This window comes from Pelodiscus sinensis, chromosome 16, assembly GCF_052426305.1.
Source record: "Pelodiscus sinensis isolate ZL-2025 chromosome 16, ASM5242630v1, whole genome shotgun sequence".
Classification (NCBI taxonomy): Eukaryota; Metazoa; Chordata; order Testudines; family Trionychidae; genus Pelodiscus; species Pelodiscus sinensis.
This window is the reverse complement of record NC_143067.1, coordinates 29,307,871-29,452,049: the sequence shown is the minus strand read 5'-3', so window position 1 is coordinate 29,452,049 and position 144,179 is coordinate 29,307,871. Positions and strand designations below refer to the sequence as shown.

General features: G+C 44.2%; 1 protein-coding gene across 2 annotated transcripts; it reads right to left on the bottom strand.

Moving 5' to 3' along the window:
- Positions 1-28,943: 28,943 nt before the first annotated feature.
- Positions 28,944-104,902, bottom strand: GABRA1 (gamma-aminobutyric acid type A receptor subunit alpha1). 2 transcript variants are annotated; one of them, XM_089769540.1, is made up of 10 exons: positions 104,780-104,902; positions 102,513-102,594; positions 97,994-98,106; positions 80,437-80,504; positions 72,194-72,414; positions 69,061-69,143; positions 59,548-59,691; positions 49,494-49,646; positions 40,129-40,331; positions 28,944-31,909 (listed from the first exon to the last, which is right to left on the bottom strand). In XM_089769540.1, the coding sequence occupies exons 1-10, from the start codon at positions 104,835-104,837 to the stop codon at positions 31,601-31,603; spliced, it is 1,434 nt and encodes a 477-aa protein (XP_089625666.1). In that variant the 5' UTR covers positions 104,838-104,902; the 3' UTR covers positions 28,944-31,600. The 2 variants fall into 2 exon arrangements, with proteins under 2 accessions (XP_089625666.1, XP_006111253.1); XM_006111191.5 differs by lacking the exon at positions 104,780-104,902 and adding an exon at positions 104,524-104,692 and having other exon boundaries at positions 102,513-102,601.
- Positions 104,903-144,179: the final 39,277 nt, after the last annotated feature.

Here is a 144,179-nt window from a genome sequence, read left to right as displayed (position 1 = left end):
TTTATAAACTAATTTAGTAACTTTTTAGCCACTGTCACTTGGCAAGCAATAAGGACAACTAAAAAATCAATTAGGATAGGGATGATGGTGGTGGTGGTGGGGGGGGGGTATTATACCAGTTCTGGAGACAGCAGGAACACAAGTACCGGTCACACACTCATAAACTGTCTCCACTCGGGTCGACCAACTCGGAGTACGCTCAGTAAGACTCAAGAGCGGGGGATGCAAGGCGTCTGGGTGATCAGGCCAGGCGTTCACTCGATGCGAATCCCCAGTGAGAGAGGGGCTGCCTGCCTGTTTTATTGCCTGTGAACTTATCACCCCATAAGTTGGTTTTTGCTGCAGTGGGTGGAGTAGCAGGCCTGAGCACAAGTCAGCCCATTGGCTGATCTTTCACTGCAATGGGTGGAGCGAGCAGGGGAAGATTATTAATTTACATGCCCTTATATGGAAAACACTCCACCTCACAGACAGAGCCCCCTATACCAGCCTCAGAGGTATTACAGGCTATGGCTCCCTGTGACGGGCAGCCATTTCTGATGTTCTGCCTCGGACAGGAAGGAAGCAGGAGGGGGAGCAGGTGTGGGAGCAGGAGCAAGAGTTGGGGTGGCTGCAGAGGTTGGAGCAGGAGACAGGAACCTGTCCACCAAGGTCTAGAGGTGGCCACGGAGGGAACGGCCCTGCTCCTCCAGTGCCTCCAAGCTCCACTGCCACAGCTGCAGGTCCTCCCAGACCCAGTGGTCCTGGGTGCGGAGCTGGTGCTCCAGTAGCAGGAGGTGCCGCTGCTGGCAGTCCTCCAGGTTCCGGGTGTGCCTGCTGACCCGGGTGCAGGTGGCTGTTGCAGGTGGGGTGGTGTACTCTGCATGCCCAGGTGCTGCAGCTGGGGTGAAACAAGAGCAGTGGTCAGTTCTCCCTGGGGACACAGTGGGTGAAACCCAGCCCCCCGCTGCAAGGCAAGGTCGGTGTGTGGGGAACAGGTCAGGGCCCCTGCATGACACCCAGCTGCTGCTCCATGGTGTGGGCAAGGCCCAGGCGCATGGTTCCTGGGCTCCCTCTCCCCCCACCCCTCCCATACACAGAAGGGGATCATGATGGCACTCATAGGTGGAGTCCTCCCAGGCCTCGGATGACACAGCTGATGTACTCTGTGGGGTGCTTCGGGGGTCCTGGGTCCTGGGCAGGCTCCTTGCAGGCTCCTGTCTCTCGGCATCCTCCTCTTCCTCCTTTGTGTCAGGGACAGGTCGTTCTGCCTCGGGTCGATCACTACCTGGGGGGCATGGACTGCGTGAGCCCCCAGGATGCGGTTCAGGGCCTCATAATGAGGGCATGCCTCCGGGTCGGCCCCTGGCTGGCAGGCCCTGGAGTAGGCCTGCCACAAGTCTTTAATCTTGCAGCGGACCTGTTCCTGGGTCCGCATGTGGCCTCTGCTGGCCAGGCTGGCAGCCATGCGGCTGTAGATGGCCGTGTTCCTGTGCCTAGTATGGAGATCGTGGATGTTGGAGGCCTCCCCCCAACCTCAATGAGGTCCACGATCTCCACACTAGACCAGGCAGGCGCCTGCCTCTTGCAGCCCCGGGCAGGCTCCTGTGAGCTGCCAGCCTGGGCTTGGGAAGAGGCGGAGGGCTGGGTGGCAGCGGGTGGTTGGCTCATCCCGTGCTAGGTGCAGGGTCTGCTGGCTGGGTGCTGGCAGGCTTGCAACTGGCACGGGCACCGTGGGCAGACCGTGCCCCTTTAAGGGCTCCGGAGCTGGGAAGGGGACAGAAGAGTTTCCTGGTTCGTCCCAGAGTGGCCACCAGGGCAACCTGGGAAAGGCTAGCCTCCAAATAGTTCTAAGTAAATGGCTACACAGCCCTTAATTCGAACTACTTAATTCGAACTAGGCGTTACTCCTCGTAGAATGAGGTTTACCTAATTCGAATTAAGCGCTCCTAATTAAGCACTCCTGCATGTGTCGCCCCTATTAATGTTAATTCGAACTAATGGCTATTAGTTGGAATTAACTTTGTAGTGTAGACATATCCAAAAGGAATACATAGCATACCTTCCAATTATGGTACATAACAGAACTATTAACCTGAATTACTTCTTGGAAATTAAAATCATTCAGCAAACTATATTAGTGTCTTTAATTAACTTCCTTAATTACTTGTTGCTAACCATATGGATGACGTGTTACTTCTGTATTTTTCTTTGCTTAATGCTGCAGCATGGTCTAACTATGTCCTGTTCCTCATCTTTTTTTCTTAAATGTTTGTCTCTTTACTGACACAAGTTTTTTGGTGTCTGGGACTTTCAGTTTGAAAAATTCATTTTGAGTACAGTTAAGGTTTGTCAATATCCCATTGCAGGAAAAAATATTCTCCTGTTCAGTCCTTGTCAATCATAATTTTGAAAAAATTTATCATGTTTGCCTTCCTTTCATCTTTTTAGCATTTTTAAGACATGAATATGATTATTGTATTCAGAACCCAGTGCAGCAGGTGAGCATAAAACAGGAAACAATGCCTTTCTCTAATTTGTGTTGCAGTTTTGTCTCTCCATAGATCTGATTCTGAATTCCATTTATTTTCTGCATGACAGCAATGCACTGGAGTGAAGCTTGTTGCTTTTCAGCAGTAACTCCCAAATCCCTGCTCTGGTCAGCATGCTGCAGCACAACTCTCTCTAGCATCTATTTATTAACTAGCCAATAGCCCGTCATAAAATGGGATTTTTGGGTCTCTTTTCCATGTCTGTCTGTCTGTCTCTCTCTCTCTCTCTCTCTCTCTCTCTCTCCTCCTCCTCCTCCTCCTCCTGCCTCCCCCCTCTCTCTCTCAGCTCTCCTTCACCTCCTGCCTCTCTCTCCGTCTCTCTTTCTCTTCTCCTCCCCCTCCTGCCTCTCACTCCGGGGACTGAGGAGTCCAAATGGGTGTTTGGGCTGCGCGCTCCCTGTGCAGGGGCAAGCAGCGCAAGCGACTTTTTGGGCTCCATGCTCCCCATCTGGTACAGGGACGATGGAGCCCAAACAGCCTCTTGCGCCGCTTGTTCCCATGCGGTGACCCGGCTGAGCGGTGCAGAACTCAACCAAGCGCTACAGCGGGAGGCGAAGGAGGGCGGGGCAGTGACATACATGGTCAGGCCCCACCCCCTGGCCGTGTATTTCACCGCCCTGCCTCCCCTTCCCCTTCCGCCGTGGTACTCAGCTGAGTTGTGTGCCACTCAGTCGTGCTGCCACAGGAAAGCAAGAGGCGCAGGCAGACATTTGGGGTCTGTGCTCCCCATTCAGCACGAGAGTGCTGCATGGGGGTCACGGCCCCCAAATGGCCGCTTGTGACGCTTGCTCCCCTGCGGCGGCCCAGCTGAGAGGTGCAGAAGTAAGCCGAGCGCCACAGCGGGAGGCAACAGTGCCTCCCAGAGGCAACACGTAATGCTACAGCATTACAGAGTCACAGATATTGGGCTACTATATATGGGTATGTCTACACTACAAAGTTAGTTCGAACTAACTTTCATAGGCACGGGCTGGCTATGGTGCCCGTGCCAGGTGCAAGCCTGCCAGCACCCAGCCTGCAGACCCTGCACCTGGCACGGATCGAGCCACGCACCCGATGCCCCCCAGCCCTCCCCCTCTTCCCGGGACCAGGCTGGCGGCTCCCGGGAGCTTGCCCGGGACCGCAAGAGGCGGGCACCCACCTGGGCTAGTGCAGACATCGTGGACCTCGTCCACGACCTCCGCACTAGGCACAGGAAAGTGGCCAGCTAGCTCAGGAGAGCTGCCAGCCTGGCCACCCAGGAGAAGGTGTGCATGAAAATCAAGGGGGTCCACTGAGACCCCCGACCCTAAGCCCTGAGCTTACAATGGCCGTACTGGGTCAGACCAAAGATCCATCTAGCCCAGTAGCCTGTCGGCCAACAGCGGCCAACCCTAGGGACCCTGGAGGGGATGGACTGAAGACAGTGACGAAGCCATTTGTCTCGTGCCATCCCTCTCCAGCCTTCTACAAACCTTGGGCAGGGACACCACTCCTACCCCCTAGCTAATAGCACTCCATGGACCCAGCCTCCATGACTTGATCTCACTTCCCTTTAAACTCTGTTCCAGTTCTAGCCTTCACAGCCTCCTGCAGCAAGGAGTTCCACATGTTGACTCTTTGCTTTGTGAAGAAGAACTTTCTGTTACTAGTTTGAAGCCTGCTACCCATTCCTTTCCTTTGGTGTCCTCTAGTCCTTCTTTATGGGAACTCATGAAGAACTTTTCTGTATGCACCCTCTCCACCCAACTCCTGCTTTTAGAGACCTCTATCCTGTCCCCCCTCCATCTCCTCTTTTCTAAGCTGAAAAGTCCCAGTTTCTTTAGCCTCTCTTCATATGGGACCTGTTCCCAACCCCTGATCATTTTAGTTGCCCTCCCCTCTCCAAGCCTCTCTCTTCCCCTCTCCCACCTCCTTTTCCCAGTCTCCACCAGTTTTGTTCAATAAAGACAGATTCCATTTTTGAACACAATTGTCCTTTATTTTGTACATCAAGAAAAGGGGCTAGGGAAGGGTAAGTAGAAGGAGGTGAGGGAGGAATGGGGTATGAGCCCCTGATGGGGAGGACTGGGCTGGCTCTGCGGGCTTCTGGGAGTGGAAGCTCTCCTGCAGTCCCCCAATTGCCCCCTCTCCCCAGCTGGCAGCCTGCGGCAAGTGCAGCCGGGCTGATGGCCGAGTGGTGTGATGTGACCAGTGTGGGTACTCCAGGCACTCCAAGCCAGGACTGCTTTGCAAGTTGGGCACCCCTGAGAACTGTCTGTCTGGGGTGGGGGTCGGGACCCTTTAAGCACAGCCCTCGGCTAGCCTGAGACAGCATCTCCACGCTCTAAGTCCTCCTCTGATGCCCTGCCGGCACTGCTTCCGGCCATCCTCAACCCCGGTTCAGGGTCCACTTAATGTGGACATGCTAGTTCGAATTAGCAAAACGCTAATTCGAACTACAGGCAGTCCCTGAGTTACGCGGATCCGACTTATGTCGGATCCGCAGTTACGAACGGGGCACTTCCTCTCCCTGGTCTCCAGCAGACCAGGGAGAGGAAGCAAAGCGGCAGAACGCGTGGCCAGCTGACAGCCCAGACGCGTCTGGGCTGTCAGCTGGCCGTGTGCTCCGCTCTGCTCCCCCTCCCCCTGGTCTGCAGACCAGGGAGAGGGGGAACAGAGCGGTGGAGCGCGCGACCAGCTGACAGCCCAGACGCATCTGGGCTGTCAGCTGGCCGCGCGTTCCACCGCTCTGCTCTGCTCTGCTCTGCTCCCCCTCCCCCTGGTCTACAGACCAGGGGGAGGGGGAGCAGAGCAGAGCAAAGCCGCGGAGCCCGAGGGCAGCAGGATAGCCACGGCGCGTCTGGGCTGTCCCGCTGCTCGCGTGTTCAGCCGCTTTGCTCCCCGTCCCCCTGGTCTGCAGACCAGGGGGACGGGGAGCAAAGCAGAGCAAAGCCACGGAGCCCGAGGGCAGCAGGATAGCCACGGCGTGTCTGGGCTGTCCCACTGCCCCCGTGCGCCACGGCTTTGCTCCGGACGCCTGTGGTACAGCAGCTGGGGCGCTGCCGGTTGGTCCCGTAGCGCCGCTCTGGGTGCCACTGGACCAACCCAGCAGCACCCTAGCTGCTCAGCCCCAGGTGTCCCTAAGTCAGCAGCTGCTGAAAATGACCAGTGGCTGACTACAGGAAGCCCCTGCTCCGGGCTTCCTGGAATCAGCAGCTGATCAGTTTCAGCAGCAGCTGACTTGGGGATGCCTGGGGTTCTTAAGTTGAATCTGTAAGTCAGTCGGAACTGGCATCCAGATTCAGCCACTGTTGAAACTGATCAGTTTCAGCAGCGGCTGAATCTGGACGCCAGTTCCGACTTACAGACAGATTCAACTTAAGAACAAACCTACAGTCCCTATCTTGTACGTAACCCGGGGACTGCCTGTAGTTTTTAGTTCTAGACGCGTTAGTTCGACTTAGCTTAGTTCGAATTAACTAATTCGAACTAATTTAGTTCGAATTAGTGCTGTAGTGTAGACATACCCTATATGATTTGAGGGGTGTTTTTAAAATTTGTTTTGGTTGTTTTTCTACAAGGGTCCTACATTTTATCTGCATTTAATTGCTGTTGTCATCCTATAAGCCTAGGTAGTAAAATTATACTATAAATCCACTTTGAATCACATTATACAAATCCTCATTAACTCTGACTGTTTCTTTAATAGTATCAGACTACCATGCATGGTGATATTTTCCTAAAAAACATCACCCAAATCATATGAATAGAGTCTGCTGGTATCCCTGCAGCCCTCATTTTTTTCTGATTGAAATTTTTATTTTATTTAACACATTTGCTCCTTTGTTCTTAACTAACTAGCCAATTAGCCCATCATAAGACAGGATTTTTAGGTCTCTCCTCCATGTCGGTCTTCTCTCCTGAGCCTCCGTTCTCTCGCTCTGTCTCTCTCTCTTGCTCTTTCTCTCTCCTCCTCCTACTGCCTCCCCCGCCCTCTCTCTCAGCTCTCCTCCCCCTCTTACCTCTCACTCGGGGGACCACAGAGACCAAATGGCCTTTTGGGCTCTACACTCCCCGGGCTGCATGGGGAGCGCAGATCCCAAACAGCTGCTTGTCCCACTTGCTCCCATGCAGTGGCCCGGCTGAGCAGCGCAGAAGTCAGCTGAGCGCCATGGCGGGAGGCGAAGGGGGGCAGGGCGGTGACATTCATGGCCAGGGTGCGGGGCCTGGAGCTGCTGTCATGCAGCACGTCACCGCCCCGCCCCCCCTTACCCTCCCGCCATGACACTCGGCTGATTTCTGCGCCGCTCAGCCGGGCTGCTACGGGGGAGCAAGCGGCCATTTGGGCCCCACACTCCCCGTGCAGCACGGACCACTCAGAGGGAACAGCCAGCATTTCAGAAACAGCATCGCCCAGCAGGAACAACCAGCATTTCAGGCAACAGCACCCCACAGAGGGAACAGCCAGTATTTTGGCGTTACAGACTCTCAGACACTGGGGGTATGTCTACACTACCCCCCTAGTTCAAACTAGCGGGGGTAATGTAGTCATAAGGAGTTGCAAATGAAGCCCAGGATTTGAATTTCCCGGGCTTCATTTGCATAAAGCCGACCGGCGCCATTTTTAAATGCCGGCTAGTTCGGACCCCGTGCCGCGCGGCTACACGCGGCACAGACTAGCTAGTTCGGATTAGGCTTCCTAATCCGAACTAGCTGTACACCTCGTGGAACGTGGAAGCCTAATCCGAACTAGCTAGTCCGTGCCACGTGTAGCCGCGCGGCACGGGGTCGGACCTAGCCGGCATTTAAATATGGCGCCGGCTAGCTTTATGCAAATGAAGCCCGGGAAATTCAAATCCCGGGCTTCATTTGCAACTCCGTATGACTGCATTACCCCCCCTAGTTCGAACTAGGGGGGTAGTGTAGACATACCCTGGGCTACTATATATATGATTTTCCAGGAATGCTACATCAATTTCAGCTCTGACTGCTGAGGCAAAATGCCGGAGGGCTAAGGCTGATTATCCTAAATGAGGGCTGCATCTTTCCATTAGATCTACTGTGAAGTTATCAGCTGAGCAATAGATGCAATGGGTACAAGGCAGAAATGTGGCTTCTCCATATTCTTTTTTTCCTTCCATACAGGGACCTTCCAAAAGCTACTTGCAATGTACCTGAATTGGCCCTGATTATAGAGATAACCAAAAGGAGTTTGATCCTTATGAAAAAAATAATATCTGGGATCACTGCACCATCATGGAGATTCTCGCTCCTGAACATTAAATGAAAATGAAGGTCATATCATATGGAAATATAGATGACTAAACCTTGAAACTTTAAAATGAGTATACACTTCCTTAGGGCTCTTTTTTGAAGGACTAGAGGCAATTCATTCAGTCTCTGCACCAGGCATCCTGCTGGTATCTCGTTCTAGTTCTCTAAACAAGACTTTCCCACATCTCTAATACCCACTTCCTCACCCCTCCTAATGCACCAAATGCTGATACCGTTTCTCCTCTTTGCTGTCATGGCTGTGCTTGCCTCTTTCAGACATGCCAGTTACTCACCACCCTAGAGTATGAGGAGATACCAAGAGCTGTGCACCAGCTAGACTACACAACAAAACACTGTTTCTTTTCATGTACATTTTTTGTGAAAAAAAAGGCAGTGTTAAATAGGCATAAGTAGCCAGTAGAAGATGAGGGGCTGTAAACACTTGTCTATTCCATTCAATGTTTTACCAGTTTATATTAATATATCTGGCATGGCTAAACATGTTTTGTCATATAGTCATTTCAAGTCAAAGCTCTGGGGCACAGCTGTCCCTGGACTGCTGCTCCCTAATACTGATGCTGCCAGCCTTGGGCCACAAACTCTTTGCCCAAGACCTTTGTGGCTTTAATCCAATAGCTCCTTAAGGCACAAAGCAATCTGCCATTTCAGCTTTGTTTCAGACCTAGCTCTTGCATCTGGTCAGATCGGGGAGGGGCGCCTCCCCTGTGGGGTCAGCAGGTGGCCACTCCAACCACTGCTGAGAAGGTGGAAGGTGTGGCTGCTGCTGCTCTCCTGGCTTTCCCCCCACCCTGCTCCTACCCCACTGGCTGGAGCTCTTCCTGCCTTGCTCAGCCACCACCCTCCTGCTGAGGCCCTGCTGGACCTTCTCCCCCTGGACACTGCTGCTGCTGCCTTCCATCGCTGCTGCCTGCGGGGTGGGGGGAAGGGGCCTGCTGGCCTGCCCCCTCCACCTTCCGGAGGGAGAGGAAGAGGACCCTACCACCACCAGCATCCACCCTCTGGGGTCCCCTGTCTCGGTTGGCTGCCGCCTGCCTGCTGCTGCAGCCGCACAACCTGCACCCCGTAGAGGAGCCGAAGAGAAGACACCAGCAGCACCTGGACTTGTGGAGGGGGCTTCCAAAGACCCAACTTTTTTCACCTGAGCACCTGGGGTGGTGGTGAGTTGAGTTGCTAAGAGGGAGGCTGGGGGAGAGGCGCAGAGCTCTTCCCCTAGTCCAGTTACCCCACCCTCCCCAAGCTTCCTCCACGACCCCCTTAACACCTGGACTTTCTCTTCGCCGGGGCCACTGCTCCACTGCTCTACCTGGGACTGTGCTGCAGGCGAGACTGAGCCCCCACAAGCACTCGTGGGTGTGCTCCCTCCCCACCCCCTTTAAACTTGCCCCCCCAGCTTCATTTAGTTGGGGGGGCCTCGCTCACCCCAACCTGCCCCCACCACAAAAGTTTGTCCCCCCCACACCTGCCCTGTCCTGTTAGCCAAATTTGTTTGTTCCCACCCTCCCTCAGTTTGTTCAACTGCTCCACCCAGCCCCAGAGCGTTTGTTTGTTGTCTGCCCCTCCCCCACCCCAGGTCAGCCTGCTGTGGTGTGCCCCGCCCTCCCAGCCACAGCTTGCCACACCCCACCCTGTCCTCTGCTCACCTAGTATTCCCCCTTCTCCCAGCCTTGCCCCCCCCGAGTGCTTGTGTCCCTTCCCCCTTTTAGTTAGCCCCCCTCCAAACACTGCACCCCCCTTAATGGCCCCATAGTTCCCTTCTGTATCCCAGTGCAGCCGGAGGAGCTGGCCCCTGCCCTGCACCTGCCACTGCACCCTCTGTCCCATCCTTCTGGCACCCTCCTCTGCCTCCAGCCTTGCAGGGTGGAGAGGTTGCTGGCCCTTCGGTTCCCCATTCATGTCCTGCCTCTGTTAGCGCCCTCCCTCACTGCAATCAGTCCAGCAGGAGGGAGTGGTTGCCTTTCCCATCCCCCTCACTCCCCAGTCGCGAACACCCTTCCCTTGTGTCCCTGACCCACCTTCTGGCACCCTCCTCCTCTGCTCCAGCTTCGCAGAGAGGAGCAGTTGCTAGTTTCCCCTTCCTCACTTTCCCCACATATGCCCTTCCTCTGCTAGCACCATTCCTCCCTACAAAAAACTTAGTGGGAGGGAGTGGTTGCTTCCCCTTTTTCCTTTAGTGCCCCCCTTCCCTTTGCATCCCCGCCACTCTCTTCATGCTTTCCTCCTCCACCTTCAGCCGGTGGGGAGGAGTGGCTGCCACCCCCTTCCCTTGGATGCCACTTTCCCCCGAGCTCAGTCCCCTCCTCTCCAGCCTCTAATTTAGTGTGGAAGAGTGGCTGGCACCCTTTCCTAGATGCCCCCCTCAATTGAGTGGTTGGCTCATCCTCCCCATTCCCCCCACTGGTCCCCACCCCTCCCCTGCTGGCTGATTGGCAGGAAGGAGAAGTTGATCCCCAGCCCCCTTCCTCACGATCTGTGCCTCCTCCAACCGCCCCCCCCCGCCATGATGGAGGAGGTCCCCACCCTATCTCCTGTCCCAGTAGACCCCAAGGTTCCCCCGATGTCACTGATCCTGTAGACCACTTTGGCCAACCACCTGACTCGTGGTCCGGGTTCTGTTGCTGCCATGGCTGATGCTCCCCTTGATATAGGAGAGCCTTCCACCTCAGCCAGTAAGAAGGGCCAGGGGAAGAAGAAGGGCAAAGGCCTGGCCCAGAAGGCCAAACCTCCTGCGGCTGAGGCCACCCTGCCCACTGTGGTCCTGCCATCTGCTGCACTCCCTCCTTCCCCTGCTGTTCCCTCCACTTTGTCTGGGGGCGATCCACCCACAGTCCCAAGAGCATATGCACAGGTGGCTGCTGCCGCCTCCCTATGTGCCGCTGTGTCATCATCCCTGACTGCCACCTCCAGCTCCATTCCAGGTGGCCAGGGCCCCTTTCCCACAGGGCCCCATCCTACCTGTGAGCTGGGATTGTTCTGGGTCTCTCTGAGCAAGGAGAGAGCTGAGAGACAGCTAAGAGGAGCAAGCTGTGCGGAGAAGAAGTCCTGCAGCAACAGAGCCAGGCACAGACAGCCCAAGGAGTGCAAGCTGTGCTGAGGGGAAGTTTTGCAGCAACAGAGCCAGGCACAGACAGCCCAAGGAGCGGAGACCCTGTGTTGAGCAGCAGACTGGCAGTGCTCAGAGAGCCAAAAGGGACAGAGAAGCAATGCAAGGAGCTGGAGACTGGCAAAGCAGCACAGCCTGCAGCTGGGTGTGGTGAGCAGCTGGGACCAGCAAAGTGCAGGGAGAGGCTCTGGGCAGGTAGATATCACCAGCCAAGAGGCCCAGCAGGCCAGACTGAGAGAGGTGTCTGGCCACTTAGGCTATGTCTAGACTGCAAGCCTCTTTCAAAAGAGGCTCTTTCGAAAGATACTAGACTGCACACGGAATTTCGAAAAAGCAAGCCGCTTTTTCGAAAGAAAGCACCCAGTGAGTCTGGATGCTCTCTTTCTAAAAAGCCTGTTTGCTGTCAAGAACGCCTTCTTTTGAAAGAGCACTTTCAAAAGAAGGCGTTCTTCCTCGTGGAATTAGGTTTACCACTGTCGAAAGAAAAGCCGCATTCTTTCGATTTAATTTCGAAAGAATGCGGCTGCAGTCTAGACGCAGGTGAAGTTTTTTCAAAAAAAGGCTACTTTTTTCAAAAAAAACCCTGAGTCTGGACACAGCCTTAGAGCTTGAGGCTGTGTGGTCACTGCCAGAGCAAGCATGTCCAGCCTGCAGCCCCCCTGCAGCACATCCAGGGCCTCTAAGGGGCCTATAAGGAAGAGACTGTGAACTGACCTTACACTCTGCAGGCTGCTGTTTTGATGTCCCCGTGATACAGAGCAGGGCTGTGTGTTCTCATTTAACCATTCTCATTTTTTCTTATTCTATTCTCTTTAATCAGTTGATGTTTAATACATTGTATTTGCTTTGAACCTTATGAAATGATCACTGGGCCAAGAAAGTGTGCAGTGTGAAGAGAGCACCTCAGAGTGGGGACACCCTAACTCCTGCCCCTAGTGACTACAAGGTCGGGGATTAAGCCCCAGGAAACCTGGGCCCAGCCTTGTTGGGGTTTCAAGGGCTCTGCTACTCAGGAGAGTGGAGGGGGAGCCCTCAGGATCAGGTAAGCCATGGGGTAAAGGAAGTGGGAGTGGGGACTCAGATCCTTTCGCTGGTCCATTTCACTGGGGTGGTATAGAAGCCAGGAAAGTTCCCCACAATAGCGGGACCATTCCCCCACTTACATCATAGATCACCACTCCCTGTGGACGTCTGGTGCAACCACCACCCGGACGACAACACTAACTTTACCTATGGGAGACAATTGGTTGCACCACTCCCAGTTGGACCGTATTTACCTATCCCATTCCATCTGGTACGAAGCCACTCCTCCAGTGTCTGGTTGGCCCCAGTCACGGACCACCATTTGGTGGCCATGAAAGCCTCTCTTAGCCAGAAGAGACTGGGGCTGGTCTATTGGCACTTCAACAGTAGCCTGCTGGAGGACATGGGCTTTGTGGCGTCCTTCTGGGAGTTCTGGCTGGCCTGGCGGCGGCAGCGGCCTGCCTTTCCCTTTACGTGGTGATGCTGGGACATGGGAAAGGTACATGCCCGGCTCTTCTGCCATGACTGCTCCTGAGGCACCAGCCAGCAGAGGGATGCAGCGATAGAGCAGTTGGAGTGGGAGGTTTTGAAGCTTGAGAGGCTCCTAGTATCAGACCCCGAGGATCCACCCTTCCGCAAGGTGTACCAGGAGAAGCAGGAGGAACTCCCCTCGAGGACCTCCGGGAGACGGATTGTAGCTCCCACTTCTTCTACGCTCTGGAGAAAAAGAGGGGGGCTAAAAAGCATATCACCTGCCTTTTGGCAGAGGACGGCACCTCCCTCATGGATCCGGAAGAGATGCGTGAAAGGGCCTTCTACGCCAGTTTATTCTCCCCAGGTCCGACTGAAGCCAATGCCTGCAGGGTGCTCTGGACCAAGCTCCCAACAGTCAGCGCGGATGACTGGGACTGGCTAGAGCTGCATCTCACTCTGGCTGAATTCTCAGAAGCCCTCTGTCTCATGCCCACCAACAAAACACCGGGCATGGATGGGCTGACCGTGGAGTTCTACCGCATGTTCTGGGATGTCCTCAGCCCAGACCTCGTCACCATCTGGGACGAGTCCTTGGAGAACAGGGTCCTCCCTCTGTCACGCAGGCAAGCTGTGCTTGCCTTGCTGCTGAAGAGGGGGGACCTCGATGACCTTCAGAATTGGTGTTCCATCTCGCTCCTGAGCACAGACTACAAAGTCGTAGCAAAAGCCAATTCGCTGCAGCTGCAGTCTGTGCTGGCGGATGTGATCCATCCCGACCAGACCTACATCATCCTGGGCCATACCATCTTCGATAATCTGTACTAATCTGATCTCTTGGAGCTTGGGTGTAGGCATGGTCTGTTGTTTGCCCGCCTGTCCCTGGACCAGGAGAAGACTTTTGACAGGGTGGACCATGGGTATCTCCTGGGCACTCTGTAGGCCTTTGGCTTCAGTCCCCATTTTGTGGATTTTCTCCGGGTGCTGTATGCCCTTGCAGAGTATTTGGTCAGGTTCAACTGGACCCTGACCGAGCCAGTAAGTTTCAGGCGGGGAGTACACAAGGGATATCTGCTGTCGGGCCAGCAGTATGATCTGGTGATTGAGTCCTTCTTCCATCTCCTCCATCGTAGGCTGACAGAGTTGGTGCTTTGAGAGCTGGAGCTGCGGCTGGTTCTGTCAGCGTATGCCGATGACGTGCTCCTCATGGTCGAGGACCTGGGCGACCTGGTGCAGGTGGAGGCCTGCCAAGCAGTCTACTCGGTGGCCTCCTCTGCCCGAGTCAGCTGGGTCAAGAACTCTGGCCTGGTGGTCGGGGACGGGTGACAGGCAGCTCTCTCCCACATGTGCTTCAGGCCATCAGGTGGAGCACAGATCTGCTGCTCTATCTCAGCATTTTTCTATCTGCCACACATTTTTCTTTGCCAGAGAACTGGCAAGGTTTGGAGGCCAGGATGGGTGCTGATGCTAAGTCAGCTGGTCCTGTCCATGCTCTGGCACCGGCTCAGTACCCTGAGCCCGGCCCCGGAGGTCCTGGACAAGCTCCACAGGATAGCCCTGGAGTTGTTTTGACCAGGACTGCAGTGGGTCTCTTCAGGGGTTTTGTCACTTCCTCTGGAAGAGGGGAGCCAGGGCCTGATCTGCATGTGCAGCCAGGTCTGGACCTTCCACCTCCAGGCCCTGCAGAGACTCCTCTATAGTGCAGGTAGTCTGGCATGGAGCACTTTGGTGCGCGCCTTCCTCCGCTGCCTCAAGGGACTCCGATACGACCGGCAGCTCTTTTTTATCCACCCGAGGGGTCTTCCGCGAGACGTCTCAAAGCTGCCAGAATTCTACCAGGAACTCCTCCAGACCTGGAAGCTGTTTTCAGTGACCAGGTCCATTGTGGCCACAGAGGGAGCAGACCTCCTCGCAGAGTCCCTGCTATACAATCCAGCCTTATGTGTGCAGGTGGCAGATTCTCCTTCGGTGCGTCAGAGGTTGATCCTGGCAGAAACCACCAAGGTGGACTTCCTGGACTACGACAGGGGGGACTGGGTGTATCCCCAAGCGCCCACCTTCCAGGAGGTGAAGGCAGCTTTGTCGCAGCCCGCTTTCAATTTCCTGAAGCGAGCCCTTGCGAGAGGGTATGCCCCATCCCCCCACTGTAAATCGTAGTCTGGAATTCCATGCCCTTACCTCAGGGCAGGACAACAAAAATAAACTGCAATAAAGGTGGCCTGGGTTGGAGGCAGACCAGCAAAGGGCACCACTCGGGGGCCTGACCTTAGGTTAGGGCGGGCAGCCAAGTCCACAGTTCAAAAAGACCCTGCTAGGGTTCAAGGCAAGGTGGCAGGCAAAACAGTCTTGGAAAGCCTCAGCCCTGGGTTAGGGTGGAGCAGTAAGCGACAATTTATAAGCCCACAGTCTTGGAAGGCCCAGCCCTAGTTCAGGGTGGGGCTGCAGGTGCTCAGTTTGTAAACCCCACCTTAGTTCAGACTGGGGCGGCAGGCCAACAGTATATAAGCCCAGCCTTTGGTCAGGGCAGGGCCGCAGACAAACAGTTTATACCAATTTCACAACTGAGGTCTCCTTGCTCAGGCAGCTCACCTGCAGTGGTGGAGAGGGGAAGATTGCCACCCGTGGATGGCGGGGGGGCGCAGGCCTGCCCACTCCACTGTGCCCCAGTCCAGGGCCCTAGAAGCATCAGTACAGACTGCTGCCAGGTCAGCGGGGGCTCCAGCCCGAAACACAATGACCTGGGTGTTTAAGTGTCTGTACTTTTTCCTGGGCCGCTTTCCTGCTCCCTCTCAGCGCGTACCTGGGGAATGTCTGGTAGATCTCTCTGGGAGTCAAAGGTGTCCCGGTTCAGCAGCCAGTCCCACCCTCCCTGAGTTTTTCTAGCATCAGCCTCCAAGGGGTGGGGGGTGTGAGGGAGGAGGAGGAGGAGAAGGAGGCCAACCAAGTTAACATGCCCACAAGCCAAGAGCTACTCCTTACCCCAGAGCCAGTCTCTCCTACCAGGATGTCTCCCAAGCTTCGGAGGAACCTGGGAAGAGTAGGTGAGTTCTATAACTTTCCCTATCTACATGCGGGGGCAGGTGATGGACTGTGAGGAGTTGCACACTCCTCTCTCTGCCTGCTGGACCTGGAGGCTGCAAACAGCCTGTGCACACATGTGCCCATGAAGTGCCAGTCTGGAGCACTCAGCCCATGACACTCTCACATAAGTAAAATCTTGGTCCTTCTCACAAGGTTCCTGGAGATGCCTGACTTATTCTAGCCTCCATGGTGGGACACCTTCCACAACAAGCCACCACTAGGGAGTGTGGGGTAATGGAGCCACACAGCAGTGCCAGACATGGCACAGGGTCATGCCAGCACTCAGGCAGCATCTGTTCTTGATCAAGCACAGTGATGCATAGGAGACTGATCATCTGCATCGGAACCTGCCAGGGTGAGGAAGATGAGCGGAACCCAGTAGCACTCTCTCCTGCAAGTGACAGCTGCCACTCTCACATACCTCCACAACACCTCTCCCCCACACTTCCTCCAGTGGCAGGGATAGAAGTCTCTGTATGCAGGATGCCAACAGTGCCAGACCCAGCATGTGCAGGACGTAGTAGGAAGCCAAGCCACACTGTCCCTCCCTCCTGTCCGCAAGCTCCTGGTTTGGCCAGCACTTTCCCATGCTGTTTGTCCCCAGGCTGTGGGTGTTGTCATGCTCCCCTGGGATGTCTGTGCCTCTGCTAGAAAGTACCTGCTGTCTAGGCAACATATATCCTTGCTCAAAGCACATTGCCATTATCTGAACTGAGCACATAGTCTGAACTGAGACTTTCAGTGTCAGCTCAGGGATTAGACTGGGCTTCATGCACAGTGTCTCCTGGGATAACTGCCTTCGTAACCTTTCTTCGTAGCTGGGGCAGCTGCAGGCTTGGCACGTCTCCCACCTCCTATACCATCTACTCAACTCTGTGGGATTCACAGGAGGAAACACACCTGGGAGGACCTAATATGTGAGCAGATGGCCTGCCTGCAGCCCCTTGTTTAGGGGCTTGAGGATGAGAAGGAGGAGTGGGCTACTGTCCTGGAAGAGTGCTGGGCTTCCCAGGAGTGAAGGATAGCTGCCTGGGACCACCTGGCATGCCAGCATGATGCCATGTATTCCTCCCTAACCTTGGTGATGGAATTCATGGTGTTGTGCATGGAGCGGGCCACCAGACACTTCTCCACCACATCCTGTGGCTTCTCCTCCTAACCTCTGCAGGGGCCACTAGGGCCCCAGAACAAGGGGCGGTGGGATCTGTAGGGCAACCAAAACCATCAGACCACCCAGAGGCAGGCACCAGTACCAGTCCCAACACTGAGTCCACCTCCCCCCTCACCCATTCCACTTTCTTTACCCAGTCCCTCCCCTATTCTATGTCCCCCAAATAAGCAGTCCTGATTGTGCAACAAATATGTCTTTATTATTTGCTCTACAGGGGAGGGGGCAAGGTGGGAAGGGAGGTCTAAGGAAGGGATGGATCGGGGAGGAAAGATACACAGGGGGAATGCAGAAGCCCCTTGTGGAGAAGCATGGGGAAGAGTCTCAGAACTCTTCCTCAAGGCTTCTCTGATGAGCCCAGCCCCTTGAGGCACTGGTGTCCAGCTGCTCAAATTCCCTGGCCAGATGTTCAGCCTCAGTGCCCCCCCTTCACGGTATTAAACTTTCCCCCTTGAATAGTATATTACACATTAATACAAGGTGAGTTGGTAGATACTGATACAGATATACTCCCTCTCAGGAGTGTCCTCTTTTTTGAAAGTTCAAATATGGTAACCCTACCCCCTTGCTTTTGCAAAGGTTGTGGAGCACACAGCAGGCTGTCACCTCAAAGTGGATGTTGTGCTTGCTGAGGTCCAGGTGGGTGAGGAGATTCCTGAACCTCTCCTTTAAATAGCAAAATTCACATTCCACAACCATGCAACATCTGTTCAGCATGGTGTTGAAGTCCAGGCTGCCAGTCTAGGCTTCATGAGCCAGGGGACCAAGAGGTAGGCTGCATTGCCTAGGATGATAAATTGGAGAAAGCCCAAAGGAGAGCAGTGAAAATAATTAAATATCTAGAAAACATGACCTACATGCAAATATTTAAAAAATTGTATTTAGTCTGGAGAAAAGGAGATCAAGGATGTGATAACAGTCTTCAAGTATATAAAAAATTGCTAAAAAGAGAATGTTGAAAAAATATTCTAAGTAGCTGATGACAGGACAAGACTAAGGAGTTTAAACTGTGGTTAGACATTAGCAAAAACTTTCTAACTATAATCATAGAATCACAGAGTGGGAAGAGACCTCAGGAGGTCATTGAGTTCAACCCCTTGCCCAAAGCAGGACCAACCCCAACTAAATCAACCTAGCCAGGGCTTTGTCAAGCCAGGACTTAAAAATCTCTAGGGATGGAGATTCCACCACCTCCCTAGTTAACCCATTCCAGGACTTCACCACCCTCCTGGTGAAATAGTATTTCCTAATATTCAACCTAGACCTCCCCCACTATAACTTGAGACCATTTTTCCTTGTTCTGTCATCTGTAACTACTGAAAAGAGCCTCTCTCCATCATCTTTGGAACCTCCTTCAGGTATCTGAATGCTGCTATCAAAACCCCCTCATTCTTCTCTTCTGCAGACTAAATAAGCCCAAATCCCTCAGCCTTTTCTCATAAGTCCAGTCCCCTTATCATTTTGGTTGCCCTCCACTGGACTTTCTCCACTCCACAGATGACCTAGCAAGACCCCTTCTAATCTTGCAATTTTATGATTCAACAGTTCTATGAAGGATAATTTTGTGGTTCAAGTACCAGACTGGGACTTGAAAATTCTGGGTTCAGTTCACAGTTCTGTCCTAGACTTCCTGTGTAGCCTTAACCAAGTCACTAAGGGTATGTCTACACTACCACCCTAGTCCGAACTAGGGTGGTTAAACTAGGCAACCGAAGTTGCAAATGAAGCCCAGAATTTAAATAGCCCGGGCTTCATTTGTATCTTACTGGGCGCCGCCATTTTTAAAGCCCCGGTAGTTCGGACTCCGTGCCCGCGGCTACACGCGGCATGGAGTAGGTAGTTTGGATTAGGCTCTCTAATCCGAACTACCGTTACTCCTCGTGGTAATTTCCTATTTCCACTTACCCTATAATTCAGATGTCTGTTACCCCAAATTTCACTGGAGGCCACCCCAGGGTTACACTCAAAGGATATGTCTACACTACAGCGCTAATTCGAACTAACTTAGTTCGAATTAGTTAATTCGAACTAAGCTAATTCAAACTAACGCATCTAGAACTAAAAACTGTGTCCATCTTGTGGTGGGTGTCCTTCACTAGTATTGTTGGGTACTGTGTTTGGGGAAAGAGGGCCAGGGTAAACTCCTTTTCCTCTCTCCCTGCATCTGTCACCAAATTATCAATCACACATCTATCTCTATGATGGTTTACCTCTGTCTAAAAGACTTTCGTCCCCAAAGAATCAGGTTTATTGTTAGGTCCTCTGATTATCATTTTGTCCTCTGGTTATCATTTTGTTATCTTTTTGTTATTGTAATAACAAATATTTGTATTGCTGTAATATTTGTATTGTTAGTTACATACTCGTTGTTAATTCCTCTTATTGTCTTCTGATTACTATCTTGATATTGAATCCTATAGTGGAGAGCTGATTCCTCATTTAATAAATCCATTTGGGTATGTCTACACTACAAAGTTAGTTCGAACAAACAGACGTTAGTTCAAACTAACTTTCATAGGCGCTATACTAGCACTCTGTTAGTTCGAATTTAATTCGAACTAACGGAGCGCTTAGTTCGAACTAGGTAATCCTCATTCCACGAGGATTAAGCCTAGTTCGAACTTACTAATTCGAATTAAGGGCTGTGTAGCCCCTTAATTCGAACTAGTGGGAGGCTAGCCCTCCCCAGCTTTCCCTGGTGGCCACTCTGGCCAACACCAGGGAAACTCTATGCCCCCCCTCCCGGCCCCGGACCCCTTAAAGGGGCACAGGCTGGCTACAGTGCCTGTGCCAGGTGCAAGCCTGCCAGCACCCAGCCTGCAGACCCTGCACCTGGCACGGATCGAGCCACCCACCCGATGCCCCCCAGCCCTCCCCCTCTTCCCGGGACCAGGCTGGCGGCTCCCGGGAGCTTGCCCGGGACCGCAAGAGGCGGGCACCTGCCTGGGCTAGTGCAGACATCGTGGACCTCGTCCACGATCTCCGCACTAGGCACAGGAAAGTGGCCGGCTTGGGCAGGAGAGCTGCCAGCCTGGCCATCCATGAGCAGGTGTGCATGAAAATCAAGGGGGTCCACTGAGACCCTCGACCCTGAGCCCTGAGCTTACAATGGCCGTCCTGGGTCAGACCAAAGGTCCATCTAGCCCAGTAGCCTGTCTGCCGACAGCGGCCAAGCCTAGGGACCCTGGAGGGGATGGACCGAAGACATTGACCAAGCCATTTGTCTCGTGCCATCCCTCTCCAGCCTTCCACAAACTTTGGACAGGGACACCACTCCTACCCCCTGGCTAATAGCACTCCATGGACCCAACCTCCATGAATTGATCTCACTTCTCTTTAAACTCTGTTCTAGTTCTAGCCTTCACAGCCTCCTGCAGCAAGGAGTTCCACACGTTGACTCTTTGCTTTGTGAAGAACAACTTTCTGTTATTAGTTTGAAGCCTGCTACCCATTCCTTTCCTTTGGTGTCCTCTAGTCCTTCTATTATGGGAACTAATGAAGAACTTTTCTGTATGCACCCTCTCCACCCAACTCCTGCTTTTAGAGACCTCTATCATATCCCCCCCTCCGTCTCCTCTTTTCTAAGCTGAAAAGTCCCAGTCTCTTTAGCCTCTCTTCATATGGGACCTGTTCCCAACCCCTGATCATTTTAGTTGCCCTCCCCTCTCCCACCCTCTCTCTTCCCCTCTCCCACCTCCTTTTCCCAGTCTCCCCCAGTTTTGTTCAATAAAGACAGATTCCATTTTGGAACACAATTGTCCTTTATTTTGTACATCAGGAAGGGGGGCTAGGGAGGGGTAAGTGGAAGGAGGTGAGGGAGGAATGGGGTATGAGCCCCCGATGGAGAGGACTGGGCTGGCTCTGTGGGCTTCTGGGGGTGGAAGCTCTCCTGCAGCCCCCCAATTACCGCCTCTCGCCAGATGGCAGCCTGCGGCAAGTGTAGCCGGTCTGATGGCCGATTGCTTTGATGTGCCCATTGTGGGTACTCCGGGCACTCCAAGCCAGGACTGCTTTGCAAGTTGGGCACCCCTGAGAACTGTCTGTCCAGAGTGGGGGTCGGGTCCCTTTAAGCACAACCCTCGGCTAGCCTGAGACAGCAGCTCCATGCTCTAAGTCATCATCTGACGCCCTGCCGGCACTGCTTCCGGCCATCCTTAACCCCGGTTCAGGGTCCACTTAAAGTGGACATGCTAGTTCGAATTAACAAAACGCTAATTCGAACTAGTTTTTTAGTCTGGATCCGTTAGTTCGAATTAGCTTAGTTCGAATTAGCGCTGTAGTGTAGACATAACCTCTGTGTGTATGTGTGCCTCAGTTTCCCTGTAGAATAGTAATAGTGATGTAGCTGTGTTAATCTGGTCTCATCACCTAATAAAGCATCTTTTTAGTCTTTAAAGTGCTGCATAGTCCTGTCTTTTGTTTCAGTTTCTCTGGGGATTGCACCAGTGTATGGCTGGGGATGGGAATGTTGGGTGTGGCTCTCACTCAGGGGAAGGCTGCTCAAAACTGCCCCATCTTAGCATGCACACAACAATAACTCATGGGCTACGTCTACACTGGCCCCTTCTTCGGAATAGCCATGCTAATTTAGAACTTTGGAATAGGGATTTGCGCGGGGGATTTAAATATCCCCCGCGGGATTTAAATAAACATGGCTGCCGCTTTTTTTCCGGCTTGGGGAAAAGCCGGAAAAGAGCGTCCAGACTGGCGCGATCCTCCGGAATAAAGCCCTATCCCGGTGGATTTCTTATTCCTACTTTAAAGGAGCCACTTGCTGGCTGTGAAACACATCTGACTGAGGATGGGATTGCAGTGCCCAGTGACTCCCTGACATGCTCTGAAAGGGGGAAATGGTAGATGTGGTACATCTAGACTTTAGTAAAATATTTGTTACAATTACACATGACCTTATCAATAAATATCTAGACAATATCTAGATGGGGCTACTATGAAGCATCTGCACAATCATTCTCAGGGTATGTCTACGCTACCACCCTAGTTCAAACTAGGGTGGTAATGTAGGCAACCAGAGTTGCAAATGAAGCCCGGGATTTGAATTTCCCAGGCTTCATTTGCATAAAGCCGGGCGCCGCCATTTTTAAATGTCCGTTAGTGCGGATTCTGTGCCACGCGGCTACACGCGGCACGGACTAGGTTGTTTGGACTAGGCTTCCTATTCCAAACTACCATTACTCCTCATGAAACGGAGTCCGTACTAGCGGACATTTAAAAATGGCGGCACCCGGCTTTATGCAAATGAAGCCTGGGAAATTCAAATCCCGGGCTTCATTTGCAACTCCATTTGCCTACATTTCCACCCTAGTTCGAACTAGGGTGGTAGTGTAGACATACCCTCAGAGAGTAGTTATTAATGGTTCACAGTCACGTTGGAAGAAGTTCTGCAGAGGTCAGTTTTGGGACTGGTTTTGTTCAATAGCTTCATCAACAATTTACATAATGGCATTGAGAGTCTACTTATAAAATTTGCAGATGATCCCAAGCTGGGAGGGGCTGCAAGTGCTTTGAAGGATAGGGTCATAATTCAAAATGATCTCAACAAACTAGAGAAATAGTCTGAGGAAAATAGGCTGAAGATTAATAAGGACAAAATGCAAAGTACTCCACTTAGGAAGGAACAATCAGTTTCACACATACTGAATGGGAAGTGACTGTCTAGGGAAGGAGTACTGCAGAAAGAGATCTAGGGGTCATAATGGACCACAAGCTAAATATAAGTCAACAGTGTCACACTGTTGCAAATAAGGCAACATGATTCTAGGGTGCATTAACTGGAGTGTTGTGAGCAAGACATGAGAAGTCATTCTTCTGCTCCACTCTGCACTGATTAGGCCTCAATTGGTGTATTGTGCCCAGTTCTGGGCATCACATATTTCAAGAAAGATATGGAGAAATTGGAGAGAAGAACAACAAAAATTAGGAAAAACTTCCTGCCTGTAATTGTGGTTAAACACTGACGTAAATTGCTTAGGGAGGTGGTGGAATCTCCATCACTGAAGATATCTAAGAGCAAGTTAGATAAACATCTATAAGGAGGATGATCTACATGGTGCTTGGTTCTGTCGTGAGGTTAGGGGACCTGACTTAATGACCTCTTGAAGTCCCTTTCAATTCTATTATTCTATGATTCTGTGTTTCTATTGCAGCACTAAAATAATTTGGTATCAAATTAGGACTCTGGGGCTCTGAGTTGCCACTTTAATTATGGAAATATGTGTACTTGCACTGGATTTGTGGACTGTATACAATTCATGTTTGTTCATTATAATGTATTCACCAAACGTGACTTATTTGGCCAATGTTCTGCTTTATATAGCTCCTCCAGTAAAATAAGGGAATCCCAAATTATTTCAGTAACAGAAATATTCAGGATTCAGTCATCAGCCACAGAAGTTCACCGATATCTGGAATGAGAGCAATGAAAGAAAATAAAGAGAGCAATACTATACAACAATTTAGAATGAAAAGTGGGTAATATTGTTAGTATCCATGGGAGCAATTTAAACTGTCAGCATTTATTTACCCAATTTGGATTTGTACAGAGAAAATTCCATGGAATCTGAAGTATTGAGTCATGATCTTGGTTTCATGGCTCTTCTATCCACAGTGAATTAACTCATTGAGTTCTCCGGCAATATCAAATGAAACTGGAGTTGAGGGGGGGGTCAACATCTCTGAAAATAGGCAGCCCATTTGCAGGAAGTGTCTAATCATGGATTTAGGTGCCTAACTCCAAGCATTCACTCTTGAAAATTCTGGCTTTCATTTTGTTTTAAGTATTGTATTTAAAAATACTACATAGTGAAAGCTATTCAAATATATACACTTAGTGTGCCTTGATTTTTACTTATGGCATCCACTGTATTTCTGTTACTTAGAAAAGAGATGCTCACAAATACTGTGGTAAATGTAACTCATGAAAGTGATGTGTCACAGGCCACCTCTTCTGTGTAAATTGGCATAGTTCTATGAAAGTCAATAAAGCCACATTAAATTTAGATGGCCAAGAGCCAGGTCCTAAGACTTAGGTGACACATATCTTTATCCAAAGAAACAGTCACAATCATATTTAGGAGAAAATGAGCAAGTGAACCAGAAGAACTACCTAGAATTCATCTGTTTCATTCACAGGTGATGATTTAGTTCAGTTATATATGGTTCTGTGCTGCTTTACTTTGACTTTCATGTTTAATAAATTCAGAAGCATAATTTACTCAAGTTTCACATCTATATTTGTCCAGTTTGTCAAATCACGTTTCACATCCACCAAGTTTTACACCTATATTTACTTGTGTGATTTTGAAATATCCATGGTGATTGATAGAGCAGCAGTATGCTATTGATGACCTACTGATGGGGTGGGGCAAAAGGGGCAATTGCCACAGAGCTTGATGATTTAAAAGGGCCCAGGTTCCCAGAAGCTCCAGACCCTTTCAATCACTGCCAGAGGATGGTGTGGATCATTCCAGGCAGCACTGAGGGTTGGGAGGGTTGTGAACTGCTGTCAGGTTGGTACTGAGAGCAGGCTGCCCCAGCTCCACCCCTTTCACTGAGGCCCCACTCCTTTTGGGAGTGCAGAGTTGCCTCTCTCACCTACCTTGTTCAAGCAATGAGGCAGTCGGTTCCCCTGAATTTTGGGTCAGTCCTCCATGTATCCATCCTTACATCCATGAAACTGGGGCTCCTTTTCCTGAATTCCAAGTTGTCAACGCTGTTCCCCACTCTGGAACTCTGAGTGCAGAAGGTGGGGGTCCACACAAGACCCTAAAATACCTTGCCTCTATTGGTTTATGCATAAAAGCTGCCCAAAGTCACAGATTCCTTGGCCTTGGGTGGTAGCTGTCACCACCAAGTGAACCAAAAACCCTTTTCTTCATGAACCCAGGAAGAAAGTATTGGGATATGTAAGAATTAATAGGGGTCCAGGAAGGCAATACAACAGTGGTAGGGGTCTGGCCAGAGCAGGCATTGTTCTTTGAACATGTTTTTTTCCCTTTGTCCTTGCAGCCTGGAAAGATAGATAAAGGGTCTGGCTAGAGCAGGTATTCTCCATTTTAATGTATAGAAATGCTCTTTCCCTTTGTTCTTGCAGTCTAGAAAGAACACTTGCTCTGTAAAAATTCTTTCAGGATCACATCCTTTGTAATCTCTGTAATCTGCTGAATCAGAAAGCATGTAATGTAGAAAAGTGCTGATCTAACTAAAAATCTTGTGCACAGTAAACAGAGGCAGGTATAATAGTATTAATTACCTGCCTATTAATATTCATTGTATATGAGTTAACATTACTAAAAAATATTTAAGGGAAATATTGATAGATATGTGAATTAATACACTAAAATGGTTAAAAAAACTGTAACTGGTGCCGAATCATTGCTTACTAGGAACATTATGTTGGGGGTTTGAGGTGGAATGAGCATCCGCAATAAAGAGGTCCATTTTCTCCATCCGCTCCTGAGTATTCTGTTTCTTCTCTAACAGAAAGCACTTGGACTTCTTCTAGAAGGGTACCCCAACCTCTTTTAACACAAGAGAACTTTTAAAAAAAGAGAGAAAACAAACTCCAATCTCTGATAGCTGACCTCTCAATCTTAGGCATGCATACACAGACCTCCTACTATGTTCCAGGACAGAAGAATCAAATCACCGCCTTAAGGTGATTTTATTAACAAAACCAAAGGATATACTTGATAAAGCATACTTAGTTGCTAGTTGTTACAGAGCAACTGAGAAAAGGACAGCTTAAAACACAGAGAACTTGTATCTCTGGGATACAACTTAAAATACATTATACAAGGGGGTATATGAACTTGGCACAGAGAAGTGTAACCTAACAACAAAACAAAGAAAATAACCTGATCATGTCTAAATAGACATTTCATTCCCTATCTACTTACAGATTCATGGTTTAAGGTCCAGTCCATTACCAAGCCAAGTATTCCTTGTATACATGGTAGTTCTGCCTGGCTCACTTCATCTTGTTCTCCCAACTCCTGGCTTAAAACTCACACAAAGAAAAACAGCAGGCTTCCAATATCTTCCAATTCAAATTTCAACACCCTCTCCCATTGGCTCTCCTGGCTCCTTGCCAACACTCCCTAGCTACTTGATTTTAGCCCTTTAGTCTCCGAAAAAACTTAAAATACAAAAAATGGTCTTGCAGCACCGTAGGCTAGGTCTACACTACAGAATTCTTGCGCAAAAACTCACAGAGCGTCCGCACCTCAAGTGCATTTTTGTACAAGTAAAACAAAAGAGGGGTTTTTCTGGTGTAGGTATTCCTCCTTCTACAAGGAATAACTCCTTTTTGTGCAAGAGTTCTTGCACAAAAAGGTGAGCATGGATGGAGAACAGGTTTTTTTTGTGCAAAAAGAGGCAATCGAAAAAAGCACAGGTGCCCTGGTGGCCATTTTGTACATAGCAATCGGAGTTTCCTTTCGAGAGAGCATCCATGCAGTCTGGATGCTCTCTTTTGCAAAAGCGCAACACTTTTTCAATATGCCTTTGCAGCGTGGACGTGCTCTTGCGCAATACGTTTTTGCAGAAGAGCCCGTAGTGTAGACGTAGCCTTAGATACTAACAAAAATGTAGATGGTATCATGAGCTTTTGTGGGCACAACCCACTTCTTCAGATGAAAAAATTGGGTTGTGCCCAATGCCCATGAAAGCTCATGGTATCGTCTACAAGGTGCTGCAGGACCATTAATTGTTTTAAAAGTTTTTTTCAGTTACAGATAACACAGCTCTCCCTCTGATACCTTTAGTCATCAAATGCTGGCCAGCACTCCTCCTATCCATAACACAAGGATACATATCATTGGGAGTTTGAGATCACCACCACTTCTTCTCTCATAATCCTTCTGTGCTTGCTCTAGTCAAGTTTCAGGGCAATCCTTCCTTCTTTATTTTCTGTCCAGGCAAGTTTCTGCACAGGAAGATAATATTAAGCTTTAATTACTCTTGGCTAGGTTTGTAGTTGGTATAAAGTAACATCTCTCCATTGAAGTCAGTGGTGTTATTGAATTTATACCAGCTGAGGAGCTTGTTTATTAATTTTTTCTTGCTTTGTTAGTTATTATTGTAAAAGAACCAAGCCAACTATTGGCAGAAATTTTACTATGTTCTTATTTTTTCTGACGGAGGAGATTTGCAGTTTTTAAAATTTGTCTTTTACTTCAGCTGACATCTAGTTGTCTCTTGTATATGATTTTTAATTTAAGTAAAAAGAATATTATGATTGAAGAAAAGATATCTCTATTATAGTTCACTGAGCTCTAGGTCAGCATAGTTTCTCATTTATTTCATTTTGGTGTGTAATTTTTTACCATAGCTCTGTAGTAAATTTCTTACATTAAAAAGTTTTAATACAATTGAAAGCACATCAATAGGCAACATCCAATTTATGTGGCAATCCTGAACTGTAGTCATTGGCAATAGAGAAATAATAGAATAGAAGTTTTGACATGTTTTCTTTATTTTGTTTTTAGCAATTTCACACTAATCATATACAACTATTGCATGTTTTCAGTAAAATAAAATAGTAATGGGTGATGGCATTAGATCTGAATGACAACTCAAATCAAATCCAAGCCTCTGTCAGGCAAACAAAAGAAGCATATTCAAGGAAAATGTCAAGAAAAATTGCCTTTAGACAATCTCAAATATCTTGATCCTTCACAGATAGACCTGCACAGCCTCTGGTTAATTCTAAAGCATATGAGGGGGCATGACAGGAATGCATCATTTCTATAGGTGTGGTTCAAAATCTGATTTCAGAAAGCCAGAGTTCACTGAATATGTCTTTCTTATCTCGATAAGACATTAAAACCAGTTCCCTATTCTGTCTTCAGATTATTTTTAAGGTAAAATGATTCTGGCCTTTTGATGAAATATGTTCAAGAAACAACTGTGATGTGAGTACAGAATCCTTTCAGTATATTTTCAAAAGACCTAAAGCAGTTTATTAAATATGTTTATCAACATCAGTGAAGTAATTTTGTCTGTTTAGATGGCCTGTAGCTAGACAAAAATGAGCATGTAGAATCTTGCCATTTGGAGGCTTTTAGCTCTCTTGTTCTATATAACATTGTTTGTAATCAGATGTAACATGACAACAACATCTTGACAGGCTGATCATAACCTTCACTTGCAAAATTCATGCATCAAGACCGCAGACACATTCTTATTTAAACTATATTGTATTTATATACAGCAGGTGGATTTTGCTGCTAATCTGCTATAGAAAAACTGAAGAAATATTTAAGTTTTTATTGTTTTAATGCACAGCTTAGATATTTTCTATCTGAGAAAATTTAACTTTTCCCAGTCACACTAATTTATTTGGACAGTCATTCAGATTCACAAGACAATCGAAAAGAAGTTTCTATATATACTTCTGCTCCTTGGAGAATGTATGTCCAATTTTCTAGCTGCTAATCTGTTTCATAACCTCATGTTGGTGATAAGCAGGAGAGAGAGCCCCACCTCTGGGAAGGACTGTTCATATGAAGAGGTTATATCAGTGACTTTCATCCTGAGGTCCTATAACTCCATGCAACTTTTTGAAGATACCACGTGTCTCTTGAGTTGATCCATAAATATGGTTGGAACAATCAGAATATACCCATTATCTTCTCTGATGCACAAGCAATAGGGCTGAGTCAATGAACCAGAGCCATCAGGAATTGTTGTCCTCTCACTCTCCAGGCAAGTGGGCTAAAGAAGGGACAAAGAGGAGGAAACCTCATGTTTACCTGTATGAAGTAGTCAAGGAAACCTCAAAGGTTTCAAACTCCATGCAATTTTATTTCCTACACCTGGGCTTTTCTCGTGTAGACAAGAATGAGGACTTAAACAAAAGTTTTCAGATGTGGCCTGTATACCTATAAGCTAGAATGTCCTAAACACAATCAGTCAAAATAAATTGAGAACATCAGTTTACATAATCTGAGAACCTGGTCCAAAGACTCCATTTGGACTTGCATTTTTGTTTTGTTTTGTTTTTCCAGACGACGATTAAAACTGCCAGCATTTGTTTTGTTTTGTTTTCCCTATCATTTATCTAGTCAGTCTATACATATTCTATCACATACAGTAATTATTTAAAAAATTAACCATGACACTGTCCTATTCAGTTAAGGCTTTGTATCATACCCAGCACCATATTAATGAACCTAAATTTATTGCATCTAGTGCATGCTATTGCTTTATCGAATGAACATTGTGCAGACTTCATTATTTAAAAAATCTAAAATTCTATTTCAGAAACTTCTGATATTGCTTGTGTCCCTGGAAAAGCATTGTGCAGACACTTGCATCTAGTAGAATATTATTCATTTCTGAATACATAGAAACAGATCTCTGAATGAACAGCAATTTCTTATACAGTATTTAGTAAAAAGCAGTAACTAAAAACCAAAATAAGGTAAAGCATTCACTTTCATTATTGAATATTTTATCTTTATTATTGTAATAGAGTTACAGTGTGACATAAAATAAGGAGCTTTTGCTAAACTCTGTAAAGCAAATACATGCTTCTGCCATAAACAACCTCTATTAGATTTAGATTTTATTGCCACATTACTGCACTGATGTGCAATAAACATTCAATGTCATCTTTTTAAAATTATCCCAGGAGTAAACAGAAACTGTCCTCTATAAGAGTGTATCATTATTTTCAAGGAAGACTTACTATTATTACATGGTTTAGCAAAGCACTGTAAAAAAGCTACATAGCGAATACTTTGTATTTGATAAACTGTGCAATCAAATTTATACAGTATACTATTCACATAGACTAATAAACTAAGAGGTGATATTATGCAGTCATTGCATAGCAAAAAGCAGACTAATTAAGTAATATTCACATCTAATGTGCAAAATGCAGACCAAAAGGTATAGCTTGGAAGGTAAAACACCCTAACTGAACACACTAGATTAACGCCAAAATAACAAGATAAACAAGTACACAGAAGTTAAAGAGCCATATTTTATTTTTTTCTATACATATGTCTACACATGAACCAGAAGATGAAACATCCGCTTTAATAAACTCCAATCAAATTAGCTCATCAAATTTAGACAGGATTAAATGTTTGACAATGAAAAATAGTTTTTGGTTTTTTCTAAAGAAAACTCCAATGATTTGTTTTTATAGACTGTGAATTGTAACCTCTTGAATTATTGAGAAAGAGTTTAAAAAACATTGCCTAAAATGTAACTATGAAACTTGACTGTCTAATTAACTATTTTGCTGAAGGTTCATGTGGCATTGTTTTTAAATTAACTTAATATAATGTTTTGTGGATTCTGAAGTAATACTGGCAAAAATCCATCAATCTCTCAATTTCTCTGAAAAATCCTTATCTGAAATTTATACTTCTAAGAAGTTTTCAGTAGTAATGAAATTTACTAGAATTGTTTTAAAGGTAATACCATACCTGCAAAATGGACATCTTGTATTTAAAGCCCTTACATATTGTTCCTACAAATATATTGCTACAGTAAAAATGAAATGTAGTAAGTTTATCCAATAAAATCTATTTTCCTGTACATTCTTTTGTGTATGATTTTGTATTGAATGCTACATATATTACATCACTTATTGTAACAGTTATGTATCAGCAAATATAGCAGTAATATACAGATGATTTTTGTGTCTTAACAAGTATTTTACCAGTTTTTCCTACTAAATATACCCCATTTTTTAGTATTTATGCATGACCTGAGCAGACCAGTCATTTATCTAATAGTATACATTGGATGGCATTATCAAATTGCAAACGACTGTACACTTAGCCACTTTACAAATTTTCTCTTTCTTTCTTTCTTTCTTTCTTTCTTTCTTTCTTTCTTTCTTTCTTTCTTTCTTTCTTTCTTTCTTTCTTTCTTTCTTTCTTTCTTTCTTTCCCTTTCCAGGACTACTGACTTTTTTAATGCAGGCTCTAAATATGTTTCCTTTACCATTTAACAACATATTAAGAGCTAAAATAGATGAACTCTACACAATATTTTAAGAACACAACTTTAAAAAAGTAAAAAAGTACAATCTCATGCTGCATATTTACATATATTATTTAAATACTATATTTTTCTTTTTGCTATCCATAAATTTTAATCTAAAGCTTTTTAATGTACTGTTTTATAAAAGAATACATTCAACATATCTAGAGCTTGCAAAACATTTTTTCTTTCTAAAACATATTATAAATAAAAGCTACCTGTAAAAGCATCCAGGTGTTGGTTTGATTACATGGGGGTAAAGGGCATTTGAATTCTATTCTTAATTGTGCAACTGATTTCATGTTTAGTCTAGTGACAAATTAATGCTTAGACCAAGACTGCCTGAAGACAGCAAATTAAAGCATTCATTGCCACTGAATCATAGGTGCTGTACAGTGATAAACTGCCCCAAAAGTATGCAGATTTTCCTGTCTTTAAGAACATCTAATATTATTAGACCAGTAACTGGAGATTGGGGAGGAGGAGAGAAAGAGCTGGAAATACAATGTATCTTATGGAATTTGACAAAATTCAAAGCTTTACAACCTTGAAAAAAACTACCACATAAACAGTGCTCTATAAATGGCAAGCACACTACAGAATGTGCTACATGAACATCGTATTTCCCCCAAAGTCATTTTGCATAAAATATTTCATGAAAATGTACAGTATCTTTGTTGGGACATTCAGTAATAAGCTATCTACAAATGATTTAGAATTTGTTTTCATTACTAAACTTTTCCTCTCCCTTCTTCAGAATCATGGTTCCCAGGTGTGTACATTGTTATGGCCTTAGTATACAGGATTACTTTTTTAAATATACTTTTTAAAATAAAGAAACCTTCATTTTCTTTAAGACAGAGGCAATGAAACAAATGGGAATTACTGTGCATCAAACAGAAAGCAATTCCCAGTGCAAAAGACTAAACAAAATTACATGAGTTAACAGGATTATTGATGTGGAGTTGGGGCTTTCAGCTGGGGTTCCCTGTTTAAGTAAGTTGCCCAGTAGACTAAATTAAAGATTCCAAAAAGCAGTGGAAAAGCTATTCTTGATAGTCGATCAATTTTGCTGACACTGTTAAAAGTTTTCTTGGGTTCTGCTGGTTTTGTTTCTGGTTTAACTTCTTTGGGCTCTATTGTTGCACTTTTAGCAATGGTAGCCAGTCCAGGGTCTCTGGCAATATTAGGGGTATAGCTTGTTGCTGCTGCTGTGTATGTGTTATTTTTCTTAATGAGAGGATCCTTCAGTTTCTTTGGCTGGGAAAAGAAAAACATAATTCTTATTTAGGCCCATCTTTTCAGTGGATAATATTGTTATAATATAATATAGTAAAAAGTGTTATTGCTTACAGGTTGAAATTATACATCAAACTGGACAAACTAGATGTTAAGTGTGCATGGAAATATGCATAAAACACTGTATACAAGCACAAGGCGCAATCTTTAAATTTAAATTACTATTCCTGGAAATAAAGCAACTAATTAATTTCCCCAAAATATTAAGAATAAAAAATACATTTTAGAATAGGCTATTTTTTAGAGTGAAGCAAAGCAATATTTAGTAATATCTGCAATAACAATCCAAAAGTAGCAAACTAAACATAGTTCATTATCTTCTGAATCAAATGACTAGAACAAATAAATTGAATTTGAGAGATATCCAGAACATAAAATTATTTCCAAATTTGTCATTCAGATACCAAGACATATGTTGCATGATTTCTAATACAAATGATCATATATATCATTTTTATCTTCCTTATATTGAGGGTGCAACTACACTGCAGGGCTTAACTCGAAATAAGCTATGCAAATTGAGCTACATCAATTGTGTATCTCATTCTGAAATAGCTTATTTTGAAATAGAGAGCATCTACACAGCACTTATTTTGAAATAGCAGTCTCTTCCTTTGACTTCCCTTATTCCTCACACAAAGAATCATAGGCTATGTCTACACTGCAGAGAAAAGTCAGAAAAAGGTACGCAAATTGTGAACTGCAACTTGAATATATTTTTCTGCTTTTTTTCCAAAAGAGGCTTTTCTGAAATTTGGCCCTTCTACAAAGGGCCAAATTTTGGTAAAACCTCCTCTTTTGGAACATCCCTTATTGCTCTCACTGAGGCTATGTCTACAATAAACTGCTTCCAGAAAAAGCTACACAAATTGGCTACGTCTAGACTGGCATGATTTTCCGCAAATGCTTTTAATGGAAAAGTTTTCCGTTAAAAGCATTTGCGGAAAAGAGCGTCTAGATTGGCACAGACGCTTTTCCGCAAAACCAATCTAGATGCACTTTTGCGCAAAAAAGCCCCGATCACCATTTTCGCGATTGGGGATTTTTTGCGCAAAACAAATCTGAGCCGTCTACACTGGCCCTTTTGTGCAAAAGTTTTGCGCAAAAGGGACTTTTGCCTGATCAGGAGCAGCATAGTATTTCCACAAGAAGCACTGATTTCAGACAGTAGGAAGTCAGTGTTCTTGCGGAAATTCAAGTGGCCAGTGTAGACAACTGGCAAGTTTTTCCACAAAAGCAGCTGATTTTGCGGAAAAACTTGCCAGTTGCGAATTGTAATTTTTTTTTGTGTTGCTTTTTCTGATTCTTTTTTTGGAAGAGGGTTTTCAGAAGAAGCTAATCAGATTGGTCAGGCACGACTTGCCCTTGGTGACTCCATGTTGACTATTCCTGATTACTTTCCCCTCTTTCAAGTGCTTTGAAGTGGATTCCTTGAGGATCCCCTCCATGATTTTTCCAGGGATTGACATAAGACTTACTGGTATGTAGTTCCCTGGATTGTCCTTCTTCCCTTTTTTAAAGATGGGCACTACATTTACCTTTTTCCAGTCATCTGGGAGCTCTCCCAATCTCCACAAGTTTTCAAAGATAATGGCCAAAGGCTCTGCATTGACATTTGCCAACTCCCTTAGTACCCTAGGATGCATTAAATCTGGACCCATGGATTTGTGTATATCTAGTTTTTCTAAAAGTTCCTATTCTTTCTTCACGGAGGGATGCCCACCTCCATCCCATACTGCATTGCCTGGTGCAGTAGTCTGGGAACTGACTTTGTCTGTGAAGACTGAGGAAAAAACATAAAAATAAAAATTGAGTACTTCAGCTTTTCTCACATCATCTGTCACTAGGCTACCTCCCTCATCCAGTAAGGGCCCAACATCCTCTCTGATCACCCTCTTATTGCTAACATGACTGCAGAAACCTTTCTTGCTACCCTTTACATTCTTTGCTAGCTGCAATTCCAATTGCGCTTTCACCTTCCTGATTACTGCCCTACATTCTTGAGAAATATATTTATACTCCTCCATAGTCATCTTTGCAAGTTTCCACTTCTTATAAGCTTCCTTTTTTTGTGTTTAAGCTCACCCAGGATTTCCCTGGTAAGCCTACCTGGTTGCCTATTATATTTGCTTTTCTTACTGCGCATCAGAAGGGTTTGGTCCTGTGCCTTCAATAAGGCTTCTTTAAAATACTGCCAGCTCTCCTGGATTCCTTTCCCCTTCATGTTAGCATCGCAGGGGATCCTGCCCATCAGTTCTGTGGGAGTCAAAGTCTGCTTTTCTGAAGTCCAGGGTGTGTATTTTGCTGCTCTCCTTTTTCCCTTTTGTCAGGATCCTGAAATCCACCAACACATGATCACTGCTGCCCAGGGTTACAGGAGTTGAAATAAGAAGTCCTTCAGCTTGACAGTATTTGGAAACTATTTCGAAATGATGCCTTTTGCTGATTACCACTGGGCTAGCTGAGTTGTAATGGTTGGTGTTTAAGAACATAAGAACATAAGACCCATATTGGGTTAGACCAACCGTCCATCCAGCCCAGTATCTTGTCTGCCGACAGTGGCCAATGCCAGATGCCCCAGAGTGGGAGAACACAATAGGTAATCCTCACGTGATCCCTCCCCTGTCACCCATCTCCAGAGAAATAGAGGCTAGAGACACCATTCCTGGCTAATAGACATAGAGGGGCCTAATCTCCATGCAGCTATATAGCTTTTTTTTTTTTAACCCTGTTAAAGTCCTAGCCTTCACCACATCCTCTGGAAAGAAGTTCCACAAGTTGACTGTGCACTGTTTAATTCTGAACATGTACTGCTAGAAAACTGTATATCCCCAGGCCTTTTAAAAATATCTCACTGGAAAGTACAAACCATCCTAGAATGCTGCTAAATTAAACAGTGCTTATATCTCAATAGAAAGTGACTGAGTTATATTAGACATACTAGATCCTGGTCTTTGATCAGCCATTGTGCTAATTTGAACGTCTAAATTAGTCTTAAAGTCTTTTAAATGGCTTTAATATATCTGCCATATGGTAATCTCACCTGGCATAAAGCTGTAGGCAGTCCTACTTCCCACTATAGCCTTTGTAGATGAACAAGTTGGAAAATAAGTTTGGATGGAAGGGAAAGGAAACATGAGGGAAGTACTATGGTGTTTCAGCTACCCCTGCTATGTCTCAGAAGGACTCTAAGCTATGTTTGACACTGAGGCCAAAATGTGATATTTTGCTCCTTGAACAGAAAAAGAAGGCATAGATGAAAAAGAACCTTTAACAGATTATTTTATTTATATAAACAAATATAATTCTGTATACATTTTTATTTATATTTTCTGTCCCCAACCTCCAAATAAGGGAAGAACAAGAAAAAAAAATAGAACCAGCGGAAAAAAGAAAGGGAGGCAAAGAGGAGAAAGTAGAGTGACTTCTCATTTTTCATCCAAGAGAAATTAATATTTCTAAAAAGTTAGACCAAATCCCTGTGTGAGGCCTCACTTCTTCAAAACTGTGGGGCAGCATGTATCCTTGAGGTTGAGGAAAAGCCTTCAAATCCGCTTCAGCATAAATGTTCCAGACTATTTCCACCTAATTCCTTTTCAAATTTGAATGAATGTTTATAGATTTCTTCCCTCCCAATTTCCCATACTTCTTCAGCTCAAATGCTGCAAAGATTTAAGTTTTGAAATACTATCTTCAGTTCTCTTATGTGAAAATTTGAAACACGATTAATTTTAAATCCATTAGTTAATGTTTAAATTTCATATAAAATAACAAGATTTCTTCCAAAACTCATTGTCTTTTTTCAGGTCTTGAAGCAAATTTCTCTTCAGTTCAGAAGAGAGGACTTAAATTAAAGGAATTTTTTAGTAAGAGCCATTTTAAATCAGATATTTTACATAATATATTTAATGATATGTTACATATTTTCCAGCAGATGCCTTGCTGGCAAGCACTGGAAATGTATCAGAAATATGTATGAAAGCATCATACAAGGGTTTCAGGTTGACAATTAGTTTTAAGACGCCTGTGATGATGTCCCAAATATTTACCCACTTTGGACTGCAAATCCCTTGGGCTGTGTCTAACCTGGCCAGTTTTTCCAGAAAATCAGCCGCTTTTCCGGAAAAACTTGCCAGCTGTCTACACTGGCCGCTTGAATTTCCGCAAAAGCACTGACTTCCTACTGTAAGAAATAAGTGGTTTTTGCAGAAATACTATGCTGCTCCTGTTCGGGCAAAAGTCCCTTTTGCGCAAAACTTTTGCGCAAAAGGGCCAGTGTAGACAGCTGAGATTTGTTTTGTGCAAAAAAGCCCCTATCGTGAAAATGGCGATCAGGGCTTTCTTGCGCAAAAGCGCGTCTAGATTAGCAACAGACGCTGTTCCGCAAAAAGTGCTTTTTTTCCGAAAATTCTTTTAACGGAAAACTTTTCAGTTAAAAGCATTTCTGGAAAATCATGCCAGTCTAGACGTAGCCTTGATGTTGTCAACAGCTTTTGCTACTTGATCACATTTTAATCTAATTCATGATTATGTAGGGATAACTCACTATGGGCAAACCAGGTTCAAAGATAAATGCCGTCATTGCTGTTCATGAAGAAGCAGCAATGAAAAGTAGATGTTATAGAATGTTTGTGTGTGTCTGCAGATTCAGCCCTGTTTCATGTTTCACTGGTAATGTCAAAGGAATTTGATTCTTTGTTTTTACACACTACTGTTGCTCTCATACGTTGATGTAAGGGATAAATGATGTTCAAAAATATGGGTGAGAGAGGGAGGAGCTAGTTTCTTCAGAATCACAAGAAGGCCCTGTTGTCTAATAACCATAACAAAGGCCTAAGCCAGATTAATGAAGGCTACTGAGTGGCACTCGTTTTTCTCTATACTTGTCCTGCGGTTGCTTAACCAAAAATCAGCGGTGGAGCTTCCTGAGTAAAATCTGCATTGTCTTTCAGTATAGATTCTTTCATTTAGAGATTGCAAGCCTACAAAGCATGTTGTGAGTAGTAACTTCTCTGATAACATTCAAAAGGAAAATACCTCCATAGATGTCACAGTCACTTCTATCCCCCTTGTTTTTTGTATAATTGTATACCACATAAATAGGTCTTTTTCTATACTTGGTTATGTGTGCCTGCCATCATCTACACACATTTTTCACTTTTGTTAATTTACGGTGCTGGGAGTGAAGAATTTTGAAGAAATAATAATGAAAAGGTTTTATTTTGTTCTCGATGTTTGTTGGTTCATAAGATAAAAGCCCCACAATTTGTTTCTGATTTCCACAGAAAAGGATGGTATATATATTTGCTAATATGTAACTTCCACTATTGTGGAGTCTGATCAGAGATTCCCTTGAGGCTCTTCTCAGACGCAGATGAAGCCCATTCACAGAGTCATGATTTCTAGGCTTTTTCACTGAACTTATATTAAGAAATAAAGATTCACCTGGACAAGCTCCGATTATTCAAAACCCTGTAGTCTGTCTATTTAGCAACCATAGTATCCCACTCTTTGCACTGACTAATAGTCTCATAGGCTACGTCTACACTGGCCCCTTTTCTGGAAGGGGCATGTTAATTTCAGAGATCGCAATAGGGAAATCCGCGGGGGATTTAAATATTCCCCACGGCATTTAAATAAAAATGTCCGCCGCTTTTTTCCGGCTTTTAGAAAAGTCTTCAAAGTAGGAATAAGATCCTCCGGAAAAGGGAGCTTTTTCCGGAGGATCGGGGCCAGTGTAGACGCTCTTTTCCGGCTTTTCTAAAAGCCGGAAAAAAGCGGCGGACATTTTTATTTAAATGCCGCGGGGGATATTTAAATCCCCCGCGGATTTCCCTATTGCGATCTCTGAAATTAACATGCCCCTTCCGGAAAAGGGGCCAATGTAGACGAGCCCATAGACTTTAAGGTCAGAAGGGACCATTATGATCATCTAGTCTGACCCCCTGCACAGTGCAGGCCACAGAATCTCACCCACCCCTTCCAGAATAATCCTCTCACCTATATCTCAGATATTGAAGCCTTCAAATACTTTGAAGACCCCGAGATGCAGAGAATCCTCTAGCTGTGAGCTGTACCCCATGCTACAGAGGAAAGCGAAAAACCTCCAGGGCCTCTGCCAATCTACCCTGGAGGAAAATTCCTTCCTCACCCCAAATATGGAGATCAGCTAAACCCTGAGCATGTGGGCAAGACTCATCAGCCAGACACCCAGAAAGTTCTCTATAGTTACTCCCTGTTGAACATACTGTACAGTTTAAGATATCCATGGTATTAGACCTAGATATTTCTGATTTCCATAGAAATCAGATTTCCATAGAAATACCTCTCTTATCCTTCAGAGATATGCTCTACCATGAAAGCTACCTTTTAGTGGCACAATTAAATAATTATTCATTGTGTCAGACAGAGCTCTCCAAAGGGCTGGATTTAGATTATGATATTCATTCCACGAGAAATGAGAATGACCATCACCATGTTCAGAACTTAATGGAAAGCTCATTTACTTAACTTAGTTTTCTCTCATCGATTTCTTCCTACTCCCAGACTTGCAAATAGGTCCCGATCCATAGCTTTTGAAAATCAAGAGACAGATATTAACTGCTTTTAGTGCACTTTGGATCGGGCTCACAGACACTACACATATCCCCTGTATGTCTGTCTGTCTGAGACACACACACACCAGCTATGTCTACACAGCAGCATTATTTTGAAATAACATAAGTTATTCCAAAATAATGTAGTGCGCTTCTAAACAGCAAGCTTGTTATTTCAAAATACAGTAAACTTCCGATAATCTGGCACCTTTAGGACCCAGGGGGTGCCGGACTATCAGATATGCTGGGCTATGAGGGGTCTGGAGTGGGGTGGGAGGGGATGCCACCCCAGAGCCCTCATAACCCCCCCTTATGATAGTCCGGCTCTGCCCCAGGCATTCCTGGAATCAGCCGCTGATCTGTTTCAGCAGCGGCTGAATCGGGGACCTCTGGGGCAGAGCAGCTGGGGTCCTGCCGGGTTGGTCCTGCAGCGCCATCCTTTGGTCCAAGGGGCAGCGCTACGTGACCAACCCGGCAGCACTCCAGATGCTCTGCTCCCTTCTTCCCCGATTCAGCTGCTGGTCAGTTTCAGCAGCAGCTGAATGGGGGAAGCCTGTCCAGCTGCCCCAGCACTTACGGGTTCCTGATGGTGCCGGACCATTAGGAGTCCCGGAGCATTGGATGCCGGACTAATGGAGTTTTACTGTAAATTCAAAATAAAGGGCTTCTTACTCTGACTCCTGTAACCCTCATTGTATCGGAAGAATGCTCTATTTTGAAATAACTGCTATATAGACATCACCAAATATCGAAATAAGCTATTTTGACTTAAGCTACACAATTAGCATAGCTTAAATTCCATATCTTATTTTGAGCTTAGTCCTGCTGTGTAGATGTGCACACACTCATGTGCATGTGTGCACACACACACAAACACACACACACAAAGTAGACAATCTAATCCTACTATAGAAAAAGAAAGGGTAGATTGGTAGAGGCCCTGGAGGTTTTTCACCTTCCTCTGTAGAATGGGGCACAGATCACAGCTGGAGGATTCTTTGCATCTTGGGGTCTTTAAACTATTTGAAGGCTTCAATATCTGAGATATAGGTGAGAGGATTATTCCAGAAGTGGGTGGATGAGATCCTGTGGCCTGGGTTGTGCAGGGGGTCAGACTAGATGATCATAATGATACCTTCTGCACTTAAAGTCTATGAGTCTATGAGTCTATGAAAGAAAAAATAAAGAGAGACAGTTAAATAACTGGGAGGTGCTACACTGATGGGAACCATATAAAGACATGAAAGGAAGCAGGAGAGGAGTCTTGGTCTCAGTGTTAAGAGTGCCACAGTGTTAGCTTGAGTCAACTTGTATTTTTTATATTTGAGGCATGGGACAGGGATTGTGTCTTCCTCTTTTTGTCACACAGTGCTGCACATCCGAATGATGCTTTAAAAATGATAACGCTGATAATATGCAAACTATGAGGGGTTCCAACATACAGTTTTACCAGAAAATACTGAACAGAAATGTGCAATATATCCAGTAGATTATCTAAATCATTTTGATAAACAGACTTAATCAAGCACAAATATTATTAATAGATATAAATGTTCATATAATAAAATCTATTAAAGCTGTTACCTTTTCAGGAACAACACTTTTGCCATCCCATGCATAACCTCTCTTTGTGAAGTAGTTCACTGTTGCAAATTCAATGAGTGCTGAAAACACAAATGCATAGCACACTGCTATGAACCAATCCATAGCAGTGGCATAGGCCACCTTTGGAAGGGAATTTCTTGCACTGATGCTCAAAGTGGTCATTGTGAGGACAGTTGTAACACCTGTGAAGCAAGAACATCAGCATTTTTATCTCAGTTGTTATATTTTTTATTTATCAACATGGATTCACAAATGAAACACAAATTTTGTTAACAGAAATATGTTTTCCAACCAAAGAATATTAAATTTCAAGTTACAATAATAATCTTCTGTCTTGATCATTTAACATGTGGAAGTGAGGTTTGTGCATTAGGAGACATCGTTGCTGCAACAGACGAGGAGTGCGTTGGGCAGGGGTGGACAAAAGGGCCTCCGTGGGCTGGTTCCAGCCCACCAAGTGGGTTGATCCAGCTGGTGGAGGCCCTGCCACTCCTCTACCCCCAGGCTAATCAGGGCCTAGGGTCCGGGGAGCATTCGACACTTAGAGTCAACCCCGGAGGTTGATTCTAAGCCCTGTGCAACCAAGGGCAGGGCAGGGAGCGAGAGACTTCATACTCCCCCTGCCTCCCGGCCAATCAGGGGCATTCAAAGTCTCCTCCTGCCCTGCTCCCATCCTGCAGGGAGCATGCAACACACTGATTGGCCTGGGGGAGAGGGGAGGAGAAGCGCGCAAAGTCTCCTCCCGCCCTGCAAGAGGAACGATGCTTAGAAGAGCGGTGTGGTCCTTGCAGGATAAAGGCAGAGTGGGAATAGACTTTGCGTGCTCTCCCCCACCCCCAAGCCCTGATTGGCTGGGTGGCGGAGGGAAGTTTGTGAAGTCTCCTCCCACCGACAGAGGCACAGGCACCTAGAGGGAACTGCCACTTGTTCAGAACAGCTGGTGGGGGTTGTTGGGGGCAAACACTTCACATGCTCACCCACTCCCAGACCAATCAGGATCTGTGGGCGGGGAAGAATGAAGGGCCTGAGGCCTCACCCCTTCTGGGGTGGCCCGGGGCCACTTCAAAAATTTCTGAAGTGGCCCCTGGTCAAAAATTATTGCCCACTTCTGGTGTTGGGTAAGTGGCATTGTTTGCATTGACCACAATCAAGTAAAAGAGACTAGGAGTCCTGTGGCACCTTATAGACTAACAGATTTATTGGAGCATAAGTTTTTGTGGGCAAAGGCCCACTTCGTCAGATGCATCTCTTTATGCTCCAATAAATATGTTAATCTATAAGGTGCCACAGGACTCCTCGTCACTTTTGCAGAATCAGACAAACATGGCTACTCCCCTGATACTTGACACAGTCAAGTAGTTGTCAGTTTTATTATCTGGCCTTTTCAGATATCTGTGTATTTTCACTAGTGCTCAGTAAAGTGGTTATAAACTGTAGCGGTGTTTTAGTACATGACATTGTCTGCAGTTGTCAAGATAACTTGCAAACTTGTGATTTGATATAAATGTCCAGCTTGAACTGGGACAACTTAGAAATCAAGCAGATAACAGTGGAAAGATAATGTGACTTTGTATGTAAGAGGGACAAATGTGTTTTTTCAGTGTTACTGATAATACTGATAATCTTTTGCTGAACCATCTAACATGAGATATATGTGCTTCTTTTAGGCAGGAGTTTGGACACTATATCTCAGAATATATACAGTATATACAAGAAGTCCATGTAGTCATGCATCCTGTCTGTGATGGTAGACAGTTCAGCAATGCTTCAGATGAAGACAAAATTAAAACATGAGGCACCCACCCAGGGGCAGATGACCGTTTTGCGGGGCCCCGGGCAGCATAATTTCGCGGGGCCCCCCTTTGCCACGGTGCATGCGCGGGGCTTTTTGAAGCGCAGAGCCCGGTGCGGCCACCCCGTTCGCCCTGCCCTATATCCGTCCCTGCACCCACCTAAATTCCTTCCTGACCCTCAAAATTAAGCAGATTATGTCCCACAACATGAGATTAGATATACTATTTACTTAGACTGGACATAAATTCAGTGATTGACTAACATTTCAAAAACATTATTTTTAAATGAGACTTAATGATCATCCCAACAAAATTAATGAAACTGGAAGAAGAATGTCACCTAATCCCAATAGTTGTCTGGATTTATTGAATAACGTAATTTCCTTGTCCAGAAGAATTAGAGAAGGAGTTAATTTATATCCCAATTCTGTTCTCACCTAACATTTTAGTAATCATGTAAGTTGCAAGTCTTTTTTCCATCTTGCCAATTATTTAATTTCATATCATAATAATGATAAAACAACTCACAATTATGTAAACTTCAGCTAGGTGTTGGATGCTGTCTATCTTATTTGTATAAGGGTTTTACTGTGCTGTATTTCCCACAAAAACAAAGGATATTAATTGTTTTTATTGCTGATTAACCTGTTTGGGGCTGAACGAAGTAGCAGGCATATTTGGAAAATATGTTACTCCACAATAACCCAAAATAGACTATGGTGCATGTTATGATACTGCATTTAGTTGAACTAATGTTTTGTACAGGTTTCTGTGCCATCACACAGTGATGCTTTGGTAATAGTAAAGATAATGTAAAGTAAAGTAAAATATAATGATAATATAATTTGCATTTCTAGTAACAGAACTTTTAATTGACAGTAGGGAGATTGCATTGCTATCACAGATTTTTTTCAAGTGAAAGCTGGACATTTACATCAAATCACATATTCACAAGTTATCTTGACAAATGAAAAAAATTTCATATACTAAATCACTGCTACAGTTTATAAACACTGTATTGGGTATTAGTAAAAATATGCAGACATCTGAAAGATACTAAGGACAATATCTTGAATTTTATTCAATATCTTGAATATTATTGGAACCTAATGATGTTGTGGTTTTTGATCCTACAAGGAATTTATAAGATCTTATTCCACTTATGACTAATGAGCTTTTGTTGCTGTTATATAGTAAATCCTGCTATGCTGCAGTTTGTGTTTTTACTAATTGTGCTAAAAGAGTGCTATAAATCTATATATAGAATAATAGTATCATAGAATCATAGGGTTGGAACAGGCCTCAGGAGGTCATTGAGTCAAACCCCCTGCTTAAAGCAGGACTAATCCCAACTAAATCATCCCAGCCAGGGCTTTGTCATGATGGTACTTAAAAACCTGTAGGGATAGAGATTCCACCACCACCCAAGGTAGCCCATTCCAGTGTTTCATCACACTCCTAAGTGAAATAATTTTTCATAATATCCAACCTTGATCTACCTCACTACAACTTGAGACCATTGCTCCTCGGTCTATCATCTGTCATCACAAAAAACAGCCTCTCTCCAGCCTCTCTGGAACTCCCTTTAAGGCAGTTGAAGAATGCTATCAAATTCCTCCTCACTCTTCTCTTCTACAGACTAAGCAAGCCCAAATCTCTCAGCCTCTCCTCATAAATCATGTGCTTCAGTCCCCTACTCATTTTCTGTACTGAGCTTTTCTGTGTGAATGCATGTATGAATATTCTCACATAAAATATTCAGAGACATTTTTTTCACAGTGAAGTTAGGAAATTAAAAAATAGAATTTAAGAATTGGTTCAAACATATGTAAAAATACACATGTAATCAGCAAAATAATTATATTCTAAAAAGAAGACTATTAAAATGTTTACATTCTTAAAGAAGTGTCAGAAGGCTTAAAAGAGCTGCATGAAAAATGGAGTATAATATCAGAGAGGTGTTAGTCTGTTTCAGTAAAAGAATGAGAAGTCCTGTGGCATGTTAAAGACTAGCTAATTTATTTGAGCATAAGTTTTCGTGTGCTGCAGAACTAGCCAGATACCCAGAAGTCACCTACTACAGGACCGACCCAACAGAGAAAAGAACAGAACGGAATGACACTAGCAATTATCTACAGCTCCCAGGTAAAACCACTCCAGCGCATCCTCAAGGATCTACAATTCATCCTAGTTGATAATCTCTCACCCTTAAAAACCTTGGTAGGCAGGCCATTCCTTTCATACAGACAGCCCCCCACTACACACTACACAACAGGAACACTAACCTAGGAAAAAATCCCTTCAAGAAACTGTGTTGCCAACTCTGTCCACATATCTATCTTAGTGATATCATAGGAACTAACCACATCAGTCACTCTATTGGAGCTCATTCATCTGCATATCTACTAATATGATGTGCTGGCAATGTCTTTCTGCCATGTACCTTGGTCAAACCGGGCTAGTCTCTATGCAAAAGAATAAATGGACACAAATCAGATATCAAGAATGGTAACATTCAAAAACAAGTCAGAGAACACTTTGATCTTCCTTGACATTCATAACAGACCTGAAAATTGCCATACTTTATTTTAAAAAACCTTCAAAAACAGACTGAAGCGTGTAATTCAGAGCTCAAATTCATATGAATGTTGACACCATCAGACTGGGTTTGAAAGAGTCTTGGGATTATTAAAAATGATAATTTTCATCCTTTTGGTATTCTCAGTTTCTTATCAACTATTGGGAGTGGGCCACATCCATCCTGATTGAATTAGCCTTCTTAGCACTAGTCTTCCCCATAGTAATGTAACACTCCCATCTTTGTATGTATGTATAAATCCCTGCCAAACTGAAACTTCCACGTCAGGCATACAAAGAAGTGGGCTGCAGCCCACAAAAACTTATGGCAAAGTAAATTTGTTACTCTTTAATGTGTCATAGGACTTTAATGTCCCAGCCTGGTATTGAGCCATTGGTCACTTCCCATTGAGCCTGACAATCTAGCCAGCTTTCTATCCACTTTACTTTCCATGTATCCAACCTGTACTTCCTTAACTTGCTGGCAAAAATATTGTGGGAGACGATATCAAAAGCTTTGCTGAATCAAGGTACATCACATCCACCACCTTCCCCATATCCACAAAGCCAGTTACCTAGTGATAGAAGGCAATCAGGTTGGACAGGTATGACCTGGACTTGGTGAATCCATGCTGACTATTCCTGATCACTTTCCTTTCTTCCAAGTGCTTCAGAATGGATTCCTTGATAATCCCCTCCATGATCTTTCCAGGGACTGAGGTTAGGCTGACCTGTCTTTATGTCTCTAGATTATCCTTCTTCCCTTTTTTAAAGATGGGCACTACATTTGTCTTTTTCCAGTTGTCTGGGACCCTCTCCAATCATCATGAGTTTTCACAGATAATGGCCAATGGCTCTGCAATCACATCAGACAACTCCCTCAGCATCCTCAGATGCATTAGACCCAGCCCCATGGATCTGTGCATGTCCAACTTTTCTTTGTTAACATTAAAATGCAGTGTTTTTGCTGTGACTAATCTCTACATGTTTTTTGGAATCCCCTACTTTGTCATGCTCTTGCACTATGTTGAGAGGAAAAATTGCTGCAGAAATTAGGTTTGTTGGATTTATGCACTTCTACTCCTGCCAGAAGCATTCTCAACTGTACAGTTATTACTTGAACAACACAGAATGAGCTGGAGCATATTGGAGAAATCTCACTCCCCTTCTTCTGTAATCCTCTAGGAGTGAGCAGGAGGAGGGAGTGGGTCTGGGCATGGCATCAAGGCAGGCAGGAGCTTAAGCCATGGTTTACTGGTGATGAGCAAATGAAGGTTTACTGCAGAGGCATCAGTTGTTTCTCCTGTTTCATCCAGGTTGCCATGTGAGATATCAGTCTTCTCCAAATCACACAGAGGGAGATGATTCTGACAGAATGTTGCCAGAAACCTGAACCTTATGCTGCAAATCTTTGTGCTGCAATAATGCCAGACCACTTACTGGCAGGCCTCCACAGAGACTCTGTGAGATGGATTAAAGTATTCCTCTATGAGAGCTTTGTGTAGATGAGCTGGAAGGATTCCCACTCTGTCTCCAGACTCATTAACAAGCTGTTTGGGGGATGCACAAATCACAGTCAATTGCCTTACTTTAAGTAAGATTAAAAAAACGTGAGCTCACCAGAAGTGCCCTCCCCAGGATCAGTGCCCAACGGTGAGATGTCCTGGGAGGAGGGGATTGAAACCAAATTATACAAAATTTGTGGCTGTCAGTAACATCTGTTGCTCCACTCATCTGTTGACCATCCTCCTCCTCCTCTTTCTCATTCATGCTGTCCTCCACAGTGCTGTCCAAGGTTGCTTGAGGAGTGTCTTGGGAAGAATCCATGGACTGCCTAGGGAAGCTGGTTGAGTCCCCCCAAGGATTGTGTGCAGCTGCTTATTGAAGTGGCATGTTTGCAGTGATGCTTCAGACTGTCCATTTGCCTGCTTTGTCTTTTCATATAACTGCCTCAGCTCCTTTATTTTCACTCAGCACTGCTGGTGTTCCTGGCATATCCTTTCTCCTTAATGCCCTTTGCAATCTTGGCATAGATATACACATTTCTTTTCATAGTACTGTGAGAACAGATTTCTATATCCACACAGCAGTGAGGCCCAGGATCTCCCGAATGCTACATATTGGTGCTCCTCTGTGACCCTGGGAACTCATGAAACTGATTGAACTCATTGTCAGCTGTGCTGCTCAAGTGTGCTGCCCACTTTGAGGTCTGCTCACCATGCTAGCCATACAGGAAATTAACGTTCAAATTTTCCCGGGACTTTTCTTGTTCATCTGGGGAGTAGTAGAGTTGAAACTCCTGGCCTGATTGGTCACCACCGAGCATTGTAGGACACATCACAGAGGCCAAGAATATTGACTTTTACAGCACTGTGTCTGCACTACCGTAAAGTCAACCATGCAAGACTGAATTTAGCATTGCTCATCGTGAAAAGCAGGAGTAGTGAAATCAGATTTAATAGTCCTTAAAGTTGAAGAATGGACCTGATGATGTGAACACATTGTTTAGAAAATCGACCTAATGCAGCTAAGTTTGACCTAAACTCACAGGGTAGAACAGACCTCAGAGACCCTTCCATTCATCCCTGCCTGAATCCTATTCAGAGAGAAGTGATTAAGAATTTGTATCACTAATTTCTGTAGCTGCACTGGGCTATAAGGTCATTTGAAGATCTAGCAGATAAGATCAACCCACAGATTTATTAAAGCTGGGATTTTCATTGGGCCACAAGATCACTTGAGGAGCTAGCAGTTGAGATCAACTCACAGAGTTATTAAAGTTGGGAGTTTCAAGTGGGACAAGAACCAAGTGAAAAACTCCCTTTGAATAAATTATCTTTGAAAATCCAAGCCAAAAGCTGTATTAGTCATTTTACTGTAGAACTTCTCTAACATAATTCCATCTACTAGAAAAGCAATTTTAAAATTATCTGTGATGGAGAATCCACCATAGCCCTTGATAAATTGTTTCAATAGTCAATTATCCGCACAGTTAATTTGTCTAGCTTTAACTTCTAGCAATTGGGTAATGTTAGATTTTTTTTCTCTGTTAGACTAAAGAATGCCTTATTAATACCCCATATTGCTACTTTACAGACTGTAATCAGGTCACCCTTAACCTTATGTTTGTTAATCTATATTGAATAAGCTTCTTGAGTCTGTTGGTATAAGGCATGTTCAAAAGCTTCAGAGAGGTAGCCGAGTTAGTCTGTAATTGGAAAAACCAAAAAATAATGAATAGTCTAGCAGCACCTTAAAGACATGTAGATGGTATCATAAGCTTTCTTGGGCACAACCCATTTGTTCAGCTGAATGGATTATTAAAAGTCCAGTTCCAAAATAAATAAGGGATGGGGAAAGGAAGAAGGAAGGGGAAAAATAGCATATTAGAGTGTTCATGTTACATGAAGTTGATAGAAAAGATACAAATTGTTCTTAAGTACCCATTGTTTGGTTGGCTAAGTCATTAGGATGTGGAAGGTAGTGTGCTAGCCAGGTAATGTCTTTATTCATACCTTTGTGATGGGTCCCAAACTTGTAAATGAAGTTAAGTTCCAATGCTTTCCCATGTATTTGTCTTGTGGAATTTTCCTGAAACAACACAGTGACTTTGAAATCCATTAATGAGTGCCTAGGCAGGTTAAAGCATTCTCCAACAGGTTTTTGTGTGTTGTCTTTTTGGATATCTGATTTGTGTCTGTTAATTCTTTCCTGTAGAGCCTCTCCAGTTTGGCCAATATACATGGCAGAGGGGCATTGCTGGCTTTTGATGGCATAGATAACATTAGTGGATGTACAGTTAAATGAGCCTCTGATGTAATGGCTGATGTGGTTGGGTCCAGTGATGAGATCGCTTCTGTAGATGTGTGGACAGAGCTGGCACCAGGGCTGATTGCAGGGGTGGTTCCTGATGATTATGATGGAGGTGTGCTGCATGGTTCCTGAAGAGAATTTATTTCATGATGCCATCTACATGTTTTGTTAGTCTTTAAGATGTTGCTAGACCATTCATTGCTTTTTTAGGTATAAGGCATGTTTTCTAATCCTTTCTTCATGTGGTTCTTCTTTGAACTTTCTCCAATTTATCAATATCCTTCACCAGTGTTGAATACTGAAGTAAAATAGTCTCTCTACGCCAACATGAGAGTCTTCTGTTTATGTATCCCAGGATCATGTTAGCTCTTTAGGCCCTGGCATCATGGTAAAAGCTCATATTCAGCTGATTATCCACCATGATCTCTAAATCCTATTCAGAATTACTGCTTTCCAGATCTGTGCCTTGGCTGGGGGAGAGCAGGTGAGCTGGCCCAGCAGGACAGGATGGTGAGAAGTCCCAGAGAACAAGGAGGAGGGTGTCAGTGGCTTTGTCAGCACTCTGGGAAGCACCCCCAAGGGGTCCTCTGTGACCTCACCCTGTCACACCTACAATCCAATCCCCTACCCCAGGTTATAACCCTCTTCTTCACCCAAACTCCCTCTCAGACCGCACATCCTCTCCTGCAACCCAATCCGTTCCTGGAGCGCTTTTCTACACCTAACCTCGATCCCAGACCCTGTATCCCCTCTATAAAAAAGTGAAACTCTTGACCACTTACCAAAATCTTGGAGTGCCCCCCCCCAAAAAAAAAATTATTGCCCAACCCTGGCCTACAGTCTTGTTCCTAGATGTATACATTTACATTTAGCAATATTAAGATATATGTAAGATAAACCTTTTGAATATTACTTTTCAGTTTTATATAAACAAAAATAGTTTAAGATGTTCAGATCTAAAGCCAGATTATCATCAAATTATTTTTTAATTTTGCATTGTTGTTCATAAATTTAGATCTTATAAAATAGTCTGTTGCATTATTTTCAAAGTGAAGCACATTTCTTATCCACTTCTACCATGTCACATATTAAAGTTAAAGTAAGAGTGCTTTACTATATGTAGAATATGACCCTGGCAAATTTTTGTTTTGTTTCACTTACCAAATACAGTTCTTGCTGGAACAGATTCTCTGTTAAGCCAGAAGGAAACCTGGGACAGTATCACTGTCATGATGCATGGCAGATATGTCTGAATGACAAAGTAACCTATCTTTCTCTTCAAATGGAAGTGGGTAGTCATAACAACATACTCCCCTAGAAACCAATAAAAATAAAACACAATGAGAGCCTTTGCCAAATGCATAGATTAAAATCTTGTGTCTGAGTTTGTGCATCAGTAATAATTTCTTTATAATTTTTATCCACTGTTATTACAAATTTTGTTTGAGACAAGTTTTGTTTAGCCTGAAGAAATTTTTAAATAATGAATTGAGGGTGTATAGGCCTTTCATCTCAAATTCAGCTACTTTGGGCAGCGAATAAAATTTAATGTCAAGGTAAGTGATTTAGTGTCCTTTGTATAAAAATGGTTATGATGGTTTTGCAACGTCCAAAATTTAAATGAAACCCGAAGACTGATGTTTTTCATTCATATCAGGCTTAGGACACAAGGATTAGTTATGTTTGTATTGCCATTACTTGTGTTCTGCCTGTTCTGAAAATAGAAGGCCACTTTCTACTTCTATTAATTTAGTACCTTTCAATAGTAATACTTTCCCTTAATGTAATTGGCTGATCAGTGAATTATGACAGAGTTCTGTCCATAACTAGCTTTTCTGAATATTGCAAAACCATACAGAAACAACATTTCTGTGGAATTTGTCACTATACAAAAAGGTTTATAAAAGCTTAGAAAAGATACATGTGACTTTAAAACTGAATGAAACCCTCTTCCTAAACAGAAGGTGATGCATGAAATCACTGTGATTCTCTTTTAAAATATAAACAACTGGCAATAGAACTGGTAAAGGAAAATCCTAAACTGAATTGAAAAACTGTGTCTAAACATTAACTGCTTGCCCTTTTCCTCTAATTCAGATTCCAGAAGATCATTCATAGGAACATTCTTGTCCACATATAATAACCCCGAGGAAAGCTTATAAATAGCTTTATTTGATGTTTGAATACATAATAAAAGACAGTGGCGGTGGGGAAGGGTGGGGGGGAGAGAGTAAGAGCATTAGATATGAATTCAGAGGTAGAGGAAAGGGTATATGAAGAGAAAGACATCTCTAAAATAAGACTGGCAGAAGCATTTTCAAGTGAAAACTAAGTAAGATGATTGATGTGATCAAACCCCTTCTTTTTATCATCCATTTATCTTGGGTTTTTTGTTTTGTTTTGTTTTGTTTTGTTTTTTCGGCCTGTCTCTTTTTTTTTAGCTAGCAAAGCCAGCAAAGAAGAATTAATCTAAAATATGACAGCAGGAGTTATTTTAATAAAATCAAATATAGAAAAATCAGAATGGTATGTAAGCATTAATTCATTGTGTGTGGAGTTCAAGCTAAGAAGGTCAAAGAGTTAACACATCATACTACTCTGAATACTTATTTGACTGCTTAAATTATCAAAGTATTTTTGACCTGTGAAAAATGATAACACGATTCAAAGGAGATAGGAAATTTAAAAAGTCTGAGATTAATAATGGCTTGGTAAATACTGCAGTTGCTTTGAGCTAGTCAAAGGTAACACTACACAGCACTTATTTTGAAATAAATCACTATTCCAAAATGTCCCTTACTCTTCATGGAATAAGTTTTACAAGGACGTCGGAATAGCGAGCCTGTGATTTTTCAAAATAATGGGCACGCTCAAAAGACGCAGAATAGCTCTGGTATCCCAAAATAGTGGTACAGTGCAGACATAGCCTAAGTGACATATTGCAGATGACCACACAGACTGGCAATAATGCCTGCTATTAAGTTACAAAATAAAATCCTTTTAATTAATTCCGAATGAATCTAAAATACTAACGGATTGTAATCAATTATTAAAAGACAGCCTCTTTGAGAGTGGTTGATTTAATGGTGGGAAGTGTGCTGCTCTTTTGCTACTCTCTGAACATCTGACTTCTTGAACATTTCAGACTTTTTTTTTAACTGAAATGCATAGGGGCATCCACTACCACTACTGTTCATTGAGCTTATCAGCCATTCCCATATAATTCTGTTTTCAGAAGTCTATAACTCAGGCCAAGTCTATAACCTCTAGGCCAAAAGTTTTATAGGAAAAGTACTGCTCATAAGTTATCAAAATATATTTGACCAGTTTTAACTCCTCATTCAGAAAAAGCATTTAAAACATATTTAATCATGTGCTTAAATCCCATTGATTTAAAATATGTCTAACAGACTGTTCATATGGTAAGCAATCTCCATATCATATTGTTTTATTTAATTTTCAACATGTTTTAAAAAACTCTGCTTTGAAACTTTGGGAGTCATTTTGATAATTAACATCTATTTGGTAAATAGGCCCTTTTTCATTTATTTACAATAATGGGGTGAAAACAATCTTAAATAGAGTTGTGATTGAACCAGACCATCATAGCTGAATACTTCCAGACTCTGAGATTTCATGTTGTATTCAAAATTTTGCTGCTGGATGCTTTTTCAAAAATGGGCCAAAACAAAACTCTAAATCCAAGTGCAGGGAGTGGTCTGATCCAATTCTAAACTCAAACTTTATTTATGAGGTCTAACTCTTATGTTCTTATGTTCTAACTCCAGCAATTAAAGTTCAAATATTTGTGAGGTATAAATCAAAATAGTTCTATTGGGGAACATGACATTGTAGTCAATAGCAGCAATTTCAGTACTTTTACCTTGTTTTCTGTGTTTACTTTTTTAAATGGTCTTTGGCTTTAAAAATAGAACATAAAGCTAGGTGTGTGCTGTAATACAAAGGGATGGGTGGTTAGAGTTAAAGACAAAGTATTAGCCATAATTTTATATTTCCTTATAATTGTAGGTAGAAATCAGCCAATTTCTGGTCTTTAAACCACATTAGTTTTCATTTAATATTTCTACAGTATAACTAACTAGAAAGAAAAGCTCATTTAGAAAAGAATCCTCTCAGCAAATGCATGGAGCATAAAGAAATAACAATATATCTGATGGTGAGCACAAATATTGCTGATTTTTGCTGCAAACCAATATTTTCAGTGTCAAAATAATTTCCATATAAATAGAAATTTGTCAGAGTCTGTTAAGCACCTGGTTTTCTTTTCACAAAACCTTCCAGAAAATTAAAGACTTGCTACATCAAAAAGTAATGTGTGGATTGTTGGGGAGTGACAATAGATTCATGTGCATCTCAAAAATTAAAAAGGGTTCAGTGACTCCATTGTCATTAAACAGTCATTAAACCAGTAGTAGCATTATTAGTTATTTATAAATAACATTTCCTAAACCAATGTTGTAGTGACAGCTTCATGCAAGGCAAAAGATATGTGTACGGCAGATTCTTTCTTTGACACCATACAATATTCATAACACCAACAGGATATTTTAGTCATACAAAGTGTGACGTATAGAAACCCCTTACTGCAAACAGTTTGGAAGTAACCACATCCACAGATCTGAATATTAGGGCACAATGTAGTGTTTATGAGGCAGGAAAGAAGAGGAAGAATCAGGTGTACTGCTCCACTAAATAAATTCTATACCTCATAGAATATTTGTATCACCCCAACTTCCAATATAACTTGAAAAGTAGGAGGGAAAAAAGGCAGTCATCTGTTTATGGAATTTTTGGCAAATCCATACCTCATGAATGCATATAAAAAAAACCTCTGCAAGATTTTGGAAGCTTCTTCAAAACATCTCAATAACCCCATGGCAACCAAATGCATCTTTTGTCTAACAGTGGTTCTGGAAAGTGCAAATAGACATTATATATAGGAGTATCACCAAGAGACATTAGACTTTGTGTTAATAGAGCATTAATCTCATATAACTTTAAAAGTGGTAAGACTGTTCATACTTCTTATTAAACTTATTTTACATGATGATATTGGAGCCTTTTGAAGGGCAGGGAATATGCAGAGGGATTTTGTGTGTCTTTCCATAATGAGAGGAACAATTAATGCAATAACTCCCAAGTTTATATTTCCCATAACTGACAGGAGTAGAAAGCAAAAATAAATCTTTGATTATTAACTGTTTTTGAGCTTGTGAAGGGGCAGACAAGCCCCGCATTGAAGGGCAAAGGGCAGCCCAGGCCCAGCTGGCGGAAGAGGCCCTTCCCATCCAGCCCTGCTGGGCATGCTCCCAGCAAAGCCCAGGTATAAGAGAGCAGAAAGCCCTGCATCTGAGAGGGCAGCAGGAGGGTAGAAGGGAGCAGGCAACAACCCCAGTGTTTCTGCAGCAGCTGAAGCCAGAGACAGAGCCTGCAGTGGACTCTGGGAGTAAAGCCAGCAGCTACCCCCGCCTGAGACCGGAGCACCTGCAAGCCCAGCAGCAGCCCCGGCAAGTACCGACTCCGAGACAAGCAGACCTCAGGGGTGCCAGGGCGCGGTAGGAAGCAGCCCAGGGCAAGGGATTGCTAGAGCAGCTTGGCGTGTAGTGGACCGATTCCCCGCCGAGCAGGCAGGAGCAATTGTCTCTGCCTAAGGGCTCTGGGCTGGGACCTGGAGGAGAGGGTGGGCCTGGATCCCCCTACCACCCATTTTCCAACCCTGGACAGAAGGATCCCTGGCCCAGGAAAGGCTTCTCCTGGCGGCTAGGCCTCAAAAGCCATATTTACCCTGATAATGGGGCATTGATTTTGAAGACTAGGAGGCAAGGGCCGTATTTACTCTAGGGGAGTGGCGCACCCCACGATGGGGGAGGGGGGCGCACCCTGCAACAGAGCTACAGTAGTATTTTGCTTAGGGCAAACACCATGGAGTAGAAGGCTCACTTACACATCTATGTGAAACAGTAACTTAGTGAATGACAGATCTGTTTCCTCCATAAATGCATTCATTTATCCGGTACTAACTTAAGAGGATTCTGTTGTATATGCAACTTTGGTGCAAAAAAGATTAGCTAACAGGCTTAACTTTAGGATTTAATAACTGTTGTTCCTAGTCTTTTCTAGTTTTCCTGCTTCTGTTCAGTAACATGTCTTTGTTACAGAAAGTACCCATTGTACAGAATTTAGCTATTTAGGCTTGTGTAGAAGGAAGGAAGAAAAAACATATAGAATGTTAATAAAATATAATTCAGTTCCCTGTAAGAATGCTCCAAAATGGTGATGGTAGTGACATTACACATTTTAGGTCTGTCTTCAGTAGTTTAAAGATTTATTATCTGTTTTCATAAGCAATTATAAAATAACTATCTCCTTCATATTGAATTATCATGTACTATGTCAAATATTAACTACATGGTTTAAGTATCTTTCCAAGTTCTCGACTCTGTAAGTACCCTCTTACCTTCAACTGGTCAGAGGAAAAAGACATTTTGTTCAGAATAATTTATAAGGGGGGAAACTGATTCAATTAGGTTTTTCTATACCAGAGATTTTAGTCAGTGGAACTGCACTTCAACAGACACTCAGCATAGCCTCTTAAGATGTACTACCTTTCCTCAGCTCTTCTCCCCTAGCAGCCTTCCTCAGCTTATGCTACATTGACAACACCTTCATCATATGGACCCATGGGAAAGAGATCATTGAAGAATTCCACAGGGATTTCAACAACTTCCACCCCAGAATCTACCTTAGCTGGTATCAGTCCACACAAGATATCCACTTCCTTGACAATACAGTACAATTAAATGATGGACACATTACTACCACCCTATACTGGAAACTGACTGAATGTTATTCTTATCTACATGCCCCTAGCTTCCATTCAGAACACATCACACGATCCAGTGTTTACAGCCAGCCCCTAAGATATAACTGGATTTGATTCAATCCCACAGACAGAGACAAACACCTACAGGGTCTTTTTCAGGAATTTAAAAAACTTAAACACCCGCCTGGGGAAGTGAAAAAAACAGATTGACAGAGCCAGGCGAGTACCCAGGAATCTGTTCCTTCAAGACAGACCCAACAAAGAAAATAACAGAACACCACTAGCCCCTTACACCTACAGGCCCAAGCTCATACCGCATCATTGGCTATCTACAACTTCTCCTGGAAAATGATCCCTTACTCTCAGAGGTCTTGGGAAACAGGCCAATCCTCACCTACAGACAACCCCCTTGTCAGCAGCCACATATCACCCACATACTCTCAGGAACCTACACCTGCAATAAACCTCATTATCAACTCTGTCCACACAGCTATACTAGCGACACCATTACCAGATCTAACCACATCAGAGACTAATACAACTGCATATCCTTTAATGTGATATATGCCATCAAATGCCAGCAATGCCGCTCTGCCATGTATATTGGTCAAACTGAACAGTCTCTACAACAAAGGATTAATGGACACAAATCAGATGTTTGAAATGGTATCACACACAAACCTGTAGGGGAACATTTTAACCTGACCAGACACTCATTAATGGACTTTAAAGTAGCCATTCTTCTACAAAGGAATTTCACAAGCCAACTACAGACAGAGAGAGAGAGAGCAGAATTGATCTTCATATGCAACTGCAACATTGTATCACTTGATCTGAACAAAGACTTGAACTTATTAACATATTATAATGCCAGCTTTCCTTACATTCAACATGCTATGGGACACTTCCAGCCCACTCAGTTAGCTTCATTAGCAATTGACTGGTAATACTCCTTTCTTTGGCTGTGTCCAGACTCAGGGTTTTTTTCGAAAAAAGTAGCCTTTTTTTGAAAAAACTTCACCTGTGTCTAGACTGCAGCCGCGTTCTTTCGAAATAAAATCGACGGCGGTAAACCTCATTGCACGAGGAAGAACGCCTTCTTTCGAAAGTTCCTCTTTCGAAAGAAGGCGTTCTTGAATGTAAATAGGGCTTCTTCGAAAGAGAGCATCCAGACTCACTGGGTGCTTTCTTTCGAAAAAGCAAGCCGCTTTTTCGAAAGTACCGCGTGCAGTCTAGACGCTCTCTTTCGAAAGAGGCTTGCAGTCTAGACATAGCCTTAGTCTGAGGGTCCCCCCTTTTTTTCTCCACTCTAGATCATCTCATGTGAAGAAGTGGGTTTTGCCCACGAAAGCTCATGATGCTGTATGTATATTTTTGTTAGTCTTTAAGGGGTCACAGGACTATTTGTTTTTTTTTAAAAGTTGTTTTTAAAGTTACAGACTAACATGACTATCCCTCTGAGACTTTTTATACACTGTAAATTGATTTTACCCTTCTACACTAGGGATTTGCACAGATGCAGTTTCCCCAGTTCTGAGAAATTCTGCTGCACTGATCCTGACTCCAGCAAAATCTTGCAGCTCCCATTGGCCAGTTTCCATCCAATAGGGATTGAGAAATGTTGCTGGGCGAGGGGGAATGTGTGAAGTCTTCCCCTTCTCATCCACAGCACAGAGAGCCATAGTGAGTAGCTAGCTACAGAGGTGGGTGGACCGGATTAAAAGAGCTGGTAGACTGGATCTGTCCCTGCTATAGAAGAAGCCTAAATATCTATATCTCAGTACTTCTTTAATTTTGTTTTACTTTCCTTATGTCATAATTCTGGTCTTTTGCAGAGAGGCATTGTTCTTTTCTGATATTTTTGGTTCACTGTAGTCATTTTCAGAGCCTACAGGCTCAAAGCCAGAGATCTTTAATAATTTTCTACTTAGTAAGATTTTTTTCCTTTCAGTGACAGTTTTGTTAAGTAAAATGTGAGCTTTCAGTCATTCTCTATTATGTCTGCACTGTCTATAAAATGGAGAGAGCTTATATTCATCGATGGCTCCATCCCTCCTTCACTGGTACCCTGCAGAGAGCCCTCCACAGATATGAATGCAGGGAGGAGGTGAGCCAAAGACAAAAGTGGGGTTTAGGAAGAGCATAATTCATTCATTAAGTCCTGGAGGGAATTTATACAATAGGTCATGCTGCACAGTGGAAACCCTTTTTGTGGGTGATCACAGGAAGAGCCACATTGTAGAGCATCCCCAAGCTGCAAGACCCTGTTGGAATCTGTACTGTCTGGGTTCTTAAGGGGTGTAAGATATCCAAAGTAAGACTTGAGGCATAGGACTTCCTCACAAATATCCCTGGACTCTGGTCATTCCCAAGGTCGATAGGAATTAGGCAGAATTTTTTGCTTTGTCCATTGCTGGACGGGGTGGGAGAAGGCAATCTGGCTTTCCTTCTTACCCATCTGCTAAATAGAGAAATTCAGATCAAACATCGTGGAACAGCAAAGTCTCTCAGAATTTTCCTCCCATAGCCTCCCATTGATGTCATTTCTACAAGACAAGGCTAGAGTAAAGACTGTAGAGGTGATATGTTTTGTTCATCACTTGTATTGGCTTTTAGCACAGGCATCTTGAGTGACATTCTGGCAAAGCTCATACTAATTTCAATCAGACTAGGATTTTGTTCTTTGTCTTTTTATTTGCATGTGAAGCACCATGTATATCTTCAATACTAAATAACAAATAACCATTTTTAATACATTCAAAACGGCTCTTTTAAATTTGTTTTGATATTTTATTGCAGACTTGAACTCCTCATATCTTCTGTTTAAGCTGTCTTATTCCTGATGCAACTGACAAAATAAGCAGTGATTTGAATTTTAAATTCTCTTTAGTTTTCTAGAAGGGACCTGCAAGTACCCTAGCAGATCCCCCTCCCCCCCCCAATATAGTTACTTGCTCGGTCTGTTTGTAAATTCCCCAAGCTGAGTAGTCACAGCACATCTGTATTAGAAGGCTCACTCTAAATGGACTCTTTTCTTTTTTTTTAATGTTCATTGATTTTACGAATGGCATTAAAAAAGCTCTCTGTTTATTCAGGTGTAAATGTACTAGTTTAGTTGAGCCACTGATTCTGTCACTTTTAATATAACGTAACTAGTTCTCATAATGGAGTGACTTTTTATAGTCCACTGACCATTCAATCTTGTCAACAATGTAATAGCTTGTTGATACCAAACTTTCAGTTTAACACTGCTTTTAAGACCTAGTCAAAATAAATAAATTAAAACTATTTAAAATGACTGCTGAGCAGTGGAAAAGCAACTTTTTTCATCCTGTCCAGAAACCTTAGTCATATGATACTGTGATAGTGAGTGAGCACTGTTTATACCTGGCAGCAAATAGTTTTGCATTAGAAATTAACAGAGCATATTTGTCTATGAGTAGCACCAAAAATAAAAATACTTTGAACTTATGTTTAATAATGCCTATTGGGGGATCTCTGAGCTTTGTAGATACAATAAAAAATTAGAACTGAAGCACAGAGAAATATGTGACTTCCCTAAACTTATACATAAACATCAATGACAGAGCTTAGACCTGAACCCAGATTTTTTTGATGCCTGATAAGGTTTCTTAACTAATGGCCTATTCTTTTCTATCATAAATTTCATGGGTGAACAAACAAAAGTTGGTGGCTTTAATAGGATTTCTATATCACACATTTGGACTTCCCAATCAGCATTTAGGCTTGTAAAACATAATTTGTGTACCCTGTCTGTTCGGGAGATCAAATATGAGATTTCAACAACCTAGGATATGTTTATATTTCAAATTTAATTTTTCTGTTACTAATATTAGGATTTCATTTTATGCCTACCTTATTGCAATTATTGAACTTGTGTTAATTCTCATGATATTTTAAAGTACAAACAAGTTTGCTTTCTGCCCTTATCTGGCAATATAGCATAGTGTATTTTATCTGCAATATAAACTCTATATACAGTGATTTATAATGAAAAATATTTTATTAGCAGGATATTATCCTTTCTCATTACTACTTGTAATTTTTTCACATTCATAGCAGAAAAAGATAACAGCAAGAAGAATATTTCCTTTTTGATGTAATTACTAATATAATTAGATGCTGCATGTCACTATTGTAAACTTTGAATTGTAAAACATTTTAATCATCAGTTCAAATATGAAAATAGTTATGGTACCAGAACACACTGCCATTTTAGATTTCAATGCCCTCTTGTTTAGAATCACTTGACATTACAATCAATGTCTCTTTTACTTTCTTAGTTCTGTTATGGCATCTTATCAATACAAACTTTTCTCACCCCCAACAAGACAATGCTTTATTACATACCTGTACTAGACTGAACAATTCCAGAGTCCACAGTTTGTCCCAAAAGATCGTATTGGTTCAATCGTGAGCCATCTTCTGCCACAACCACAGACCTTGCTGGTTCTCTTGTCCATTCATACACAACCTCTGCTCTGGTATAGGCATCTAATTTAAAAGAAAAATATTTCATTATCTAGCCTTTTACATTCTATTGCCTTTGAAATCTGAGAGGATGAAATCCACCTCTTCCCCATCCCATTCCTGACAATGAAAAGCCAGAATATATCATACTTTGTGCAGGAAACACCAAAGAGATAGAAGAGAGGACTTGAAATTTGCATCTCATCATTCACGGGCATGCCAAGGACCACTTGAATTTTTGTAGCTTCCAAACTATGACGAAAATGGTAGTCACACTCTTCTGTACCTATATGCAATGTGAGTCCAAATAAACCTCAATGGCCTCCTCTTATGTCAACATGATTTGAACTTTAGCCTTTGCATGCATGTCCCATCTGTAATCCACTACTCCCTCTTCACACTGTTTCATGAGGCTTAAGTGACAAAGAAGCCACACATTCATCTAAACCCAGATAGGCATCTGTTTCAGCTATCTGATCAGTTTATATGTGGCAAGCTGAGGTGTGAATATATCTTGCACTAGCATGATGTGCACTGACTGTCCATATGGACCCTCCAGGAAATTGGAGTGATTTGATTTATGCTGCTTTGGAATTAGAGTACATCAGAGCACACTAAGGAACTTTTAATGCTTGGCAGTAGGTTTGGCATAGAGAGTGCTTGGCAGACTAGATTTACATTCCAGCTTTCTATACGCTAACTGCTCACATAGACATGCCCTGAGACTTCCTGGGCATAGATTATTCTGAACTGGGCTGAATATATTTTTTTAATACCTGTCCAGAAACCTTAGTCATATGACTAAGGTGCCAGTAGTGATTATCCTGGTTCAAACTTACTTATAACTTTACTTAACAAAAAAGAAAAAAGAAGAAAAAAGGCTTTGCATTTCCCATTCTCCAAAATGCAGTTTCAGTCTAGTATGTTACATAAATGCATCAGTGACATTACCCACATAGCATTGCATTGTATGGTCCAATAAAGTATTTGTGTCCTGTAATGGCTTGGTCACTAACAAAGAATCAAACAATTTGGGAATATTTTTTCTCTTTATGTTGTAAACGATTCATCCCATCATTTTTCCTGGCATGGTATTTGGCAATCTAAGGGTATGTCCACACTGCAAAGTTATTTTGAAATAACGGTAATTCCGTAATTTCAATATAATTTCAAAATAACAGATGGTTTATTCCAACTGCTGTAAACCTCATTCTACAAAGAATAATGCCTATTCTGAAATAGTTATTTCAAAATAAGGCAAGTGTAGACACTACACTTCTACTATTTCAAAATAGCCCCTTACCACTGCCATTCTAAGTTATTCCTCCGGAGGCTCTGAATCGAGATAGCACATCTACATTAGGGATGCCTTCCTTGGACAAATTTTGAGGCTTCCTTGCAGTGTAGATGTACTATTTTGAAATAAGCTATACTAGCATCCACACAACAATGGCATTATTTCAAAAGAAAATTGAAGTAATGGAGGGCTTTTTCCAACATTGGTAAACCTCATTCCACAAGGAATAACACTTCTTCTGAAAAAGCTCTTGGAAGAAGGTGTTGCTATGTCGAAATAGCTCCTCACCAGGGCCATTTTAAGTTATTCTTCCTCAGTAACTCCTGGGGCTCTAAATCAAGATAGCACGTCCACATTAGGGGAGCCTGCCTCAGACTAATTTTGAGGCTTCCCTGTAGTGTGGATACTCTATTTTGAAATAAGCTCTTCTGGAAGTGTACGTCTACACTAGCTCCCTAGTTTGAACTAGGGAGGCTAATGAGGACGACTGAAATTGCTAATGAAGTGCAGGATTTAAATATCCCGTGCTTGATTAGCATAGTCCCGTCCGGTGGCCATTTTGGAAACTGACTAGCCTGAAGTAACTGCCCACATCTATACGCGGCAGAGAAGCGGGATTCCGAGATAAACCCCTTAGTTTGAATTAACTGTTAAACCTCAGTCCACGAGGAATAACAGTTAATTCGAACTAAGGGGTTTATCTTGGAATCTTGCTTCTCTGCCGCATATAGACGCGGGCAGTTACTTCGGGCTAGTCAGTTTCCAAAATGGTGACCGGACTGGAATATGCTAATCAAGCGAGGGATATTTAAATACCGTGCTTCATTAGCAATTTTAGTCACCCTCATTAGCCTCCCTAGTTCGAACTAGGGGGCTAGTGTAGATGTACGCGAAGATATCTTTTTTTTCCAAAGGAAGCTTGCAGTGTAGATGTACTCTTAGGGTGTGTCTAGACTACATGGCTCCGTCAACGGAGTCAGGTAAATTAGTTTATTTGGCATAGTCAAAATAATTTAAATAATCCCAGCTTCATTAAAATAAACATGGCCACCGCGCTGTGCCGACGATCAGCTGATCCAGCACAGTGCGGCAGTCTAGACGCGGATCTGTCGGCTGGGGAAGCCTTTACCGACCAATCCCTTATGCTTTGTGAAACGAGGTTTACATTCTATTAAATACTTTTTTCTCTTTAATTTGTTCATATCCCGTTCTCATTAGGTTCATGTCTTTTACATAAAAAAGTCAAGTTCTTAAAATATGTAAGTTTTATAAAACACAAGATAAATAAAAGTTATACAACCTAAATATGAATTTCATCACTGTATTTCAATCAAGCATTTAAAACTACTGTCATAGTAAACAAGGAACTCGTTGCTTTAATGAATAAAAGGTAAGAAATATTTTGAGCATATCACATTTATTGTAAGCAATTTGTAATGCTTCTTAACTACCTAGTTACTTACCTAGTTAACCTAATTGTTTTTCATACTATTGCACAGCGATAAACTACATGAGAGTTTTATGAATGTAAAAGCTTAATTTACCTGTTAAAATAACACACAGAAAAACTTTTAAATAAAACTAACATACAATGTGAGAATCTCCTTTACTTATTTGACGGCACCTAAAGCAATAAGTAACCTAAGGCTGAGGATACACTTCAAGCATGGCTTTCTGTTTGCCATGAGGACTTTTTTCTTCAGGCTGCCATGAGATTCTATTCTTAAGTAAAGGAGAAAGGTCTCTCTGAGGTGCTCTTCCAAATTTCACACAAGCCATTCAGTTGAAGCCATATATATCAAGATTCAAGGCTAGCCTTGCCTTGAGCAGACTGCCTCATCAGGTATTCACAATAACAACATCCAACATGTATAAGACTTTTAGTTGAGGAAGCCATGTTAATTCCAAGTCTCTGCTATGACTGAGAGATGTGGGTGACCTATAGAAAACACCAGCATTTTATTTGGAAAATCTGCAACAAAACATGGGAGATCTATCACTTCAGTAATGCCAACTCCTTTAGAATTGAGGCTCTTTCTCAACCTTTTTTTTATAAGCTTCAGAGAGGTAGCTGAGTTAGTCTGTAACAGAAAAAACTTAACTTAAAAAACAACAAATAGTCTAGTAGCACTTTAAAGAGTAACAAAACATGTAGATGGTATCATGAGCTTTCGTGGGCAGAAGTGGGTTTTGCCCTCAAAAGCTCATGATACCATTTACATGTTTTGTTACTTTTTAAAGTGCTACTAGACTATTGTTTCTTAAGTTTTTCCTTTTTTATAAAGTATCTTTTTTTATAAAAATTATAAGTACCCCCAATGCACCAACCCTCCCCCAGACCCAGGCACTCCATCCCCTCATTCCAATACACCCACTCCTTCCCCAGAGCCAGGTACCGCAGGTACAGGATGAGTAAGGTGGCTTTAAAGTGGTTGCTCCTGCCACCCGGCCTGGCTGCCTCTGCTTGATCACAGTTTGCCCAAGGAGGCAGCATGTGGCCTGCCAGGTGCTCCCAGCCAGTGCCGTAACTAGCTAATTTTGCACCTGAGGCAAGACTAGAAAATTGCACCCCTTCATGTTTATATATTCATAGTAGTTATTTAATAGAAAAAGGGAAATTACATAAATAGCAATAATTAATTTTAGTTCATTAAAACATCTTTTGTAATAAACCACCATCACTGGCAAGCAGAGAAATACTTGCAGGGCAATTTCCAAATTTGGATAAGATTTGGCCAGATTATATTCATGAATTAACTGTAGAAGGTCCAAACTAGTCACAGATGAAACATTTGCAACAGAGCTGAATCTCTGACAAAATTTCTGAGACATTCAAAGCACTGTCATATTTAAAACTTAAATCCATTGCTGCTTTTTGAAGATTAGCTGTATCCATTTTAACAAAAGAATCGCCTGAAAAAAAATCCTGCTTCAATTCTTAAACTTAAATACAATAGCCTTTAAATGGCTCACACTGCCCATTAAAATAGTTATCTTGAAAACTGGAAACATATGTTTAAGGGATTGCCACATTGACTTTACCACGGGTCTCATAAAGGAAACATCTTTTTAGAAATTGGACAACGGCGCAACTAGGGAGCGGTGAATGTTGACTGTCCTCGGCGCGGGCAGGGGTGTTGATGTGGTGCGAGGCATGAGTGAAGATAGCTTAGTATAGTGGTCTCCAACTTTTTACACCCAAGATCACTTTTTAAATGTCAGGACCAAGATCTACCCCATCCCTTCCTCAAGACCCCACCTCTTCCTTGAGGTCCCGCCCTCTCTGTTGCCCTCCTTTCCATCACTTGCTGTCCCCAGCTCTTATACACTCTCACTGGGTTGAGATGGGAGGTGCAGGCTCCGGGGTGGGGAGGGGGGAATGAGGGATTTGGGTGTGGGAAGCGGTGAGAGGTGCAAGCTCTGGAAGGGAAAGTGGGTGCAGGAGGAGGCGGAGAAGGGAATGTTGGCTCAGGGAGGGGGCTCCAGGCTGGAGAGTGTTGGGGTCAGGTGGAGGGTTGGGGTGCTGAGCAAGCCACAGGCTTGTGGATGTGAGGGTGCAGGAGTTTGGGTTGGAGGTGTGAGGGGCTCAGGGCAAGGAGATTGGGAGTATGATGGGCTCAGGACACAGATTTGTGGTGTGTCGAAAGTGCAGGAGTGTTGTGGCAGAAGACTGAGGATATGGGGGTGCAGGAGTTTGGGGATGTGAGAGGCTCAGGACGGGGGGTTCCAGTGTATAATAGGCTCAGATTTTGGGTCGGGGGAGGGGGCGTTATGATCCTGTGGCCAGATGGGGGGTTGGCCCCAATTTCGGTCTTGTTGGCCAGGCTTCATTTTTAAATACAATATTATGTCAAACACAAAAGTTTTCAGCATTGTCTTCATTTATGAAAGGGGCGGGAAACCTGTTTTGAGTCAGGGTCACTGACCCACAGAAAAGTCAGTCGGGGCCACGCAAGTGAGATGCAAAAAAGCAAGCCCTCCAACCCTCTCCATGCCTCACTAATGTGGCCCCAACTGTGCTGGTGGGGGAAGAGAACAGGGTTTTGGGGCAGGTTATTGGTGGGTGCTGGAGCAGGTGGCAGGGTGCTGGTGTATGCTGGGGCAGAGGATAGGGTACTGATGTGTGCTGGGGCAGGTGGCAGGGTGCCGGTGGGTGCTGGGAGAGGGTGCAGGTGGGGGCTGGGGCAAGGTACTGATGGGGGAAGGGTCTGGCCAGTGGGAGGGGACAGGGACAGATGGGGCCAGTACCTGGGGATTCTGCAGCTGTGTACCAGCTCTGGGGTCTCAGGCAGCACATGCACTGCTTCCCCTTCCCCAAACAGCTGGCACATTTCCTGAACAGCTGGGTCTGTGGTGCACCAGCGACTCCTTCCCCTGCTGCCTACCGGGGGGGAAGTGGGAGTCCCGGAACCGCACCAGCTCCAACTGCATGGAGCTCTGTTCTTCAGTCCCAGTGACAGCTGCATGCTTCCTGAGTGGTTGGAGCTGATGCGGTCCTGGGACTCCTACTGCCTCCCCGCAGGAAGACAGCAGGGGAAGGAGGTCACTGGTGCACCACAGACCCACCTTTTTAGGCAGCACACCAGCTGTTTGGGGAGGAGAAGTGCACCCCGTGCACTTCCTGAAACCCCAGACATGGCGCACAGCTGCAGGACTGCACCCCTCACCTGTGTGCCTGAGGCAAGTGCCTCACTTGCCTTGCCCTTGTTATGGTCCTGCTCCTGGCTCACCGTTATGCATCACATGGGCTTGTGTGCTTTGGTCCTGCCCCAGCCCAATGCCCCCCTAGCAGGGTGCGCTGAGGCACAATTCAATAAAGACAGTGCTTGACAATTACTGCTATGTTGAGCAGTTAGCTATAATAATAAGATTTTAGTTTATGGAGTGACTTTTTTGACCATGAGAAGCCTTGATTTAGGTTAATGTTCTCCTGGGCCCATACAGACACATTGTATGATTTAGTCAAAATATGCAATGTTAATAGACCATGAGTATTGAAAAATGCCCTCATCTTTCATCTAAGTGCACACTTTTAAGTATAAATCTCACCATAGGCAAATATGGTCATATTTAGCCATCTTCCCACCTTCATGTGAATATGATAATCCATTTTTCTTCCAAATAAAAATGACTAGGAAACTGTATCACCCATCTGATAGATACCAAGACAAAAGATTTCCTAAACACTTAAGGTATGTCTACACTTGCCCCCTAGTTCAAACTAGGGATGCAAATGAAGCATACCGAAATTGCTAATGAAGCATGGGATTTAAATATCCCACGCTTGATTAGCATATTCATGGCCAGTCGCCATTTTAAAAAGCCGATAGCCCGAATTAACTTGACGCATGTAGATGCGGTATTCCGATCCAAAACCCTTCCCTCTAATTAACTGTTACTCCTCGTGCAATGAGGAGTAAAGGTTAATTCGAGGGAAGGGTTTTGTATTGGACTACCGCATCTACATGCGGCGAGTTAATTCGGGATACCGGCTTTTTAAAATGCTGACTAGTCGGGAATATGCTAATAAAGCACAGGATATTTAAATCCCATGCTTCATTAGCAACTTTGATATTCTTCGTTTGCCTCCCTAGTTTGAACTAGGGGGCAAGTGTAGACATACGCTTAGATAATTCAGAAACTGCTGAAACGAACACAGTAATAATGGAAATGAGACTACATCATGAATTCATTCTGATGTGTGTGTGTGTGTGTGTGTGTGTGTTTCAATCACCCAGCCCTGGGTGTCAGCAAGGTACACAGAAGAGAGACAATGAGTTAATAAACTTTTTTAATGTGTATGGCTGGCCAGAAAACAAGAATTTTGTTTCAGGAAAAATGTAAAGGTTTGACATTTGTTTCAGTGAACTTTTAAAAATAATTCTGAATTTTATACTCCAGAACCAGACCTGCCACTAGGACAAGGAGTGAATGGAGGAAACTGCTTCATGGCCTAGTGATTCTAAAGGGATGAGGCTACCATCCACTGCTGCAGTTACAGTGGCAATGCCCAGAATCCCAGGGCACTTTGGGTAGCTCTAAGGGCAGGAGGGGGGCAGCATAGTACACTCAGGTCAGTACTCAGGGCTGGCAGCCTTTGGACCCACCTCTTCTGTCCAAGGACCATCCCATTCTGGGAACACAGAGTGTCTGCCCCCCCACCTTACCCAAGGGCCTGACGTGGCTATCAGTTCCCCTGCACAGAACAGCTAATAGTCTCGTGGTCAAGATAGAGTCAGACAGAACAGGGTCTTACCTGCACCATCCAAAAACGAGGTGAATGCCCTAACTAACAAGCTATTGGCTAGAAATTCTATCCTCAGCTTTGGAACCTGCTACATTTTTCCTAATTTTTTGAAGGGGAGTGAAGGGGGATTGATAAAGCAATATTTTCCTAGAGGAAAAATATTCCATCAAAAAATTCGTAACCAGTTCTAAGTCTGAGGCCTTAGTTCTGCTACTGGGTCCATATTGTCCTCTCTAGGGAAATAAACTGTGTAGCCTACTGGAAACTATCAAGAGTTTTATCCTTATCAATCCATTTAGGAAGAAAATGTTTGCTATCTCATCCCCATGATATTATTCACCTCCTTCAAGGAACTGATAATGACTTCAGATCCCTGAAGACCAAGATCTTGTGTATAATAGATTTATCCCTCCAAAATGGCTTCAAGCTATTACATAAAATAGCAAGTTGGTAGTACAGCTTTTGCTGTCTACCACACTTGCAAGAATAACCTAACCTGGACTTGTGTAACAGCCAGCCAGAGGGAGCCTAGATTAAAATAGAAAATCTTGAAAGAACATCCAATACAAAGTTCACATATTTGGTAGGCTCTCTGGTGCTTCAGTTTTCTCAGAACATTTGTAGCCATGTGCCCTACTACAGTTAGAGGTTTTATTTATTTTCTTCTTTTTCATAGGAGATAGCCAGAAATGTTTCCTGGAGGATCTGAAAGAAAGTTTGGCATTTAAAAGGTACCAATTCTGGTCAGCTGTCCTCAGAGATTCTAAGCTTTTTATCCACTGAATCCCAGCACTATACAAAATTGTATATAGAAGACAGGTAACTATATAGCAGTACTGTAATAGATCAATCCTTTCCTAGAGTAAATAGAATAATTCAGTTCAAAGTAAATTATCAGCTTGTCTGTTACCCAGTGAGAATGAAGTGAATGAGTAATTATCCATTATCAATGAAATGTCCCAATTCTTCTGGAAAGAGAAATAGCCATTGAGGAAATAATTTGTATCCTATTAAATGTTCACTCATTTTGTCTTCTTTTTTCATGTTGAATTAGATAAAATAAACCTGTTATTTTTTCTGTTTCCAGAACTTTCTCAAAATTTAACTTTTTGATATACATACTTTCAAATTATTTAAAAATAATATTTTTATCTGAAAAATGGGAATATATAGGATGGTCAAGAGTTAAGAGTCAAGAGTTTGGTCTCAGCCATGTTGCCTATCAACAAAAAATTTCTTCAGTAAAATCCTGGCCCCACTGAAAGCAGTAGCAAAATTCTAGTTCACATTATTCAATAAATCTGCTAATATGAGCTAAAAATCATAGGAATGGGACACTCTCATGAGATTTTTAAGGATTTTATCTCAAGAAGTTCCAAAACATCATCTTTTTCTCATTATATCTTTGTTCCTCTAACTTTAGTAATAGGAACATTTGAGCATCTTTAAAAAGAATTTATTTTTATTTGGTTTTAAAAATGTGCACACTGCACGGAATGAATTCACTTATATCTGAATCAATTCATCCATTCATGGATCTATAATGCTGATCTTACTCAGTATCAAACAAAAATTCCTTTACAGTAAAGCTTAAAATGGGTTTCTATATGCCATGCTGCAAAGCTATTATCTACATCTTTGAAGTATAGCCATTTCTCTCTTTGGTCAATGTTTAGGCAAGATTTTGAATTATAGTTAGTTGTGTAGAAAAAGTTCATTTAAAAAAACCTGGAAATATTGAAAAAAATACAAGCTTTTATGGTTTTAAATAATCTTGTGCTCTGATATGATGTAAAAGATTTGTCACGTAGCCTTGAAAATGGGGAATCAGAGTTAAAAATAAACTTACAGCTTCCAAATTTCAATGGGCAAGCATGTGCATCCATTGGAAAGTCTTCTAAATGCATTGGACATTCTGCTCTCACAGTCAATCTACAATGGATTCATAAACAAAACAAAAAATTATACCTTCATGCAATTAAGAAACATAATTAGACAATTATATAAAGGAAATAATTAATAAATACAATTATAAATATATTTGCTTAGTGATCAACAGAGGAACACAAAGAATTAGTCATATTTCACAAAATTCTAAAAGATGTTTTGCAAGTGGCTGTTTTTTTTAAAAAAGTGATTTTTTTGTTCAGTCATACTATAAATTTTTGCTCAGTTCTAAATGTTGCTTAACTGGCTTGAAATCTTCCACAAGTCTAATATTAATGTGTTCATACAGTCTTTCCTCAGGCAAAATTCTCATTGATAATGGGAATTTTGCCTGAGTAACGAGAGTATCAGGACAATAATGGACAAAATATTAAGGAGCTTGTTTAGTTTCCTCTTCAGTAGCTTTATGTTTGACAATTATCCAGTTATTTAATATCATCAGTCATGGGTATCAGATATTACAACATATGCCTTTATTTCATTTCCAAGATATTTACAATACTGACCTGATGCATAGCCCACTGGCATTTAATGAGATGCTTTCCACTGAGTTCAATGGCATTAGATGAGGAACTCTCTTTTTAAATGTCTGTCTCAGTTTGATAATGAACCTAAAGCTATACAATGGTGCAAACACTGCAGGAAAGTTGGCCACCCAAAAGAGTGAACTAGAAGTATGTGTTTGAAAGGAGACTTCCAAATAAAGTTTTCTAAAATTATTTAATTTGGTTGTCCACAGTCAATGATTCTTGAAGCCACGAAGAAAGTTTGAACACACATTTAAAAAATCACAATTGACTGTTACCCTGAATATGAAATAAAAATGTAGTTGTGTAGATACACTTTGCCCATTTTATGCATAGTTGTTTAGAATGTCCAGTACCAATGTGTTAAAGTGATGTATTTGTGATGATGACATCTCAAACGAGACAGATACTCATTATATAATATAAAGCTCAGACATTAAGAAATCATCTGAGGCACACATTCATTACGCTGACAAAATTTCTATTGCCTTCATAGTATATACTTCCGTGATCCCTCAAGAGTATAATCACATGCAATAAAATCTTCACCTTATTGAAATAATTCTAAGGTGGTTTGGAGATTGAAATGTACTTAAAACAAAAGATTTGTTACTGATGCATTAGCTTGGAATACATTCAAGCTAGACACCCGGCTGGTAAAACAAAGATTTGATCAGGTTGGAGTAAAAAATATTGCACAGTAAGACAGATAAAATAGGTAAGGCAGTGGTCCCCAACCTTTTGAGGTTGTCGGGCGCCAGGGGGCATGGACGTTTGCCCGCCGGGCGCCAGGGGGCGGGGACACTTGCGCGCCCGGGGCGGCCCCCCCAGCCGCGTGCCCGGGGGTGGGGCCCCCCCATAGCTGCGCGCCCGGGGGCAGGGCCCCCTCCAAGGGCCGCGCGCCCAGGGCCAGCGCTCCCCCCCCCCCGCCGAGTGCCGCGCGCCCGGGGCCGGTGCTCCCCCCCCCCCCCCCCCCGCCGAGTGCCGCGCGCCCGGGGCCAGGGCCGGCGCTCCCCCCGCCCCCTCCTGCCGAGTGCCGTGCGCCCGGCGCTCCCCCCGCCAAGCGCGCTCTCCCCGCAAGCGCCTGTGCACCATGTGCCCGGGGCCAGGCCAGCCCCGAACACCTGGCGGGCACATTGAAATGCCCCTGCGGGCGCCCGCGAGCACTGTGTTGGGGACCATGGAGGTAAGGTAATGACATCAGGATGTATAGTGTCCCTGAAAAAGTCAAGCACCACACATCAGCAAGGAAAGGTCAGTAAAACTTGAATATTATAGAGAAATTGCACGCATGTGCTTTTACAAGTGAAAGGTAAGAAAGACAACTAATAATGGCTAAAAGGATATATTTGAACAATGCACTGCAAAATGGTACTCTTGGACATTAGGCTGCTAACATCCAAGAATTTGGGGAAACCAAAACAAGAGTCACCTAGACTTGCATAATTGCCAGCTGAAAAAGTCTGACTCCAACTTAGACAGTCTTGAAAGACATCTCAGAATAATTTTGCATATTTGACATGCTCCTAGGAGCATGGAGATTTGAATTTCTCAAAACACTCAGGACACCTGTCCCATCTTTTAACATTTTTAGAAGTGTTAAAAGAAATCTCAATACTCCCACAAGGATCAATCTGATCAGCTTGATTAGTCTCTAAAGAATTACTTTATATTTTGAAAACCAGTGAGACAAAACTGGCAGCTGTCTAGATGCAAAAAAACAGAAATATAAGCAAACAAAAAAAATTCCTTTTCCATTGTTTGTTAAAAGGCTTTTCAATCAAAAAATTGTCAGTCCTTTGTTTTCTATAACAATGTGTGCAAAAATTGATTATTTCTTTTCCTGACTGCATTTAGCCCAAGTTCAAGAGTATCCAAATTATCCATATGATAAATTTCTAATAGAAAGTACGTCCATCGATGAAACATGTTCCCAACAATTTCTCAGATTCTTCAAACAACTTGCTTTTTCTTGTTACTGTATGTCTAAAAAGATGAATGCCCATTTTTAGACTATAATATCCTTCTATATTTCCCATGGAAAATGGAAAGTGTGCAAAAACCTCTATGCCCTAATTTTTTTAAATCCTCATCGTGCTATAAATATACCTTCACATTTTAGGTCTACTACGCTGGAGTGTGAATATTCAGGCTTCATTGTGCTGTTAAACTGGGATTCTCAAACAAGCAACTCCAATTTCAGGTCCATTAAAAGCTAGTTGACACTGGAGGGCTAATTCTCCTAGAGCCTTTCAAAATCAAAACATTACATGGAGTTTTAAAATGACCAAGGTGTGGCATAAGAAAAATGATTACATTGCAAGCTTCTGAATTTGTCAATACTGGTATGACCTATTGTGAAAATTACTATTAAGCCTAAAATTCAAACATACAGTTATCAGAAAGAAATATTTCTCCATTCTTTTTGATGAAATTATACAGTAAAAAAAGTAGTAATTTCAAATTAAATGAACCCCTCTCACACACATACTGTATTTTTATTCTTACCTCATTGTATACAGCAGTGTCCCATCCTCTGTAATTCGTAGTAGTTTGTTAGGCATCGTCATGTTGTGAGCCACTGATTTCTTTCCATTGTGGAAGAAAGTATCAGGTGTCCAGATCTTGCTGGCCATTAAATTATTTAGCCGGAGGACTGTCATGGGTCCTTTGAATTTTAATCTCTCATCTCTCCAACTTTGACGGAAAAATACATCTATTGTGTATTCCTAGAGGAATTCATACAACGGAAAAACTCTCAAGATGTCACATTTTGTAATTCAAGTTTTTGACAGGTGATCAGTGATCGAGGATATGGGGGAAGGGACACAACGCCTTATTCTCTCCTCATCTACAAATAGTTTAAAAGTAGGATATAACTCCTGATTTATATCAGTGTAAATGAGAGAATACATCCTTGACAATAACCATTGATCATTAAGGAATGAAATATTTTAATGTGATACAAAGCAGTATAACCAGAAGCAACAGAATGAAATTACAAAACAATTATAATATATAAAATTTTATATATCTTTGAAATAGTATTCCAAATGGAGGAGTAGAAAAGATTTAAATTAGACTAGATGAAGTATGATAAAATAACGAGTAGGAAATTCCTGCCATCTGTAGCTGTTATGATGCTATGATGAATATGAAGTTATTGAAAAACATGGTAATTTAAAATTACACTGTACAATCATCCATTGTTTTTTACTAAAGAATGAGCCTACCTTTAGACTTTTTGACCAAAGACCAATGGCAAACCATGAAGGAGAATGGCCCTGCCATAAATATTACACATACAAGTAACAGAACTGCAGCTATCTAAGAATACAGCCAGTAAAGACAGACATTCTAGAAAGAATGGAAGAAATTAAGTATGACACCAGATTCAACTAGACTAAGTCACGTTGAAATAGTCCATTTATTTTTTATACATGTTAGTATTTCATGGAGAAGAATCCATGGCGAGATGTTTTCTAATTGGTAACTATCAGCTACATTACAGGCTATTTAGCCTGAAAGGTTACAGTATATGCTTCATCTGTTTGGCATGATGTTCTAACCATGTTAGTATTTTAATTGTTTTCAATCGCCTAGTGCAATGGTTTCAAACTTTTTTTCTCATGACCCAGTTGAAGAAAATTGTTGATGCCCATGACACAACATAATTTAACTAGAGTGTAGGCTCCAGTGTGGGGCTGACGATGAGAGCTTTGGGCCGTAGTAGGGGGCTCCAGCTTTGGGGGGAGGGATCAGGGCTGGGGCAGGACGGGCTTACCTTGTGTGGCTCCTAGTCAGCAGTGCAGTGATGATGCAAAGGCAGCTTCCTGCCTCTCCTGTTACCGCATACAATGCTGCATCACAGAAGCAGTCAATAGCAGGTTCCTAACCGATGGGAGTGCAGAGCTAGTGCTCAGGGTAGGAGCTGTGTGCGGAGCCCTTTCCCCTTAGGAGTTGATATTGTTACCGGCCTCTTCTGTGGCAAATTGCAGTCTGTGGTGCCAAGACAGGCAGGTAGCCTGCCTTTGCATCACTCTGATCACCTGATCACCCTGCAAAAATGAGACCCAGTGCCTGACATTCCATGACCCAGTAATGAGTTGTGACCCATAGTTTGAAAACCCCTGACCCATTGACTCCTACTCCACCCATGTGCTTCTAATTAAGTGGATGCTGGATCAAGGTCCCCATAAGGAACCACTTAAGTCAATGGGACTTTGGCCATTGACTTTGAGGGCAGTCAGGATTTCACCCCCATGTTTATGCAAAAGCAGATATGAGGATGGGTGATATTATGGTCAGCAGGTGAAAGGAAATTGTTGGATTTTCATCATATTTTCTCCAAGCTCTACTCAAAACTTAGTTACACAGGAGTATAAATATATTGCTTGAGAATGAAGGGGAGTTATCGGGAAGGAGGAAGCACAATTGGAATTGCAGCTAGCAAGGGATGTGAATGGTAACAAAGTTTTCTACAGACATGTTAGGAATAAGAGGGTCATCAGCGAGGGTGTGGGACCCTTACTGGATGAGAGAGGTAACCTAGTGACAGATGATGTGGGAAAAACTGAAGTACTCGATGCTTTCTTTGCCTCTGTCTTCATGGAAAAGGTCAGCGCTCAGACAAATGCACTAGGTGACACAGTATGGGAAGGAGGTGAACAGCCCGTGGTGGGTAAAGAACAGGTTAGGAACTATTTAGAAAAGCTAAACATACACAAATCCATGGGCCCGGATTTAATGCATCCGAGGGTACTAAGGAAGTTGGCAAATATCACTGTGGAGCCTTTGGCCATTATCTTTGAAAACTTGTGGAGATCAGGAGAGGTCCCAGATGATTGGAAAAAGGCAAATGTAGTGCCCATCTTTTAAAAAGGGAAGAAGGATGATCCAGAGAACAACAGACCAGTTAGTCTTACCTCAGTCCCTGGAAAAATCATAGAGGGGATCTTCAAGGAATCCATTTTGAAGCACTTGGAAGAGGGGAAATTGATCAGGAATAGTCAGCATGGATTCACAAAGGGCAAGTCATGCCTGACCAATCTGATTAGCTTCTATGAAGTGGTAACTGGCACTATGGACACGAGGAAGTCAGTGGATGTGATATACCTAGATTTTAACAAAGCTTCTGAGACGGTCTCCCACAATATTCTTGCCAGTAAGTTAAGGGAATATAGATTGTATAAATGTACTATAAGATGGATAGAAAGCTGGCTAGACTGCCGAGCCCAATGGGTAGTGATCAACGGCTCAGTGTCAGGTTGCCAGTCGGTTTCTAGTGGAGTGCCTCAAGGATCTGTTCTAGGATAGGTTTTATTCAACATCTTTATTAATGACCTGGATGAGAGGATGGGTTGCACTGTCAGGGTATGTCTACACTACCCTCCTAGTTCGAACTAGCAGGGTAATGTAGGCATACCGCACTTGCAAATGAAGCCCGGGATTTGAATTTCCCGGGCTTCATTTGCATAAGCGGGGCGCCACCATTTTTAAAACCCCGCTCGTTCGAACCCCGTGCAGCGCGGCTACACGGGGCACGAACTAGGTAGTTCGAACTAGGCTTCCTAGTTCGAACTACCGTTACTCCTCATTCCACGAGGAGTAACGGTAGTTTGAACTAGGAAGCCTAGTTCGAACTACCTAGTTCGTGCCCCGTGTAGCCGCGCTGCACGGGGTTCGAACGAGCGGGGTTTTAAAAATGGAGGCGCCCCGCTTATGCAAAAGAAGCCCGGGAAATTCAAATCCCGGGCTTCATTTGCAAGTGCGGTATGCCTACATTACCCTGCTAGTTCGAAATAGCGGGGTAGTGTAGACATACCCTCAGCAAGTTCACAGATGACACTAAGCTAGGGGGAGAGGTAGATACACTGGAGAGCAGGGATAGAGTCCAGAGTGACGTGGACAGATGAGAGCATTGGGCCAAAAGAAATCTAATGAGGTTAAACAAGGAGAAGTGTAGAGTCCTGCACTTGGGATGGAACAATCCCAAGCATAGTTACAGGCTGGGGACCGAATGGCTAAGAAGCAGTTCTGCAGAAAAGGACCTGGGGATTACAGTGGATGAGAAGCTGGATATGAGTCAACAGTGTGCCCTTGTAGCCAAGAGAGCTAATGGCATATTAGGGTACATTAGGAGGAGCATTGCCAACAGATCCAGAGAAGTGATTATTCCCCTTTATTCGGCTCTGGTGAGGTCACATCTGGAGTATTGTGTCCAGTTCTGGGCCCCCCACTATAGAAATTATGTGTATGCATTGGAGAGGGTCCAGTGGAGGGCAACCAAAATGATTAGGGGCCTGGAGCATATGACCTATGAGGAGAGGCTGAAGGATTTGGTTTTGGTTAGTATGCAGAAGAGAAGAGTGAGGGGGGATTTGCTAGGAGCCTTCAACTTCCTGAAGGGAGGTTCCAAAGAGGAAGGAGAGAAGCTGTTCACAGTAGTGACGGATGGCAGAACAAGGAGCAATGGTCTCAAGTTACAGTGGGAGAGGCTTAGGTTGGATATTAGGAAAAACTATTTCGTTAGAAGGGTTGTGAAGCACTTGAATGGGTTACTTAGGGAGGTGGTGGAATCTCCATCCTTAGAGGTTTTTAAGTCTCAGCTTGACAAAGCCCTGGCTGGGTTGATTTACTTGGGATTGGTCCTGTCTTGGGCAGGGGACTGGACTTGATGACCTCCTGAGGTCTCGTCCAGCTCTGTGATTCTATGATTCTATTCTATGATTCTATAGTGAAAGATAAGCACGGGAAATGACAGCCTGGCATCATAGAAGGAATTGTTCACTTGTATCTGATACTACAGAAAGGGGAGACAGTGGGATGATGTGAAAGTTTGGAAGGAAGACACTAAGGAGCTCCGTCAGTCACTGTAGATTAGTATAGGGGGACCTAAAATTGAGAGATCAGGTGTGTGACCAAATGATTAGATGACAGAGGAAGGAAAGCAGAGAGAAAGTGTTTATGGGCCTTATCAAGACTTCTGCATTTCCTGATTACCCTCTACCCCAGAAAACTGTTTCCCAGAACATTCAGTGTTCATCTACACTGCACCCTTACCTCGAAATAAGCTATGCAATTTCTGCTACGCAAATTACATAGCTTATTTCACTGTTATTTTGAAATAGCTTATTTTGTAATTTGGTGCTATTTACACAGTGCCAAATTTCAAAATAAGGTGCTATTCTAAAATGTCCCTTATCCCTTGTGCAATGAGGTTTACAGGGGCATCAGAATAGACATAGTCTCACTGAAATTTAGAAAGAAATATGTTTTGGCTTTGCTCACATTTTGTTAGAGTGCGCTATACACCATTGCCCAAGCAATATTTCTGCTAAAATGAAAGCTATCAGAAAGCCAGTTTTAACATTAAATGGTCAGATCTTCTGATCAGACTGAGTATAGATCTTGTGACTGGGGCATTACTTAACAGAGCAGGAAAATATGCAGTTACACAATATCCTTGCTTTAATTCTGGAAAATATGCAGTTACACAAGCCAGACAAGGATCTGACTATACCATTTACATCTAGGATTGGTCACATATTCATTAATGGGAATGTAATGAGAGAAAAATAAATTAACTCTCTATATCCACACAAGAAATCATACAATTGTTAAATATTATTGCTTTTGGATAAGTTTGTAAGGCCTAGAAAAATTAAATTTAACATTTTCTGTGTTTGCCTAACCCTATCTATTGCCTATTATTTATTATCATCTGTTTGTTTGTTTGTACTGTTATTATTTTACTTATTTTTTAGGAACACCCAAAGACCCCATTTGGCTAGTTGCTATAAAAATATATAGCATATAGAAAGAATAAAATTTCGTTTTAATAACAGATCTCAGTAGTGCATGTCTTTGCTCAAGATTAGTGTTCAGAAAGTTAAAAGCATTTAAAAGAAAATAAAACTTTTAGGAACTATCCTATCTTTTTATACCTAATGGTCCCCTTTTTTACATAAATTCAGCTATACTGCTGTTGTTATATTAATTCTTTGTTTTACTATACACTTATGCTTAATTTTGAAAATAGATTACCTTATTTTCTAGAATTATATTTCTGCCCAAATGTCAAGTGTCACATAAAGGTAGACATGTATCAGCAGTGTCAAATCAGATTCAACCTGTATTCAATAATGAAATAACCTGAACCAACAAAATCTAAGTAAGATAGAAAGTTCAGCCTTGGCATAGTCCTATATACACCAGTAAACCTACAAACTGTCTTGAACATAAGTCTATGCTATGGGAAAGCCCCCACGTGCATTGCTCACAGGTTAGCATGCACTGGTGGAATTCCACAATGAAACTAGCTATCCATGTTCAGACAAGAGTCCATCTAATCAAATAGATGGGGAAAATGTGTTCATTTATTATTTCAAATATTAAAATTATTTTTGATTCAACCATGCACATTGTCCCTTAATATTTGCTTCCTGTGAACATCTAAACCAAGCTGCAAAAAGAAGCCAAGATTTTCAAAAATGGCTAGTGATTTGGGGTGCTGTTCTTGAGACATTTTAAAGGATCCCAATTTTCAGAATGTGCCAGGCAGCCATCTTTGAAAGCCAGGTCACTTTAAGGTGTCCTATTGAGCACTTAAAAATCACATTTAAAAATGTAAACTGCTGCATTTTTAGTTTAAAAGCCTAACTATTTACTGAAAATTAATTTCAAATTGCATACTTATATTTAAAATACTTGGGTTGCATTGTGATGGTTGGTTATATCAATTGTCAAATCCAGGAAGAGAAGCAACCTGAAATGACTTACTTAAGTTATCAACAGAAGAGCAAACAGAGAAAAATAGTTGCACATAAATAAACGGCAGTCCAAGAAACTGAAGTAATATAGTTATAATTTCAAATCACAAATAAATATAAAAAATTCACAATCTGTTTGAAGTTTATATGCAAGCAGAAGAAAAACAAAACTCATCAACTACATTATTTGCTCTGAGTTTTTTCAGTCAGTAAAATCAACCTTTTGCAGCTGCTTCCCATCTTAGTGTGTGTGCACTGAGAACATGGGATACTTGATCCACTCATTCTTATCAATTACCTTTCATTGGAAAGGACTAAAATCTAAAGGAGCAGTTGACTAGTCTGTGCAGCCCAACACACTGATACACCTGCCTCTTTTAATAGAATCTTCAAAGTAGTATCAGTTGCAGTTTTCAAATCAGTTGTGTTAATGACATCATCAACTTCAAGGAACATTAGAATGGTGACTTTGGGAGAAATACCAAAAAGTGGCACATGAAAAATAACTAATTTTTGGAGAAACACGTTGGCTGTGTCTACATTGGCAAGATTTTGCGCAAAAGCGGGTGCTACACTGGCCGCGAGTTCTTGCGCAAGAACACTGACGTTCTAATGTAAGAAATCAGTGCTTCTTGCGCAAGAACTATGACGCTTCCACTCAGGAATAAGCCCTCTTGCACAAGTGTTCTTGCGCAAGAGGCCAGTGTAGACAGGCAACATGAATTTCTTGCACAAGAAAGCCCGATGGTTAAAATGGCCATCAGAACTTTCTTGCACAAGAGAGCGTCTACACTGGCACGGATGCTTTTGTGCAAAAGCACATCTCTTGCGCAAAAGCACATGCCAGCGTTGAGACGCTCTCTTGTTCAAATACTCTAATGCAAAAACTCATGTGTTAAAGAGTATTTGCACAAAATCTTGCCAATGTAGACATAGCCTTTGTCTATAATCCCATGAATGAATGCTGTGTTGTTCAGCTAGAACCTCAATTAGCTGCTGGGTAAATGCCAACTATAACTTTTGAGACTGGCCCAATTTATATGCCCAAAGGAATTAATTACTTTCATAGGATAGTTCTTCCTCTTACATTTTTCTTTTCCAGTTCTGTTGATGTTGCAGATGATTGATTTAAACAGAAAAAAATAAAATTCTAATTAATTAGTGATAGAAATATAGCCGTGTTAGTCAGGGGTAGCTGAAGCAAAATGCAGGACAATGTTAGTCTTTAAAGTGCTACATTGTCCTGCATTTTGCTTTAATTAATTAGTGTATTTCCAGTTCTCATTTTTACACTGATAGTAGGTATTGAGGAAGTTTTAATAGTTATACCCCAGACCAAATTTCTCAGTACATGTGAGAGGGGAAATGGTTCACTTTATATGCAAAAAAGGAAAGGAACTTACCTCTTTTTTTAAGGTAATTTTTAAGCTTAAGGCCAATACCTACAGTAGCTTTGCTAGAGGTCTCTAAACATATGAATCCCTTGTAATTATGCAGCAATTAGGGTTTGATTTCCACACCATGATGGGATGATTCAGATTCTCATCATGAATCTTTTTTGACAAGCCAATATCTAGGAAATTCACTTCTAACTGATCAGCAGCATTTAATTTTAAAACATGGGTTCTGCGTTCTCAGCCTCATGCTGTAGGCTTACGTGTTTTAAAGTAATATGCTTTTCTGAAAATTGGATCAGCGGTGTTCCAATTTGGACTGAGTGATCATTTTCTCAAGGATACTAATCTATTCAAAATGACTAAGTATGAGCAGAATTCTATACTATGATGCATGTATATCAATTATAACCCAGAATTAAACTCACAGAAACTGCTAATTTAAGGGCCATAATTAATAAGAATAGATAAGTGTAAAAGCTGACGTGATTCTGAAACCAAAATATATATAAAAATGAGTTAGGTATAAGGTTATTGCAGATCCCGCCTAAAGATTATTGCTATAAAAATATAGAATGTCACTTACCATATCATGGTCGGAAACAGGTCCAAAGCTGGTGACGAAGATGTCAGTCTTCACTTCAGTTACACGCTCTGATGAAGCAAGAAATTATGTGTCTATCAACAGCCTTCATTAGAGCTAACCACCACAAACTCTCACTCAAATAGAACAGTTATTGACTTTGATAAGCTATTCTAAATTGGTGTATAATGTGGAATTGATAATTTACTGCATATAGATGTAATTTCACAGTTAATATTTCCAGCAACTGTTTTTTTATTGAAGTGTCAAAATACAGCTTTTTGAAACATGAGTTTTTATGCCAGGCTTTGAAATCTCTTTGCAGACAGGTCATAGTTCTATTGCTAATTAAAACTTTAAATTAATCTTTGACTAATATACCTATTTGTTTCAACACTATAAAGAGTACTCAATAGCCAATACTGGACTCAGCTCTCATATTATGTGTCCAATATTTCTGGGAAATTCTAATAAAGTTCTCCATTAATTAACCCTCAGATAGCCTTCTGTGTATATGTATGTACGTTAGATATTTATATAATATACAGAGACACAGAGAGAAAAATACAGAATGAATACAGTATTATGTGACATGATATAAAGGTATTTTTATTTCCTGAGGTTATGAGTGCAGTCATTTAGAAACCTCTAAAATTTACATAAAATGCGTGTATGTGTGTGTGCGCGCGCATGATCTAAGAATTATTTTGGGGAAGTTATATGGATTGTACAGGAGGTGAGATTAGATAATTACAATGGTCCCTTCCCATCTTGGAAACTATTGGACACTATGAATCTATATTCAGTTCTGAATATTAACCATCCTAGACACCAGGCCAATAAATTTTAGGGGACTTTCCAAATGTGGAAAGAAGGAAGAATACATTTCTCAGATTTTAAATAAAATAACAGCTGTAAAGTATCAGTTGTTGAGAGAACTGAAATATTAGAAGTAGTCCCTGAGAAAATAGTTTAATTAAACATAGTGGAAGGGAGGTGATCAAAGGTCTATGATAAAGGACGTTTGTCATACGGTTTTATATCAGGAATCAGGGTCTGGGCTAGAAATAGTCTCTGGGTAATTTACAAGTGCAGCTGACCTGTAGTAGGCTGCCTGATGGGCTACCCAGTCAGATTCATTAAAGGAGTCAGCGAACTGACTCGTATGTCCAGCTACAGCAACAGTTGAGCAGCTGTTCAAAGCATTTGACCATCATTGCAATAGTTCCTGCTCCAGCTTTGGATCCAACCTTGTTGCACTCCAAGTAACCTGGTCCTAACCTTTGGCACCAATTCCTGACGGCTGACTCTCACTCTAACTATTGGACATTACTCCTACTTCAAATGGGTATGACCACCCACATCCTTTCACTGTCACATTGAAGCATACTATATAGCTACCACATACATTTTACAAAATACACATATCCCTTCAAAGTTACAAAATAACGCAATAGATAAAATATTAATTTAAAAAATGTTTTTTGAAATTCAAACTGATTTCATTTGATTGGACTCTGGTGGACTCACTTTAAAAAACACAATTTATTGCACCTTAGAAAGGTCAGTAGCAAAAATTAATTCATGTTCCTCAATAAAAACATTTACAAACTCAAAATCTGTATATATGAAATCAAGTTATAAAGAGAAAGCAATAATTGTACATATTAATTTTATTTCTATTGAAAATATCTAAAACTACATATTCAAAATCTTATTTTAAAACATGAAGAATTTTAACAGTTAATTATCAAAATGTAGTATTAGTTGTGATGTAGTTCACCATCACAGGTAATGTAATGAACAAAGTTATTGTATTTTTTTATCAAGTCAGTGTAGAACACTGTGTAGAACATTGACTTGATAAAAAGATACAATAACTTTGTTAATTACATTAGCTGTGATGGTGGACTACATCACAACTAATACTACATTTTGATAATTAACCATTAAATTTCCGTATATTTTAAATAGCAGAAAAGAAAATCTCAAACATATCTTTAAAAAAATGTACAGAAGAAATTTCCTTGAGCTATTCTTTGTTATACAAAGCTGCAACTGAATTTCCTCATGTCTTTTGAATTCTAAAACTTTTATGTGTAGATAGCTGCAGGAGCCAGCAAACAGAGCTGTAAACAGGGGAGTTTGAGTGGGAGTTTGTAAAGGGAGTTTGGATATTGGGACTTGTTTGGGGTTTGTTTTTGCTGTGGAGGGGGTGTTTTGGTTTGTTTTTGCGTTCACCGGACTAATAGGATTTTGGTGAGAAAGTAGATAAAACACAGAGGCAGTAGTGGCCATGGCCCAAGTAGTAGAGAACACAAGGAGGATGATTGGATGTGGTAGCTGCGGTATGTACATGATTCTGGAGGGGGTACCTGAAAGGAGTTTTGTTTGAATGAAGTGCTGCCTGATAGAGCTGATGGAAGAAAAGATCCGAGGACTGGAGATGCAGGTGGAAACTCTGGTCGAGTTTAGAAGGGGGTTTGAGCAGATGATGGAGCAAAGGCATGACGTGGCTGAAGGCGAAAGCTTAGATATGCAGATGGAAGCAGGATCAAGGGCCTCAGAGGGGGGACTGCTGGGCAAAGAAAATGGACAGTGGAAGCATGTGACTAAGAGAACTAGGCAGAGGAAAAGATGGGTCAGTGAAGGAAAAATAGAGCTCAAGAACAGGTATGTGGAGTTGGAGAATGAAGAAGGGGTACAGCAGGTAGATAATGAAGATGGAAGGGTAAGGAAGAAGAGACAGTGGCTAGTCCCATAGATAAAGGGGAAGAGTTAATGGAGACAACACCAATAATGAGCATTAGGAGGATACAGGATGGGTTAAAGAGTATTACAAGGGAAAATAGGAATGGTAAGGACTTGCAGCCAGAGGAAGCAAGAGATAGACCAGAGAATTGCACTGTCACTAGGAAAAGGCAGGTCTACGTGATTGGGGACTCCTTATTGAGAAGAATAGATAGGCCTGTAACCAGAGCTGATCCACAGAATAGAAAGGTGTGCTGTCTGCCAGGTGCTAAGATATAAGATGTGGAACTGAGGTTGAAGAGGATTAAGGGAGCAGGAAGGAATCCATTGATCATCCTTCATGTAGGAACAAATGATACGGCTAGATTCCCGCTGGAACGAATTAAGGGAGACTATGCTAGGCTGGGGAGGACACTCAAAGAAATTGAGGCTCAGGTGATCTTTAGTGAGATTCTGCCTGTTCCTAGAGAAGAGCAATTAAGATGTGACAGGATTATGATGAGCAATAGATGGCTTAGGCAGTGGTGCTATAAGGAGGGCTTTGGGATGTATGGTCACTGGGAGGAATTTATGGACAGAGGACTGTTCTCTCGGGATGGACTTCACCTAAGTAGGGAGGGAAATAGACTTCTAGGATGGAGGCTGGCTCAGCTGATTAAGAGAGCTTTAAACTAGGAATTTGGGGGAGAGGGTTGGGAGATATCCAGGAAATCTCTACATCGGATTTTAACACTGAGAGGGAGGAAAACGAAGTAAGAAAGGATATAGCTGGGGGTCGGAGAACGTACATGAGGAAGGGTAGGGTGGATACTAGTCTAATAGGTCATATTTTAGGTACAACGTCCATGCCAAATGGGGTAAAGAATGTGAGTGAGGCCAAACAGCAAAAATTAAGATGTTTGTACACATGCGAGGAGCCTAGGTAACAAAATGGAGGAACTAGAGCTATTGGTCCAGGAAGTGAAACCAGATATTATAGGAATAACAGAAAAATGGTGGAATACTAGGCATGACTGGAGTACAGGTATTGAAGGGTATGTGCTGTTTAGGAAAGACAGAAATAAGGGTAAAGGTGGTGGAGTCGCATTGTATATCAAAGATGAGGTAGATTGTAAAGAAATAAAAAGTGATGGAATGGAGAAGACAGAGTCTGTTTGGGCAAAAATCACATTGGGGAAGAAAACTATCAGATCCTCCCCTGGGATAGTGCTTGGGGTCTGTTATAGACCACCAGGATCCAACTTGGATATGGATAGAGACCTCTTTAATGTTTTTAATGAAGTATAGTGATAGAAATGTAGCCGTGTTAGTCTGGTGTAGCTAAAACAAAAAACAGGACTACGTAGCACTTTAAAGACTAACAAGATTGTTTATTAGGTGATGAGCTTTCGTGGGCCAGACCCACTTCCTCAGATCAAATAGTGGAAGAAAATTTGTCCTTTTCATATGTGTTAATCTTTTTAAATTGTATCCTTTGGTATGCATGGTTGTGACAATTTTCTTCCACTATTTGATCTGAGCAAGTGGGTCTGGCCCATGAAAGCTCATCACCTAATAAACCATCTTGTTAGTCTTTAAAGTGTTACTTAGTCCTGTTTTTAATGAAGTAAATACTCATGGAAACTGTGTAATCATGGGAGATTTTAACTTTCCAGATATAAACTGGAGAACAAGTGCTAATAATAATAATAGGGCTCAGATTTTCCTAGATGTAATAGCTGATTAATTCCTTCATCAAGTAGTTGCTGAACCAACAAGGGGGGATGCTATTTTAGATTTGGTTTTGGTGAGTAGCGAGGACCTCATAGATGAAATGGTTGTAGGGGACAACCTTGGCTCGAGTGATCATGAGCTAATTCAGTTCAAATTAAATGGAAGGATAAACAAAAATAAATCTGAGAGTAGGGTTTTAAATTTCAAAAGGGCTAACTTTAATAAATTCTGGAAATTAGTTAGGGAATTTGATTGGAGTAAAGAAATTATGGATCTTGAGGTGGAGGAGTCCTGGGATTATTTTAAGTTAAAGTTGCAGAAGCTGTCAGAAGCCTGTATCCCAAGAAAAGGGAAAAAAATTATAGGCAGGTATGTTAGACCAAGCTGGATGAGCAAGCATCTCAGAGAGGTGATTAAGAAAAAGCAGAAAGTGTATAAGGAGTGGAAAATGGGAGGGATCAGTAAAGAAAACTACCTTATTGAGGTTAGAGCATGTCGGGACAAAGTGAGAGAGGCTAAAAGTCAGGTAGAATTGGACCTTGCAAAGGGAATTAAAACCAATAGTAAAAGGTTTTATAGCCATATAAATAGGAAAAAAACAAAAAAAGAAGTAGGACCACTGATTACTAAGAATGGAGTGGAGGTTAAGGATAATCTATGAATGGCCCAATATCTAAACAAATACTTTGTTTCAGTCTTTAATGAGGCTAATGAAGAGCTTAGGGATAATGGTAACATAACAAATGGGACTAGGGATATGGAGGTAGATATTACCATATCCGAGGTAAAAGCCAAACTTGAACAGCTTAATGGGAGTTAATCGGGGGGGGGGGGGGAGGTGGCAGATAATCTTCATCCAAGAATATTAATGGAACTGGTACATAAAATTGCAAGTCCATTCGCAAAAACTTTAATAAATCTCCAAACTCAGGGGCTGTACCAGTTGACTGGAGAATTGCTAATATAGTTCCTCTTTTTAAGAAAGGGAAAATGTGGTACCTGGGTAATTATAGGCCTGTTAGTTTGACATCTGTAGTTTGCAAGATCTTGGAAAAAATTTCAAAGGAGAAAGTAGTTAGAGACACTGAGGCTAATGGCAATTGGGACAAATTACAACATGGTTTAACAAAAGGTAGATCATTCCAAACCAACCTGATCTCCTTTTTTGAGAAAGTAACAGATTTTTTAGATAAAGGAAATGCAGTGGATCTGATCTACCTCGACTTTAGAAAGGCATTTGATACAGTACCACATGGGGAATTATTGGTTAAATTGGAAAAGATAGGGTATGTCTACACTACCACCCTAGTTTGAACTAGGGTGGTAATGTAGGCAATCAGAGTTGCAAATGAAGCCTGGGATTTGAATTTCCTGGGCTTCATTTGCATATTTTCGGGCGCCGCCATTTTTAAATGTCCGCTAGTGTGGACTCCATGCCGCGCGGCTACACATAGCACGGACTAGGTAGTTCAGACTAGGCTTCCTACTCTGAACTACCGTTACTCCTCGTGAAACGGAGTCCGCAGTAGCGGACATTTAAAAATGGCGGTGCCCGGCAATATGGAAATGAAGCCCAGGAAATTCAAATCCCGGGCTTCATTTGCAACTCTGGTTGCCTACATTACCACCCTGGTTCGAACTATGGTGGTAGTGTAGACATACCCATAGGGATTAATATGAAAGTTGAGAGGTGGATAAGCAACTGGTTAAAGGGGAGACTACAGCACGTCATATTGAAAGGTGAACTGTCAGGTTGGAGGAAGGTTACTAGCGGAGTTCCTCAGGGTAGGTCTACACTACCCTGCTAGTTCGAACTAGCGGGGTAATAGGCATACCGCACTTGCAAATGAAGCCTGGGATTTGAATTTCCTGGGCTTCATTTGCATAAGCGGGGCTCCGCCATTTTTAAAACCCCTCTCGTTCGAACCCTGTGCCGCGCGGCTACACAGGGCACGAACTAGGTAGTTCGAACTAGGCTTCCTAGTTCGAACTACCGTTACTCCTCGTGGAATGAGGGATTCGAACCACGGGGTTCGAACGAGCAGGGATTTAAAAATGGCGGCGCCCAGTTTATGCAAATGAAGCCCGGGAAATTCAAATCCCGGGCTTCATTTGCAAGTGCGGTATGCCTACATTACCCTCCTAGTTCGAACTAGGAGGGTAGTGTAGACATACCCTAAATGCATAAACTTACACTTCTCACTATTAAATTTCATCCTATTGCTATCACTCCAATTTACAAGGTCATCCAGATCTTCTTGTATGATATCCCGATCCTTTTCTGAATTGGCAATACCTCCCAACTTTGTGTCTTCCGCAAATTTTATCAGGACACTTCCACTTTTGGTGCCAAGGCCTGCTAGCACCCCGGCGCGGTGGACGGGGGGTCACTCCCTCCGGAACCCGTCCACCCGTGGACGCCAAAAGCGTCCTGACCCGGGCTCCTTACTCCCTCCCTCCGGGCGGCTCTTGGTGGCGTCGCCCCAACTCCCAGAACTTATCCTGGGTCGGTTGCTCGGATCCTGGGTCGTTCGGGGGAAGTCGCCGGGGAGAGCACCCTGGGCCGGGTCAGGTCTCGGCTTGACTGTTCCCTCTGGGTCCGGCGCGGTGGGGTTCGGCCCTCGTCATAGATGGGGCTGGCCGACCGCCAGTGGCGACGGCTGTTCCTATGGCCCCGGGGCCAAGGTCTGGCCACCTGTCGGCCTGGGTGGCGCTTGGGGTCCGTCCTCGGTTGGGGGCCGCTCCTCCACCGCGGCGAGGAGGCTGCCCCCAACCGCGCCGGCGACGAGCCTCTTCAAAGTGGCCCGCCGCGCCGGCCGCTGCCCCAGGCCCCTCCCCTTCCGGCAGCATGCTGGCCTCCACCCCCGCCACACGCCCGCCTCGCTCCGCCCCGCCCCCGTCCCGTGGGGCCTCGCGGGAGGGGCCAATGCTCCCCTGTCAGTGCAGGTGCAGCAGCAAATGCTCCTGCCGGCTCCTCCGACTCATGCCAGGGTAACGCCGGGGGGCTCGGGACTGGCCACCGGTTCCCGGTGGGGGGTGGCCCCAGCCAGCCTTCCCCCAGGTCAGTGACAGCTCGTCACAGTCAGCAATAAAATGATTAAATAAAATTGGCCCCAAAACTGATCCCTGAGGGTATGTCTACACTACCCTCCTAGTTCGAACTAGGAGGGTAATGTAGGCATACCGCACTTGCAAATGAAGCCCGGGATTTGAATTTGAATCACCCTCTCCACCCAACTCCTGCTTTTAGAGACCTCTATCCTGTCCCCCCTCCGTCTCCTCTTTTCTAAGCTGAAAAGTCCCAGTGTCTTTAGCCTCTCTTCATATGGGACCTGTTCCCAACCCCTGATCATTTTAGTTGCCCTCCCCTCTCCCAGTCTCTCTCTTCCCCTCTCCCACCTCCTTTTCCCAGTCTCCCCCAGTTTTGTTCAATAAAGACAGATTCCATTTTGGAACACAATTGTCCTTTATTTTGTACATCAAGAAAAGGGGCTAGGGAAGGGTAAGTGGAAGGAGGTGAGGAAGGAATGGGGCATGAGCCCCCGATGGGGAGGACTGGGCTGGCTCTGCGGGCTTCTGGGGGTGGAAGCTGTCCTGCAGCCCCCAAATTGCCCCGTCTCCCCAGATGGCAGCCTGCGGCAAGTGCAGCTGAGTGCTGTGATGTGCCCAGTGTGGGTAGTCTGGGCACTCCAAGACAGGACTGCTTTGCAAGTGGGGCACCCCTGAGAACTGTCTGTCCGGGGTGGGGGTCGGGACCCTTTAAGCACAGCCCTCGGCTAGCCTGAGACAGCAGCTCCACGCTCTAAGTCCTCCTCTGATGCCCTGCCGGCACTGCTTCCGGCCATCCTTAAGCCCGGTTCAGGGTCCACTTAATGTGGACTTGCGAGTTCAAATTAGCAAAACGCTAATTCGAACTAGTTTTTTAGTCTGGATCTGTTAGTTTGAATTAGCTTTGTTCAAATTCACTAATTCGAACTAAGTTAGTTAGAATTAGCGCTGTAGTGTAGACATACCCTCAGAGAAGTAAGCAAGCCTGCAGCAAATCCTGAGAAATGGCTGTCCAGGAGGATCCCTTTAAGCACGTGTCTCACATAGCCTTAGGCAACAGCATCCAGAAGTAACTGCTGACCTAACACCCTTGCCTTTTATGTGAGAGAGCATCCAATGAGTGTGGATTCTCTCATTCAAAAAAGCAGATCGCTTTTTCGATCCACTTTGACATATTACCTTTGAAGAGATCTTCTGAAAAAGCTTCTTTTGAAAGAAGCTTGCAGTCTAGATGTACCCGCCGAGTTATAGATCAATTATAGGAGTGGATTGGTTAGGTTCTGTTGCCTGGAGGTCAAACTAGATGATTGCACTACTTGCTCCTCACCTTTATGTCTATGGATCAAGACCACAACAAGGACATCAAAGTTTTACACACAGATATGACCTAAACCAAAACTGTGAGTGAATTCAAGTCTGATTTGTATGGATTACCCTGATCTCTAATATGCATATTTTTATAACATTATCAGTCTGTATTTGGAATCTTTTTGTCATGATTATACTCTAAACATCATGGATATTTGTGAAAATAATTTTCCCAGGATAGAGGAGTTCTCAGAGACACAGAGAGCTTTGCATTATTCATGTACACATATATGGATTTACAATAATTATATCCAGGTAGTGTTCAGGAAACTCAAGCAGATCATAGATCCAATAGCTCAAAATAACTTTTATCCCTTGTATGAAAAGCACAAAAAATATTTTTTTTACATTATGAAGTATAGACAGAAGTAATGATATAACAGAGCTTGATTAACAGTAATCCACATGGGATTTCTAATATGTGTTTGAACAATAACTACAAAAATCATTAAGGGGTATCAGGCTAGTTCTTCCAGTCAAACCTACATTTCTTGTTCCCCTACTTCTGCAGGATTGTTTTGTACAATCCACTTATTGTATTCTTCCATGCAGGACCTTATAAAGGGGCCATATTACCTTTACAACTGTGCCAGGCTAAAAGGTCACAGATACCAGATAATCCCTCAAGTGGCAGGGGAGGAATGTATACATGCTGGGAAAGAGCATCCCAAAGCTTATAGGGAAACCTCGCCCTACAGATCTGAGGGTACCATGCGTGAAGAATGCCTGGCCATCTTCATATCCCTTTCCCACTATTGACTCAGCCCAGTTTGTGGTCATTCTGTGTAGTCCAAAACTGTTAGCTGCCCATCCCCACAGTCCCTATATTCAGTAGACCCAGATCATTGGCTAATGAAGCATTCCTTTCTCCTGGAAAATCTGAGGTTCCCCTAGTAGCACTTACAGCAGCTACTTCCTGTCTTTAACACCACAGGAAGGTATCCACTGCACTCAAATTACCGCAGAACCTAAAAATCATATTGGGCAGGCAGCTCCATTTCAATTCCTTATGTTACCTCCTTTCCATTGGTATCATTGTACCTTTAATCTGCCTTACACTATGCAGCTGAAAGGATCAGAATGTGATAGTTTTATTTAGTGTGTTTTTGAACACCTGTAGTAATGAGGCTCAGCTACTTCCCTTAAGAAAAATTCTATTATCTAATTTATTTCCTTCTTAATATTTCCCTTATGTCTCAGTTGATTTTCCCATTTTCCCTTGCCCCCTTGCTTCCAGTAAATTTTTACCCTCATATACTTACAGGCATTCACGAGGCTGCTCTTGGACACAGTCTTGCCTGACTTTCCTTTTTTTCCACGAACAAATAACTGCAAGCATAGCTTTAAGTCTATGTTTATGGATGGAAATAACAGCTGCTATTTACTGTAGATGTGAGAGAAGCAGATATCTAAATCACAGAACCATAGAATCATAGGGTTGGAAGAGACCCTAGGAACTCACTGAGTCCAACCATCTGCCCAAGGCAGGGTCAGCCCTAACTAAATCATCCCAGCCAGGACTCTGTCAAACAGGGACTTAAAAACATATAGGGATGGAGATTCTACCATCTCCCTAGGTAACCTATGCCAGTGCTTCACCACCCTCCTAGTGAAATAGTTTTTCCTAATATCCAACCTAGACCTCCCCCAATGCAATTTGAGATCACTGCTCCTCATTCTGTCATCTGTCACCACTGAGAACAGCCTCTCTCTGTTCTCTTTGCAACTTCCCTTCAGATAGTTAAATCTCCCTTCATTCTTCTCTTCTGTAGACTAAACACGCCCAAATCCCTCAGACTCTCCTCATAAGTCATGTTCTCCAGTTCCCTAATCATTTGTATTGCCCTCTACAGGACTTTGTGCAATGTGTCCACATCCTTTCTGTAATGGGGGGGGGGGAACGGGGGAGGGGAGGAAGAGGCAGAATTGGACGCAATACTCGAGATGTGGCCTCACCAATACCGAATAATGGGGAATAATCATTTCCCTAGATCTGGTGGCAATTCTCCTCCTAATGCACCCTAATATGTTGTTAGCCTTCTTGGCTACAAGGACACACTGTGGACTCATATCCAGTTTCTCATCCACTGTAATCCCATGCCTTTTTCTGCTGAACTGCTGCTTAACTAGTCAGTACCCAGCCTGTAACAATACTTGGGATTCTTCAAGTCCAGGATTCTGCTCTTGTCCTTGTTGACCCACGTCAGATTTCTTTTGGCCCAGTCCTCCAATTTGTCTATGTCACTCTGGACATATCCCTACTCTGCAACATATCTACCACTTCCCCTAATTTAGTGTCATCTGAAAACTTGCTGAGGGTACAGTCCATCCCTTTATCTAGGTTTGGTGTCGGCAACCTTTCAGAAGTGGCATGCCAAGATTTAATTTTTTCATGGATATGTGTGCCGGGGGGAGGAGAGGAATGGGGGTAGGGCAGGCTGGGTATGGTGACCATATTTTCTGATCCAGCTGCAGCTAGGAAGAGTGATTTAATTTAAATTATAAAACTGATTAAGCATTTTAACTTTCTCATATTAGTTTATCAAACTTCATTTTAAATAAAGTAAAATATTTATTTATTAAATAAAGTAAATTACTTTAATTTTGTGACCAACACAAACGGTTTCAATGTTTTCTTTATTTATGGCAGGGGTGGAGAACTTTTTTGAGTCAGGGGCCAGATTTACTTTTCTGGAAGTCTGGAGTTAGTGGATTTTATAGACCCCCCTTAGGCTCTGGGGTAGGAACAAAAATGAGGGGTTCAGTGTGTGAGATGGGGTTGCCAGCGAGTAGGACAGGGATGGGGTGCAGGATCTGGGAGAGAGGTGGAGTGCAGAAAGGGGAGAGGTTGCAAGGTCTGGATGGGAGGCTGCAAGAAGCAGACTGGGAGTAGGGTGTCTGGCCAGGTGGAGGGAGCAGGAGCATGGCAGGGTGCAGTGCGTGGCCAGGAGAGAGGATGCAGGGGCAAGTGTGGATGCAGGAGCAGACTGATGGTAGGTGTCTGGCCAGGTCAGGGGGAAGTACAGGAGCAGGATGGGGGTAGGGTGTCAGGCCAGGAGGGAGGCTGCAGGAAAAAGGGAGGGTGACAGAGCTTATTGAGGGTGCAGGATTTTGGCAGGGGGAGACATGAGTGAGGAGGAAGGGTCTGTGGTGGTCTGGGCATGAAGGGGGACACTTATTTGGCTTTGCATCCCCTTGCGGCAACTGCCATGGCCATGCTGTCCCAGGCCACCTTGGAGGCCCCACTGCCGCTGTTGCAGCCCATGCAGTCAGGGACATTTCTGGAGACCAGAGGTGCCACTGCTGCTGCCACATGGTCCCTGGCTGGCCCTGGAAGCCCCGCTGCCATGCGGTCCAGAGCTGGCCCTGGAGGCCCCACTACCACTGCCATGTGGTCCAGGGCTGATCCCGGAGCCCAGAGACACTGCTGCCACTGACATGCAGTCCTAGGCTATCCCCTGACTGTGTGACTGCTGCAGCAGCACATCTGGTCCCCAGCTGAGGCACAGCTGAGGAGCCTCAGACCTACTACTGCCTCCTCCCACTGCATTCTGACCTGCTGCAAGGAGGAGGGAGTGGTCTCCACTGGCTGCACAGGGGAGGGGGGGTGGGGTTGAGCTCTCTCCCGTGTTTGAAAGCTTGTCTCTCTCATCAACAAAAGTCCAGTAAAAGGTATTAACTCACCCTCCTTCTCTCACTTCATTTTGTACCACATACCTGGAAGTTGCAGGTGCAAAATATAGAGCTGCTTTTTAGAAATCATCCCTTTTGCAATCTTTTTTCTATTATGTGCATACTCAGTTACCATAATCTAATGACATCTTCTCATCTCCTCCAATATTTTTAATACTTTCAAACTTATCAACCTTTTAAAAAGGTCTGTGTATTCAGTGCTATATACTCTACTTTACGTGTGTCCTTATCAATGTCGTCATCAGAATCTCCACATTTTATATTAAATCAGTATAGTATAAGTATTGCTTAGATTTTTCGATTAAAGGGAGTTTCTAGAAGAAAATCTAATACAGGAAAGTTCCCAGCACATGGTGGGACTTAGGAATAAAAACTTAGGAATAAAAAAAAAAAACCTCAGCTGCGCCTAGACTGCCTAAAAACCTCAGCTGCGCCTAAACTTGCCAGCTGTCTACACTGGCCGTTTGAATTTCCGCAAGAACACGGACTTCCTACTGTCTGAAATCAGTGCTTCTTGCGGAAATGCTCCTGTTAGGGCAAAAGTCCTTTTGCACAAAAGGGCCAGTGTAGACAGCTCAGATTTGTTTTGCGCAAAAAAGCCCCGATTGCGAAAATGGTGATCAGGGCTTTTTTGCGCAAAAGCGCGTCTAGATTGGCACGGAAGCTTTTCCGCAAAAAGTGCTTTTGTGGAAAAGTGTCTGTGCCAATCTAGATGCCCTTTTCCGCAAATGCTTTTAACGGAAAACTTTTCCATTAAAAGCATTTGCGGAAAATCATGCCAGTCTAGACGTAGCCCTCTAGTATAAAATCCAACAACCCTAGCCCTCACATAATGCCAGTGCTCCAGACTTTATCTTAGCTCTCCAACACTCTCCAATATAATGGACTATATTATTGTATGCTTTTAAAACATACAACTCATTGCCCACAATTCTGGTATATTTAGGGCTTATTTCATAGAATCATAGAACCATAGAGCTGGAAGAAACCTTAGAAGGTCATCAAGCCCAGCCCCCTGCTCAAGGCAGGACCAATCCCAATTAAATCAACCCAGCCAGGGCTTTGTCAAGCCATTCCACTGCTTCACCACCCTCCTAGTGAAATAGTTTTTCCTAATATCCAACCTGGACCTCTCCCACCACAACCTGAGACTTGTTCTTTGTTCTGCCTTCCATCACTACTGTGAACAGCCTCTCTCCATCCTCTTTGGAACCTCCCTTCAGGAAGTTGAAGGCTGCTATCAAATCCCCTTCACTCTTTTATTCTGCAGACTAAATAGACCCAACTCCCTCAGCCTTTCCTCATACGTCATATGCTCCAGCCTCCTAATCTTTTTGGTTGTCCTCTGCTGGATCCTCTCCAATGCATCCACATCCTTCCTGTAATTGGGGGCCCAAAACTGGACACAATATTCCAGATGTGGCCTCACCAGAGCCGAGTAAAGAGGAATAATCATATCTCTGGATCAACTGGCAATGGTCCTCTTAATGCAGTCCAATATGCCATTCGCCTTCTTGGCTACAAGGGCACACCATTGACTCATGTCCAGCTTATCCATTGTAATCCCCAGGTCCTTTTCTACAGAACTGCTATTTGGTCCCCAGCCTGTTTAAAGATGTTTTCCTTAGTTATAGTTTTTGGGGTTCTTCAGTCACTCTCAGAAATACATCTGAGTAGAAAAGTTAAGCTATTCACTCAAGTAAAAATATTATATAATCAAAATAAATAAATAATATGGCCTAAAGCCATGGCTATAGATAAATGAACTCACAACATCACTCAGAAGAGGGAAAGGAAGTCTATACAAAGTTTTATGCTACCTTTTGTGCTACTCTAGTCCTACACCAGTTCCTTTCCAAGCTGTTCTCTATGGGTGCATCTAGACAGCACCCTTCTGTCGGAATAAGCTGTGCAATTTGCACTTATTCCGAGTCTAGATCAAAAGAGGTTATTTTGAAATTTGGCACTGGCTATACAGGGTGCATCTACACAGCAGGGCTGTGTATTAACTCAAAATAAGCTACATCAATTGCATTGCTTATTTCAAAATAGCTTATTTCAAAATTGGGAGCATCTACATAGCACTTATTTTGAAATAAAGAACTCTTCCTCAAACTTTCCTTAATCCTCATACAATGAGGGTAATAGGAGTTGGAGTAAGAAGTCCTCCAGCTTGACAGTATTTCGACATTATTTCGAAATAACTGCCTGGTTGTACAGACATGGACTAAGTTATTTTGAAATAATACTAGTTTCAAAATAATGTTGCTGTGTAGACGTACCCACGGTGCCAAAGTTGAAAATAAGGCACTATTTCGACAAATCCTTTAACCCTCATGGAACCCCTTATCACTCGAACGCTTTTAAAGATGCGGCATTGCTATTTTAAGATACCTCCGGTATCCTGAAAGAGCAACGCAGTCTAGACATACCCTCAGTGTAAGCAGGAGAAAAATCAGGGCTGTTCAAACTCTGCCCAGTTATCAATGACCCAAATAAATAGCAGCTGGAGATCAGCAGTTGGTTAGGCACCTGGTATAGGAGATGCTACACTGACTCTACATCAATGGAAGACTCCACTTACACTGGATTGATCATCTGTGTTCATGCCTTAGGGTACAGGCCTATGCACACAAATACTCACTAGAAATCTCTGGTTGTTTCACCCTCTATAAAATAGCATTTAAAATAAATTATTATAAGATTCTCTTATCCCATTAACAATTTCAACAAAGAAAAAGAGTGTATTTCCTTTTTCTTTACCTTTATCAATTTCTGTGCATAGTCCTAGAAAATTTTAAAGTAATTCATGGTTGGTGCAAAAATCAAGTAAGAATTTGAATAACTACTCATATTTTGGGGGGGGGGCTCATATGATATCAGATTTTATAATATATTCCCTTTCTCATTGTTTTCTATGATGTATGCACTTAACAATAGCAGTTGACTGAAATCTAGAGTGGTATTAGTCAAGGATAAAGGAATATTCATTTCCAGACTAATCCAAGGATTTACATGAAAGTGGGTATAATATTAGTACATCAAGTGGACAAAGTAATTACTTGTTTTGTTGCATATTAGCCTCAAAATTACAGTCGAAATCCTTAATATAGAATAATCCATTGCTTTCTGTAGTTCTTAAAGAAAAAAAGAATAATTTATAAAAAATAAAGATAATCATCCCAGGAGTCAATGAACTTAGACAGGGATGAATTTGACTTCATCTTCAAGGACTGTGGTAAAAGGGAAGAATTAACAGCCACAAACTAAATGCACTTACTTTTTAATATCTGATTTTTTTTGCATGGTTAGGGGATAATATACATATTAAATCTTATTATAGAAAAATGTTCTCTACAATGAAAGCTTCTTTTTCTTGAAAACTAACAGATGTTTGAAAACAAGATAAATTACATATTTTATTCTATTTTTTTCCTGGAGAGTGGAAAGGAAAACAAATTGTGGCATCTCAAAGGTCATCAGAATAATTTCATATAATAAGATTATGTCTACATTTAGAAACTTTTCCATGAAAAGTCATCATATAATGTATCATTTTGCTAAAGCAGACATGAACAAGTATCTATCTGGATGCAGATTTCCTATTCTTTTTGTGAATTGTAAATACAGTTTATTTCCTGCTAAAGAAGCACAAAGGGTATGTCTACACTACCACCCTAGTTCGAACTAGGGTGGTAATATAGGCAACCGGAGTTGCAAATGAAGCCCGGGATTTGAATTTCCTGGGCTTCATTTGCATAAAGCCGGGCGCCGCCATTTTTAAATGTCTGCTAGTGTGGACTCCGTGCCGCGCGGCTACACGCGGCACGGACTAGGTAGTTCGGACTAGGCTTCCTAGTTTCACAAGGAGTAATGGTAGTTCGGACTAGGAAGCCTAGTCCAAACTACTTAGTCCGTGCCACGTGTAGCCGCGCGGCACGGAGTCCACACTAGCGGACATTTAAAAATGGTGGTGCCTGGCTTTATGCAAATGAAGCCCGGGAAATTCAAATCCCAGGCTTCATTTGCAACTCCGGTTGCCTACATTACCACCCTAGTTTGAACTAGGGTGGTAGTGTAGACATACCCATAGAGTCTTAACAACACTATTATACAAGAAGGAATGGCAGTTTAACCCTTCTGCCTTTCTATAGTTAGGTAATTAAACTGAAGAAGTAATAGGTATTGTGTAACTATAGAGGCAAAGACTGGTGGGCCGAATCTTGATATCCTTACCTAACACAAACCCTATAATCTTTGTTGAGACATTTGTATAAGTAAGAAAGTGGAATCTAGGGTCATGTTCTATTGTAAATTAAATCAATGGGAATTTGGTTGGTTGTCTTCAGATATTAGGTTTTTAGAATCTCCCTGGCCCAGTAATGGGGAACCTTTTTTGAGTTGGGGGCTGCTGACTCACAAAAAACTCAGTTGGGGGGCTGCACACAAGTCAGAAGAAAAAAACAACTCCCAACCCCAAAACATTAGGTCCTCACTGACATGGTACCCACATTTCCCTCACACACCAGAGCCTAGCGGGACCCTGACTAGTAGATTTTATGTGCTCCAGTCCTGTGGGCAGGGAGGGCCGAAGGGAGCTGGAGCACCAGTGAGGGTTCCCCAATGCTGGGGGAAGCCCTGTGCCATAGGTGCTGGATCCAGGCAAACCAGGGGCCTCATCCGGCACCTGGGCCTTAGGTTCCAAACCTCTGCTCTAGCCCATTGAAATCAGCCAAGTCCTGGGTCAGACTTTTTGTTCCTCATTCATGAAAAACTCAGTGCATGTTTGTTGAACTGAGGGCCACATATTTTATCATAGTTTATAGATGTGTATTTGTATGAGTATATACAGATTGGTGTTCTACTAAAATGTCTTCTATATTAAAAATGTTCGATAAATCTGCAAAGCAAATGTGAACGTAAAAACAATCACTTTAAATTTCATTTTGCTCTGAGGGACAACCTCTAAAATGACAATATCACACACCTCCTAAACCTGGTCTCAGGCGATTATCATAGCCATCCAGCAGACGATCCAGTATCCTAGTAAACACTGTAGTGTTGTCTTTAATTTCATCTTGTAATGAAGTTTGTCCATAGCTGAAATCAAAGAGCAGTTAACATTATAAATCATCAATCTACCAGTAACTCTACAAAACAATTCCAAAATCTGCTTAATCTTGCTTACACTGATTTATGGAGACAAAATCTCTTCCATAATACCAGATTGTAGTGCATTACATGGTTCTTTTTCTTAAATATTTTCTTTTTAAAGAACACATTTGGAATAAAAGCTTAGGTTAACACAAGCTCATTTCTACAAATAGAAAGCAAATGGAACATGGTTTCTTTATTGCTTACTCCGTTATTTATTAATGGCTATAATTTTTCATTTTTTTATATTCCACAATGATATTTGTACTTATCAGAAAATTACAATGTATTTGATTTATAACAGTTATCAAGAGCTCAGATGAAGAGAAATACATAATACATTAAAAATGAATGAAATTTCAATACTGATAATATTTTCTAAAATAAAGAGTAAATATATAAAACAGAGAAGTATCCTTCATAAACATTCATGCAGACCAATTGACATTTGTGCAGAGCTTACTAGAGAAAAAGAGTGAGAGCAAAACATTTACTAATATGATGGAATTGTTAATAGATACATACATATTAATCGCTTCCTTAGGGTGGTATGTTTTTACTTTCCTTTTTCCATTAGATTAATTTAAAAAGAATAAATACAATTATTCCATGTAAGTGCATAGTCAAGCTTTGTTTTGACATAGAAACCTTCTTTTTCTGTAAAGCTTGTCTCCCAGGTTCCTATTGCTGCAGTAGTAATTCAGACAGAAGTCCTACTAAAGTCAGTGGAAAGTTTTGTCTGAATAAGGTTGGCAGAATAAAAGTCTTTGAACTTGATTATTGTAATGTCACTCTGGAGTACATCAGGATGAAGTCTGTTTTAATCAATGGCATTAAACAGGCATAAGTGAGATCAGAATAAGTCTTTTAACTACCTAAAGTCCTTCCCAAACACAGGTCATGGCTAATTCTTCTTAATCAACTATTATGCTTGCTTTGGGGCCAAATCTTGTAATTATAGAATCTAGGACTGAAAGAGACCTCAGGAGGAAGTCTAGTCCAGGACCAACTCCAAGTAAGTCATTCCAGCAAGTACTTTATCATCCCTTCCCTTAAAAATGTCTAAGGATGTAGATACCACCACCTCCCAAGCCAACCATTCCAGTGTTTCACCATCCTCCTAGTGAAATAGTTTTCCTAATATCCAATCCAGACCTCCCACCCAAAAAACTTGAGACCTTTGCTTCTTATTCTCTCATCTGTCACCACTGAGAATAGCCTGGCTCCATCCTCTTTGGAGCCCCCATTCAGGTAGTTGAAAGCTGCTATCAAATCTCCCCTCATTCTTCTATTTTGGAGATTCAATAATGCCCAATACCCTTAGCCTCTCCTCATAAATCATATGTCCCATTCCTTTAATAATTTGTGTTGCCCTCTGCTGGACTCCTCTCCAATTTGTCCACAACCTTTCTGTAGTGGAGTGGCGTGTACTCCATCTATTACCATGTGAAACTGCCATTAAACATTGTTGTTGCTAGTGGGATTTGGCCTTTTAATTCAAATTGCTTTCCAGTACATAATTTTGTTATATATATTTATTACTGAACCAGATAACCAATACGGTGGAGCTGCTGAACACCTTTTGTAGGGTGATAGCTTGCTGAAAACTATTAGAAAACTATTAGAAAACTATTACACTCAGCCAACATACTTCCTATATAGACATTAATAAAGAGGGTTCAGCATTCTTCCAGACCTAGTTGTTCTAATCAGCCAGGACCATTTTAAAAAGAAGAAATGGGTATGTAAAATATCAACTATAAAAAACCCTATTGTTTCCTTTTACCTCATCAATTTAGTCTTGTTTGCAGAGCCTACATGCATGAAAATGGGAAACAGTGTATCTGTTTGTATGGCCTTTTCTATGGGACAGAAACATCACTCTTACATTAACTTTCAAAGAGGTTTTGAATAAAGGAAAACACAGATTTAAGCAACTAACAGAATCTACTTTTACAAGTTTTTCACCACCATTTTATTTCATGTGTTGTTTGGAGGGCCATATAATTCCTTTTGTTACTGGGAACCTGTAAAACAAAGATATCTACACTTCTGTTTCTAATGAACAGAATTAAATGACAGATACATTTCCCAATAAATTGTATCAATAAATTAGATCACATTTCTTTTAAGCTACCATAAACAAATATTTTTACTATGATGATTTTCATTTTTGAAGTGATCATTTAAAATGTGTCATCTGAAAATATTTACATATGTCTTTTCAGATGTTACTTTTATGTTAATTTACAAATTACAATGATGTATTATACTTTTCTCCCATGTGCATTTCATTTTGAAAGATCCATTCCCACATCTGCTACAGAAAGGTACGGTACAGGATTTTTCTCTGGATTAAATTCTGCAAAAATACTTATTGTTTATGAACAAACTGTTGTGCATACATATCTCAAGGAGAGCAGAAGGTCATCAAGATTAAGGTAGAAGAAAGTACTCTTTTGTAAGGTTGATGAGAATAAATATATGTGTATCTCTGGGATAAAGGAAGTAAGAAGTGATGGACAAATGGAATGTAATCTGAGATGATGTGATAAAACATAATTATGCCATTAATTCTATTTCTGGGTGTGGAATTTTAAGTACGTTTACTTAATTCCTATTATTTTTCCAAAAGCAAATGTGGTAGAAGATGTTTGGCTTTTAATTAATTTATGTATCAGTATAACATGAGCTGTTTGCACAAGTGTAACAGACAATACATTATAAATTCCATATAACAGCGATATTTTTCCACCGTAAAATGAGTGTCCAAAATCAGGAAACCATTCTTGGTAAAATAGCCTAAATACAGATTTTTATTTTCTTTGAACAGAAGCATCTGATTGAAAAATATGCATTTCCCCTATAAGTGAAATTTTATTTTATTAGAATACTATATTTGCCAAAGAATAAACACAAATCTAAAATTAAAATCAACTGAAGTGCTTGGATAAAATGCCTTCCTAAACAGATATATTTGATGTGAGATATGTACATTTTGAAGACAAATATTGAAGTTACTGTATGTGACTGTGGTTTCCTAAACCATTGCACAATAAAACACTGTATACTAACTCCATCTACAGGTCATTATAATGGTGACACTTCATATAATTTTTCAAAAGCAGTCAAATGTATTTTAATTCTCATTTAAGATTATAGTCCTTTCAAATTAATATACTTCCAGGGAGACGTAATTTCACAATATACCTAGGAAATGAAAGAGCAAGATGAAATACCTAATGAATACTTTACATTATCACTTGTTGGATTTTTAAACAAAGGTATTTTTAAATCTATCTTGTTCATTCAACACATATATTAAACTATATGCATACACTATTTACATCTTTTTTTAGAAGAAACATTCATGAAGAATAGACCTTTTTATCTTCTTGTATCAATCTAAGCTTTTCTGATTGGTCATGAGATAAATTTCTCTACAGATGCAGAATAAAAGATAAAAAAGAAGAAATGATAAAAATCGGTGCATAAAATATTTTCTAAGGCTTATTGATTGTGGGGAAAATATGTCTTTAATGACCTTTATTCATTAGGTAGGATTGTAATATTTTAAAATATAATAAAATACATATTTGCACTCCCATGGACAGTGAATTTTGGATTGTACTTTCCTTTTCAACTATATGCCAGTTTAGCTCATATGTTTAGTAATCAAATAAGTAATAATCAAATAATTAATAATCATGAATGGTACTATCTCTAATGCTAATTCTACACACAATTTATATCAAATAGATTAAACAGTGTGCACTTTCAAACCCATAGTTCTGTGGCAGGGCCTAATCCTGCAAATTCTTAGGCATGTAAGGCCTAAGCAAGGGCTAGTTTCATGGGTAAGAACTTCTTTCATGAGTAAGGGTTTGCAGAAATAAGTATCAAAACTGTTTTATTTAACAAGTTAGGACTCAATAGAGAATCCAATGGGAGTTTTGCCCCTGATTTGGTCTAGAATACTGAATAATAGAAATATCATTCTATTAGATTCCCAATCACAACTGAAATATAGAATACGATCTCATACTCTTTACCATTGAGTAGAAAGGACACTATAAATATTTATATGTATTTAATTGGTAATTTGCTTTAATATGATTCAAACAGTTTCTGTTGAAGATTTTCCTAATCTTAGAATAAAGATGTTATGCAAACAAATTGTAGTTTTCATTCACTGTTCATTATTTAGATTTAGCTGGGATTTGAACAGAGATTACTTCCCTACAGTACACTAAATAGAGCCCAGTCCATGTGATAGTTGTTCTTATGCCTTTATAACAAAGTAAAAGGGCTAAATTTCTTTTTTTAAAAAGCTTTTAAAATATCTGCCCCACCTTCTTCCAGGTAGTGTAGTCAAAAGCAGGGTCCAGGCCCAAAGACAGTCACAAAGAGCTAGAATGCTCTTCATGTTGGATACTGAAAGCTGGAAATGAAAATAAGAAACAATCAACAACCCTTGCACTACAACAATTACTTTGGAAAACACAAAAGGTCTCAAGTAACTTAAGCTAAATAATGTGATGTCAGTCAATGACCTCACTGTACTACTGTCTGTCTTTCAGTGTAAAAACAAAAATGGTGTCCTATCCATTCACCTCTTTGTTTTCTTTTACGGGACTTTTTTTACACACATAGCAGACGGTTTTTAATCTTGTTATATTTCTCTTCAACTTTTTTTAAAATATAGATTACTGAATTAAAGTGCTTAGCAGCAGTTTAATGCCACTGTTCAGGATCCTCCTGAGTTGACAATGTCAAGTATTTTTATGATATCTGGGAATAACCAAATACAGTTGTGTATTTTTTGCTTTTTTTACTTACTTGAGTGCAGATGTGCCATTCAGGGTCTCTGCTAGTGACTGAATGGAGCAATTTCTTTGGTTATAAGTTTATCTTGGCATAATGGACACAACTTTTTTTAGAGACTTTCCTGTTTATAGTCTCTTGTTTATTGAAGCATTATTGTGTAACTAATGTAATGTTTGGACTCGCATTCTGAGATCTGCTGCTAAGTATGCACTCTAGTACTTCCGTCAGGCTAAAGGACACACTTTATTAATCAAACCATGTGCTGAATGCCTACATACAGTCTTCTAAATCTCTAGCCATTTTCACTGCCTGACGCTAGGAAACGTTTCCGCATAAACAGTGGGGATTTTTTTGCCTCTCAAATGGTTCCCGAGTTATTTATTTATTATTCCACAGTTTAATCTAAACAGACACCAATTAAAGTAAAAAGTGAGCGAACCCTATATATTTTCCAGTAAGTCTAGAAACAAACTTGGCTGGTAATTGTGGTATTTATTCAACATTCACATAAATGGCTAGATGCTGCTGCAGATCTATCAATAAATATATTCCAGCACACATATGGTGTACTGGAATCCAGTAACTTTCCAGTGTTCGTGAATTAAAACAAAAGCAAAATCGTAAAAACTCTATTTTCTCCTAAGACTCAAAATGAGGAAAAAAAGTGCCAGATGAATAATGAAATACAATTAAGGTGTTTATAGTGAAGTGATCTGCAGGTAAACATTCAATAGGTTTGTACTAATCTAGGTGGATATGACACTGATTAGATAGAGATCGTCATTTTAAATTGCACAGTTATCATGTCCCTTATAATATGAAATGTAACATCTGTAGTGTTAAAACCACCTACTCCTGTTAACTTTTGTTTTTGCAAAAGATTCCACAGTGTGACAAAAAACCGAATCACTCTCAACTATCTTCCCTGATCTGATGAGCCCCCTCAACCATTCCCCCCTTAAATAAAAGCAGAGAGACATCATAATTGCTGGAGAAGTAGTGTCTAGCAGTCTAAAAATCATATGCAAACATGCATTTTAAGGGAGCATTAGGTGATTCCAGTTCCCTCCATCCATCCCAAACCAGACATTACTCTAAAGATTTTTCAGTTTTCCTATTCAAAATGGGAGGAAGCCCCACACATCTCTGATCATTTTAGTAGCGTCCATTGGAAACGATGCATTTGAATGCCTTTCTTGGTGCACGAGGAGAAATTCGCCTTGCTCTGAGGCGCAGATTTAGACATGTTTTCCTTCCTGCATTTCAACTTTTGTATTTTCCTCACCTCTTCCTGAGAAAGTCAATTTCCCCAGCCTTGAAAATATTTTTTTCTAAGGGACTATTTTCAGATCTGTTCATGTAATAATGCCCACCGATCGCTGCGGTTTCTCAACCTGTGGTGGTGGGGGGGGGGGGGGAGGATTGAAAATGCACCTGCTTAGGGCGGGATGGATTGATCATCTATATACATAGATGTGTTTCCCGAAAAAACCAGAGCGATCAAAGGTTTGTTAGCAATAAATAAACAGTTCTTACCTAGAGCCCTTCTGGGCACAGGTTCGCAGAATCACTGAAAAAGTCTGTCAGAGAAAATCGCTCAAGAAACGGAGGCAGCTTGAAGGTAAGGAGCCTTCGGAGAGGCTGAGGATGTGCTGCGTTCCCCGGCTCTGTTTCAGTCATTCGGTCTCTGCCATCATGGATTCTACTGGTGCTTTGGTGTTAAAGACTTAACACACAAATTTCTTTTCCCAATATTCCGACCACAGCTATACAACAAAAGGTTTCTCTTTACCAAGACTGTAGTAATACGTCCCAGGGTAAACCGGATGTGAAATAGGCTGTGACTTCATGCCAGAGAGATTTTATTTTAGAAAGGAAGGTGGTACCAAGCTCTCATCTACAGACCAATCCGCCCATTTTTTTATATGCAGCACAATTTAACTTCCAGTGCTCTCGCCCTAATCCCTTTCTTTCTGGCTGCAGACTCAAATCCTTCTACAATCTGCAGCATTATTATTATTATTTTCGGGGGGAGAGGAGTGTGCACAGTTAGGGGCTGGGCGATTACATTTGGAGTCTTTTGACACTTGCAGATTACAAAACACCCTGTTTTAAGGCTTTTACATTAAAAATACAACCGATCTGCGTTAGCAGTTAACCTTTGCTCATATAGTTAATCGCTGCATAAATATGAATGAAGTCGAGCTAGGAAATATCGAGAAGGCAGCATAAAGCAAATCTGTCCATCTATATACATAGGCATGGGTAGATGTAGATACAGATATATACAAAGAAATGCATTGTGTTGCCAATTAAACCAAAGTACTATGCATTGTAGATGAAGCCCATACGAAATCAAATTAAAGCCTCTGTTGGTTTGTGCTCATTTAATGGTAGGTGACAGGTTTGTCTAGAGTGGTCTTTGCTATTGACAATAGGGAGAGAACATATTATTTCAGGTCTATTTCTGGGGGCGGGAAATAGCGGTGTATAGAAATTCGTATGAGTGTTTATATGCTGGCTATTTCATGCGTATAGAGATGTGGATCCTGTTCTGTTTCCCGACAGTTTGATTTACCTGCTGTTAATAAACAGCGAGGAGATGAGATTATATTATATCAATTAGAACAAATATTTCCTTCCTACCAAGCTCCACCCCTCTCCTTCAGTGTCATTGTCTTAGGATACATCTGTCACAGCCCTGCAAAATAATAGCAAAATCAGGCGACCAATACGACACAATGATACCCCAGGAAATATTGCGCGCGCCTGCGGCATACGTGAGTCTATATACACATTCCCTTCCCCCAAGAACTGACTGTGGGACTCATCTTTAGATTTTATGAATGGAATGGGTTCGCTTAGGACCCATTGCGGTGTGATGTAGGGAGAGGACCGGTATTACTGGGTCTTTTACTGGGGACCTATTTCAGTAGGCAGCAGGAGCTGTCCATTCAGTTCCAAAGCACTGGGAGCTCTCCTCGGTTCTGCAGCGGACCGAGCTGACCACTGTTTACCATCGATACAGAACTGTCTAGAGAACCCTAAGGTTGCTGAGCGCCATGCTCAACAGCGAGTATTGCCATCTTAGATCAATTTGCTGCATGCCTGTGAAATGGGGTCGCCTAAAAAGCTACACGGACATTTTTGTCCTTTTTAAAATTAGTGAGGTTTTCAGTCTCTTTACAGTGGCTGCAGGTTTTCTGGACTCTACAGGGACTTTGATAGGGTATGAATGTTTTGCTGGCCATAACAGAAGACCTGGAGGACTTTTGTCATAAATGACATTTCAAGGCTAAGAATAGTTCCCATACCTGCAGTTTATTAGATATAACATATTGACAACCCACAGTGGTATAGTGGTCTGTAGCTAATCCCAAAGGTTAGCATCAATTAAAGGCTTAATTAACTTTCCCCTCCACATCAGTAGACTGTGCAAACCAGGGGGTGTGCACTGCTTCAGTGGAAAAGCCAAGATGGGACTTTGGACACATCAAAGTTGGTGAGATTTCATTATACTTTCAGAGAGTATGACCCAATCACATATGCTATAGAAGCTGGTGACCATAAAGTTAGATCATGGCATATCTCAGTATCTCCAGAGTCCTGTAATATTGCATGTGTATGCCCACCACACAGGTGTATGGGCTTTCTTTAGGGTTAACAATATTTAGTGAAAGGGTTAAATGACCCCTTAGTTTTAAGTCAGAGAGAGCTGCAAGGGGGACATATGCAATATTATATCAGTCACACATTGTACAGAAGATAATTTTTGATCATGCTCTTTTCTCATATGCTTACCAGAGGTATTTTTGCATTTCATCATGGAACATGATCCTGCTTCCCCTGGAGTTAAAATCCCTAGTGGTGGCAACAGTCCCAGTATCATGCCCCAATCTTTCTGTACTGATATCTTTTCAAACCTCATATTGTGTAACATTCTGCACACAATACATAACTTCCAATATATATTGCATTATTAGTGTCTGCAACAGACTATGAAGGATTTGAGAACAATGCCATTCATAGCGGTTGCTGGCAATAACTTTCAAGCTGTCAAGGTGCTGGGAAAGTGTTGATGAAGGATTTAAGATATTGTAGCCTGAGCATCTGCTTGGCCTAAAACAGAAAAATGAAATTCCTAATAATATTCCAGGAGCTCTCACTTTCATTATAACATGCACAAAATAGGCAAAAGATAGCTACACACAGAAAATTTTTAAAGATCAGTGGTTGATTGGTACATTCTAGGCTTTGTTTCTCCATATTTCTATTTCAGTTCACCTCATTTTGGCTCAAGGTTGTTCACAGTGCACAGACTATCAAAAGACATTCAAGGAATTGTTAAATGGTTTACAGTCAGCATTTACCAGAGAAATTAGAAGAATGGCTGGTATGAGGCCACTCATGCCTTGTTCCGTGGTAAGATATACTTTCCAAATGCATTGCATTTCAAACTGTTCCTTCCAATGATTGGTATAATCATCTCTACATTAATTGTCTAATTCTACAATTGTTATTTTTGCAGTGAAGTGTTAGAGAATTTTGGCTGACTGGTATTTAAAATTAAAGGAGTATGTCTTGGATGAATGGACTTTAAGGTGGCAGAAAGCTGGCTAAATCATCAGGGTCAATTGGTAGTGATCAATGGCTTGATGTCTAGTTGGCAGCCAGTATTAAGAGGAGTGCCCCAGGGGTCAGTCTTGGAGCTAGATGTGTTCAACATCTTTATTAATGATCTGGATTTGGGAATGGTTTACACCCTCAGCAACTCTGCAAACAACACTAAGCTGGGCAGATATACTGAGCAGTATTTTAAATAAGCCTTATTGAAGGCTCAGGAACAAACCATCTCGATGCTCAGTAAGAAAAGCAAATATGGTAGGCAACCAGATTGGCTTACCAGGGAAATCCTTGGTGAGCTTAAACACAAAAATGAAAATTATAAGAAATGGAAACTTGGATAGATGACCAGGGAAGAGTATAAATATATTGATCAAGAATGCAGGGGAGTAATCAGGAAGGTGAAATCACGATTGGAATTGCAGCTAGCAAGAGATGTGAATGGTAACAAAGTTTTCTACAGGCATGTTAACAATAAGAGGGTCATCAGAGAGGGTGTGGGGCCCTTACTGGATGAGGAAGGTAACTTAGTGACAGATGACATGGGAAAAGCTGAAGTACTCAATGCTTTCTTTGCCTTTGTCTTCACAGACAAGGTCAGTGCCCAGACTACTGCACTAGGCAATGCAATATGGGAAGGAGGTGGGCAGCCCTCGGTGGAGAAAGAACAGGTTAAGAACTATTTAGAAAAGCTAGACATACACAGATCCAAGGATTTAATGCATCTGAGGATACTGAAGGAGTTGGCAAATGTCATTGCAGAGCCTTTGGCCATTATCTTTGAAAACTTGTGGAGATCAGGAGAGGTCCCAGATGATTGGAAAAAGGCAAATGTAGTGCCCATCTTTAAAGAAGGACAATCAAGGGAAGTACAGACCAGTAAGTCTTACTTCAGTCCCCAGAAAAATCATGGAGGGAATCATCAAGGAATCCATTTTGAAGCACTTGGAAGAGAGGAAAGTGATCAAGAATAGTCAGCATGGATTCATCAAAGGCAAGTCATGCCTGACCAATCTGATTAGCTTCTGTGATGAGGTAAGTGACACTGCAGAAATGAGGAAGTCAGCGGATATGATATACCTTGACTTTAGCAAAACTTCTGATACAGTCTCCCACAATATTCTAACCAGCAAGTTAAGGGAGTATGGTTTGGATAAATGGACTGTAAGGTGAATAGAATGCTGGCTAGATTGTCATACCCAATGGGTAGTGATCAACACCTTGATATCTGGTTGCTGGTCGGTTTCAAGCGGAGTGCACCAAGGATTGGTTCTAGAGCCAGTTTTGTTTAACTTCTTTATTAATGATCTGGATGAAGGGATGGATTGCAGCCCTCAGCAAGTTTGTGGATGACACTAAGCTAAGGGGAGAGGTAGATACGTTAGAGGGCAGGGATAAGGTGCAGAGTGACCTAGACAAATTAGAGGATTGGGTCAAAAGAATTCTGATGAGGTTCAACAAGGACAGAATAATCTCAAGGATTGTTACAGGCTGGGGATCAACTGGCTAAGTAGCATTTCAGCAGAAAAGGACCTGTGGATTACAGTGGATGAGAAGCTGGATATGAGTCAGCAGTGTGCCCTTGTAGCCAAGAAGGCTAATGGCATATTAGGGTGCATTAGGAGGAGCATTTCCAGAAGAGCTAGGGAAGTTATTATTCCCTTTTATTCGGCACTGGTGAGGCCACATCTGGAGTACTGCATCTGATTCTGGGCCCCCCACTCCAGAAAAGATGTGGTCACATTGGAGAGGGTCCAGCAAAGGGCAACCAAAATGATTAGCGGGGTGGAGCACATGACCTACAAGGAGAGGCTGAGGTATTTGGGCTTATTAGTCTGCAGAAGAGAAAAGTGAGGGGGGATTTGATAGCAGCCTTCAACTTCCTGAAGGGAGGTTCCAGAGAAGATGGTGGGAGGCTGTTCTCAATAGTGATGGATGGCAGAACAAGGTGCAGTGGTCTCAAGTTACAGTGTGGGAGGTCTAGGTTGGCTATTAAGAAAAAATATTTCACTAGGAGGGTGGTGAAGTACTCGACTGGGTTACCTCAGGAGGTGGTGGAATCTCAATCCCTAGAGGATTTTTAAGACCCAGCTTGACAAAGCCCTGGCTGGGATAATTTCATTGGGATTGGTCCTACTGTGGGCAGGGGGTTGGACTCGATGACCTCCTGAAGTTTCTTCCAGCCATAGGATTCTATGACTGGAGGGTAGGAGTAGAGTCTGGAGGGTAGGGTGACGTAGACAATTTGGAGGATTGGCCAAAAGAAATCTGTAGAGCCCTTGAACGCCTACAAATATCCACTTTATATCTGTGGGTATCCTCATCCACGGACATGGATGCAGATATTCACAGCTCATTTTTATGGATACAAATGAAGATATGGATACACATTTTGTATCCACATAGGGCTCTAGAAATCTGATGTGGTTCAACAAACACAAATGCAGAATCCTGCACTTAAGATTAAAAAAAATTCCATGCACTGCTATAGGCTGGGGACCCACTGGATAAGCAGCAGTTGTACAGAAAAAGGTCTAGGAATTATAGTAGACGAGAAGCTGGATATGAGTCAACAATGTGCCTTTGTTGCCAAGAAGGTCAACTGTAATTTGAGCTGCGCTAGTTGGAGGATTTTCATCAGACTGAGGGAAGCGATTATTTCCCTCTGTTTAGCATTGGTGAGGCTGAATCTGATGTATTGCATACAGTTTTATCTCCCCTCCCCACCCAGTTACAGGGCCGGCCCAAGGTATTCTGGTGACTCGGGCATGGGTGCGCAGCACTGCCCCCGGGTGCATGGCGTATGCGTGGCCCGGCTACAGCTGCTGGCGCGCAGCCGAGGCCCAGCCCCGGTGCACACGGTGCATGCTCGGCCTGGCTACAGCTGCTGACGTGCATCCCAGGGCCCACCCTTAGGGCGCACGGCGCAAGCGCAGCCCAGTCCAGCCCAGCCGTCGCACGTGCCGGGCCGTGTAGAGCCCCGCGGCCATGGGGGGAAGGGCTCTGCTGGCCGGCGCCACGGGGATGTGGGCGGGCCGGCGCTGTGGAAGCCAGGCGCGCAGTGCCTGATGGCAGCTGTAAGGGATGCCGCGCACCCCTTAGAGCTGCCATCAGGCACCCCGCAGCAGTTGGCGCCCTGGGCAGCTGCCTGACTCGCCCATGCCTCCATCCGGCCCTGCCCAGTATAAAAGGTTCTGGACAAACTGGAAAGAATCCAGCAGAGGTCAACAAAAATGATTGGTGGCGGGTGCATGACTTAGGAGGAGAGACTAGGTATGAGTCTTATTTAGTCTGCAAAAGAGAAGTATAAGGATTTGATAAGAGCCTTTAACTTCATTTTTGGGGGTTCCAGAGAGGATGGAGCTAGACTATTCTCAGTGGTTGCAGATGACAGAACAAGAAGCAATGGTCACAAGTTGCAGTGGTAGAGATCTAGGTTGGATATTAGGAAAAAAACTGTTTCACTAGCAGGATTGTGAAGCACTGTAACAGTGGTGGAATCTCCATCCTTAGAGACTTTTAAGGCAAGGCTGGACAAACCCTTGCTGGAATGAGTTAGTTGGGGTTGGTCCTGCTTAGAGCAGCTGTTGGATCTGACCTCCTGAAGTCTCTTCAAATTCAAATATTCTATGATTTTATTTAAAATAGGACCCTTAGTTGACATTGAAATAGTGAAGTGTCTTTAGTGACACACATTCCATTAGAATCTGAAGGGCTACTTCTAGACCGGCATGATTTTCCGCAAATGCTTTTAACAGAAAAATTTTTCTGTTAAAAGTATTTGCGGAAAAGAGCATCTAGATTGGCACGGACGCTTTTCCACAAAAGCACTTTTTGCAGAAAAGCATCAGTGCCAATCTAGACGCAGTTTTGTGCAAGAAAGCCCCAATCGCCATTTTCGCGCTCGGGGCTTTTTTGTGCAAAACAATACCGCGTTGTCTACACTGGCCCTCTTGCGCAAAAGCATTTGCACAAGAGGGCTTTTGCCCTAACAGGAGCAGCATAGCATTTCCGCAAGAACACTGACAATCTTACATGAGATCGTCAGTGTTCTTACGGAAATTCAAGTGGCCAGTGTAGACAGCTGGTAAGTTTTTCCCCAAAAGCACCTGCCAGTCTAGACGCTGCCAAGATGTATGGCTATGAACCCCTTGCACTGAACTGAAAATTCCAGCCTTATGCATAAAGAGTTATATTTGTTACAGTAACAAAAAGTCATGTAATTGAAGAAGATATTGTAAATATAAATACATTTTTAACATTAGGCCTTCTTTCTCCAGTTGTTCATTGCAAAATTGCACAAATAAATAGACATTCATTATTTTATGTGTTTTTCTCATTCAAATAAATGACTGCATCCATTTTAAAGAAATGTGGTTACTATAATATTACACTTAGAGGAAATATATTTCATGCCACAGTTTCATCTGTAGTATATTTAAGATAAATTCTATTGCAAATCAGTGGAGCTACACTGGAGATACTGAAATGGCAATTGCTACCACACTTTTATCAGTTTACTAACACTGGGATATAAAATAAAAGTGTTTTGTTTCTCTTTTACTTGGACACTCAGGATTATATGGAATGGTTCATTCTGCTCTTGTATAATTGCTGTACTCCAAAGGATAAGAAGATTTTGGGGTTCTCCCTGGGTGAAGATATTGATTTCAAATAAGAAGCAGCACATTATTTCTTTAATTCTTTCCCTTAAAAATATAGCATAAAACCAATCATTTTCCCTATGTGGCTGAGATTCCAGCCCATCAGTTAGATCTATAGCCCAACTTTTCCCATTTCCTTTCAAAGCCTGTTAGCACGGACCTCATTTCAATCAATAGGAGATGATAAAAATATTTGCATTTATTGAAAGAAAAGGATTGGTTTATGATGTGCTGGGATTATAAAATAATTGCTGTTGAAAAAATGGAGATTCCTAGCTTTGAAAGAAAGAAAGCAATTGACAGCATGTTTTTCAGAGTAATTGCCTCCAAATAGGATGTATTTGCAAAGAATGAAAAGGAAATATATTGCAGGTCTTTTACCATTCTTAGTCTGTTCTGGTCTCAAGGGCATGTTCCAATGCCCATTGAGATTAATGGGAGTTTTCCATTGACTTCAGTGGGTTTTGGAGTGTATCCTGTGTCTAGGACTAGGTCTACACTGCAAAGAAAAGTTGGAAAAAGATATGCAAATTGCAAACTGCAATTTGCGTATCTTTTCCCGCTTTTCTTTTGAAAGAGGCTTTTCCAAAATTTAGTTTCAAGAGGGAGTTTGGAAGGGGAGTGGGAAGGGGGTGAGGTACACTCACCATTCTTTAAAACCTTTAAACTAAATTATAATCAAAACTTCCTGATTTAAATAGAAAAACCCTACCAGTAACCTAGGTAGCTGTAGGAGAGAATTCAGGTAGAAGCCCAGCAGCAGCATGGGATCTATCTTGTTTATTACACTCAGTGTAGCATGTATGACAGGGTTGCCAACCATCAGTTGGCAACACTGTCCCTGAAGCCAGCAGGCCCTGCCCCACAGGGGCCCCGAGGTGACCAGGGGACCACACTTCCCGCTCCCTGCCCCTCCCACGGACAAGCAGGCCAGGGAAGTGTCTGGCTACAGTGGGATCCCATGGGTGGGAGAGAGGCATGACACAGCTTTGGGGGTCAGGGTGGCTGAACTGGAGGAGCTAAGGGAGGCAGAGCTGTATGTTGATAAGGCTTTCCAGGACACTGTAGAATTATCCCACCTCCGGTCAGACAGCCCCTGCGCTGTTAAAGAGAATGAAAGTCTCAGGGAAATAGAGCAGTCAATGGGAGCAGAGGGAAACCTTCCCATAGTTGGGACCTTCCTTCCAGATGATGTTGGAGTATCCTCTCACACTCAGGTTACCTCTTCGGGGGAGGGAACTCCAGTCATTAGGAAAAGGCAGGTGTTAGTAATGGGATATTTGATCATTAGAAACATAAATAGCTGGGTTTGCAATGACTGGGAGAACCATATGGTGACTTGCCTGCCTGGTGTGAAGGTTGCGGATCTCTTGAGGTATCTACATATACTTATGTGTAGTGCTAGGGAGGAACCAGTGGTCGTGGTACATGTAGGTACTAATGACATAGGGTAGGGTAGCAGAGATGTCCTGGAGGCCAAAATTAGACTGTTAGGAAAGAGACTGAATTCAGGACTTCTATGGTGGCAGTCTCAGAAATGCTTCCAGTTCCACGCACAAGGCCAGGTAAGCAGGCAGAGCTTCAGAGTCTCAATGCATGGATGAGATGATGGTGTAGAGAGGAGGGGCTTAGATTTATTAGGAACTTGGGAAACTTTTGGAATAGGGGCAGCCTGTACAGGAAGGATGGACTCCACATAAACCAAAGTGGATCCAGATTGCTGGCACTTAACATTAAAAAGGTTGCAGAGCAGTTTTTAAACTAAGGGTATGTCTACACTACCCCGCTAGTTCGAACTAGCGGGGTAATGTATGCATACCGCACTTGCTAATGAAGCCCGGGATTTGAATTTCCCGGGCTTCATTAGCATAACCGGGGAGCCGCCATTTTTAAATCCCCGCTGCTTCGAACCCCGTGTAGCGCGGCTACACGGGGCTCGAACTAGGTAGTTCGGACTAGGGTCCTATTCCGAACTACCGGTACTCCTCGTGAAACGAGGTGTACCGGTAGTTCGGAATAGGCACCCTAGTCCGAACTACCTAGTTCGAGCCCCGTGTAGCCGCGCTACACGGGGTTCGAAGCAGCGGGGATTTAAAAATGGCGGCTCCCCGCTTATGCTAATGAAGCCCGGGAAATTCAAATCCCGGGCTTCATTAGCAAGTGCGGTATGCATACATTACCCCGCTAGTTCGAACTAGCGGGGTAGTGTAGACATACCCTAAGAGATGGGAGAAAGCCGATTGGTGCAGAGGAGCACATGGATCAGACAGAGACATCTATTAGGGGTGGTTCTATTAATAATGATGCTCTAGGTTCTAGTCAGGAGGAGAGGATGGAACTATGCATCAGATCAGAAAGAGTTCTTTTGGAAAAAGGTGTGTGTGGAGGTGGAAGAGGCTTTTTTTCTGAAGAAGAGAACCCTCCTGGCCCACACAGGGAGCAACACCAGGTCCCAGGACCCAGCCAATGGCAGCAAATGGCATGTGCCCTCCTGGCTGGAGCAGAGATCCTGTGTCTCCTCAAGCTGTGGGGGGAGGAGGAAACCCTGCAGCATCTCCACTCGCAGATCAGAAATGCTGATATCTATGGCTGGATGGCCAAGACCTTGGCAAAGAGGGGACACTGCTCCCCAGACTTAGAATTGGTCCAGAGTAAGGTCAAGGAGCTCTGCCAGGGCTACACCAGGGCCAGGGAGCTCTCACTCTGGGGCAGGACCCCACTCCTACCCCTACTAGAAGGAGCTCCATCATATCCTGGGGAGGTGGGGAAGCCCTTTCCCACCCATTGTGGGACTTGAGACACCTGTCGTCACTCGCCTGGAGCTCTCTGCCAAGGAGGAGAAGGAAGATGAGGGACAGCAGGTGCAAGAGGAGGCAGTATGGTGACCCTCACGCTCGAGCCGGTACGTCAGGGCCTGGACGTGTTGCAGGCATCCTCTGACAGCGGGGAGGGATCACTAGGTGAGTGCTCTTAGTTTTACACACATATACAGGGCAGGAGAGGTGGACGTAGGAGGGATGGGGTACAATTGTCGTTCGGCCTTCTTGGCCTGGCCATCGTGCTGCAGTTGGTGCACATGGAAGCACAATGCAGTGCCGGGCTGCAACACACAGCCTCAGGAGCACCCCTGGGATTTTCTCACAGACTCAGGGGAGGCCATACACATGTGCGACCCCTTGCGGGGGGATGCTCTTCCACTGGAAGCAGGCTGGGGACAAGGGTGCAGGCATGACCCCATACAGACTGAGCAGTGCTGCACACAGCACACAGATATGCCTGCCTGCAGAAGGCACGACCCACTCCCACGTACAACACTGCCATGTGTGTGCAGGCCCCATGGAGGGCAAGGCTGCGTCATGCCTCTCTCCCATCCATGGGATCCCACTGTAGCCAGACACTTCCCTGGCCTGCTTGTGCATGGGAGGGGCAGGGAGCGGGAAGTGTGGTCCCCTGGGCACCTCGGGGCCCCTGTGAGGCAGGGCCTGCTGGCTTCAGGGACAGTGTTTGCATGGATGACTGACTGTCTCCCCTTCTTTATTCTCCACAGCTGGACTAGCCATCACTGAGGGTCGAGCCACACCAGCCGAGGCAGCTGCCTGACTTTGAGGGAGCCACACACACACAAGGGTGCACGAGGACCTCCTGAGGCAGCATATGAGCATCCTTTGCGACATGCAGCAGACCCTGGTGCAGAAGGCCCTGGAGGATGTGAGTGGTGAAGCCACATGTGGGACTAGCTTGTGCGGCAGGATGCCAATATGTGTGCCTCACCCATCCAGGTTCTTAGCCTCCCTCCTTCCTCTCCTATCCAGGTTCTCAGCTCCCCTCCTCCTGAGCTGATTTTATTCAAAGAAAAAGACAAAGTTTGTTTTGTCAAATCAAAACAGGTGTGTTAACTGAGAATTAAGGAAAAGGGGAAGGAAGAGATTCTGGTGGAAAAGGGATAGTGGAGCAAGGCCTCTAGTGGGGAGACCTTGAGGAGAGTTACTGGAGTCCTTGAGAGAAACTTTCCCTCAGAGCCTCCTGGATGCGTACCCCGCCTGATGTGCCTGGCAGATGGCAACTGTGCGCAGTTGATCAATGGCTCTCCCTTTCTGGCCGGCCTATGCCCCCAACCCCAGTAGGAAGGCCTCCCTGTTGCTCTCCACAATGTTGGGGAGGTCACAACACACCTAGATGACCTCAGGGATGTTGTGCTCCCCCATGTCGAGGCGGGTCAAGAGGCACCTGAACCTCACCTTCAGGTGCCCAAAGGCACATTTCACGTGGATGCAGGCCTGGCTAAGGTGGGCATTGAATTGGTCCCTGCTGGTGTCCAGAGAATCGGTGTATGACTTCATAAGCCACGGCATGAGAGAGTAGGCCATGTCCCCCATGATGCACAGTGGCACGTTCACATCCCCGATGCAAAATTCACGCTTGGGGAAGAATGTGCCAACCTCCAGCTTCCTGTAGAGGCATGAGTTTCTAAAAATGTGGGCGTTATGCACCTTGCCCAACCACCCAAAGAAAATGTCTGTGAAGTGTCCACGGTGGTCGACCAGGGCCTGCAGGACCATGGAGAAGTAGCCCATGCAGTTTATGTATTGGGCTGCTCAATGATTTGGTGCATGGATTGGGATGTGGGTGTCTTCAATTGCTCCCTCGCAGTTAGGGAACCCCAGGGCAGCAAATCCAACAACAATCAGGTCCAGGTCTCCCAGGTGGATGACCCTGTGCAGCAGGGCTGAGTCGAAGGTCCTCACAACCTGCAGAAGGAGACAAACACACAAAATAGAGAATGAGAAGGAGTGCTTGAGCCCTTGGGAGGTGCCCATCCCCCTCTGCTCCCCCCCTCAAATATCCCAGGAGCCATCCCCTATGAGGCTGCTTCCCAGCAGGGATGTGTGAGGGCAGGACGGCACAACCCCCAAGGGGTGGGGCTTTCTCCTCACCTCCAGTCTACCCCAGCACCTCCACCCCTCTTTCCCTAGGGTCCCCCTTTCCAGGACTCCCCACCCCTGCAGGGACTGCAGCCTGAGAGTGTGTTACCTCCAAAAGGAGGGCCCCGACGGTGGACTTCCCTATGCCAAACTGGTTGCCCACCTATCGGTAGCTCTCTAGGGTAGCAAGCTTCCAGACAGTAATGGCAACCCTCATTTTCAGGGGGTTGGCAGGCTGCAGGTGGGTGTCATGTCGTTGGAAGACAGGGGCGAGCCAGACACACAGCTCCAAAAAGTTGGCCTCCCATATGTGGAAGTTTTGGAGCCACTGCTGGTTGGCCCACTGTTCCATAACCAGCCGGTCCCACCAGTCGGAATGGATGTCCAGCCTCGCCACTGAGGGGTGAGGTTGCAAGAGTCTTGCTCCCGCACACAGGGAGAGGGTCTCAAGGATGGACTCCGTGTCGAGCTTGTGTAGGTCCATAAAGGCAGCCTACAGAAACTGCAGCATGGCCATTTGGGGCCATCGCATACCCAGAGGCACCTCTGGCTCCATGGCAAGAAGAATGCTGTGGCATCCAAAAGCTGGGCAACTAGAGCATGCACTGCTAAAGCTTTGCTGTCCCTCGGAGAGGTAGGCAAGCAAGCAAATGGCTGTCCGGGAGGTCTCTTGAAGCACATTTCTCAGCTAGCCTTAGGCAACAATGCCCAGAAGCAACTGCTGACCTAGTGCCCTGCCTGAACTGATTCCATGTGGCGTTATATGCAAACCGGTAAATATGGATGCTCTCTTTTGAAAAAGTAGATTACATTTTCATTGTGCTTTTGCTGTGTAGATGCTCTCTTTCAAAAAAATCTCTTGTGGAAAAGCTTCTTCAGAAAGAAGCTTGCAGTCTAGACGTAGCCAGGGCCTTCCACTGATTTGGAAGCAACCAGAGATGTAACTTAACGCAGCAGTTTATTCCATCCTGGCTACAAACCTTTCTTTCTTTCTTTCTTTCTTTCTTTCTTTCTTTCTTTCTTTCTTTCTTTCTTTCTTTCTTTCTTTCTTTCTTTCTTTCTTTCTTTCTTTCTTTCTTTCTTTCTTTCTTTCTTTCTTTCTTTCACTTTTAGATTTTAGATGCTAAAGGATTGGCAACAGGATTTTTGGGTATGATCTGAGTTGTATATTGACCTAGATGTGTGGCTAGTCCTTTGGAATCAGAAAACCTCTATTTTAAAGAGACACTCATATTTAAATCCAGTGTTTTTGGGGCGATACAAAGACTGGAATGCCTCGGAAAACTGCTTTTATGACTTCTTGTTAGCCAGTGTGGTGAGAAAAGTTTATGTTTGTGACTGGATTGGTATATCTTATAAAAGAATAAATACCAGCATTTTGGGGGTATATTTGTCCTGTTTCTCAGCAGTGTAACCTGAATTTGGTGTTCTCAGTTGTGACCCATTAAGTTACAGTGACCTACAATTACATATATATCTTTGTGTGTGGATAGTATACACACAGCATAAATATGTAAAATTGCTGACATGTTCCAGGAGAAGTGCTCTTATATGATGTGTCCTGAATAGCCAAAGGATCAGAATAAAGCAAATGAAACCAAGAGATTTACGCTAAACAGCAGATCAGATAAAGAATTAAAATAATGTCCATCTGTTCCAGAGCTTTGAACTCTGTTAGTTACAAGTCTTGCTCATGTGATAAAACAAATATTTTGTGTGTGTGTGTGTGTGTGTGTGTGTGTGTGTGTGTATATAAAATTAAGATTTTATTTTTAATGAATGTACTCCATACATATATAGAAGTGTTGCTACTCTCCCTTCATAGACTTATGGAAATTCAATTAGTTAGATTTATTTTTAACTTCAGTATACAACAGCACAAAAAAAGAGTGATTATCTCTTGACAGATAACATTTCTACAGTTGACCGCTGATGATATCAGTCAGGAATATATACATATGATGCCTCCTTTTTTTTTCTTTTTTCCTTAAAATAAATGAGTAGAAAGGGGAGAAGACTTGATTGGGAAATCTTGATGAGAATCTTTATAAGAATACATTTGACTGTTCTCAAAGAAACACCTGGATTTGAGATACTATATTCCAGGGCTATTCAACACACGGCCCACAGGATGCATTCAGCCCACAGCCTATTTGTTTGCAGCCCAAACAGTGCAGTTTGGGTTTACACAGGATTCAACACGCAGCCTGAGGGTAGGATCCTTTGAACATGGCCTCCACTGGGAACATGCTCCACAATGGCGAGGCATTTCCCAAGTGGGGTAAGCATTGAAAGATGCAACTGGATGGGCTGGCTGGAACAGATGGGTACAGGGTGTCGGTATTTCTAGGCCCCAGGGAGGAGGTGCTGGGAGCATCAGAGCATTGTGTGAAAGAAGCTATTGCATATATTTTTGCATATATATGCAACCACACTTAAGTTGTGGCCCTCGGCATGTGCTGTGAGTATCATTGTGGCCCCCGGAGCTTCCTAAGTTGAGTAGCCCTGCTAAATACCATTAAAAAAAATGGATGTTCTTTTTGAGTACATGTTGAAAGACTGAAATTTACATTTATTTCGTACCAAACAATGAACATATTTCGTACCAAATAATTAGGACAAAGTACTAGAGAACAAACTAATGGCAAAAACCTTAAAAAATGCTAAAATGCTAAAATGCTCTGATACGGTTTGCCAACCTCCTGTAAAAAGTCACTTGCAAATTTATGACATCAGTCATGAAGTGTTGTTAGCACCTAAGACAGCAACCTACATTTTTAGTTTCACAAAATTAATTTTGTGGTGGTATCTGAAAATAGCAAGATACACCAAATTAATTTTGTGAAACAGGTTGCAATCATAGGTGCTAACAACACTTCATGACTGATGTCATAATGGAATAAAGCTATTAGAATCCTTTTTAAAAAGAAAATTTAGAATTTATATACAGCGACACCAAAAAGGAATCAAGATCTTGGACAAGGGTATGCGAGGCTTTAAAAGACAAGAAAGGAATATAAAAATCCTGTAACTTATAACTATATAGCCCAACTTTCTGTAAGCTTTTGTGATGGTGGCCACTGATGAAATATGAAGCAGGTCTAGTTCAAACTCTTTTTCTTCTTCTCTATTTTGGAAACAACTGGGTTTTCCTGAATGCAACATTTCCACCTTATGGCAAATATTCCCTCTGCTTCACCCAGCCCTACTGATGAGGTGAAAACATCCAAACCCTATTCCTTTCCAGAGCCTTTATAATCCCTTTATAATAGCTCACCTAGGCTTTACTATCACAACTATTCTCCATTCAGAACTACTGAAATCAATTGTCTGGCTGAATTGGAGCCCTGGTCTACTGGCTTGCTATCTGTCCTAGGACAGGTCATTTAAATTAACCTTCAATCATTACTCAGCTAAAACTCTCTTAGGATATGTCTACACGACAGCACTATTTTGAGCTAACTTAATTCAAATTAGTTAATTCAAACTAAGCTAATTCGAATTAATGCATCTAGACCTAAAAACTAATTCGAATTAGCGTTTTGCTAATTCAAAATAGCATGTCCACATTGAGTGGACCCTGAACCGAAGTTAAGGCTGGCCGGAACCAGTGCCAGCAGGGCATCAGGTTAGGACTTAGGGTGTGGAGCTGCTGCCTCAGGCTAGCTGAGGGCTGTGTTTAAAGGGAGCCGACCCCCACCCCGGACAGACAGTTCTCAGGGTTCACCTCTTGCTTGTCTACCTCGATGAGGGACAGCAAAGCAGTCATGTCTTGGAGTGCCCTGAGTACCCACACTGGGAACATCATAGCATTCAGCCACCAGCCCGGCTACACTTGCTGCAGACTGCCATCCGGGGGGGGATCAATCGGGGGGCTGTCAGGATCCAGAAGGCCCTGCAGGAGAGCTTCCACCCCAAGGAGCCCGCAGACCCACCCCAGTCCTCCCCATCGGAGCCTCGTGCCCCATTCCTCCCTCACCTCCTTCCACTTACCCTTCCCTAGCCCCCCTTCCAGATGTAAAAAATAAAGGACACATGTGTTCAAAAATAGGAACTCTCTTTATTTAACAAAACTGGGGGGGTGGGATTAACCTCAGGGGAGACTGGGAAAAGGAGGTGGGAGAGGGGAAGAGAGAGGGTGGGAGACTGGAGTGCGAAACCTGGGAGGAGGGAGCTGGAAGGGGGAAGCCAGGGAAAGAAGGAGGGGAAGTATAAAACTATGGTATGCCATATCTTCCGTACTGTGTACAGATGTGGTCTCCTTACCACAAAAAAGATATTTTGGCCTTGGAAAGGGTTCAGAAAAGGGCAACTAAAATGATTAGGAGTTTGGAACAGGTCCCAGCTAAAGAGACTGGGGGTATGTCTACACTACCCCGCTAGTTCGAACTAGTGGGGTAATGTAGGCATACCGCACTTGCAAATGAAGCCCGGGATTTGAATTTCCCGGGCTTCATTTGCATAAACGGGGAGCCGCCATTTTTAAATCCCCGCTTGTTCGAACCCCGTGTAGTGCGGCTACACAGGGCTCGAACTAGGTAGTTCGGACTAGGGTTCCTATTCCGAGCTACCGGTACACCTCGTGGAACCTAGTCCGAACTACCTAGTTCGAGCCCCGTGTAGCCGCGCTACACGGGGTTCGAACAAGCGGGGATTTAAAAATGGCGGCTCCCCGCTTATGCAAATGAAGCCCGGGAAATTCAAATCCCGGGCTTCATTTGCAAGTGCTTTATGCCTACATTACCCTCCTAGTTCGAACTAGGAGGGTAGTGTAGACATACCCTGGGACTTTTCAGCTTAGAAAAGAGGAGACTGAGGGGGGATATGGTAGAGGTCTATAAAATCATGAGTGGTATAGAGAGGGTGAATAAAGAAAAGTTCTTCATTAGTTCCCATAATATAAGGACTAGAGGACACCAAATGAAATGAATGGACAGCAGCCCCGGGGGAGCCACCAGCCTGGTCCCGGGAAGAGGCGGAGGGCTGGGTGGCAGCGGGTGGTTGGCTCATGCCGTGCCAGGTGCAGGGTCTGCTGGCTGGGTGCTGGCAGGCTTACAACTGGCACAAGCACTGTAGCCAGACCGTGCACCTTTAAGGTCTCCGGGGCCAGGAGGGAGGCAGAAAAGTTTCCCTGGTTTGCACCAGAGTGGCCACCAGGGCAACCTGGGAAGGGCTAGCCTCCAACTAGTTCGAATTAAGTGGCTATACAGCCCTTAATTCGAACTACTTAATTCGAACTAGGCATTAGTCCTCGTAGAATGAGGTTTACCTAGTTCGAATTATGCGCTCTGCTAGTTCGCATTAAGTTCCAGCTAGCAGTTTGCATGTATAGACGCTATTAAAGTTAATTCGAACTAACAGCTGTTAGTTCGAATTAACTGTAGTATAGACATACCCTTAGATGTCAGTGGCATTTTTGACTGAGTAAAGACTGCATGACCTGGGTATTTATAAGAGTGTTCTTCAGTAATTATATAAAAGTATATTAAACCTTTTGGGGTACTTGGATTAAATTAATATTTTATATTTGGATGTATGTATGACACAACATGACACAGTATGTACTTTATGACTGCTGAAGCAGTAAAGTGTGGATCAAGCTGTAGAATGGTGATTTTAGTCCTGAAGCAATTTTGCACATAGTGGTCATCACATTTATTTATGTGTGTATGGTTTAGATTTAGAATGTACATAGCTAATCTACTATTTAAACAATTGAGAAAACACTTGAGTATTATCCTGGAGAGTTACAGATTCATATTTTATTTCTAAGTGACCTTTCCTGATAAAATGTTGATGCAGTCAAGTGTGATAAATGTGTAGGTGCTTAGGTACTGCTCTAAATCTTGATCATATTAAAAAAGTAATGATGTCAGTGAAATGTTATACTTGAATACTCATCTTTTGCACTTCCTTACATGTTTAGATGTTCCTGATAAAAACAATATTTGTTATAGTGCACACTGGTGCATTCAGTTTTATTGTATGTCCATGATTTTTTTTAACATTGCAAAAATTCATTTTTTTCAGAGTCACTTCATTCAAAAGCACCTGAAAAAATTTTCTGAAGGGTTAAAAAAAGGGGGGAAATATCTTTGCTTAGGGATCAAGCATATGAAATCTCAATACAAAAGCAGAATTTGTATTTTCAGACAGTTGTTGAACAATGACAATACACATCATAACTAAATTCTTACACATTATACACATTATAACTAAATGTATGCTATTCATTGCCAAATGGATGCTCTGAGAATTCCATTTTTTGAGAAAATCTTTCATTTTAACACCTTTGATAACCCAAGATAGTATAATTTATATTTTAATAAGTACTGGAGAAAGTTTTTTAAATAGTCATTAACCTAAGCAATTTTGTATGTCAAGGACAAGATTTTCAGCTAATATAAATCAGTGTATCTCTATTAAAGTCAACGTGCTTCCATTGACTTGCATCAATTGAATTTTTAGTCCATGAATGCTACTCTGTTGAAATAAGTCATCATGCGCTGCAGATGCTTAGGGTCATTTGGGAACAGTCAGTTAATTTAATGTGAATACATATTTAGCATTTCCATTCTTTACTCCCTTCTTTCATTTTTTGTTAATATATTTCTTGGTATCTTGGATATTATTGTACACTTTTGTCCATTATGAAGTTTGTTCTTCATGACAATTAATATCTATATTTGCTAGTCTACTACATAAAGTATAGGCTGTGTCTACACTGCACCCCTTTTCTGGAAAAGGGATGCAGATTAGACACTTCAGAATTGCAAATCCGCGGGGGATGTAAATATCCCCCGCGGCATTTGCATTTACATGGCTGCCACTTTTTTCCAGCTTGGGGATAAGCCGGAGAAAAGCGCCAGTCTAGATGCGATTCTCCGGAAAATAAGCCCTTTTCTGGAGGATTTCTTATTCCTACTTGAAAGGGCTTATTTTCCGGAGAATCGTGTCTAGACTGGCGCTTTTCTCCGGCTTATCCCCAAGCTGGAAAAAAGCGGCAGCCATGTAAATGCAAATGCCGCGGAGGATATTTAAATCACCCGCGGATTTGCAATTCCGACTCGTCACATTAGCATCCCTTTTCAGGAAAGGGATGCCAATGTAGATGTAGCCCTGATGTATTTTGAAAAGTGACTTTGTAAAAATGTTACTTCCTTAATCAATCATTTTACTCCCTATTTACTGTTATGGCTACCTAAACAAAATTAGAGACAAATTCTGTCTTTCTCTACAATGGTGTAACTGCAGAATAACTCCATTGAAATCAATCCAGATATACTGGATTAAAATTGGTATAAATGAGAATAAAATATACTTAGTACTGCTATGTAAACTTGGAGTTGATAATAAATACAGTTATAGGACCAAATTCTACCCTTTTGAAGGCAAAAGCATTGCACCTAAGGGCAGGTAATGAAAACATTGTGTTTGCATAAGTTTAACTGGGGGCAGAGCTTGGCCTACAGAATCTTTATTACTAGCAAAGATGCATAAGTCACAAAGAATTCAGACTTACTTTAAGATTAAATGTCGAGCTTGCAGGTAATGAAATTACTTTTTTCTTATACACTGTGAACCTTTGCTCTGGAAGTCACTATGCTTAATTTCAGATGAAATTCATACTTTAAAGCAGGGATGGGGAACCTTTTTTGGGTCAGGGGCCACTGACCCACAGAAAAGTCAGTTAGGGGCTGCACACAAGTGAGAAACAATAAAAACCATCCCTCATTAGTGTGGGCTCCCCTATGCTTGGGGGAGTCCCGAGCCTCGGGGTTGGATCCAGGAAAGACAGGGGCCTTAGGTTCCCCACAACTGCTTTAGAAAGATAAAAGTCTTAGAGTGAAATCCTGGCTCCATAAAAGTCAGTAGCAAAATTCCCATGAACATTCAAGGGGCTAAGATTTCAACTTGAATGATCACATGCTGACAAATGATCAATACTAATTAGAATCTTTAAAAAGCTGTGATTCAGAATAAGATCTCCATTTCCCATTGCATTATCCATTACACTTCCCCGTACTTCCCCACTTCTGCAATATTTTGTAAAAAATGAAATAAACGAATAGATTATGCAAATTCTAAATAGCTAGTGGGCCACTGAGTTTAAAACTCAAAAAGTGTCTTGATCTGTCCAATTATTTGGCTTTTTTTTAATAAGGTAGGTAAGCAGGACTCAGTTTTGCATCCCTAGATGCTGCCGCCTAGTATTTACTCACAGAGGTGGTCCCAAATATTCCATTTATAAAAACTGTAGATGCAAGCCTATAGAATATTTCACCTAAGAGAAGTATAAGACTTTCAGTTATTTATGTAGCTGGATATGCCTACCTTAACCCAACCTTCCAAGTCTAGTGTAGACCTGGCCTAATATTACACATAGCTTTAATTCAAGCATCTTTATAAGAAAGATTCTATGATGACATGTTAAGACTGCGACATAAAGCAACAGACATTATGACACATTTTGGTCCCTAAGTAGTAAGCAACTAAATAGTTAATCACATTAAAGAGAATTAAGGTTTCATGAATTTCTCCTATATTATGAATGCTGCCACAAGGCTGCATGGTTGACATTACATACATGGATTAAAGACAGCGACTTTACTATTGTGTCTGAAATATATCAAACAGCCTTGCTTTGTATTATATGACAAAATAGATGCAAAATGTCAGTAAGACAAGATTGATGCAAACTACAGTGTACATCAGATGATAGTAGCATCAGACTGCTTAGTCTTGGGATTCTTTTACAGAGTAAGAAGGAGGAAATGAGTAAGAGAAGAAAGGTTTTAAAGCAATCACTTGAAGATAATAGTCCAGCAGTGTGAGGAATCTAGAATGCAAAGGAAGCACCTCTCAAAATGCAAATTGTAGCGTAATTAAGAACATAAGAACATAAGAATGGCCATACTGGGTCAGACCAAAGGTCCATCTAGCTCAGTATCCAGTCTGCTGACAATGGCCAATGCCGGATGCCCCAGAGTCAGTGAACAGAACGGATAATCATAACATGATCCCTCTCCTATCATCCATTTCCATCTTGTGACAAACAGAGGGGAGGGACATCTTTCTGCCCATCTTGGCTAATAAGTATTTATGGACCTAACCCCCATTAATTTATCTAGTTTTTTCTTGAACCGTGTTAGGCAATGTCTATACCAGAAAACTATTTCAAAATTACTAAAATCAACTTAACAACTCCCAATTTAACAAAATTGAAATAGTGTGTCTCCATTATGGAGAAGCACTGAAATTAGTTAGAATTATTCCAAAATAGTGTGTTCACATTGAACGGAGCCTGCTTTGGACTTAGGGTACGTCTAGACTACATGCCTCTGTCGCCAGAGGCATGTAGATTAGGTTACTAGACATAGGAAAATGAAGCGGCGATTTAAATAATCGCCACTTCATCTACATTTACATGGCTGCCGCACTGAGCCGACAAACAGCTGATCAGCTGTTTGTCGGCTCAGCGCGATAGTCTGGACGTGCGGGTGTCGACATCAAAGGTTTTTGTCGACCACCCAGGCATACCTCATCCCAGGAGGCATACCTGGGTGGTCGACAAATACCTTTGATGTCGACACCTGCATGTCCAGACTATCGCGCTGAGCCGACAAACAGCTGATCAGCTGTTTGTCAGCTCAGCGCGGCAGCCATGTAAATTTAAATGAAGCGGCGATTGTTTAAATCGCCGCTTCATTTACCTATGTCTGGTAGCCTAATCTACATGCCTCTGCTGACAGAGGCATGTAGTCTAGACGTACCCTTAGAGTCCTCAGAAGCACTCTGAGGAGGGCACCAGGAGCAATGTTCCGGAGGGTGTCTGCCTGCATGGCCACGCACAAAAAATTCTAAGCCCGCCCACCTCCTTCACACAGCCGCACAGCAGCATTCACCTTCCAGCTGATGGTGGTATGCTTAATGTACTTGAAATTAGACTCCATTCTCCCATACTTGTAATGAAATAAAAGAATCTTTAAAAATGGAAGGAAAAAGAGATTTGCTGTATTACTAATCATAAGCAGTAGAATATGGAAAATCTAAACATTCTTCAGTATTGTACAAAGCACAGCCATGGGCCATCTAAAATATACATCTCTGTATTACTCTTAGCTTTATAAAGAGTGTTAGGGTGAGGGGGAAGGTTGTCTGATTTTGAACCAGAAACCAGAAGCTGCTGATTGTGCTTCTAATAGTAACAGTAACAGCACAGGTAGGAAGAATGCTGTGCAACTCTTCCTTTGTATTCTTCCTTGAAACTTTATTAATCTGAAATTATTATTTGCTTGGTGCTCTCTGTGAAACTACTGACAGTGACATTTTTACTACTAACTGCAATTAAAACTGTTGTCAAATGCATTCTTCATCTCCCAATACTGATACAAACATTATTTACCAGCTTACCATAAGCTTCTTGTGCTTCTGCCATAAATTATATGTGCCATTAATAGTACCCATTTCTGGTTACTCTTCCCAATACAGCCCAGAAGACATATTCCATTTTAATTTTGAGTCTGCATGTTCCTTTGGAAGATTCAATGAATTAACTGTAGATGCACACTGATAATAAATAGTTCTCCGTAGCTGGTGATTTATCTGGCTAGGATACTGTAGTAGTGTCTTTAACTATGCACTGAAGACATTTGTCTAAATATTGAGCTTGAATTGTCCCAATGATGGTTCAGGTACATGTGATTCTGTTCAGCATGTATACACAGCGTTCTGAAAAACTGCAATTTTCAGGCCGTTGCAGCTCAGTTGTCTGTGAGAAGATTTGGCTATGTCTACACTGGCCACTGAACAACAAAGCTTATGTCCTTCAGGGTATGTCTACACTACCCCGCTAGTTCGAACTAGCAGGGTAATGTAGGCATACCGCACTTGCAAATGAAGCCCGGGATTTGAATTTCCCGGGCTTCATTTGCATAAGCGGGGAGCCACCATTTTTAAAACCCCGCTGGTTCGAACCCCGTGAAATGAGGAGTAACGGTAGTTCGAACTAGGAAGCCTAGTTCGAACTACCTAGTTTGTGCCCCGTGTAGCCGCGCTGCACGGGGTTCGAACCAGCGGGGTTTTAAAAATGGCGGCTCTCCGCTTATGCAAATGAAGCCCGGGAAATTCAAATCCCGGGCTTCATTTGCAAGTGCGGTATACCTACATTACCCCGCTAGTTCGAACTAGGAGGGTAGTGTAGACATACCCTCAGAGATGTTACCCCTTGCCTCCCAAGACAAAAGTTTTACAGTGGCAAGTACCAGTGTGATCAGTTTGTGGTGGGCAGGAATGCTGTCCTGATGACAGTGTGAATGCCATTTGTTGGGGGTGGAAGTATTTTGTCAGCAAAAGAGCTAATAAACAGCAACTTCACTGCCTGACTTTTAGTGGCATGCATATGTTGCCACTGATCCCAGGAGTTAGTGCCTTGCCAGGCCTGTCAAGGGTGGGGGAGGGGGAAAGAGGGCAGTTTCCCTGGGACGTTAGGTACATCTACATTGCACCGGTAGCTCAAAACAAGTTACACAATTTGAGCTACACAAATTGGTAGATTATTTCAAGTGTATTTTGAAATAGCTTGTTCTGAAATTTGACATTGTCTACAGATGGCTACCCAGGTCCTGGAGCCACTGCTGCTGAGCATACCCCTCAATCTCCTGGATACCATGGAATGCCATTTCTGGTGGCAGGAGACAAGCTCAGACTGGTGGGACAGAATTGTCCAGCAGGGATGGGATGATCAGCAGTGGCTGCAGAACTTCCTTATGGGCAAGGCCACATTTCTGGAGCTCTGCAACTAGCTCACCCCTGCCCCACCATTCCTGTGTAGAAATGGAATGGAAGCTCGCCATGCCAGACAGCTCCCACTTAGTCAGGAACCAGTTCAGCATGGGGAAATTGACAGCTGGGGCCATATTCATGCAGCTAGCCATGGCCATCAACCACATTCTGCTATGGATGGTCATCACTCTGGTCAACATAGATACCATAGTGGACAGCTTTATCATCCTGGGCTTCCCAAATGCGTGCGGTGGGGCATAGACAGCATGCACATCCCTATACTCGCCTCCAACCACAATGCCTTGAACTTTATCAACATGAAGGGATATTTCTCCATGGTCCAGTAGGCCCTCATGGATTACAAGGAAAGCTTCACCGACATCAACACTGGATAGTTGGGAAAGGCACATGACTCCCGCATCTTCCTAAATTGCTGCTTCTTCCAAAATATGCATGCCGACACTTTTTCTCCTGACCTCACCATCAGAGTGGGGCGGTGGACATGCCCATTGCAATTCTAGGTGGCACAGTGTATTCCTTGCTCCCCTGGCTCATGAAGCCCTATATGGGCAACCTGGACCCCAGCAAGAAACAGTTCAACACCAGGATGAGCAGGTGCTGCACGGTCATGGAATGTGCGTTTGGCTGTTTAAAAGGAAGGTTCAGGAGTCTCCTCACCAGTCTGGACCTCAGCAAGTGCAACATCCCCTCCGTGGTGCCAGCCTGTTGTGTGTTCCACAGCCTATGAGAAAGCAAGTGGGAGACTTTTCTAACAGGGTGGGGGGCAGAGGCTAAACATCTTGCCAGGGAGTTTGGGCCAGTGGACACCAGTGCCATCAGGAGAACACATCAAGGGGCTGTGCTCATCAGAGAGGCCTTGAGGAAGAGTTTCATGCAAGGCCAGTTCTAAGATTCTCCATTGTGCCTCTCCACAAGGGGCCCCCACATTCCCTGTGTGTGCATTTCATTCCCCACCCCTCTCTTACCCTGCCCTTCCTTCCCATCTTTCCCCCTCCTTCGCAAAGCAAACAATAAATCCCAGGAAAACACAGGACTCTTTACTGAGGGGATATGCAACAAGCGAAGGCCTGGGTAAAGACCCTGGAATGGGGAAGGGAGACTCAGGGATGCAGCTTGGAATGGCACCTGCCTCTGGGTGGTCTGGCGGCTTTGGCTCTTGGGGAGCTGTGACGAGGCGGCCCCCGCTCGTCCCTGGGGCGCCGCCGAACAGGCCTTGATAGGGGTAAAGGGGGGGGCCTGCCGAGGCTGCGCGGCGTGCACGCGAGCCGCGCCGGGACAGGGACAGCTGACCGCCCCCCCCGAAGCGGTAACGCCGTGTCCGCCGGCGCCGAGACAGCGGGGGGGCGGCATCCCCCCGCCGTGAGTGACAGGAGAGCCGGCCAATGGGGGAACCGGACGGGCGGTAAGGGGAACGTCCGCCCGGTGACGTAAGGGGACGCGTCCGCCAGGCGGGAGATTTAAAAATGGACTCCCTTCCGCTCAAGGGGAGGGAGGAGAGAGGAGTTGGGCGGCAGCCGCGCGCAGGCTGGTTGCCAAAGGGGTGGGGGTCTGGAGGAACCACCCCCTTTTCTTGAGCCCAGACCCGACAGTTCCCTAGGCTGGGGAGCTAGCCCAGCGCCAAGTGCGGGCGTACGGACGCCCGGCCGCCAGCCCGACGGACGAACCCAAGGTGACCACCCCGAGGAGGGGGGCGGAAGGGCACCTGAGGAGGGGAAGGAAGTGGCCCAGGGCAGAGCTCATTGGAGCTGGCGGGCTGACGCGTTTCGGCAAGGAGCCCCGTCAGCCGGACCGGAGCTAAGTATCTCCGTGTCCTTAGGGCCCTGGGCTGGGGCCCGTGAGTGAGGGCGGGCCCGGGCCCCCCTTTCCCTCCCCCTCTCCCACGGGAGGGGGAGAAGCATTTGAGCTAGGAGCCGGCCGTGCGGCGTCATAAGGCACGGCCGACCACCAGAATCACTCCCGGGAAGACGGGAAGCCTGATCCCTGAGGGGGAACCAAGCCCACGCGGGGTGTGGGCATAGGACCCAGAAACGGGGCCGGGAAGGGCACCCGTACACCTGGTGGAGAATGTGGGCACATATGGGTAGAGGTCCCAGCCCCTGGTAAGGAGGGGCATAAGCACCATTGAGCGGAGCACATTGACGAAAAAGTTTTATTGCAGCCGAGACCGGGGGGGAGCCGTGGGGCCCACCGCCTCCGGAAAAAGGCCCAAGGGATGGACCCGGCCCAAGTCCTGGAGTGGATGAAAGCCGCCCACCGGGAGAGCCAGCAACAACAGACAGCCCTAATCCAACAACTATCTACGCAACATCAGGAACACCAGCGGCAACTACTGAAGGAGTTAGCCGAGCAATTCAAGGAACAAACCCGGCTCTCGATGGCTCAGATCCCGACGGCAGCGGCACGAGAGGACGACTCGGAGGAGATGGGAGAGGCAGGTCCCCGTCCGAGTATCCAGCTGACCAAGATGGGAGCCACCGACGATCCAGTGGCCTACCTGACGACCTTTGAACGGGTGGCGACGGCGGCAAGGTGGCCGGAGAGCCACTGGGCGACTATCTTGGCCCCTTACCTGACGGGCCAGGCCCAGTTGGCGTATCGTAGCCTCAGTGATAGAGACGCACTACATTATTATAAATTGAAGGAAGCCATCTTGGACCAGATGGGGATCACGCCGGAGACATATCGGCAGAAATTTAGGGGTGAGCAATACCCCCCCGGGACGCGGCCCCGGGTCGTAGCGCAACGCCTGCGAGAGGCAGCATGGAGATGGCTGGACCCCGAGCAACGCACCGGACCGCAAGTGGCCGAGCTTGTGGTCCTAGAACAGTTCATCAATATTTTACCCAGTGGGGGTGCCCGCTGGGTACAAAGACACCACCCCTCTACGTTGAGCGAAGCAATAGAACTAATGAATGACTACGAAGCCGCCGAGGGGTGGGAGCGAGGCCATAGGCCGGAACGGCCTCCCCCCCCGGCGGGCAGAACCGACAAAAAGCCCCCGTCCCAAGAGAAGTCCCGAAAGGAACAATAAGTGGGACGCCGGCAGAGGATCGATCAGGCGACCATTGGCGCCGTCCTGGTCACTACCGCCGCGGGAAGGCCAACGAGAGGGAGGTGGACGTGCGACGGGACCGGGCGTAAGCCCACCAAGACCACCCGCGCCAAGGGGTCCCTGTTTTCGCTGCGGGCAGGAAGGACACCACATTAAAGACTGCCCCTTCATGGACTGCTCGTACGCGCAGGCCTTGGCCGGGGACGGGGTACCCACTACGGACGGTAAGATATTGCGAGAGGTGAAGATTGGGGATAATCTAGTGACAGCCCTAGTGGACTCGGGGTGCAGCCAGACCATGGTGCGGGCCGAACTGGTTCCCCAAGGGGGGCCCCGAGGACCACCCGTGCAGGTACAGTGTGTGCACGGGGATACACACCAGTACTCCACGGCGTGGGTACAACTGCACGATGAGGGAGAAGATAGTTGGTGCTATGTGATACTTGCTCCTCGCCTAGCGTATCCGGCCCTATTGGGCCGTGATTGGACTGGATTTCGTAGGGCGGTGGGAGAGTGGCAAAGGTCCGAGGGCTCGGGCGAGGAGGGAGACCGCATAGCGGCCCTTGGGGAGGCGCCGGCAGGCAACGCCCCCACGACCCCGGAGGGGGGAGGGCCGAACCCCGAGGAGCTGGGCCACCTGGAGCTCGATGGTGGGGACTTCCTCCAGGAGCAGAGAGAGGACCCCACGCTACGCCATGCCTGGGATACGGCGCGCGAGGAGGCCGAGGGGCAAGCGGAGACAGCCGAAAGACCGGCGGGACCACACTTTGAGGTACGAGCGGATCGGCTGTACCGGGTAGACGAAGGGGGGGTTGAACAGGGCACCCGACGGCAACTGCTAGTACCCCGCCGGTACCGGTACCCCCTCATGGAGGTGGCTCACGCCAACCCATGGGCCGGACACTTAGGGCAGGAGAAAACAGTGAAGCGAATACTGCAGCGTTTCTACTGGCCCGGGGTGTACCGCGAGGTGTGGGACTTTTGTGAATCCTGCCCCCAATGCCAGAAAGCGGGACCCCGAAACGTGCCAAAAGGCCCCTGGTCCCCCTCCCGGTAGTCGATGTTCCCTTCGAGAGAATAGCGATGGACATGGTGGGGCCCCTCGATAAGTCAAAAGCAGGTCATCAGTACATACTGGTCATCCTGGACTATGCCACCCGGTACCCGGAGGCGGTGCCCCTCCGAAATACACATGCTACCACCATAGCGACAGAATTAATGAAGTTGTTCTCCCGAGTCGGACTGCCCAGGGAGATTTTGACAGATCAAGGCACGAATTTTACCTCTCGGGTAATGGCGGAATTGTGCCGACTGTTCCAAATTAAGAGTATAAGGACCTCGGTGTACCACCCCCAGACGGATGGGCTGGTCGAGCGATTTAATCGGACGCTGAAGGGCATGCTACGGCGGTTTACCGAGCAAGATCCGCGAGACTGGGACACACTATTACCAGCCCTATTATTCGCCGTGCGAGAAGCCCCGCAGGCGTCAACCGGGTTCTCGCCCTTTGAATTATTGTATGGGCGACAACCGAGGGGCATATTGGATGTAATCAGAGAAAGGTGGGAGGATCAAGAAACTCGGGTGCGTGGGTCGGTACAGTATATTCTAAATTTGAGACAGAAGTTGAGGTCCCTCGCGGAGGTGGCAAGGGACAACTTAGAAAGTGCACAGGAGGTGCAGGCCCGATACTACAACCGGGGGGCCCGGCTCCGGGTTTTTGAGCCAGGCCAGCGGGTCCTATTACTCCTCCCTACGCCAGGGTCAAAACTTGTAGCTAAGTGGCAAGGACCCTTTGAAGTGGTAAGACGCATCGGGGAAGTAGACTATGAGGTCAAGCTGACGGGAAGGGCAGAAGGCACTAAGGTGTACCACGTGAATCTATTGAAAGCGTGGAAGGGTCGGGAGGCTATGTTTATAAATCCCCTGCCCCCAGACCCCGAACTAGGCCCGGGAGGGGTAGAGCAGACCACCCCAGGTCTTTTACAGCTGGGGGACGACTTAGACCCAGAACAACGGACGGAGATGGAAGCCTTGCTGCACCAGTTCCCCGACGTGATGACAGAACAGCCCGGACACACCGCAGTGGCCTATCACCACATCGAGACGGAACCGGGAAAGAAGGTACGAGACCAGGTACGACCCTTACCCCGAAAGATGTGGGAACCGGTGAAAGAGGAGTTACAGAGGATGATCCAGTGGGGCGTGGTGGAAGAGTCGTATAGCGAGTGGCGTAGCCCGATAGTTTTAGTACCCAAACCGGATGGGTCGATGAGGTTCTGCATCGATTTTCGTAAAGTGAACGCCCTCTCCTGATTCGACGCGTACCCCATGCCACGGGTAGACGAGCTGTTGGACCGCCTGGGGGGCGCACAATACCTGTCCACCCTCGATCTGACCCGGGGCTATTGGCAGATCCCCCTGTCCCCTCCATCCAGGGAAAAGACGGCCTTCTCAACCCCCTTTGGGCTGTACCACTTCGTCCGAATGCCCTTCGGCCTCCATGGGGCAGCCGCCACCTTTCAGCGGCTTATGGACCGGGTGTTAAAGACTCATGTCCAGTTCGCCGCGGCATACATTGACGATATTGTCGTATATAGTAAATCCTGGGCTGAGCACCTACAGCACGTGAAGACCATACTACAAGAACTCCGCCAGGCGGGGCTGACGGCGAACCCACGGAAATGCCATTTCGGTGAGAAGGAGGTCTCCTATCTGGGCTACACAGTCGGGAGGGGTCGGCTCCGCCCGTTGGTCGAGAAGGTAGAAGCGCTGCGCACGTTCCAACCACCCCGGACCAAACGACAGGTTAGGCGGTTCTTAGGGTTGGCCGGCTATTATCGCCGCTTTGTGCCTAATTTTGCAGCAATAGCGGCCCCCCTAACGGACCTGACATGGGCGGCACTCCCCCAGAAGGTACGGTGGTCGCCGGAGTGTGAAAAGGCCTTCCAGGAGCTAAAAGATCGCCTAACTCAGGCCCCAGTGTTAGCTCAGCCCGACTTCAGTCAGCCCTTCACCCTATACACAGACGCCTCGGAAACTGGAATAGGGGCTGTCCTGGCACAAGGGGAGGGTGCAGACGAACACCCTGTCATCTATATCAGCCGCAAGTTGTTCATGCGGGAGCGTAAGTACGCAACAGTCGAAAAAGAAGCATTGGCTGTGAAATGGGCAATTGACCTATTAAGATATTATCTTCTAGGCAACCGGTTCCGAGTCGTGATGGACCACGCACCCCTACGCTGGCTGCAGACAATGAAGGATACAAACGCCAGGGTGATGCGGTGGTATTTGTCCCTACAGCCTTACGCGTTTGATGTGGCCCACAGAGCCGGAAGCTTACATCAAAACGCAGATTTCTTTTCGAGACGGCACGAGGAGGAGGAGGAAGAAACTACGGAACTAGAAATGGTGACTGACTTGGGAAGGGGGGTGTGTGACGAGGCGGCCCCCGCTCGTCCCTGGGGCGCTGCCGAACAGGCCTTGATAGGGGTAAAGGGGGGGGCCTGCCGAGGCTGCGCGGCGTGCACGCGCGCCGCGCCGGGACAGGGACAGCTGACCGCCCCCCCCGAAGCGGTAACGCCGTGTCCGCCGGCGCCGAGACAGCGGGGGGGCGGCATCCCCCCGCCGTGAGTGACAGGAGAGCCGGCCAATGGGGGAACCGGACGGGCGGTAAGGGGAACGTCCGCCCGGTGACGTAAGGGGACGCGTCCGCCAGGCGGGAGATTTAAAAATGGACTCCCTTCCGCTCAAGGGGGGGGAGGAGAGAGGAGTTGGGCGGCAGCCGCGCGCAGGCTGGTTGCCAAAGGGGTGGGGGTCTGGAGGAACCACCCCCTTTTCTTGAGCCCAGACCCGACAGTTCCCTAGGCTGGGGAGCTAGCCCAGCGCCAAGTGTGGGCGTACGGACGCCCGGCCGCCAGCCCGACGGACGAACCCAAGGTGACCACCCCGAGGAGGGGGGCGGAAGGGCACCTGAGGAGGGGAAGGAAGTGGCCCAGGGCAGAGCTCATTGGAGCTGGCGGGCTGACGCGTTTCGGCAAGGAGCCCCGTCAGCCGGACCGGAGCTAAGTATCTCCATGTCCTTAGGGCCCTGGGCTGGGGCCCGTGAGTGAGGGCGGGCCCGGGCCCCCCTTTCCCTCCCCCTCTCCCACGGGAGGGGGAGAAGCATTTGAGCTAGGAGCCGGCCGTGCGGCGTCATAAGGCACGGCCGACCACCAGAATCACTCCCGGGAAGACGGGAAGCCTGATCCCTGAGGGGGAACCAAGCCCACGCGGGGTGTGGGCATAGGACCCAGAAACAGGGCCGGGAAGGGCACCCGTACAGGAGCCTTTTAGGGAAAGTCAGGGGATGCGATGAAGAGGTGGCTGGTGGCTCACTCTGTGCATGGCATCATGCAACTCCATCATTGAGGTGAGGTAGGAGAACATGGCATTGTGCTGGCATACCAGCTACTCCCAGGTGGCTTTCCTCGGCTCCTGGTCAGCACATTGCTCCTTCTGACTGGCCCGGCACTCCTTCTGGTTGGAGGCCTGCTTCTGGTACTCATACTTGAATCCCTGGACAATGGACTCGAGGCAGGCCATCTGCTCCTCCATGAACTCCTCTCAGGTGCATTTCCACCTGAGGATCCCACTCAGTCTGGTAGATAGAGTGGAAGGTCGGGTATGTGACAAGCTTGCAGCTGTTTGTGAAGAAAAGTTAAAAGGGCAGTCATCCCAGGAGACACTGTGTATGAAGCCTAGCACTAATCTCTGAGGGTATGTCTACACTACAACGTTAATTCGAACTAACTTAGTTCGAATTAGTTAATTCGAACTAAGCTAATTCGAACTAACGGATCCAGACTAAAAAACTAGTTCGAATTAGCATTTTGCTAATTCGAACTAGCATGTCCACATTAAGTGGACCCTGAACCAGGCTTAAGGATGGCCGGAAGCAGTGCCGGCAGGGCATCAGAGGAGGACTTAGAGCGTGGAGATACTGTGTCAGGCTAGCTGAGGGCTGTGCTTAAAGGGTCCCGACCCCCACCCCGGACAGACAGTTCTTAGGGGTGCCCCGCTTGCAAAGCAGTCCTGGCTTGGATTGCCCGGAGTACCCACACTGGGCACATCACAGCACTTGGCCATCAGCCCGGCTGCACTTGCTGCAGGCTGCCATCTGGGGAGAGGGGGCAATTGGGGGGCTGTAGGAGAGCTTCCACCCCAAAAGCCCGCAGAGCCAGCCCAGTCCCCCCCATCAGGGGCGCATACCCCATTCCTCCCTCATCTCCTTCCACTTACCCTTCCCTAGCCCCTCTTCTTGATGTACAAAATAAAGATAACGTGTCTTCCAAAATGGAATCTGACTTTATTGAACAAAACTGGGAGAGACTGGGAAAAGGAGGTGGGAGAGGGGAAGAGAGAGGGTGGGAGAAGGGAGTGCAACTAAAATGATCAGGGGTTGGGAACAGGTCCCATATGAGAGACTGGGACTTTTCAGCTTAGAAAAGAGGAGACGGAGGGGGGATAGGATAGAGGTCTCTAAATGCAGGAGTTGGGTGGAGAGGGTGCATACAGAAAAGTTCTTCATTAGTTCCCATAAAGAAGGACTAGAGGACACCAAAGGCAAGGAATGGGTAGCAGGCTTCAAACTAGTAACAGAAAGTTCTTCTTCACAAAGCAAATAGTCAACCTGTGGAACTCCTTGCTGCAGGAGGCTGTGAAGGCTACAACTAGAACAGAGTTTAAAGGGAAGTGAGATCAAGTCATGGAGGTTGGGTCCATGGAGTGCTATTAGCCAGGGGGTAGGAGTGGTGTCCCTGCCCAAGGTTTGTGGAAGGCTGGAGAGGGATGGCATGAGACAAATGGCTTGGTCACTGTCTTCGGTCCATCCCCTCCAGGGTCCCTAGGCTTGGCCGCTGTCAGCAGACAGCCTACTGGGCTAGATGGACCTTTGGTCTGACCCAGTATGGCCATTGTAAGCTCAGGGCTCAGGGTCGGGGGTCTCAGTGGACTACCTTGATTTTCATGCACACCTGCTCCTGGGTGGCCAGGCTTGCAGCTCTCCTGCCCTAGCCGGCCACTTTCCTGTGCCTAGTGCGGAGGTCGTGGACGAGGTCCACGATGTCCGCACTAGCCCAGGCGGGTGCCCGCCTCTTGCAGTCCCGGGCAAGCTCCCGGGACCACCAGCCTGGTCCCAGGAAGAGGGGGAGGGCTGGGGGGCATCGGGTGGCTGGCTCGATCCGTGCCAGGTGCAGGGTCTGCTGGCTGGGTGCTGGCAGGCTTGCACCTGGCACGGGCACCGTAGCCAGCCCGTGCCCCTTTAAGGGGTGCGGGGCCGGGAGGGGGGCATAGAGTTTCCCTGGTGTTGGCCAGAGTGGCCACCAGGGAAACGTGGGGAGGGCTAGCCTCCCACTAATTTGAATTAAGGGGCTACACACCCCTTAATTTGAACTAGCTAGTTCGAACTAGGCTTAATTCTCGTAAAATGAGGTTTACCTAGTTCGAACTAAGCGCTCCGTTAGTTCGAATTAAGTTCCAACTAACGGAGCGCTAGTGTAGCGCCTATGAAAGTTAGTTTGAACTAACTCTGTAGTGTAGACATACCCTGAGCCAGTACCAAAGGTCTCAGTTCAGATGATGGCCATGTGCTTCAAGCAAGGCCATACGTTGCCAAGACAGTAGGTACTTTCCAGTAGGGGGACAGATGTCCCAGGGGAGCATCAAAACACCCACTTGGGTACATCTATATTGTAGTTTTCTTGTGGAAAAGCATATGCAAATGAAGTGCGGCATGGAATATCACCACACTTCATTTTTTTCAGGAAGAATGGCTCTTGTGCAACAGGGGGTTTTTGTGCAAAAAGGAGTCATCTACACTGCTCGTCTTTGCACAAAAGCCTCTTGTGCAAAAACAGCTTCACATTACTTATGCAAAAGAAATGCGGTGATATTCCACGCCACACTTCATTTGCATATGCTTTTCCACAAGAAGGCTACAGTATAGACATAGCCTTGGAGATGGAGATGTGATTCCCAGTTCAAAGAAAACACCTGCATTACCTCTGATTGAGCTAGTGCCTCAAAATGTGGTAGCATGGGGATTAACTACCCTGAGGCTATGTCTACACTCGCGGCTTCTTGCGCAAGTATGGCCGTTCTTGCACAAGAATCTGCAGAGCATCTACACTGCCCATCTGCTCTTGCACAAGCAAATGTACAGTACGGTGTGATAAGAGACAGCTCCGGAACACCGTTTGGGGCAGGGCTCACTGACCATGTTGCTCTCCTCTGCTTCTCCTGCAGTGGGACCCCCTGCCAGTGAGGGACCTTCCAGCCCCATCCCGCCGGCACAAAGGATCCAGGGCCCATCGCAGCGCTCCCGGGACTGCCACCACCTGCTCCGCTGCCACGTCTACACGATTGAGTGCATGGAGCGCGCTCTGACGGAGAAGATCCACGCAGATGCGGAGTGGCAGGAGTGGGTGTGGGGCCAGTACCTGGAGCGCTGCGACTGTGTGTGCACTCTCCTGGGCACCATTGCAGACTGGATGGGCCCTGTGCAGCAGCCCAATGCTGTCAGGCTACCCTCTGCCACCTCCAGCTCTCCCCCAACTTCTCCTCCTGCCCTGCCCATGCCCCCTCCCGAGGTCCCCCACCCTTGGCAAACCCTGGTGCAGCCTTCCCCAACCCGACACGAGGGGCAGAGGCACCCCTGCACTCATGGGGGTTGGAGAGGCCTCCATTTACAATCATGAGGCCCTCCCAGTTCAGGGTCCCCTCCTCCCCCCTCCCCACAGTGCACTCCCTTCACCGTGTAACTAAAAGTGCCTTATCTAAAGCAAGTGCATTTTATTTATTGGGAGGTGAGGGAAGGGTGGCGGAAAGGGGTGGTGATGGGAGTGGGAAGTGGGGGCACAGGGACATCCCTGCAGTCAGAGGTGTAGGGGTGGTCTATTGAGGGGCCTGGTCCAGCATCACCCGGAGGGCTTCCCGGACCCGCACCCCATGGCGATTGGTCTTCCAGGTGGTGGCCATTTGGGGCTGCTGGTAGGCCTGGCCCTCACCTGTCATCCACCCCGGGAGGAAGGCCTCCCTCTTCCCCTCAATAATATTATGGAGGACGCAGCATGCCGAGATGACCTCTGGGATGTGCTGCACCCTCATTTCCAAGCGAGTCAGAAGGCACCTGAACCGTGCCTTCAGATGCCCAAAGGCACACTCTACGGGATTGTGAGCCTGGTCCAGCTGGCTGTTGAAGGTGGCCTGGCTGTGGTCCAAGTGGCCGGCGTATGGCCAATCAGCCAGGCCATCAGAAGGTAGGCCACATCCCCCAAGATTCAGGCTAGCATCCTGACATCCCCAATGGTGAATTCCCCCTGGGAGAAATAGGTGCCCGCCTCCAGCCTGTGGCACAGGCCTGAGTGCCTGAAGATGCCAGCGTCGTGGGCCCAGCCGGACCACCCCACATAAATGTCCTGGAACCGGCCCTGGTGGTCCACTAGCACCTGGAGCACCACTGAGCAGTAGCTCTTCCGGTTTATGAACCGGGCCGCTTGGTGCTCTGTCGCCTGGATGGGGATATGGGTCCTGTCTACAGCTCCCCCACAGTTTGGGAACCCGAAGTCGGCAATGGTGGTGTCCACATCATGGGGGCGGATCACCCTCTAGAGCAGCACGTCATTGATGGCATTGACGACCTGCAGAGGGGCACATGGGAGCACAGGGGATGCATGGAATGAGACACAGTGCATACATGGGCCCCTGGGGTGTGCTCACTCTCCGTTTGATGGCCCCCCCCATGCAGGCCAGGGCCCTCTGCCCCCCGGGATTCCTCCTCCCCACCAGCGGGGCTATGTGCAGGAGGGACAGCATGACCCCCTGGGCTTCCCCCTTCCCCTACAGCCTCCCCACACCCGGTCTGGCCCCTTCCCTCCCCCAGGACGAGCCTGTGGTCCATGGAGGGCCTTACCTGCTGGACAACCGTTCCAATGGTGGACCTGCCCATCCCGAACTGGTTTGCCATGGAGCGGTAGCTGTCCAGGGTGGCTGGTTTCCACAGGGCAATTGCAACCCTCTTCTCCACGGGGATGGCGGGGTGCAGGCGGGTTCCTGCTTCCGGACCGCAGGGATGAGCCAGATTCAGAGCTCATGGAATGTCCCCCTGAGCTTCCGGAAGTTCTGCATCCATTGCTGGTCACCCCATTGTCCCAGCACCAGGCGCTCCCACCAGTCCCCACTGGTGTCGTAACTCCAGAGGCACCTGTCAGTGGTGGGGTGCAAGTGCCCAAGCCCAGCTGCAGCCGTGGTGAGGTCCTGCACCTGCTGCCCAGTCTCCAACTCCTGCTGGAGCAATGTGACTCCCTGGTGGAGGAGCTCCACAGCCTCTACCATGGCCATGAGAAGACGTTGCTGGCTGGGGTCCTCCTCTGGTTCCATGGCTGTGACGGTGGCTGCAAGGGTGCCATGGGGCATTTGCCAGGAAAAGAGGTGACAGGTGCTGTTGTGGCTCTCGCTCCCTCAAAAAGGGTGGTGTCAGCATGCAGCCACAGGGAAACGGCCGTCCAGGAGTCCCTTTAAATATGTTTCCCAGTGGGGGTCCGATGCATGCCCACAGATGCAGATTTTGACTCCCTCAGAGATCTGATGGAAAGAATCCCCTGGGATGTTAACATGAAGGGAAAAGGAGTCCAGGACAGCTGGCAGTATTTTAAAGAAGCCTTATTGAAGGCACAGAAAGAAACCATCCCGACGCGTAGCAAGAGAGGCAAACCTGGTAGGAGACCGGATTGGCTTACAGGGGAAATCCTTGGTGAACTTAAGCACAAAAAGGAAGCTTACAGAAAGTGGAAACTTGGACAAATGACTAGGGAGGAGTTTAAATGTATAGTTCGAGAATGCCGGGGGGTTATCAGGAAGGTGAAAGCGCAAATGGAGTTACGACTGGCTAAGGATGTGAAGGATAACAAGAAAGGTTTCTACAGGCATGTCAACAAGAAGAAGGTGATCAGAGAGGGTGTGCAGTCCCTAATGGATGAAGGAGGTAACCTAGTGACAGATGATGTGGGGAAAGCTGAAGTACTCAATGCTTTCTTTGCCTCTGTATTCACGGACAAGGTCGGCTCCTGAACTTCTGTGCTAAGTGACGCAAGATGGGAAGAAGATGGACAGCCCTTGGTGGGTAAAGAGCAGGTTAGGAACTATTTAGAAAAGCTAAACGTACACAAATCCATGGGTAATGCACCCGAGGGTACTGAGGGAGTTGGCAAATGTCATTGAGGAGCCTTCGGCCATTATCTTTGAAAAGTCGTGGAGATCGGGAGAAATCCCGGATGATTGGAAAAAGGCAAATGTAGTGCCCATCTTCAAAAAAGGGAAGAAGGACGATCCAGGGAACTATAGGCCGGTCAGTCTTACCTCGGTTCCCAGAAAAATCATGGAAGGGATCCTAAAGAAATCCATTTTGAGACACTTGGATGAGAGGAAAGTGATCAGGAATAGTCAGCATGGATTCACAAAGGGCAAGTCGTGCCTGACCAATCTGATTAGCTTCTATGATGAGGTAACTGGCTCGGTGGACATGGGAAAGTCAGTGGATGTTATATACCTTGACTTTAGCAAGGCTTTTGATACGGTCTCCCACAATATTCTTGCCAGCAAGTTAAGGGAATGTGGATTGGATAAATGGACGCTAAGATGGATAGAAAGATGGCTAGAAGGCCGGGCCCAGCGGGTAGTGATCAACGGTTCGATGTCAGGATGGCGGTCGGTTTCTAGTGGAGTGCCCCAAGGTTCGGTTCTAGGACCGGTTTTGTTCAATATCTTTATTAATGACCTGGATGAGGGGATAGATTGCACCCTCAGCAAGTTTGCAGATGACACTAAGCTGGGGGGAGAGGCAGATACGCTTAAGGACAGAGATAGGCTCCAGAGTGACTTAGACAAATTGGAGGATTGGGCCACTAGAAATCTCATGAGATTCAACAAAGACAAGTGTAGAGTCCTGCACTTGAGACGGAAGAATCCCAAGCATAGTTACAGGCTGGGGACCAACCAGTTAAGTAGTAGTTCTGCAGAAAAGGACCTGGGGGTTACAGTGGATGAGAAGCTAGATATGAGTCAGCAGTGTGCCCTTGTAGCCAAGAAGGCTAATGGCATATTAGGATGCATTAAGAGGAGCATTACCAGCAGATCCAGAGATGTCATTATTCCCCTTTATTCGGCTTTGGTGAGGCCACATCTGGAGTATTGTGTCCAGTTCTGGGCCCCCCACTACAAAAAGGATGCGGAAGCATTGGAGAGGGTCCAGCGGAGGGCAACCAAAATGATTAGGGGGCTGGAGCATATGACCTACGAGGAGAGGCTGAGGGACTTGGGTCTGTTTATTCTGCAGAAGCGAAGAGTGAGGGGGGATTTGATAGCAGCCTTCAACTTCCTGAAGGGAGGTTCCAAAGAGGATGGAGAGAGGCTGTTCTCAGTAGTGACAGATGGCAGAACAAGGAGCAATGGTCTCAAGTTGTGGTGGGAGAGGTCCAGATTGGATATTAGGAAAAACTATTTTACTAGAAGGGTAGTGAAGCATTGGAATGGGTTACCTAGGGAAGTAGTGGAGTCTCCATCCCTAGAGGTGTTTAAGTCTCGGCTTGACAAAGCCCTGGCCGGGTTGATTTAGATGGGATTGGTCCTGCCTAGAGCGGGGGGCTGGACTTGACGACCTTCTGGGGTCTCTTCCAGTTCTATGATTCTATGATAAGGGGATGGTTGGATGAAATAACATGATCTTGGTAACTAATTGACCATTCATTATCAGTTGGAAATAGGTCAATGGAGGGATGATAGGAGTTGCTATAGGGAACTTTCTGGGTGTCTGGCTGGTGAGTCTTGCCCACATGCTCAGGGTTTAGCTGATCGCCATATTTGGGGTCGGGAAGGAATTTTCCTCCAGGGTAGATTGGCAGAGGCCCTGGAGGTTTTTCGCCTTCCTCTGTAGCATTGGGCACAGATCACAGCTGAAGGACTCTCTGCATGTTGGGTCCTTCAAAGTATTTGAATGCTTCAATATCTTTGATATAGGTGAGAGGATTATTCTAAGAGGGGTGGTTGAGATTCTGTGGCCTGCACTGTGCAGGGGGTCAGACTAGATGATCA

Coding starts and splice junctions, on each gene's coding strand:
- GABRA1 (XM_089769540.1), bottom strand. CDS start 104,837: ATGAAGTCACAGCCTATTTCACATCCGGTTTACCCTGGGACGTATTAC. Junction 59,692..69,060: donor CCCATTGAAATTTGGAAGCT/GTAAGTTTATTT, acceptor CTTTTAAATTAG/ATGCCTATACCAGAGCAGAG. Junction 49,647..59,547: donor AATTGTTCAGTCTAGTACAG/GTATGTAATAAA, acceptor ATTGGTTTCTAG/GGGAGTATGTTGTTATGACT.